The 144179-nt window shown below is 39.9% G+C and overlaps 3 protein-coding genes across 4 annotated transcripts; 2 read left to right on the top strand and 1 right to left on the bottom strand.

Moving 5' to 3' along the window:
- The first annotated feature begins 33818 nt into the window (after positions 1 to 33818).
- TOM1L1 (target of myb1 like 1 membrane trafficking protein) lies at positions 33819 to 57367 on the top strand. Of its 2 annotated transcripts, none has more exons than XM_066565976.1 (15): positions 33819 to 33929; positions 34012 to 34096; positions 36230 to 36308; positions 42305 to 42454; positions 42718 to 42837; positions 44343 to 44450; positions 45064 to 45180; positions 48023 to 48156; positions 51117 to 51177; positions 52576 to 52690; positions 53438 to 53534; positions 53994 to 54072; positions 54936 to 55023; positions 55291 to 55363; positions 56279 to 57367. In XM_066565976.1, exons 1-15 carry the CDS (start codon positions 33872 to 33874, stop codon positions 56337 to 56339), a joined length of 1425 nt encoding a protein of 474 aa, XP_066422073.1. In that variant the 5' UTR covers positions 33819 to 33871; the 3' UTR covers positions 56340 to 57367. The 2 variants fall into 2 exon arrangements, with proteins under 2 accessions (XP_066422073.1, XP_066422074.1); XM_066565977.1 differs by having other exon boundaries at positions 33855 to 33925.
- A 465-nt stretch (positions 57368 to 57832) lies between these two features.
- Positions 57833 to 62291, bottom strand: COX11 (cytochrome c oxidase copper chaperone COX11). The gene is made up of 4 exons (XM_066565957.1): positions 62048 to 62291; positions 61826 to 61981; positions 60620 to 60745; positions 57833 to 60107 (listed from the first exon to the last, which is right to left on the bottom strand). Exons 1-4 carry the CDS (start codon positions 62282 to 62284, stop codon positions 59925 to 59927), a joined length of 702 nt encoding a protein of 233 aa, XP_066422054.1. The 5' UTR covers positions 62285 to 62291; the 3' UTR covers positions 57833 to 59924.
- Positions 62292 to 67873: 5582 nt separating this feature from the next.
- Positions 67874 to 129676, top strand: STXBP4 (syntaxin binding protein 4). Its single transcript, XM_066565979.1, has 22 exons — positions 67874 to 67941; positions 71368 to 71441; positions 71640 to 71735; positions 72730 to 72799; positions 73610 to 73684; positions 75675 to 75760; positions 76383 to 76509; positions 77066 to 77198; positions 79248 to 79354; positions 79731 to 79905; positions 80896 to 80974; positions 83486 to 83568; positions 84056 to 84152; positions 85462 to 85574; positions 86237 to 86323; positions 87386 to 87451; positions 93040 to 93216; positions 95449 to 95565; positions 96086 to 96135; positions 97263 to 97393; positions 114000 to 114057; positions 126812 to 129676. Exons 1-22 carry the CDS (start codon positions 67874 to 67876, stop codon positions 126921 to 126923), a joined length of 2181 nt encoding a protein of 726 aa, XP_066422076.1. The 3' UTR covers positions 126924 to 129676.
- Positions 129677 to 144179: the final 14503 nt, after the last annotated feature.

Here is a 144179-nt window from a genome sequence, read left to right as displayed (position 1 = left end):
CTCTAATTCCTCCTTTTTCAGTCTCAGCAGCCAAAAGAGATGGCATGGCTGCAGGCCATCTGATGGGCTCTGTGGGCAGGCACAGAGCATCTTTTGTTTTGTTACTGGCAAGGAGAATCAAGTTGAGATTTGATTTCCGAAATGGAAAAGGTGATGACTTGTCTGAAGATTTATGAAACAAAATACTCAAAAGAAAAATTGGATGGCTGCTTTGGTCATTTCTTCCTGAGTGTTCATCCAGTTCCCTCTTGCTGTGGTAATCATCCTTGGAAGTGCTCTGTTATCTTCACAGTGTCTTCAGAAAGTCCTGGTGCTGCTCACGAGAGCCCTCAGTGTTTTTGAGGAATGGGAGAGTCATTCTTGCTTCCCCCCTGTGCCAGCAGCTGCCAAACAAACTTCCCACAAAGAGCTTTTACAAGATCAGGAGGAATTCTTTGTCAGTGGAAATGAATTGAAGAAAAACAGTCCCAAAAAGAGCCTTTCATCAAAAGTCCCTCTTACTCTGCTGGTTTGGGGCAGAGAAATCAGAGCTTAGATGTTCTGGCTGGAGGCATGGAAATTTATTACATCTGCCATCTACTGTGAGTGCAATTTTCTGGGACTCTGCTGTGTGCTGCAAACAGCTCCATCTTGGTTTTGCGCCAAATGTATTAAAAGAAACCCACTGTGCTTTTTCATTGTATTTACTCCTGCATCTCACCATCTAAAAATAATTTAAGCTGAAAGGATATGAATTTTATTTGTGCATAGAAAAAAAACCCCATAATGGTTTCAACTACTGTGATTTCAGGGAAACAAAGATGACAATAACTTAGAAAGTCAGTCTATCTGTGTTATCTATGGATTCAAGAAATGTTTAAAACAGCAAAATTTAGAGCTATTTTTTCCATCACTTACACCTAAGCAAGTGAAATCAAAAGCAAGTATAAATCAGTGCACAATTGTACCAAAGCAAGCAGCTTGAGAAAACAGAAGAAACTGGCAATTATCTCAAAGAGAAAATGCCTTTAGATTTAAATTCAGTAACAGAAATTGGTGGCAGTCATGGTGGAAAGCCTGTAGTTTTGTTTTAAGCCTCTATTCTTCACCACTATAGCAACTGTTTAGGAAGCAATATACTGTAGATGAAGCTTGCTGAACTGGAGAATGGAGTATTTCCCTGGTGTCTCTGAGAGACTGTGGAACAAATTGGACTGAGTATGACAAGCTGCACAGTGTTATTTTAGTGGCTGCAGATAACTGGATTTCTCCTTCTAGGCATTAACTGTCACTAGTTCCTGTATTAAGAGTCAGATCCTGCTGCTGGCTGCAGAAGTGAAGGATCTCCAGTGGAGCCTCAGCTGTGACTGGGGAAACTTAGAATTTATTGCTGTGCAAGGGGCTGCCCCTCAGAGCTCTGGCACCAGCAAAGGTGGCTGTGTGCAGTCAAGTAAAAAATGCGTTTATTAAACAAAATTCTCCACTGTTTAATGCAGGTGTAACTTATTTGTGCAAGTCCATCATAGTGATAGAGGCAAAGGGCCAGATTTTCCATAGTCCTGGACCAGGACAATTTGTTGGTGGAGTGATTTAGTTTTGCCTGTGCTGCTTTTTCTCTGACTGTGTTACAAGTTGTGCAGCTTCTCCAACACTTTATGTGTACTGGGAGAAGAGGGTGGTTGTGCTTGGGAAGGAGAATATCTGGTGACTGGGATGAATTAAAGACAGCTGGGTTCTTTTCATGCTTCTGCCATTGATTTTTGGTATGACCTTAAGCAGGGAATTCTGCACATTGTTCTGAGCAAGCCTATGGGGAGGCTGCAAGTCAGCTTCAAAACCGGGGCAAAATAGCTGTGCCAGGGTAAGTATCCCTAATTGCCCCTGGTTCTTTGGACCTGAGCTGTGTTTTGACACAGCACCCCCAGTATTGGGCCAAACTGCCTGTGGCAGCTTACTAGACACACACACAGATTCCCTAAAACTGGTTTTACCATGCTCTACTGCAAAGTGCAGACATGTCCTTAATTTCTGTGTGGCTCAATCACACATTATTCTGATCATCTTCTGGTTTGTAATGAGAGGAAATAAAATGGTGGTTAAGTCTCTCACAAGCAGAGGTGAGGGGGAATTAGCAGAAATACACAGCAACAAAGAGAACAACTCCCTGCCCCACTACTTAAACTGGACTGTATATATGTGGTAAGGGACTATATAGGAAAAAAACACAGGACATAATGAGCAATACTTTGAAAATGGACTTAAAAAATCCAAGAAAGCTCTATTGACCATATTTGTCATCATGCCATTGGTCTGTTATAGCAGTGACAGTGTTTAAAAGGCAGCACATGTTTACTTGTGCTTAATAGTTGCCTCCAGCAATTTACATCTGCTAATGCAAAAATAGATAAAGTTGTCTCACAAACCCTGGTGACAAAACCCAGCATCCACTGTTTCGTTAGTACCTAAACACATGCAAGATTTTATGAATCGGGAACAGCGTATGCCATTTCCAAACACAGACTGCACTGAGTGGAGCCAAATTTTTTCTTTATTGCACCTTGAAGTACTGTTTCATTAGTGGAGGAGAGAACAAATTTGCTTTTTATGTCTTCCTTTACATTGAATTAAACCAGGTACTTTTAAATTATGGGCCTGAAATTACCAACACTTTGGACTTGTGCAGTTTCCCAGTAAATGTGCTAATACTGAATTATGTAACGTGTATTATTTCAGGTGGATTAATACATCAAATCTGTCTGCACCCATTTAGTGTCTCTTAAAAGTGCAAATGTATTTGATCTGGGAGAAGTCTTATGTATTGTATACAGAATGGTGAGATGGAAAAATTTCTCCAATCTTTCACATGCATTTATATCTCTCAGAATGACTAAGGTCAAATAGAAGGTACAGCCACATCTCTCACCAAATAACAATTGAGTGCAAAATAAAATATTTGCAATCAGAACCTACCAAAAACTTGGCTCTGTGTGTAGTGATCAGACAGAACTGTTTGCTCTGCTCTTGAATTTGTTTTTAGGGCAGACTGATGTCTGAATTTTTTAGCCATTGGATGGTGAGAATTTCAGTTGATAGCTAACAGTGTTTGTTCTCTAATTAACTATCATTTTTGTGATTGTATGCATTAGGAAAAAAAAAAAAGCTTCTAATTTAAAATTCAGAGGCCTTGATAATATAAAATGCAGTCCTGACTTACTTTCCTCTGTAAATAATACAGAGAGCTCATGTGTAAGCAGAAGCTCATCTCCTGGGTGGAACAACTCAGGCACATGCAGGTGAGCCAGGTCCCTTTTTGGGTGATTGTGGCTGCAGCTCTCTTCACAGAGAGCAGCAGGCATAACTTTCCCAAGGGTTTCTCCTAGGGAAAGGCAGAGAGAGAAAGCTCAGAGAAGAGGAGAAAACAATTCTTATCTCTACTTGCTGCGCCTGTTGTTTGGCACATGCAGAATGTGTTATGGAGATTGTTTACCAAGAGTGATTTGTTAATTGGACACCAGTAATGATTATTTAAATTGATTAGGCAATTAGCTCAAAGCTTTGATGTGACTGTGGGAGATAGTCAGGAGTTTTTCTTCAGTATTTCTTTAGTATACTTATAATATAGTACTAGTGTAGTATAGTATAGCTTAATAAAGCAATTGTTCAGCCTTCTGAAATCATTGGAGTCACTGCATGTTATTCCCTAGATGGGGGTCACTCTTCTGCAATAGATGATCACCTGGTCTTTCTGAACCACCTCCAAATGTGTCTGTTTTGTACAAGACCATGAAGGTACCACAGCCCTGGGACCTCTGTGTTGCATCCCATTTGTAAATGCACGCCCAGGGAGACAGGGGCGATGTTAATGCCAGCAACCAGGGGAGCAGCAAAACAGGAATGAGTTTTCCAAAGGTTTATACTTCGCTTGTCTTTATTAACTGTGGCTGTTGAAACTTTTAACAGTCGCTCTGGAAATTGGATGGACAACAGGGAAAGGCAGCCAGGATCATAATCTTCTGAAGGGTGCCATAAAGATGGAACTAAAACTCCTCCTGAATTACCTTCCTCACACACGCACACATTATAATAGAATTAGTAATTCTCATGATTCACTGAAATGACAGTTTCTTGCCCAGCATGATTTAATGGGGTGGTTGTTCACTGCCAAGGGCTGCCACCTAAAATACTGGATTTATGAGCTAGCTCAGTAGCTGAAACTCTGTAAGATCTCATTTTTAAAATCTAAGATGCTTGAATAATCTAGGCTGGCTTTCTCATATTTGGGAGGAGTGGTGGAGAGGTAAAATGAGTTGCATAGAGTAGACCTGCAGAAATGTTTCTGACAGGAATATCCTTCCCATAACCAGTAGAGCCATTACTGATATCAAGGTATCAGGAAACTGTATTATTTTTCATTTCTGTTCATAAGAATTTAATCAAAAAGCCACTGGAACTTATTTCTTTCCTCTGAAGGACTTCTACCAGGTGCTGTTATCCCAGCTTTATCTCCTGAAGGTCTGTTACAGTGTTATAAAAAGACTGATGAGATGAGGGAATTTTCCTACTAAAATGAGAATAAACCATCATTTTTCATTCTGTAAGACCTGCTCATACAAATGGGACACTGCTACCACACAAAGACAAATTTCTCTGTGTTACTGCTTTAGTCATGGAGTCCAAATTACCTCTGGAAGGGCAGGCCCCATCCTCCAGGTCCTGCTTCAGCCAAGCTCACAAGCTCAGCAAGCCAGATGGAGAAGAGTAATTTGCTTTTTGCTGTGGCAGAACACTAATGGATGTTAATGGAATGAGCAGCAGGTCTTGTTTTTTGTTCTCCTTGGCGAGAAGGAACAAATCTGAGCAAAAGCAGCCTCCGACCAGTCCCAGGTGATGAGTCTGGGTAAGGGCAGCCTCAGATTAGTCCCAGGTGACACAAAGGCTCCTGGGCTCCTGCTCTCCTTAGAAATGATGAATTCTGGAGAAGCAATGGCTTTGACACAGAAGGGAGTTACAGAGTGCAGTGGCTCTGCCATCACTCACTTTGTAGCCCTGCACAGACACTGCCATGTACGCTCCTCTTCCTTCATTATTTTTCCCTGTAACGTCCCCTTCTTCCTCACAATTAGGTGTTGCAAATGGTTATTAATATTTATAAACTGCTTTGTTGTCTTCTGGGGGGGAGGCTGGATTCCTGCTCAGCAGTCACCCATGACTGTCTCCCAGCCATGCTGTCCTTAATTAGTGTTACCCAGCTATTCCCTGGATCTCCCCATTGCCATGGCAACGTTATTTAATTGCAGAGTCAACTGGACCCTCTCACAGAGTATGGTCTGGCTCCTCTGTGTGTTCTGCTCTAGGTGCTGTCAGGGGTAATTTCATGTTTTATTGTAAACTGTTAATAATTATAATTTAAAATCATGAAGCAAAAAAGTACTGAGAGAAAGGAAAATAAGAATAATCAGCTCCTTGTCAATGTCAGGGATAAAAAATGGGCTTTCAAATAGTAAATAGCATAACTGGGTTGTAATACCTGGTGCCTTAAGAGATGTCACAAGAGGGTAGAATTCTAAAGAAATACAAACAAGAGGATTTGAGATTCCATAAATTTAATTGAAAAGTCCCATTAGTTTCAATGGGAAAAAGAAAATAATTCTGTATTAGAATATTACTAAATTAAAATTAATTTGGGAAAAAGCATTACCTGTGTCTATTGCTGACTTTGTCTGGGGGGAAGCACTTTTGCATTACCATCAGAAAATTTTTTGAGTAGCATCCACCTTGCACATAGTGAGCTTTCCTCTTCTTCTGGCAGGAAAAATGTCACAATGATTATTTTAATGTCATTTTTCCTTTCAGGGGATATGAAGTTTTTGAAGAAATATTTATAAGTTGTTTTTCTTATTTTGGATCTGAATGAGCCATCCCAGTTAGGCATAAATGCACATGGAGGGCAACACTGCAGGCAGACTCAGACTGGGACAGAGTCAAAAAGGGAATTTTAGTTCAAATGGTCTAAATCTGGCAAAGTTAGCAGCAACAGAAAATGGCCTTGTAATGGAGCCTGACCTGCCTAAGGTGGCTATTTTAGGTATCCAAAGCACAAGATAGGCATTGTTGTTATTGTTATTAAGTGGACACGTTGTTGCAGACTTGCACTGTGAGTTGACAGAACGGATTTTCTCCCACTCTGTACCAAATCTTCTGAAATCTTATTGCCTCAGGAAAGGAGAGGAAAAGGAGAAAACTTCCCCAGTATTTGTGGTATATTTAAAGGGTTCTTTTCCTTTGTTTGTGTCTATCTCAGGACTGTCTTTTCTTCAGACAATGCCAGTTCTTCTGCCTCTCCCAATCTGTCCAAAACACAGCCTTATTTCAGACAGACTGGGAGTTCTCCTAATTAATGTAGCTATTTTATTTGAACTCACATCCAGTTGAATCTCAAACAATTTGGCCAGTGAAATTGGAACTCGGGAAAACACTGAGTTTGTCCCTACTTCTAATTTCTTATTTTGCCTCCCCTCCTTCGATAGTATTTTAATCTGACCCCAATATGACTCAGAATAATTCAGCAGGAACATGTGCAGCACCTTGTTCTGCAGCTCCCCATATGGCAGTGAGGGAAGGAAAGCTGGTGCCAATTGCAGATCCAATTGTAGCCAAAACAAGGTTGCTCCATTACTGCATTTGAGGCCATAATTTAATTTGCTAACCGTGAAGAGGTGCCAAACCTGCCATTTCTGTGGAACATGGGACATCTGTTTAGTGCTAATGCTAATATGGGATTTGAGATGAAACATCAAAACTTCCACTTGTTTCTGCTGTTTTATTTTTTAATTTAAAAAAAAATATTCTAGTTCACATCTCCTTGGTTTTAGTTTCGCATTTCTTGAGGCATTTCTAGTGCAGGCAGCCACTCCACCAGCTGCTATTTTAACCAAATGCCCTGAAATGAGAGTTGCCCCTTGGTATTTCAGCATCCAGGTCCATTATGTGGGAGATGAAGCTCTGTTTTTTGACAGTCTGTTCTAACACAATGTAAAACAGATTTAATACATGTGTCTGTCTTCACATTTTCTTCTTCACATGCCTTCTACTTCCCTTGCAGTGGTTCAGAGCTGAGATGACTCACTCTTAAAATGATAACACAATTTGCTAAATGGAATGTCAAAATACACCGAGAGTTGGATGCACTCTCATGGTATAATTTTCCCCCAATGAGTTAATGTTTTTATGAGTTAATGTTCTTATTGGTAATATACAGTGTGGTTATAAAAAGTGAAAATAGAGCAAGTCTGTATAGGAGGGAGAAAAAAGCATCAAGGTTCAGGTAAAATGCCTCTGGAGATTGAGTTGGAGACAGGATGATGGATTCAGCTGTTCATTCCCAAAGTATATAATGGCTGTAAGAACAGGCATTGCAAATATTAAAAATTAAAACACGGATTCCTTTATTACCTTCAAATGGCACTTGAGAAATTGGTGAGGTTTAAGGTTGCCGAGTGTACACATTATGATCTGGCCTGTGTGAACACCATTGGCTGCCATCAAAAGGGAATGTAATTACACTTCTAATCAGAAATTCATGTTTCAGAATCACATCACACTTCCAAATGCATTTTTCCTTTTAGAGTTTCAGAGAGAAGAAGAGAGATAACCCAAGAGAATGCATGGCAGATATGTTTATAACTATTTCTACACATGCATTTGATTGGCAGCCTCTGAAGGGAAAAAAAACTGCATCTGGTGGTGTGGAGCATCTGTCTCTAAACCAGGATTTCCTGGTTCTCTTCTCACCTGTCCCTCAATGAATGAGTCCACAGACAAGCCAGGTAACACCTTGGCTCTTTTTACTGGTCAGCCAGAAATTCTAGTTACTCACCAGAGTCTGAGTAGTTAAATGGTAACAGTTTCTAAAATTACAGCAAATGCTTCACAATTCTTTACAGTATTAGAAATACTTAGAGACTGCAATGAACAAACACATAGCACATCACAGGTGAATTACTGAGTGCTATTCTGAATGAGGTCTGGGAGGGGTTCATTAAGTTTAGAGTGGGTCTTTTGCCCTGTATCAAGAGGTAGTTTTACCAGCCCTCACCTGTATCAGATCATGGTCATCCAAATCAAATAAAAGTTTTCTCTCTGCTTTGCAAAAAGCAGTGCAAAGCTTCAGAGAACTCCAAATAGCTCAAATGAATAATAATTTATTTTGATTACACTCGCCCTTGCACAGATTTCTCTGAAAGGTGGCTATAGGGTATAATTGTATTTATATTTATGTACCTTCTTCAAAAGAGTCTCTGGAGCTGGGTGCATAATTCAGTTTTATTATTGGTGAGAGAGTGGAACCAGATGAGTGCTTCCCTTTGCTCATTTCACAAATTCTGTTAGGTTTTTTTTTTCACTTGATCAAGAAATAGAAGAACACAGCTCAGGAAAGAGTCTTGTACAAATAGAATTGGATATAAGTTTTGTACAAGGACATCTTCTGGACCAGAGAAGTGCAGCTGATGCTCTTAGAGCTTAAGAGGGCACTTTCAGGTAAGCAGTGTTTCTCTGCCAGGCCATCTGCTCTTTCTTGAAGGACTCTTAACAAATTCTTGATGTTGAGACGATGCTTAGTTTAAAGTAGTTCAACTCATCCTCATCACTACCATCTCAAAACAGTTCTGGACTTTTGAGAGGTGTGGGTTTTCCTTCATTGGAGATTACATGGACATGATAAGGTATCACTCACGGAGACATGAAGCAACATGTTTAGGTTCACAGTGTGTTACACAGCAACAGGGTTGTTCTTAGGAGCACAGAGGTCACTGAAGCTTGGATGAAAATGGCTGCAAGGGATTTTCATTTTTTCAGTGACCCTGTAGAGAAGACAACACATATGGATATTAATGTCTTGCCCGTACGTTCAGGGTTTTCTACTAACCAGACATTTCTGGTTTGAATATTTGATTCTGTGGAACCCCACAAAATCTGTGTCAGTGCTAGGTACATTGTCAGTACTTCTGGGCTGTGTTTTATAACATAGATTTGCAGCATAGATTACCTTTTGAGGTTTTTCTTTACCTCTGGCAGATTCTGTTTTATTGTGGGATAGTCAGGGTTTGATAAATCTGGTGCTACAGAGCTGAATGGAGTTAAGCTGCTGAGGATATTTCCAGCTTATGTGTTTGATGCAGTTTCCTGCAGTTCCAGGGAAGTGGCTCAGTGACCTGAAGGATCCTTCCCTGTCAGTAAGACAAATGCTTCTGGATTGAACCTGTAATGTTCTGATTTCATGTAATGAATCACTGCTACCAGCCTGCCATGAAATAATATAAAAGATGCAAGACAATAAAAGTGTTAAATGATATACCAAACAGCAATTTTCATACCCAATTTCTTTTATTTCTGGGACATTTGGGTGTTTTTCTTGTGTTTTTGTTTCAACATAGATTAATAGGTGTTTAGAAGTGTTTTGCAATGTAGAAGTTCTGGGATCTTATGAGCTTTTTGAAGTAAATAAAGGAGGTTTGAAATTCGAATAGCCAGACACAGGCCAAGCCAGATTCAGTGTGATTCCTGCTAGAGAAGTGGTAAATCAAATAGGATATGTTACCCCTCTGATCATTTGTTTGCAAGTATTTCTGCCTCTGGTTTCAACAAAGCAAAAGCAGCAAAGGATTATGCACCTTCTTATTTAATTTAGTGTTAAATTTTGAAAGAGTATTTTGGGATAAAGATTCCTCTTGTAATCAGGCTCCAAGCTCACAGTAGCTGTCATTCTGCAGTACTAACCTACAAAATTAATGTAAATCTTGCTTCCCAGAGGATTTTGGGCAAGTGTACCAGGGCAGTGAGTGAGGCTGGGTTTGCAAGGGTCTGATAGGAACAGAGACCCATTGATCATTGAGGGGGTGTGAGTTCCTAAATCACTCTTACATATCTGAAAATCCTGCCCAGACCTCTGTGGGTCTATTCACACAGCACATCTGGCTGTCAGCAAGGGAAATATTGAGTGCTAAAAATTCCATCTTCTAATCTTTTTTTTTTTCCCCAAAAATACTGGCCTTAGAGCAGATCCAAGTCAGCAGATTAAAAGGGATTGTTCATAACAAGAAATGTGACAGAAGGAACTTCTCTGGAATAAGCTGGTCTGGGAGGAAGCCAAGTTAACAGTTCTTTTTAGCAGTACTATAGCAAGGCAGCCGGGTTACTGTAATGACCAGTGCTTAATGAGCAACTCGACCCTATGTCAGGAAGGAGAACTGAGTTGAGTCTTGTGGTTATTAAGGATGTAGTTTTTAAGTCATTTTGGGGTTTCAGTACTTCAGCCTTTCAACAGGACTTGCTTCCCACCAATGCTGCCACAGGAGCACCATCTTCATTAACCCTTGAAGGATCCAAACAAGAGCCAAACTTCAAGGCACACATTCCTAGAAATCAAATTTCAGTGTTTCAGCTGTTCACAAAGCTATGGATTTTTCAATCAAAAATAAAAAGTTGCTGAATGGTGGAACAAGAAAACTATTTGACCACCTCTAGAGCTGGGCTAAGGAGACAGAGAGCATTCATGTGTGTCAATGAAAATATCAGCTCAATATGAAGTGGAATTGCAGCCAAAATATTTTTAAGTAACCACATGAGCCTCTGTTGCAGTGTGTCGCCATTTCCTGTCTCACCTATCCCATCCCCCTCAAGGATGCCAACCTTTCCCCCTCCCCTTTTGCCCTCGTGCCTGGCACCTTCCAGCAAGGCGTCGAGTGATTGGCAGACCCCCCCAGGTCTGGGCTCATTGGTTTGTCCCAGCATCCACATCCCCTGACCCTTCCCCTGCTCACACCTGGTTGGCCCTCACCTGTCCGTCCCCTCCCCCTGTCCCCAGGGCTTAAAAGGACACGAGACCATGTGGTTGGCGTCTCTGCCGTGTCTCTGCCATGGTTCGGTCTCTCCCTGTCTGGCTGGAGCTGATACCACATTCAGAGGTCTACCATGCTACAATAAACTCTGGATCTAAGCTACACGGCAGAACCCGCTCCTTTTCTCTTCACCGTCTGAACCTTTTCCACCAAAGGTAAACTGAGTTCCTATTTTGCCTGGACTTGTTCTGAGCGCCCAGCTGCAGCACCTAGCCAGCCAAAGGCATCTCTGGGGTGAAAAACGCCACAGCTGCCGCCTTTGGTCCAGCAGCGAGGCCAGACGAAGCCAGGCAGGACACACCCCGAAACATTCGGGGCTTAATATTTAATAAGCCTTAAAGAGCAAACACCAGTAATGATTTCCAGAATGCCAAAGACCTTCCTCTTAGGGAGAATGGTTAATTTGCTGATGAGTTTGTACACTGTTTTTTTGGAGAGTAGTAGCCAGTGTGTTCTTCAGGTGGACAGTCTTCTCTGGCACATCAGTTCTTGCAGGTGAATTTATGGTCACACGTCACCCATGGCTTCGTCAGGGGATTTGTTTGTTTTCTCTTGGAAGGCCAGGAACAGAAGTACCTGTATTTAATAGGGAAATGAGGAGCAGAGAAGCAATTTTTGTGAGCTTACATGTTCTGGTCCCTGATAGGTATTGGATAGTATTATTCTTTCTTCTATGAGACTTCATGAAATGGATTATCCAAATTTTTGTTTAATTGGCTAGTTGAAAAAAAAGTCCTGAGAGTAAAGAATATCTCATTATACTAAGACAGATAATATTATAATAAAATTGATGTGATGAAGAATAGCAAGAATCAATTTTTATGCCTGGAACTAATTTTCTGAATAGGGAGCCACTGAACATTGCCATAATTAGTAGATTCCTTAGAAACTATTAGCACATTGTTTTCAGGGCTGAAATTTCCATGGAGTTGCACTTCCACTTTTAAGTGCTCACCATCATCAGCTGCAGCCAGAATTCTGAGGACACAATTTCAATGTTGACACCAAGAAATTGGCCAATGCATTTCTAGATCTAAGAATGAGTTCACTGTGTTTATTTTTTTAATTTCAACTGATCCTCACCGCATTAAACAAAAATAAAGTCACTTGTGGGGTATCTTCTGGGCTTACAGGACACTAAACTAAGGCCTAAGGCTATGTGCTCAGTCCTGGCTGTTGGAATAGGAAGACAGCAGAGGTTTTCTCACATAGGTTTTCAGTGGGCTTGTGAAGTTGGGCATTGATTGCAAATTCTGCCCCCATGCCATCTTTGTCTGCAGGAGAGTTAGCATTCATGGTGTCACTCAAAGTGAACTTTTACTGCCCACAACAACCTATTTCTGTAGCAAAGGTCACATTTGTTATCTATCAGGATGTAGCAGCACAGTGGAATAATGAGTTGCCACAATGAACTGGCCTTTTTACATTCTGAATGGGCTTCTAAATCAAGAAGAGGGAGCATTGACTGAAAATCATTGGGTCTGTCTACTTGAAAGGTCACAGTCTGAAATACTGCAAGATCATTTCACCCTGGTTTATACAGTGAAGCAGCTTCTGGTACAGAGCCCAACCACCTATACCAATTGTGCAGGTGTCTGGCCTTCTTGGGATTTGAGATGGTAATGGGAAAAAAGAAAGACTACTTGGATCTGACACAGCTCATAGTCAAGGAAAGATAAAAATCAATAATGGTTTGCTGCTTTTTATATATTTTCTCTATTTTTTTTTCTTTGTGGCAAAATCCACCAAAGCTTGCAGTGGCTTTCCTTAGAGAGAGCACACACTTCCTAAAGTCCAAGCAGAGCTGCCTTTCCCAGCCAACAGTGGATCTCACACAGCCACATGTTGGCAGCACATCTTTCCAGGCATTTATTTTATCTTGCTCAGTACCCCAATTAATTGTATCCATTTCCTTCCAACCTTGCTTCCCAATTCTAAGGCTCTTCTCTTTTCACTCCTCAGTCAAGACAGGGTATTTCTTAAACACAGGGCTGCCCTTTTCAGTGTAGCTGAAGGAATTCACATGTTCTTGTGGCCTGTGACAGCAATTTCTTGTTTGCAGATAGTCTGACATGCATCAGGTTTGTCACATGGAGATGCTACATAAAAGCAATATTCAACATTATACAAGTAAAATATAAACTTCAGTGTCTGGCAAATTAGGCTCTTAATAAATACAGCTGCTGTTTGATTTGTTTTGAAAAGGTGTTTGGCCCTTGGCATATGAGTGAGCATCCAATGTTAGGCAAAATCTCTTTCCTCACTCCCATTCCTTTTACAGATGAGCCAAAGTTCATTGTCAGAAGCGTTTGAAACAAACAAAATGCTGCTATTCAAGTGAAGAATATTGGTGTAGACAGGGTCCGATTCTCTATCTGAAATTTGCTGTGCACTGCTGTGTTATTTACTTTTACAATGTCATGTCAATATACTCAGGTTTTCCCAAGAGCCATGAAAATATTTAGTTTTACTGCTGCAAGACATTGCTATGCCTTACAAAATATCCTGAGCTTCTGGGCCTGGGAATTTGATCTGAGTGGATTTGTCCTCCTGACACAAATCCCTCTGTGGTGCAAGGCAATCCCTCTTTGGTGCAGGAAGGAGAGCCTTTTTGGCTGCTGGTCTGAGGCTGCAAAGCAATGTACTGAGAGTAAATGATTCCATCAGATCTTTCCATCTTCCCTATTGAAACCCACCAAGCATCTCTGAATATCTTTTCCTCGCTGAGTATAGAGCAGTGGATAAAAAACCTAGAAGCACATGCACCCCATGAAAATAAAGCAGAGCACTCCATGTCTCACATGGTGCTCTGCAGAGGCAGGATGAAAGAAAAATGAATAAACCATGTCTGACAGATGTCAATGAAGCACAGAGACACATTTTAATGAAGCACTGGAGAGTGGCCAGTCTGTTGTAGCTGGGACATCATGAGCCATACAGAAAAAGGACAGGCCATGAAGAATGTCTTTGCTTTTCTCAAAAGTGTCCTTCTTTAAAGATTTTTGGGAGAGATTTTTGTGGCATGCTCATGGATGCAGCAGGAGAACTTCCAGCTCCTGAAAGGCAGAAAAGGTCCTGTGCTGACTGGACATTTCTAGGATCTGCCTGTTAAATCCTCCTGCAGCTGCTTGGGGAACACTTTCAAAAGGTCAGGAAGCACCACAAATTCCAAATGATAGTTCTTGAATTTGGCTCAGAATAACGTGGCTGGACATGTCTCTGTTCTCCTGCTGTAAATCCTGCTCAAGCAGTTTAGACGGATGCTGCAGAACAGTTCTTCCCAAAAAACCCAAAAAACCTCCAGCCCTCCTCAGCAAAGGAATCAGCTGGTGACAGGGCTGCTGCTGCTGCTGCTTGCAGCAATAGGAGACTGTGCCTGGCAGCTCTGAAGCAGACTTTGTGTTGTGTGCAGCTTTTGTTTAATCTGCCAGGGAGATTGGGATATATAAATGTATTATGTTTGAAACAGGAATAAAATATTAAACTGAATGCAATAATGAGATAAAGAAACAAGGTACAAGGTAAAATGCAAACTCTATATACTAAAAAAGCCTAAACCAAATGAGTTGAGGGAACTTGTGGACCAGCAGTCTTAAGATGTATTCCACATTATTAAATTAACTTCAGAATTTAAATTTGGCTTTTGTTCCAAGCAGACTTCTTAAGGAGTTGTGGCTAATTTTCAGCCTATTTAAGAATGTACACTGAGCCCTCCCCAAAGAGTAATTTCATTACTTGCTTGGTAATACTGCTGCTTGGACTTATAATCCTTTTGTTTAAATAACAAAATATTCAAGCCAAGACACCTTCCTTACATGCAGCATCACAAAAGATTCCCCTCCATGATTCTGCTGTGGCTGTTGACACAGTGCTCCTCTGCAAATTTCAGAGTATTTCTGGAAAGGAATCTGTTTATAATAATATTTGTGTGCAAATGATCCCTACAAGTCTTCGCTTTAATCTTGGTTAAATAGTGAAGTAATTAAATAGTAATTCCTGGTGCTGGAAAAACATCATCCTCCCATGAGACAAAACAGGAACAGGGAATGTTTATGGCACTGGCATTTTAAAGCTAATTTAAAGAGGATTTATCACAATTAGAAAAAGAGTTAATGAGGGATGTATGCATATTGTCTGGCTAATAGTGATTCACATTCCACCACCGTCATCAAGCTGAAGCAGAGGTTGGAAGGGCCAACTCTGCCTGCCCGCAAGCATCCACATGGCTGCCAGGGCTCCAGCAAAGTATCTCCAGCATCATTTCCCAAAGAACCAGCATGAGAGCAGCTGCAATGTTATTGAAAAGAGAAATCCTGTGGCTTAAGGCACTATAATTAACCCTGCCTTCCACTCTGGTTTGTCTAGAGAAGAAATGCCTGTGACAAATTTCCTCAACTGTGCTGATGATCTGTGGGAAGAAAGGTTTGTAGAAATGTGACTAAATCTTCTCTCCTGCAACACAAAACATACGGCGTACAGAAAAGAATCTAGTAAAAGAATCTGATGTTCCAAATTTTTTTTACTTTTGGCAAGTTGTAGTTGAAGGTGACACCTCGCGGAGGACTCCTGGTCTGGGGATCCATGTGAAATGGGTTTAAGGTCTAATGAAAACACCAAGTAAATTGTTCCAAAAAGATTGGTAACTTTGGTGTCAATGTTAGCATTGGATTTTTCCAGTGTTATATTTTAATGTGTGCTTCTTTTGGGATTGGAGAGGATCATGGAGAGGATCCTTAAAATACATTAGCCCAAATTTGGAATTTATTTTATCCATTGCCTCCATCTGGAAAATTAATTTTCAGGGTGCCCTGTTCTGCTGTTCTCCCTAAAAAGGGGAGTTGGGAAGGATTCTTTTTGATAGATTTCTCAGACAGAAATGAAGCACAAATGTGTCAATATTATATCTGAGAACTGTTTATTGATAAAAGGTATGTTTTCCTACCAAAGGGGACCAGAGAAGAGAGCAGAGAGGGAAAAAGAGAGAGAGAAACAGAAAACAGGGACAGCATTCCTGAAAGAACCCTGGTGCTCTGTCAGCATCAGCTCGGCAGACGGGAGCAGGCGTGCTGGAAGCTGCGATGAGTCTGCGGGGCTCCTGTGGCGGGCTGGGTGCGATTTCCAAACAGCAGCAGGCTGCGTGTCCCTTCCATTGGCGGAGAACAGGCTGCCCTGGCCACAGGCGCGCTACTGGAGCAGCTGCAGGCCCCAGGATCATGGGGGCAGCAGCCACAGCTGGGTGCAGGCAGCAGCTGCTCAGTGAGGGGAACAGCGGAGCACCAGGCCCTGGCTGGCACTGGGGCCATGGCTGCTCTGTCAGGGAACAGCGGAGCACCAGGCCCTGGCTGGCACTGGGGCCATGGCTGCTCAGTGAGGGGAACAGTGGAGCACCAGGCCCTGGCTGGCACTGGGGCCATGGGTGCTCTGTCAGGGAACAGCAGAGCACCAGGCCCTGGCTGGCACTGGGGCCATGGCTGCTCTGTCAGGGAACAGCAGAGCACCAGGCCCTGGCTGGCACTGGGGCCATGGCTGCTCTGTCAGGGAACAGCAGAGCACCAGGCCCTGGCTGGCACTGGGGCCATGGGTGCTCAGTGAGGGGAACAGCGGAGCACCAGGCCCTGGCTGGCACTGGGGCCATGGCTGCTCTGTCAGGGAACAGCGGAGCACCAGGCCCTGGCTGGCACTGGGGCCATGGGTGCTCTGTCAGGGAACAGCGGAGCACCAGGCCCTGGCTGGCACTGGGGCCATGGCTGCTCTGTCAGGGAACAGCGGAGCACCAGGCCCTGGCTGGCACTGTGGGTTGTGCATGCTGTGGGCAATGTGGGAAGCAGCGGCCACGGCTGGGTGCAGGCAGTGTCTGCTCCATTGCAGAAGTAGCAAAGCACAGGGCGTCCGTGGCAAGGAGCTGCGTCGTGGAAGTGCTGAAACAGGGCAGGACGTGTGGACAGGGAAGACAGCCAGGGAAGAAGCAGGACCGCAGAGAGAAAAAGGCGAGGGCAGGAGGAGGGCCAAGCTAACCATCCAGACGAGCCCCCACTCCCTCCACGGAACACAAAGAAACTGGCTCCCTGCTTGTGTCGCAGTTAACTGGTTTCATTTGCTAAAGCTGTTCCCCCAGCCTGATTTCCCAGGCATTTTTTTTCCCAGGCATCTGGGGATCTGCCCTGTTGTGTATAGGTAAAACCTTACAAAATAAGATTTACCTTGTTACCCTTGTAAAATCATGGCTCAGGCCTGTTACTTGGGCTAAGTAGAAAAGGACTATGGGAAAGTAACACAGCTGAATTGGAGGTGGAAAAACAAGTTATATAACCATTGTGTGTTCACATCATGGTTCATGGTGGTTGGTTGAATTACATTTGTTGTGCTTAAATGGAATGTAACTGATAAAGGCCTAACTGCTTAAAAAGGCCTGGTTTTTGCAATAGAAGGCTCTCTCTTGCACCTGCCTGGGGAGTGTGTGTTGCTCTGCTTCGTAACATTGCCCCACCGGCCAGTGGGGGGGTCACTCACAGCCCCATAATGGAAGTCTCCTCTCCCTGGACTGGCTGCCAGGAGAACCTTCCCCAGAGACAGGGCTAACAGCACATGTACAGTCTTTACAGGAATGCTTCACCTCATGAGTAGCATATGTTGAGGCATAAATAAAAATCAGATTGGTCACTCTCAGAGGGCAATCTGAATTTGATTTTGGAGTAAGTAAAAGGGTCAGCCTGAGCATCTGTAACCCCATCAATAATGGAGCTTCTGTTCTAATGAAAGTAATTCAGCACATCCTGTTTAAAGTGGATAATTTAACACAGCAGTTTTGACTTTTCTAAGACTGCAGGCTGAATTTTCAAGAAGTCATTTAAAACTTTTTCAGAAAATTGAGATGTTGTAAGTTTTCAGCTTACCTGACACACAACCAGGTTTTGTGCCAAAACCTTGGAATAGAATCACTTCACTCCTGCACTATTTAGAACATGTAGTAGTTTGATTTCTTTTGCCAAGTGCAGCTATAAATTGTTGGCTGTGACTGATAAACAGGGCAACAAGAAACACACTATGTCTTTGTAGCTTCCAAGTGTGTTTACTACTATAAAAAACAGCTTGATGCAGACTTAAACCCAAGCTGCTGATGCAGAGTCTTAGCAGGAAAGCCCTCAGAGGAAGAAGCATGTGCAAAGAGGAAAAGCAGAGTCGATTGAAACAAGGAGGTCTGAAATTAAGTATGATGTTCCTGGTCTTTGTTACAAGACCAGGAGATGTGTCTGACATTCTTCTCCTGCTGCCCAGCTGCTTGGATGCATCCTTTCTTCTATGCAATTATCCAGAAAATATCAGCCTTTTCATGAAGGCTTTGTTTGTGTTTGTGGGATGTCTTAGGTTAGATAAAAAATCCATGTGTGTTTCAAAAACACCTAAATTTAAAACATGAAAGAGTTTGATCTTTCATCACCTATCTGTATTAATTCTGTTGCTAAATTATTCATGTTGCTCTATTAAAGCTGAATTTGCCTTGTCAGTAGTTCAGCAGAACTAAAAGCAGGGGTAAGACAAAATTGAATATTACAGTATTACTTTTCTTATGCCGGTGGGAAAAGAAGTGTCTGCCCTTGTGGTCCATCTCTAGGCTAGAGCTGGAAGAGCTCCTAGTTATTTTTATGCAGTTTAAATGCGTCACTATGAGTGGATTTTTGCCAGTCTCATCTGTTAAGTCAGTCCCTTCTTCTTCTTTCATCTTCAGCTCCTGTTCTATTTTTCAGGGATCCTGATACCATTTTCCTCACTTTAGGATTCTTCAGTACTGCACAAAGTTCCACAACTGACATCTCACAGTTTGTTTCTTCAGTCTGCATCAGGAGGTAGAAGTCAGAAACAGAAGATCGGTTGCTGTGCCACAGGGAAAACGTGGTGGAGTGAATGCAGTCTCCAGCTCCTTTTCTATGTAGGATTCTCCCTCCATCCTCCTGCCCCCACATTCTGTTACCATGTAGCAAATCACAAGAAAAAACAGGAAACCAACACAAAGCAAATATTCCAAAGGAAATACACAGTGATTGAAGTCTGAAAGAACCTGATCTGGACATAAATTCCCCACCAGGTGAGCAAGTCCAGTTGTCCTTAGCAAGTAAGAGTTAATGTAATGCACATGTTGCTTTGAGCAACACTAACCATTATAAAATGCCTGAAAGCAGGTCCACTGCCACAGATGTTTTCTTGGCTTTGGCTATTTCAGCTGTTTCTTCACCAAATTAGCTCTCTGAATTCAAGAGAAAGATGCAGCTGTCTGGGGGGTGCTTCCATGGTTCATCAGAGCTCCCTGACCTACTCCCTGACCACACCCACAGACCTGCAGAGCTCTGTGTGAAGAGGCCAATTTCAGTCCCAAAAGCTGCATCTGAGTCTGTTTTGGCAGAAGTGCCCAGCACAGGCTGGGAGTGCAGCACAGAGCTCTGCAATTCCACAGCCCAGCTGGCCCCAGATTTGGACAGAGCTCCACATGGACTCATTTGAGATTCCTTGTTTTCCAACAGTTGGTTTTGGTTCTGAATTGAAACCTTTTCATGCCTGTCATGGAACAGGATCAATTTCAGAGTCACAGAATGGTTGGGGTTGGAAGGGACATCTGGGAAGCCTCTAGTCCAACCCCCTGCTAAAGCAGGTTCACCTAGAGCAGGAAAAAAAAATGAACCATTGCTTTCAATTCCAGCATTTTCTTGTTCATAAATACAAGATTTTCTAGATGGAAGTTTGTTTTAAAATAAAAGTAAATTCTCTGATTTCAAGCAGCATTTAAAGGGAAGTGTTGAGCATTTGATAACTTTTGATTGTTTTTTTATTCCCTAAAATCCACTGGCTAAAATCACCATTATTTCCACAGCACCTTGAAGGCATTAAAAAGGACTGAAAGCAGGCAGAAAATACTGCACCACAGGCAAAAAAAAAAAAAAGGGACAACATTCACAGCTGCCACAAGGGGCTTTGCTGGAAGAGAAGCTGCTGCCTGTGCTGCTGTGTAAGGACTCCAGAGTGGACATGACCCTGTGGGACATGGGGAAAAGGAAAAGGGCACCCTTAAGTTTTTTCCAGGATTCTGAGGAAGAGTATAGAGTGTCCTCACACATTTTTCATTGCTCACACAGCTGATCCGTGTGGAGATGATTTCTTTTCCAAATGTATATTAATCAAAGTGGTTCAATCTGCCATTTATTTGAAACATGCAAGAAATATCAGGAATTTCTATTCCTGAATAATATCCTGCTGTGCACAGTAAGTAAATCTTCCACAAGATTTGACTTCCATCAGGAATCTGTGAAAGAACATAGCACTGTAACCATGCACTTGCTTTTGCACAGCTGGTTTGTGCCTTCCTGGAACAGACCTGCTAGTCAGCAAGAGCAGCTGGAATCATCAGGAAGTTCTAAAGAAATGCAGTTTTAGACCAGTCTAAAAGAATTTTAGTTCCTTTTGAGGTTTCTGTTTATGGGGTAGTTGTTCTTTTACCATGCAGACCTTGCATAGGGCTATGGATAAAGCAAGAGAACAAACAAGTTTTGGGGTTAGGTTTTTTTAATTTAAGAATTTAAGTTGCTTTTTTTTCTCTTTAAGAATCTAAGTTACTAAATTATATGCTTAAACTCAGTGAATTTTAATAGGATTAAACCACATGCTAAAGCTAAGTTCTTAATACCTTTTGAAAAAAAAGAGGCCATTTAAGGAAAGGACCCAATGATATAACAGGACGTTTTTTCTGTATTTAGGTGTTGGTTTCTCAGTTTTTGCAGAGACAGGGCAACTGAGAGGTGTTTTAAAAGATTTTATTTTGTTATCAGTCTTGATGAATAGTGAGATAGAAGAGATGTAAAACTCAGTGCCATTCCATCAAAAACCAACTTATTTCCTAGTTACAATACCTTAGAAATATTTTTCAACCTATTAACTTTTACCACACAACACTACTCTTACTTCTAACACCAATCACCTGTATTTTCCCCCACGTAGTCCTACTATAATACATCTTTCACAGTTCTAATTCTCTAAAATATCTAATCTTCTTACAAAACCACATTTTAAAACTTATGAAAACTTATTTCTAATTCAATCTCTCTCTCAAAAATGTCATCTCTATTCCATAACCTTCCTAAGTCAACACACCTTATCTCAGTGTTTACATATAAATATATAAGACTATATAAAATTTCTATCAAGTTTTAAAAATTCTTTAGAAATCCATTTCTCACATCATTTTTTCTATATTTAGGAGGCTCCAGTTCAACATTCAAGTATGGTATTAAACTTCTGAGATTAATCTAGTTAGTTCTTTAGCATGCTATAGAAAAAGAGAGAGAGAGAGAGAGATGTGGTTGTCCATGTTTTTGTATTTTACAGCAGTAAGGATCCTTCATTTTCCCTGTCCTCACCTAAAGTCTGCCACAGCCTCTCTGGCAGCCCTGGGGGTATACCTGGACAACCACAACTCTTCCAGTTCCACACAAAGCTGCTTCAAAAGCTGATTATTTTCTTCAGTGTGTGATATCACAGTTATTTGGGTACTCAAATTTCATGGCCAGTGGGAACCCTTTTGAATAAAATTTCCTGGCAGTGGCCTGGCCTGGGAATGCTCCATCCTGGCTCCCTTCCAGCCCCACAGCAGGTGAGAGATGGCATGAGTGAAGCTGCTCTTCCCTCCCAGCTGAAGGGTATCAGCTCTGACAGCATTTGCTGATGGCCACTGAACCATAAACCATATTCTAAAAGTGCTTATACTTTACTCACTGCCAAGGCGATTCATGAGCAGTTTGTGAAGAAAAAAAATTGAAAGGGGAGCAGGGCTAAGGAGGACATGTGAAATTTTGGAGGGGGGAAGAAAGTACTAGGCTATGCTAACCCATCAAAATAGGCCTTGAAATAGGTAATAAAGGAGATGAAACAGTAAGAGAGGCATCACAGTGAAAATGACTACAGCACTATCCATGTCTGTCTGGAGCACACTTCTCACTCCCTGATTTGAAAGCAATTTTTGACATTTGGGCTCCATCAGAACGCTTCTTGTCAAGAGATCACTCTATAGTTTCACAAGTATTATTGAGGATTTACACAGTGCCTATGAAGTAGATCAGTGAAGTTACTTCATTTTTTCAGGTGAGTAAATTGCATCATAGAAGTGAGTGATTATTTTTTTCTATTTTCCTTGAGACCACAGCAAGCCAGCTTTAAAGGAAGATCCCAAGAGTCCTGGCTCCGGCATCCTGCTTTTATAACCTGCACTGCACTATCTATGATTTAACAGAGTCCTGGTAAGTAATTTTGGGGCATTAAATGTCATTTCTGATTAGAAGTTGGATGTGTCTATATTTGGAGGTAGGTCCAGTGCATTAAAAGAGGAAGAGGAGGTGCTGCACAACAGGATTGTATTTGCCAGTGTCTTGCCAATCAGCCAAAAATATTCCTCAGCAGTCAGGGGCTGCTGTTCCTACCATGATGTCAGGAATGTAGAGGAGTATTTGGAAAATCATTGGTAATGCTGAAAGGTTAAAGAGTTTTCCATATTACCAAGATCATGGATATCCCACAATTTCATGTGATGATGCCTCATCCTGAGGAAAAACTTTGATTCCTGAGGATAGTCCAAAGACTCCTCAGTCCTCTAAGTGGGAATTTGCGAAAATCAGAAGTGTAACTCCTAAGAGGTGGCAGCAGTGCTTCCTCCAGCTACAGAAATGTGTATTGACTAGAAAAAATACATTTTACATTAGATAAAGTACACATTAAGCAAAACATTTTTATTTGGGAATGTAGAGGATATACTGAATGAGAGATTATTTATGGAGGTTTGTTGGATGATGCTCCTAATCAAAATTAAACCCCTAATAAGTTTCTTTTTAAAAATGAAAAGGGCTAAGCACTAAGATTTTCTGGTTAAAAATAAAGAATCATTCTATGGAATGTATGTTTACAACCAGTCATTAGAAAGATAGAAAGAACTGGGAAAAAAAAAAAAACAGGGCAATAAACATTGACTCAACTGATAGCTAAATATTAACCATCTTCATAAGGGGAAGGGAAATTACAAAGGCCTTGGCAAACTGAGTTGTCCAAGCTGACTGACTAAATCAAGAAGTTAAAACATCCTTGGGTAAAGCAAACTATGCACCAGCAAAGGTCATTACTGTTTTCTCAAAGGGTTTGTCTCTTTCACTTTGCAATTGAGCCGGGATTTTAAATACAGTTTTAGTGTGCAGACATAAACCTCTTGGTCTCTGTTGAACAGAAAGGTTTTGAAAGGAATTTCCTCACACAGGTGTGCTGGTATTGGGGTGTTACTTGCAGCAGATTCACATCAGTGTATGTGAGGGCTCCACCAGCCATACAGTGGTTAAAGATCAGAGGTGTAATTAGCTATGCTCCACTGGGCTTGCCTTTAGGCCTCAGAAATAAAAGGATTAGAAGAAGAGCAGTGGAAAGATTCCTTTTTTTTGGTCTTCCATGGAGCAGTCTCAGCACCACCAGCATGCTGCTGTGCTGTACCTGTGCCATGGCACCTCTCACCATTGCACTGCTATTTCAGGTTGTTCCAGTAGAATTAATTTCCTTTATTATATCTGTATTCCATTGCCACAGGAGTTACCTAAAAAGCAGTCACCCTGCTGGTGTGCAGGTAAACACAATATTGTGTCTGCTGACAATATTGAACATTTTCTACAACTGATTTGAGCAATGGGAACAAGGAGGGTCTAACTGCGGCTCAAGTGCCCTGTTCACAAGAGGATGGTGCATTGTTAACCCAATCAAAGCTAAGATTAAGCAGCACTTGAGGCTTCATACCATTGAAGTGAGTCCAGTTAAAAGCAAGCACTGATTTCCAGGTAGTGACCTTGAGCTGTGGGTGTTGCATTATCAGCTGCAGCTGAAAGGGATTTGGTTCAGCTGAGGGATACGCACGGACTCACAGTAAAGAAATTATAAGTAACAAGGCACCGCATGAGATGCTGTCTGCCTTGCTCTCAGTCCCTGCTCTCCACAAAGTCAGAAAATTGATGGTAACTGCACAACATGTTATCGTTCATGGGTGGTTAGAGAATTCCAATTTGAGAGGACTGAGGTTATTCTTGCCTAGCAGACTAACTATATTCCAGTCCATTTGTGTATAGCAATGGAAAACATGATTTATCTGGGATGTCAGGAATGACATTGCCTTTCATTAGCCATAAATAATGTTATAAGGCTCTGCTCTACAGCTAGGTAGGTTCATGTACTATCAATTTCTGTGCATTTATACACATGCAGAATTAGTAAGGTGGAAATTCCTCAAAACCTTGCTAGAAGAAACCTGTTAGGAGCTTATAGGAGGTATTTATTTTATGTTTTAAAAATTCAATAGACTCCAGCTAATCTGCCCTCTGGTAATCCACAGAATAGTGATTGAGCCAGACACTTAGCTGGTGTGATGTACTGAAGCTCTTCTGAAAGCAGCAGTCAGGCTGCTCCTCTAAGATATAAGAGGCTTAGGCTCAATTCTCTAATTTACAACAGGCCTCCTGTGTAACTTTGGCCAAATTCCTTCTATCTAGATAAAAATAGGGGTTTACAGGTAGTGAACAAAGTTCAAATCCCAACGATGCTCAGACTTCCTACACAATACTTAAGAGAGAAAGGCTCAAGGGATTGAGTGCAGAATTAAAACCACAGTGGCTGCATAAAGAGGCACCCTCAGCACCCTCACGTAATTTCTGTGTGCTTTAGGAAGCCAATTCTATGAAAGAAGGCATAAATGTCCATATTTCCAGTGAGAATCCTCTGTTGCTGTTTACTGTAACAGCAGAGCACCAGTTTCTTACTTCTTCTGAAGGCAAGTGGAAATTAGGGGCCAAGCAGTTCAGTTCAGTCATGACAAAAGGCTTTGTGGGCAGGCATGGAAGCAAAATTTTCCAGTCTCTGGTCAAGCTACAGCTGCGAGCGCATTTCAAGCATCAGTTCTCTGGAACTAGGCATCAGAAGAAGGATTTTGGAGAAATCAACAACTCCAACATTTAATCTTCCTATTGTTGCTTCAGAACTTCAGTGTGGGATTGAAAGGTAAGTGGATTAAGGAGTGTAAAGCATTCATTATTGTAGCAATGGGGAATATCTAAGCAGCTAAAATTGATAGGTGCTGTCATTTATAATTGCTGAGAACTTGAGCACCAGAGTGTATTACAAGTGAGTGCAGTGGGAAGGTTTGAGCTCTTCAAGGGTAATGGTCTGATCTCTGATCCGTACAGGTGCAGCTGTCTGGGGGGCAATTGTACACAGATATGCCAGTCTGGAAAGGTCTGCCCTGCAGACAGGACTGCAGAACAAGCACTTCCACAGCAGTGATGCAAAGCCTGGGTGTGAGTGCTCTGTAAGCAACTAGTAAAAAAACAGTGGTGTCAGTGCCTTTTGGTAGCTTTGGTCTCAGTTCATGTCAGAAGAAATCTTTATTGTGGACATAGTTCCAGGAATAAGTGAATGGAAAACACTTTAGACTATTATGCCAGAAGAAGGGTTGGAGAAGTGGGCCTGGCAAAGATTCTAGAGGCCAAAAGTAACTGAGAAACAAGGCGAGGAAATATTAAATCAAATAAGGAATGTATGGTGGGCCTTCTATGAAATGAGAGAAATGTTTTGGGGCAAATTCCGCAGAATACGAGAGGACAAGTATCTGAGGAAGGTGAGTGTGTGAGCATGAATGCGGTGCATCAGGAAACAAGTTTCATGCTCCTCTCATGCAAGATGCTGCCTTGTCAAATGACATCTCACCATAAGCTAAAAGTTATTTGCTTCCTGCTACACTTGATAGCATTTTCTTCATTCTCATCTTCTCCCCTTCTTCCCATTTGACTCATGACAGGTATTAATATCCACTTTGACTATTCAGGAGCATTTTCTGACACAAAATCTCAGTTTGAGAGAAGTGTGGCAATTTATTGTTGAGTTACTTATTGCTGGATCTCAAAAGCTCCTTAAAGCAGTGCTGCCAGAAGACAGTGATTTGTCAAGTGTGTCAGTGGGAGCCCAGGGCTGTCCTTAGTGATGAGAACAGCCTGCACCAAACCCTGGATGGCTCCTGGCTTTGGGCTTTGTATGGAACCAAACGTGCAGGGAGAGCACCAGCCATCTTTCCTTCTCTACTGGTTGTGTAAATCCCTACCAAAATTCAGCAGTGGTGTTTAAAAGCATTAGTGTAAAGCCAAGGCATGTGATTCTCTTAAGCTGAGAGGCCAAAAGTGCAGTTCAACTGCATTTCTTTTTGAGCAGAGCTATGTGTACCATTTAGGAGTCTTTCTGCTCACAAGATCAGAAGTAGGGAATGCATATTAATGAGTGTCATTGCAAGGAAAAATGAGCGTACTGAATTAGGCAAAAAGATGGAAGAACTGCCTGTTTTCAGGAGTGACCATAGTAGCAAGCAGCAGCAGACTTGGTGTGATGGTCCAGTATGGGAAGACCTCTGACATATTGATCATGGTAGGAAAAAAGCAAATAATCAAATAATTTTGATATTCTTCTGTATTAAATATTTCAGTAAAAAAAACCCTTCACTGCTGACAATACTGCATCATTACCCAGAGATAGCTGTGGTGAAAGATGAAGTACAGACAAGCAGAAATTTCCAGTTTGTCTACAGCACTTGTGCTGTCTCTTAGAGTGAGTATGCACAGTGCATCCCAAACCATCCTCTGCTTTTGGAAATAGCAGTGGGATTCCTGCAGTGCATGAACTGTGCCTTTAGACATAATGATAAGTGTTTCACACAACATTAAATTAGTTGTAGCTGCATGGTCTTACAAATGCCACAGCTCCAGCTCCCTGGGTAAAATGTAAAATGTTTGCCAAAAACATCAGTGTGGAGGTGCAGCCAAAGCAGGGAGTGTGTTCTGAGGTTTACAGCTGTTCTGGATAGAAATTCAGAGATTTTGACCTTAAATTTCAGAGCAGCAACCAGCTTTAATTCCACCCTGATACAGAGGATGTAGCTTACTGAATCTAATTTCAGTGAGCTCAGGCTCCATGACAGGTCACCCTCCAACAGTTTCTATAAACCTGCAGTGCAGAGGAGCTCCCTGAGAAATGTGTGTGTTCCTCTGCTGCACAGACTGGATGCTCAGGATGGCACAGAGGTGACAGTGCCACAAATCTCCATTTTAGGCCAGATGTGTTAATCTGTGAGTCCCAGATTAACAGCTGGGGCAGTGTAGCAGCCTCACAGGTCAGAGCCACCTGCACTGACCACGCCCAGGTGTGGTGTAAATTAAAGAAATCTGAATCCTCTATACTCAGAAGATTCAGTCCAACCACAAGCAACCTATGTCCAGATTAAGAGCCCAGGTGAACATTTGCCTCCCTTAGAAACAGGGAAAGATGTTCTTCAGCTTTTACTGACTTACAGCATTAAAATCTGCATTTATTTGTTTATTTTCTTAACTGGCAGATATATGGCTGATTCTTTCCATTAAACAAGTTGCAAAATTTTCTGTACATCCTGCACTCCAACCGTAGGAAAATCACTGCCTTTCAAGTGGGACCTTTTGGCAGGTCCCCATAACTGTCACCACTAGTGGAAAGAGTTTTGGGTTGGGTTTTTCACTTCCTAGCTGTGGCATAATTAATGTGTAATAAAACTTGCAGCTGATGGGAAATTTTTCCAACAAAACACCCCTGATGAGCAAATACTGACTTGTCAAAATCCAAACTGTCCAAAATTCTAGTTTTGAAATTATCAGCATATCTGGTTCTGCATGCTCAAAATGAAACCTAATGATGTTTTTGTCTTTGAATAGTTTTGGGATACACTTGGATGAAAAGCATAGTTTAAACTGTTGTTTTGTTAAAGAAAAAACAAAAACATTAGGGAAATCCCAACATTTTCTCATTTTTATATGGAACTTACACATGACAAAAACCCAAAATGGATTTCTGAAGAGGATGGAGCCATAATTGCATATGTATGTTAGTTTAAAAAACAGAACAAAACAAAAAATAAAACACAAAGCATTCAAACCCTGTAACTTTTTATTCTCAAGCAGAAAACCACCACAGCAGAGTGAACCTGCACCCAAATGACCTCACTGTCTGCCCAAAGCCTCTTTCCTCAGTTCACCTGACACTCTCCATGTCACCTCGATGGATGAGACTCACTGAGACTGTAGATAAAGACTCCCATGGAATAGAATAATTGATGGAGAGCTCAGAATCATGGCACTGTTTTTTTCTTGTTTTTCTTAAAATCCTGACCTTGGCATCTTTTCAGGCTCTGCCTATGTTTCCTGTAATGCATTTACTTCATTCAAACTTGTTTTGAAACTGCTTTGTCAGGCAATTGAAGTTATTAGTAAAGTTATGACATTTGTTATCCCTTATAAGAGATGAAAATTAGTGGTTTTCTTTATGAGAGATGCTCAGTGTAACAATAATTGTTGAGTAATCAACTAGTTCTATTGTTTACTTTGGCATCACACAATTTTTTCTTAAATTAGCAACCTAAAAAACCGGTGGGTTTTATTTTTAGAGGAAAGAGGAGCAAAATGGCCCCAGCAAAAGCTAAAAACCAAACTAAGGACATATGTTCATAAGCTTTTTTAAAAACCAGATCCAAACCTGTTGCAATTGTTATTTTTATGCTGAGAAGTCCCCTTGCACTGCAGAAAAGTAACTGCTATTATGAACAATGCTCACTGAACATCAGCTAAACCTCCACACTCACTTGTTTAATCATTCCTGAGTTTTTCTACCAAGCACCTGCCTTTTAATTTGCTACAACCAACCTGAAACATCTGTCAATTTTTTTCCCCCATGAGCTAATAATGCCATAATTAAAATCCAGCAGAGAACTCAGCTGAGATTCCTGGTTAATTAGGACAGGAGGGGGCTGTGTGAGCAGCATGGCACTGCATGGCTTGGATTGGAACCAGGGCTCTGTGGGTGATGAGTTTCTGCCAGTCCATGAAGCTTTTGGATGTTTGTTCCAGCAGCCAGCACAATTATTTGATGGCAATCAAATATTGCTGAAATTATTTAATTTGGGTGCAATGTCAAAAATTATTTTCTCTATGTGTATTTTTAAAGGGTCTGTGTTTAGTTATTGTTTCTCTCTAAGCACTAAGATGAGAAGCAGCAGTGCTGAACTAAGCTCTTCCTGAGAGATGTTTTGCACTTCAGGTGGCAGTGGGAGTGTCACAAAGAGAAAAATGAACTCCTTGGTAAAGGCCATACCTGCTGCTAATGGGCAGAGATTGAGGATGTGAGTTTTTTCCAGGATTGATTTCCACGCTGATAATTGCAATGCTGCCCAACTAATCAAGATTGTTCCTGGTACTGAAAATATCAGCTTGATTCAGGTTTGATACTTGTTGATTCCTGCAGCTCAAGTTCTTATACACGCATTTGAGATGTAAGGATTTGGAGATTGCCTGATTTGTTTTGTGTTGGAACAACAGACGAACTTATTTCTAGTTTTATTGTATTTCAGCACACTTAGAGATGAAAACATCAATCTGAAGACCTCATTTATCAAGTAATTTTTTAATTTTAAAAAGTGCACAAATTAAGTTTTTTCAAGCTTGCTTGTTGAAGGCAGAGAAATTTATATTGCACCTCAGAGTGAGATATAAGAATTTTTTATCACGAACTTAAATAATTTGAAAACAAAACTAAACTAAACTTGTAGCACTCATAGCAATGTATGTGTAACCTCAGTGTCCTGCTATGCACCAGTACCATGTAACTCAAAAAGCATTCCTGATTTAATTGTGCAAGTGTGTTTTACAACTCTCCAAATTCCTGAAGGACCTCCCACAAAATAAACTTCTTCAGGTAGCCTCTAATGCAAAGAGATGTTTGGCTATTTCATACATTCTTTATTGTTAGCTTAAATGAGAACCACTTGTTTGCCACTTTCCTTTGAAAATAGAAAAGTTCCTAACTTCTCATATGTTAGTTTGCAAAAAATCTGAATTGTCAAGTTCATACCTAATTTTCAATTTTGAGCTTGTTTTTATGCAGCATTATATATATTGATATATATACACATATATATAGCAGTTGCATTCTATTAATGAGAAAACTATCTACAAATGCTATAATTTAAGATTAAGGGAGTCTTTCTTTCTTTGTGAGTTTTCCTGTGATAGTCAAGTTGAGGATTCTACCTTCCAGTGGATAAGATATATGATATATTTAATATTTACCCTGCTACAGAAAACTTAAGACTCACCATATTCTGCAGTATAATAATAATTTCATCATTTCTTTATAAATCTAGAATCCATTAGAGGAAAATACACATCTGGAAAGAAGCTCAGGGAACTGGATGATGCATCTTTGTCTCTGAGAAGGTGAACTACAGAAAAGGCTTAGGTAAGTTTCCTGAATATACAATATTTATCTCCAGATAATAGAATATTTATCTCCAGCTTTGATCCAGGGAAAAAGGAGAGTTGTTTCCTGAAAGGGAGGAGAGGAAAGTTTTTGGATTAACACTATATGGTGAGGGTAAAATCCCCGAGGGAGGTAACGTATAATATCTTGGGGAAGAAAAAAGAAAACCAACAAAAAAAACCCACAAAAAAAATCCAAAAGAAGGTAGACATGATTTTAGTTTCAAATTAGCTGAGACTCTTGCAGTGTATTATTAAAGGAAAAAAAAAATCATTAGAAATTCTCAGTGTTTTAGGAGTGGGAGAAATACAGATTTGTCTAACTTCACCTGGAAGTCCCAGGGCAGTGAGAGCTGCTTCGGGCAGGAAATGCAGCAGAGTCACATGTGTGAAACTCTGACTCTCATCCACAAAAATGCCACCTCCCTGACCCTCTCCTACCTTTTGATCACCAATGCATGGCATTTACTGGGGTATTTTTTAATTATTTCAAATTGCAGGAGAGCATTGCAATGCTAACCAGCTGTATCTGAAGCTCAGTAAAAAAGAAAAACCAATATGGCTGAGAGGTAGCTGCTGCATGAAAAATGAGGAGATTCCTTGACCAAGCTTGCCCTCTGCAGGCCTCTACCTCTTTCTGGCACGTCTAGATTTGTTCCTTTTTCTAAACAGGCACATTAAACATGCTGCTGACATAACAGCACTTGGACATTTCTTCTTTTTTTGTTGGTTTTTTTTTTTTTTAATATAAAATAGTAATTACTTAAATAGATATTTGGGGACAGCTCTGTATTCTTAGTGCAACTGGGTCCCAAACATTAATTTATTTTGCCCAAATAGCTCCTGATTAGGTTAGCTGTTATGTGAAGCAGTGAGCTAATGGAGATGATGCAGAAGGGATTTGATTTAACCCTGGAGCTGTTTGTTCAAGTAAAGCTCCCAGCACAGGCCATAACCAGCATCTGGACTAATGAGCAACAGTGAGAATGCCACCGACTGCATCTCTTATACTGGATAACAAGGAAGAGTCATACTAGAACAGGCTTCTGGTGAAAGCAGTGAGGGTAAATACAGCCCTTGGGAGATGGAAGAGAGACTGCTTTGCAGCTCCTCACTTAATGCCTAATGAATAAGGACCTTTTAAGAATCTCTCATTTTTAAACGAAACCAAAAAATCATTGCAATGGCTTTTAATTTTCATATAACAAACAAAAGCAGGTACAGGTCAATACCATAAATCAATTTATGAATGACAGCTGTTTAAGTATTTCACTCAATGTCCTCTGTGCATGTATGTGATTCTTTGAAAACAGGACTGAAACTTAAATAAGGTAAAAGTATGATTTTAAAAATAATTTATGAGATATAACTCTGAAATGTAAAGCCAGCAAAACTAAATTAGAAAAGAATCTCTGCAAAGCTATAGCAATTTGGGTTTTTTTTTTTAATTTGTAATTGACATAACATCATCAAAATCTCTGGTAAAAATGAAATCACATTGACAATCCTGCCTATGTTAGTATAATACATGTTAGCTGAGCTGAGGCAGACAGAAGCTATGCCACTTAACACTTTTGTTTCAAAACATTTTGCAAAGCGAAATTATTTAACCTCTTCCTTCCTCCTTTTTATAACACTCTCTATGTGCTTGCAAGAGGCCGAAAAGATCCATGAATAGTAATAATTAAATGTAATAGTATCTCTTCAATATTAGTAAAATTGCAAGAAGTGCAAGGCTCTCCTGGGACTCTTTGACCACCAGCTCATGAATTCTGAGGATTCCAGCCCTGAGAAGACTGAAGAGCCAGAGAGATTTTGTTTCAAGCAGAACCTGAAGCCCACCAGGAGTTCACAGATCTATACCAAAAGCTGATTTCAGTGAGTAACTTTAATCAGTAAATTCCAATGAAAAAATGCTTTACTTGAATTTTTTCCCCCGATTAGCTCAATAAAATATGCTCTTTGAAATGAGATCTGACTTGTGTTGCAGGTTTAACAAGGGCTAATTTAAATAGGCCCTCATTACTGTTACAGGGTTAAAGAGCAAATGAACGAAACACCTAAGTTTAGAGGATATCTTTCAAAATTCTGTGAACTAAAATAAATAAACTGACTTGTGTTTTGACAACTGGTGTTTGGCTTTTAGCCAAATAACAGGATAACAGAAGTGTGGAAAATTGAGATGTGCTCATTAGAACAGTCTCAAATGGAGCTTCATCAGACTGCATGATGGATTCCACCCACTTACTACAGACTGAGTAAGAAAAAGACTCCTACATTCATGGTACATTATCAATTTGCCTAAGAGTTCTTTAACTTGTTTTTCATAGAGATACTTGCAGGTACACCAAAAATGTGGTTTTCTCCTGCATTCGCGTTAAAACCATCCAGTAGATGGGGCCACAGAGTTGTACAAAACACAAAAGAAAGTATGATTAGTTCCTCCTAAAAAAAACCTCTCGTAGTGCAAATAGAGCTTTGTTAATCCATTAAATTCTAATGTCAGGCAAATAATTTATTTGCTTATATCATGTCTTGACTGTATGACTCATTAAGCTCTACTCAGAGGCTATTTAATATGATTCCGTGTGTGTTTGATACTGAAATAATTACAACTGTCAGCCAACAAAAATTACAGCTGACATCTTAATTTTCATTCATCGTTCATTCCCAGGTATTGTACAGGTGTGAGATAGGCTTGTGATGAAGAGACACAGTGGAAGTCATTGATAGTAAGTGTAACAAGGACGTCCCACATGTAGAAAGGTGTGTGTGACAGGAGGAACATGTTAGTGGTGCCTGCTGAACACAAAGAGGATGAATTTATGAATGTAACTTGGATGCACCAATTGGGAATTTTCCCCATTTATTTGAGATCTTTGCTTGTATTCTTTTTAAATGTGCGGATCAGAAAAGAAGGTGGGGGTTTGAAAGCACCTGTAGGGAGGTTGCAGGAGCAGGGGCAGCCCCGGGGCTGTGTACCGGTGGGTGCAGAGGTTAAACTGTGTCTGCACACGGGATGCAGCGTGATACCAGCAGCAGAAGGGGCTCTGAAGGTGTTCCTGAGCTTCGCCTCACGGAACGCCAAGTTCCTCGTGGATTCAGTTGTGAAATCCCATCTGGGACCCGGCTGAGCCACCGCTGCCTATGAGCGGGGGTCTCGCAGGTCCATGGGGCAGGAAAATGAGCCCGGGGCTGTGTGAGGCCAGGGGGTGCTTTAGGTCCGGGCCGGGGTGAGGGGCGCGGAGGTGGCACCGGCGTCGCCCCAGGGCGGGTGACATCGAGCAACCGGTATAAGGTGCTGATGTGAAGCGACCCGAAAGACGGCTTCGGTTCCCAAGGAAAATCTTTGCCTGGCGGGAGTCGGAGAGAGCCCTCTGCTAGGGGATGCCCGGGTGGGAGCCCTGTCCCAGGGGAGCCCGGGTGGGACCCGACCCCGCGGGGCGGGGCGGTGCCGTGCCGGGATCAGGTTGGAGGGGCCGCGGCAGCACCTGGAGGCGGCCCCGCCCGAGCGCAGGAAGGGAGCGCCCGGCGGGGCGGGAGGGAGCGGCCGGATCCGGCGGCGGGGCCGGGGCTCCGCTCCGCAGAGCCCGCGGGACGCTGCCGGCAGCGGCCATGGCTTTCGGGAAGGCTCCGAGGGACCCGTTCGGCACCGCCGTGGGCAGCCTGGTCGGTGAGTCGCGTCCAGCGGTGCCCCCGCGCCGCCCCCTCTGTCCCCGCCGGGCGCTGACCCTCGGCTCCCCTTGGCCTTTCAGAGCGGGCGACGCTCGGGTCGCTGCAGACGGAGGAGTGGGGACAGTTCATGCACATCTGCGACGTGATCAACGCCACGGAGGAGGGGTGAGCGAGCGGGCCGGGGGGCTGCGGGGTGCGGAGGCGGCACCGGCGTCTCTCGAGGGCAGGGCGACATCGAGCAGCCGGCGTAGGACGCTGATGTGAAGTGACCCGAAACGAAATAGCGCAGGGAGCACGTAGCTTTGGTTCCCAGGGAAAAGCTTTACCCCATCGGGGCTTTTATGGATTAGGCTCGGAGGTTCTTCCCCATAGACACACGGTAGAGAAAGGTGGTGGCAAAGGTATCTTATCTGCTCGTCAGGCTGAAGGGCTACCCCTGTGCTCTGCAAACCCACCTGGAAAAAGGCTTTGAGCACTTGGGTGCCTACAACAATATTTAAAACTCTTGGCTTTTGCCTTCGAGCTCCCCACCGTGCAGTGTCTCTGCCAGGCTGTGCCGCAGCCGGGGTGAAGCGCGGGCTGGGATCCTGTGCAGTGGGATCCATCCCATCCAGGTGTGCTCCCAGAACTGAGCTGGTCTCTTGCACCGGACAGCCACATCCAGGTTCGCTCAGCCACTTGCTGCTCTGAACTTCCTTGTTTCCACCTGTAAAAGCAGAAAAAAGGAAACTTGTTCTCATGTAAGATCTGCTTCAGCATTGCATTCTGAGAACTCATTCTAGTAGTGGCATATTTTAATACTAGCTAAAGAGTTTTTTCCAGAACAATGAGGTATGGCTTACTTTCTGCACAGGTGTCTTTTTTACTGTATCAACTTTTCTCTCCACTCCTTGTTTTGGATTCCATGCACTCACCCGTGGTTCTTAGTACTTGGAATGTCAGTAATAATGACTTCCTTCTAGTTATTGCCATAAGCAACAGCACACTTTGACCCTCAGTGTTAGTTTTTATGTAAAGTTTCCATGCAACAGAGCCTTTTTTTTTTAATAAACTGTTTCCTTTTGTGCACAGCTTAAGCTTGCAGAGGAGCGAGCTCCTTGTAACTTCCTCCTAGGCAGCTACTACTAGTCACAGTCTGTAACAGAATAGTAGGAGCAGCAGAACTGCTGCATCTAATTAGGCAAATTGTTATTTTAATGCAATATCCAGCTCCTGACCAGAGCATTTCCAGATGCTTCAGTGGGGGAAGCAAATAGGAGTGGGTTTGTGGAACAGCTCTCTAAAAGGGAAACTTCTCCACTCCTGTGCCATCTGTCACTTGATGCTCTACTGATATGCCTGGGTATGACATATGATTAAGAAAAATAGAGAAATGTCTCCTATTTTTTTTTTGTTTTTTCTCACGAAGTATAGCACTTCAAACAAAGAGATGCAGTAATGGTAAACACCCAGCTAATTTCATTGACTTTGAAATGTTTTTAACAAAGATTTCTTTGGTTTTTTTAAGTGAAACATTGTATTTGGGCCTATTGCTCCATCTTAGATTCTAGAGAGATCCTAAAGAGATGTTAGGACATCTTGTTTATGTTGATCATGAGTGTTGGGCTGGCCCTAATAATTGTACACTATAGGTAGTCCATATTAATGAGGCAAAATTGCTTCCCACGTGTGATAACCTCGATACCATCTTCCACCCTTTTCCCCCTACACAGATAGTTAGAAGATATGGGGTATATATATAGAAATGAAAATGGCTGGGTTAGAAATGCCCCTATCTCTTGGCTGGAGTGGGTTGTCCATGCATCCCTGGTAGTTACTCAGATGAGTTAAGTGCATCCTGCAATTATAAGATTGGAAGTTATCCGTGACACCCCTACTCCTGACAGCACTCCCAGGAGAATATATTCTAATTGCATCATACATGAAAACTGCCAGTCAACTCTTGATACATCTGGCAGTTGATATTTCCTTTCGTGGCAATAAAAGCTAGATATGTAATTCTATTCTACAACAGTGGAAAAATATCATTTTGGAGCAGACTTTGCAGAGCAAAACTTTATCTCTGCACAAGTCTCTGGAGTAATGCACAGTCTGCAGCAGATTCACTGCTCTGTTGCTCTACTTCAGTGCTGAAGAGATTTTGCTGAAATCAATGGGGCAATTGCTCTGGTTTTATGTGGGTGTAAGCACAGGGGTGGATTTGGTCCTGTATCTCAGGCTGGTATTTTTGGTTCTTGGATGAAGTTATGAACTAGAAAACTTCACTGGTAACTTCTTCTCTTTCATTTTTTGTCACAGGCCTAAAGATGCAGTTAAAGCACTGAAGAAGAAGCTTTCAAAAAACTGTAACCACAAGGAGATCAGGCTTACCTTGTCTGTAAGTACAGCTATATTTATATTAATTAGACACTAAGAAGGCAAACAGTCTAAACGATAAGGTGGCATGCAAATTATCCCTGACACAACTCTCCAGGATGTTTTCAGTCTTTGTTGTTTGTGTGTACAGCACTGCCACAGTGCAGATCAGATGGTTTGTTGGCATTCCATGGACTCCTGGATGATGCAAATTCTGGTGGCGAGGTGGATAGGGAGCTAACTTGTTCTGTGTAAAAGTAGGATAGTTCTTATTTGCTCCAGTGACTGTCCTGTGAGAGCCCCACCTGTTTGTGAAAGACATAGAGGTTAGGATATTACATAAAAGCTACATTTGACCATTCTATTACTCACCTTGTGGTGCTGATCTTAGTCAGACTAAGCACAGTGTGCAGCACTGGTGGAATGTGTGATACATGCTTGGTAAAAGGAAATGTTATCACATATAAATGATAAACTTGAAGGAAAAGGTAACTACGGTGAGTTAAGTAAGGGAGCAAGAGGCAGAGTGAGCTGTGTGAAATTCAGACTTTATGGCTAAAGGTCGGAGTGTCTGGGAATATCCTCGCTTGACATGTGGCCTCTAGAATCTGACAGTGTTCCTGAACTGCCCCAGGGTTTGGGGAGCTGTTGTGATTTCAGTCAATTTAAGATTTACTGGAGTATGTTAATGCAGGAAGTTCTAATACTCTCCTAAGTCCTGAGTTTTTGACTTGAATTACTCTTGACTACCAGTCGTGCTACTGTGACAAGAGTAATACCTTTTGTATTTTAGGTTCTTGAAGATTTTAGTTTTTTGTTAATTGGTTAAAAGTATTTTCTTCACCATTTCCTTTTTTGAGGTTTTAGAGGCCCATCTGCATCACTTTGAGTACTATTACTCATAGGTTTGGTATTTGTTGTGCAAAATCATAGTCTATACCAAGATGTGCTGAGAAGTGATTAAAGAAGATGGGTGATGGATAGGGCCAAATTGTAGGTCGCTTAGCAATTGCCCAAGTGTCTCCTGACAAGTTAGAGATGCAGATAATTGTTAAACATGTCAATATAGACCTCTAGCTCACTCTGTTTCCACACTTCTTCCTTGGCTTCCTCCTCCACTGTCTCATGAGTCACATTTTTGTGTGTTCTGTGTGTTTGCATAATGGGACACTGGCTTTCCACTGTACCTGCCATCCCTGTATCAGGTCTGTCTCCTGCAGCCCTTGTGCAGCGAGGTCCTGTTGTGACTATCTGACACAGTCTCTGCTGATAACCCAGGATTTAGGTTTGGGAGCTGTTCCTTGAGTATTTACTGTGCAGATATACCCAAGGTGACACTATAGCTTAGCTTTTGAGTATGTAAAAGTGGGAGAAGGATCTTGATCCAGGTCTATCCAAGGAAGAACTTTATCACACTGACCTGGGAGCTCATTGTATTGCAGACAGAGCATGCAGCAAGTTCAGCTGGGAGTGCAATTCCTGTTCTGTTCCAGCCCCTTTCTCTGTCCTCACCCTCTACCATGCACACCTGTAACTTGACTGCCAGGCAGTCACATTCTCTTGGCCCAGCTGCTGTTTTCTGTTTGCGGAGTTCTTATCCCTGTATTTTTTAATCTTTTTTCCTTATTTTTTTACATTTAAATAAGTTTCAGACTTTCTTCTAACTCTCTCTCTTTCTAGTTTTAGTTCTTGCATAAGATCTTTTATACTTTGTCTCTCCCTGTGCCTCTGGCTTTTTTCCTTTTTCTTTTTTTTTTACCAGTACTGCTGTTTTTTTACCAGTACTGACATCATTTTAGCATGTGTAAAAGCTTTTCCTTTGATGACCTCATTGCTAGCCATGTGTAGCTTTTACATTTCCCACATCACTCTTCCTATGTGCTGTATCTTCTGGTTTTATCTTCTTAATTGCCTTAATGAAATTGTTCCTGTTTTCCATTTTGAAATGCTTAGATGACAACAGCAATTAATTGCAAATGGAAAAAAAGAAATAATTTTCAATCACTGAAACACAAGCTGTTCCCTTCCTGTGCAACTCTCATCTCTTAAAAATTGTTTTCCTCACAGAGTTTTGCAAAAATAAGGGTTCTTTTTGGGTGAACTGTTAGTGCCTGTATTTCTTACAATAAGTGTGGTCCTCTAGCTTTTGAGACTCTACATCAGATTGTCTCTCCTACCTACATTATATAAAACTAAGTGTCTGCAAATCACATTTCTTAGAAGTGCACTTTGATCCACTTCTAACTATTCAACCTTGACACCCTTGAATTTAATATTTCTAATGAAGCTGCTTAAGGAGCTCATTCCCAGAGAATGCACGCTGAGTGGAGTGTGGAAATCTCCATGGAAGCAGCTCAACTGCGCGTGTTAGCCCTGATTTTGTTACTGGAATGTGTTAAATCTCAACAGTGTGTTCCTCCTCCTCACTCTTGGATGATGCTTTATTTACTTGGAGGAAGAAGGCTGAGTGCCAGCTGGATAATGTGCTGGCTATGGCTTGGCTTCAGGTGCTCTGAGCTGCTGAAGTTCCTGTGAAGTCACGTGGATGGAGGTGTTTATGTCAGGCCATGGAGTTGCCTCATGCCCAGTCTTTGATAACACCGAGAGATCGGGGCTGGCACTGGAGGTTGTGCAATCAGAGTGAAGAGGATTAGAACTTTCAGGCAGGAATCCAACAGACTGTGTGTGTGTTACTTGACTTTTTATTGCTGGTAGACTTTAGGTACATAAATTCTGTTTATGTAATGAGTACTGAGACAGCTGTTCAGTCACCTACACAGAGCTCCCTTGGTTTTGTAAAGCATTTGCTGCAGCGCCCCAATTCTGATCCCTGTAAGGTCTCAGGAGCTGAACATCACATGGGGAAATTGTTTATTCAATGTGTCCCTCTCACTCCTGCATTCAAAGCAGTGGGCAGAAATTTAAGATTAAATTACTGTTTCACCTTTGTATTATATTGTTGGAAAATATTTTAAAGGAAGTCATTTTTCCACAGAAATTGTGGATGCGCCCCATCCCTGGAAATGTTCAAGTCCAGGTTGGATGGGGCTCTCGGCAACCTGATCTAGTGAATGGCAGGGGAATTGGAATTAGTTGGCCTTGAAGGTCCCTTCCAGCATAAGCCATTCTATAATTGCCTAGAATTAAATTTTGACAGGTATTTTTTCCTAAGAATATTTCCACTTATCCTTTTAATCGTGTGTAATTTTTTTGATGCAGAAAAAAATTACCATGGCACATGTGGCCTTCAGATTTTAGTTCATTAAATTAACATTCTACAAAGCAGAGGATCTAAAAAACAAAAGCATGAGGAAGTTCTACAGCTCCTAAATTAAAAGAGTACTACTCTATTTTATTATACTTTATGGTATATGCTGACAAAGAAGAAAAGAAGAGGACATCAGGTGGGAGCAAAAGAAATCCAAATCTCAGTGTTTGAAATGTGAAATCTGAAAAATTCAACACTTCTGAAAATTCAGTGTTTTTGAAATGCTGAACCTTGATTAAGTGTACTCAGCCCCTGCACTGTAATTGGTGAGTGGCAGCTGAAAGAGCTGCTCATACCGGTTTGGTTTAAATGCTGGCCTTGGAAAGAGCATATTGCAGTTCCAAACCTCAGCTGGGCAGGCATCAGGATGTGTTCAGTGGAGTGTAATCCTGGAAACGGATTAATGGCTTGTTCCCCTTGAGTCAGAAATGTGAAGAAGCAAGCTGTTCATCTGGGTATTCTTGCAGCCACCTTGGGTCTGAGAAGTGTCCCTCACAAGCTGCACCCATTGCTCAGCTTTATGGATCAAACCTGGCTGCTTTAGATGTGCAGTGAGCCTTGAAATCTGAGTGAGGTCTCTGTTGATAAGGAACATAGCTGACCTTCTGCTATGCTCACCAACTTCTCCCATTTTTTGTTTCTGCTTCACAGTTTAGCTTCACCTCTTTGTAGATTCCTTTTATCATTTTAGTTTTGTGGTTCAGTCCTGTAAACTAGAAGCCTTGGATTACACAGTTTGCATCTTTTGCTGAGTGCAGATCTCTGGGATCAGTTATCCTGGAACATACCAGCTCTGTCAATTCCAGCACTTCTCACATCCTGTTTGCCATTGACAGGAAGTTTAATGGTTTGATTGAAGTTAATTTGCCAGTTTTGTTATTAAAACGTGTTTCTGTTGAGTTTCCATTGAGCTGTGTGGAGCAGTGGTTGGCTTGGCCACCTTGGATCTGTTCTTTCCGGTGGAAGTGGAATCCTGTTTGCACCAGAGTCCTATTTGCACCATAAATACCCATATTGAAATTCTAATGAAAGGTGTTATTAGCATGAAAGTGGCTTGTTCATGAATAGTCCAGTTAAAAATAATTGAGTCAAATTCTTCTTTTTCTTATACCAGCTTAGTTTTTCCCTGAGTGAGTGGGCTGGGCTGGCATAATTGAGTGGAGGATCCAGACCATTAGTTCAGTACTTTCATTCAGTGGATAAATACTCAGTCCCCTAAGTAGGGAATTAATAATAGGGAGTAATATAACAAGTTTCCCATGCACTGGGTTGAAAATATTTTACACAAAGCATCTTTGAAGTACTGCACAGGCAAATGACTTGGCATATTAGCATATGTTTCATGTACTCTCTATGAAAAGTAATGTTTTGAGCCAAGATTTTTTTGTAATTATCTTTATGTTAGCTTTTTGCACAGCAGTCTGTCAGTGTCTCTTTGTTCTACCCTGTTTTCATTTTGGCAATATATTTTCTTCTGGTCTTCAACCTGTTGTCCTGTAAGTTCCCGATCACAGTGGGAAAAAAATCCCTGAGTCTTGAGGCTAAAAAATGAGTTAATAAAATGATTTCACTTAGTCAAATGTAGTCTGCTCTGAATAGGAAAGTATACTTAACCTACTTTTATCAAGATCACCATATCATCCCTTTAAATACATGTATCCTTTTGAGAATACATTCTGTCTGTGACATGATTCAGGGGAAATTTTGTCTCAAAACCCATGAAATTTTGCAGCCTTTTGTTAATGTCAGCCCTTTGCTTTCACCTTCCTATCTTCCCTCTTCCTTTGGGAGGGAAAATGAAGCTTCAATTGAAGAGACAGAAGCACAGGAGTGACAATCCCTGTGTGAGTCATCGTCCATCTTTAGATTTGGGCCAGGCAAGATGAATTCTATTCGTGATTCTGCGCCTGATCTGATTGATCCCAGTTTCCTGTCAAGTCCCAGGTGACTGGGATGTAATGGCAGTTTTTGACATCTCTTCTGCAAAATGAGAATTGTAATCAACCACCTCCAGATGTACAAGGGAGAAGTATTATGTCATTACCACATCCTGCTGTGCTTGATAGGGCAGGCACAGTGCTTGCAGGGATCCTGCTCTAAGCATTTGAAGCATGTTTTTGGAAGTAGACTTCCCTCATGAAGATGAATCTGAGAATTGGAACATTTCAGCTCATCTGTTTTAAATTAGTGTGACCTTTGAAACACATGGAGAAATTGTGCTCCAAGTTGGTGAATTTGTTCTTTTCTCTTTTATCATTAGTCTCTCACTTACAGGGCAGATCAAAGGACAGGCATTTAGCAATCTGATTTTCTTCTCTTGCAGAGCTCTTCAGAATCTGTCAGACCAGGGTACCTATGTGCTAGGCAGTGAATTAATTCTATTGCTGAACCTGTGCAAGTGATTTTTTTAAGATATGGGCAGATTTCCAGCTGTTAAGGTACCATATGTTCAGTAAGTGCTGTGACATAGAAACAAGGGTGACCATGCTTCTCTGTTAAAAACAGTGTCACTGTGGCTGGCACAGCTCCTTTGGACTGTGCAGGTATAACAGAGCACACAGGGAGCTCCTGTTTCCCTGAAGTGACCTCATCAGGCATTCTAGTGAGCAGTTATCTGTTCATATCCATTCCTACTCTTCCCTATAACTACTTGAAACAAATTAAAAAAAAAAAAAAAAAAAGCTGTCAAGTTGTGGGATTTTCCCCCCCTATTCCCCCCTATTATAATCAAAGGGTTTTTGTGTGTGCAGCTGCTTGAGATGTGTGTGGAGAACTGTGGCCCAAGATTCCAGTCTTTAGTTGTGAAGAAGGATTTCTGCAAAGACAAGCTGGTGAAACTGCTAAACCCAAGATACAACCTGCCCATTGATATGCAAGAGAAAATCCTGACCTTTATCATGGTGAGTCTGGAGTAAACTGTGAGTGTTCACAGTGTCTGCCATGTGGCAAATGTTTAATTGTGCAACCTGTTTAAATCCTGCGAACCTCTTTTGAAAGCACCTTAACTCTGGAGCTGTTGTGGTTCCTGTTGCACTGAATGGAGTTATCCAAAGTGGAAGAAGGGAATGACCTGCCTTTAGGACCATACATTTTAAAAGCATTTTCCTGACCCACTGACTGACCATTTCTGTGACTGTTACTGTCCCTGATATTTCAAAACCAGGTTTGGGCACGAGGTTTTCAAGGGATGGTGGATGTGAGTGAAGTAAAAGAAGTTTACCTGGAATTGCTGAAGAAAGGCGTGGAATTTCCATCCTCTGACACTAGCAGTGGTGGATCTAAGGTGAGGATACACAAGGACATTTCAGAAATGAGATGTGTTAATTTTATGGGACACAGAAGGCATGTTTGATCTGGGTTTTTTTATTTAAATGCTTCAGGGCAGAATATGACCAAATTACTTAAGCACATGTGCAGGAATCAGTTTCAGTTATAACAGCTAAGATAACAATGAAGAAACCTGAGCTATATAGTAGTTTATTTCATTTTCAAGTACAGATTCATGGATATGTTCTCAGAAATGAAGCATCTCTGTCTTGAGACTTTAAAAGATCTGTGCATGCTGTTTACTTCAAAATAAATGAGTGCTTAGTGCTCCATACTTGTCAGCTTCTGAAAGCCTCAACAAAAATGAGTAAGGTTTTTACAAAAACATATACTGTTGAGAATATGAACATCATCTATCTTTAAGATTAAATGGAGAGATGTAGAAATCTATAAGAAAATATTATTGTCTGCATATCTCTCCAGCTTTGCACAGTAAGTGTTATTTAAGCCTCTGTCATAGGTAGTATTGTGTGGCATTTAGGACATTAAATATAAGTATGGTTTGAACATTGTGCAGCAGCTGGAAATACAGTACATGGTTTAATGCCATTCTTTCTAGATTTCTTTTTTTTCTTAAAGAAGAATTTTCACAAGAACTTTGGGCAGTGTGAAAGCCATCCATCACTGTGTGGAATCTTGCAATTACAGAATTTTATGTCTATAATCAGTGCAGACAGGAATAATTCAGATTTATCCTGAGTTTGATCTTCTGGTTGAATAGTGGAGTACACAAAAGCTTATGTATTTAAAGGTTGTTGGAACTAGCTGTGTGAAGAATGCTCTCAATAAATACTAATTTTTTCCCTCACCTAGTTCATTAGAGATTACTTTGTCTACCTCATGTACTTGCCAGTAAAAATCAGTGGCAAACCTTCTGTTTGTCTTAGCAGACCTGAACACAGTTTTTACCTTAGTCTCCAGGAAGTGAAGGGTTTGTAGTGTATAGTGCAGGCTGGATTTTTTTTATTAGTCAGTTCAGATGCAATGCCGGTGAAGCTCTCTCAGGCTGTTTCTGCTTTTCAGTCCAGGAGACTTTTGTATTTTACCTTCTGCAGAGACCCAGACTTGGCCCTCCAGCCTTTCTACTGCTTCCAAGTGTGATCACATTCCAAATTGTCCTTCATTGCAAAATTGCAGTGGCACTCTGGGAAAGACTCTTTGCTCTTAGATGGCTTAATTATTCCTTGCTAGCCTGTTCTTAAGCCATTCCCACTTCATCCTGTGACGGTACTTATTTGCAAACCCTTTCTAAAAATATTTGATTTCCAAGCCTCATTTCATTACAAAATAGCCATTAGATTTATTTTTTTTAAATAGGACTTGCTCAACAAATTCCCTGAGAGCACTGATGATGAGGAAGCTCCTGGCCAGTTGTGTAGTCTGAGAGATGTTCCTCTCTCAGCAGGATGCCTGCTGCAGTTTTGTTAAACCCAAGCTCTGGTTTTTTTTGTGTTTTCACAGATTTCACCCTGGCCTTGTGCAAAGTCATCCCCATCCTCTGCCAGTCCTGCCAAACGTTCCTTCCTGCCTCTTCCCACAGGCCCAACGTTGTTGTTGACTCCGGAGCAGGTGCAGCACTACAGGTTTAGGGGAGGGTGGGTCCACCTGGAATGTGCTGTGAATGTGTGGCTTGAGCAGCCTGGGTGCCCCTGCAGGGACCCTCAGTGCACAGAGTGTAGCTCTGGGTTTCTGTTGGGTTTGTGGAGTTACTACTCGACTGTGTGGATATCTAATTACATCTTACAGTGCCCTTATGCAAATTGATAAAAGCTTGTTCAGAGATAAGCGTGAAAGCCAAATTTGTTTCACATAAGGCTTGTGTGAAGAGGTTATTATAAAAAGCAGGAAGGAAAGGACAGTTCTCTTGCATGCCTGCTTGCCCTGTATGGAACTAAAAGGAGGAACAGGGACATCAGTAAAAGGGATTAACTGTAAGAAAAACAAGTAGTGCTATCAGGCTTGGATCTTAGTTTGAGTGCACATTTAAAAGCTGAACTAATTCTATTCATTTCCATGTTGTGTTACCAGAGTAAAATAATGCTTAATAATAATAATAATAATAATAATAATAATAATAGCAATGCATATTATACCTAATGGGAAAGAAAGTGTGTATTAGAGGTAAAAATTATTCTGCTTGCTCTGTTCACCTACACAATATTCTCCTGTTGAATTCCAACAGATTGGGAAACTGTACAGTGAGCTGGATATGGCAAAAATGAATGTGAGAGTCATGTCATCAATATTGAAAGAAAATGTTCCTGGCTCTGAAAATCCAGATGATATGAATCTTTTACAGGTACATGATAATTCATTGATGGGGGTATTGGTTTGGTTATAGTTGCTTTTTAAATTGTTATATCTTGTCTTTTAACATCTGAATTCAGATTGACAGATGGAACCCTACAACAGGTTTCTATCTCTCATTTTGCTCAGCTTTCTTTCATCTTCTTCACCTTCCCTTTGACATCTTGATAGTCAGGAAAGGACAATACAGCTGGCAATGCAAATTTAAGCTCTAGGGAATTCCAATGGCAAAAGAATTTCATAATGGAGCGTTCTCTGTTGAGCATGTTCTGTCAAACAGCCCCGAGAACATTCCAGCTGGAGAATAGATGATGACACAGTGTCACTCTCATATCCATCCTGGAGTTTGCAGAGCTCTCTTTGTTATCACCAGTCCCTTAGGGGCAGACTGAGGGCCAGTGAAGAATATGAAGCATTGGCTTTATGTGTGTGACCTCAAAGACTGGGAACTTGCTGTGCCACAGAGGAATTCATGTGCTCTGTAAGTGTAGCCTGAAGGAGGTGTATTGCAATAGTCCAGTGATGTGACAGTGAACCTGTACATGCCCTTTCTGTGATATTATGTGCTTATGCTGTGTTTTCCAGTTCAGAAATTAAAAGTACAGTATTACTTCATCATTGCAATAGTGACCTATGTTAATGGAAGCTTTTCGGTTTCACGTTGTCTCTGAGAACTTAAAAAGCTTTTACTACATCCTTCTGTTTCTAACCTTACCTCCAAACTGCTACAATGAGGAAGCATTTTGACAGTTTTGCAGCATTAAGTGTTTTGAAGAACTGATCTAATTTTTGCAAGCCTTGTGTGCTTCTCCTCCCCAGTGTAGAAATTCTCCTGTGCAATGAACCCTTACTGGGTGCTGTTGAGAATACATTGATATATTATTCTTGACCATCTCTGTCCAATCCCTGAAAAGGTTGGGAAACAGAAAAAGTTTGTCTTTTATTTCCTGTCTCCTGCCATGACACTTCATATGTGGGTGCACAGATTGAGCTGCCCACAGTAAACCAGTGGATTCTTACTGACACTCCCAGTAATAAAAGTGTTGGCAAAAGGTTGAGGACAGGGTGTGGAGTTTCCATATGTAGGAGAGTGAATGAAAACTCATTCCTTTCACTGTTGTTCTTTCTGTTCTTTTTCGTCTGTGCAAGGAGTGGTGTAAAACATCAGGCACAGCCAGCCTATTCCTTGAACAATGCTTAATGTTCTCTTTTTGTTTGTGGCACTACCTGGAATGCTTGGATTGGACTTCTGTTGTCACAGAACAAAATCCTTTATTAAAACAGCTGCTTGTTTAGACTTTGAGTGAGTTGGAGACATTGATTTTAGTACTTCAGATTATCTGGAGTCCCTCAATAAAAACTGTAACAAGGTGAACTTGATCAGTGTTTACAGTTCTTTATAGTCATTAGTGGTCAGGCTCCTCTCTTTCCCCACCCTCTTTTGGACAAGACTTAAGATATCATATTTCACTGGAAATAATGTGCTGGCCAATAAATAACTGTAGTTAAAGAATAGTTCAAGATCAGCCAAGAAGAGTAACAAACTTTTGTACTGGATGGTGAATAGACATAATGAACAAATAGTGGATGGATGTGCAGGAATTTGGGTCCAGATTAGCAGCTGGTAAAAATTAGCAAAAATGTATTGGAATTACTGGTGACTGTTATTCCAGCTGTTACTCCATCATTGTAAAACTCCAGTTTTCAGACAAATCCATGCCTGAAATTAGTATCTCAGTTTCCTTGTCTGTTGAGTATTGAAACTTGCCAGTCTGCTTGTGTAATGGAGTCCTTAGAAATACACATTTTTTAAATGTGGATCACATAGTAAGGTGTGCAGTTGGGGAGATTTTAAATGTAATTACAGACATTAGGGTGAACACAGTTTTGTGTGTTTTATCCTGGGCTGTGAAGCTACAGTACTGAAAAGTAGAGCACTCTGCAATCCTGAATACAGATTTAGCGAAGGGGTGCAAATTTCTTTTTAAATAAATAATTTATTTACATGAAGTATTGTATTTTTTTGAGGAAAAATCAGATCACTTATAATATCAAAGCAATTTCTGAATAGTAGTGTGCAAAGAGAGTCATTTCCCCCCTCTTTTTTTTTTGTTTCTTTAAGCTGAGCCAGCCTGCATTTGCCAATGTTGCATGAAGGAGAAAAAATGTTGGCTGAGTAAAAGTTCCTGTTGCTAAAGAATTTGTTTCTTTGAACATGCAAAGTTTGCAGAGGGGAGTAATATAAACAGACTGTCTTCCACTTCACCAGGCAATAATGCAAAATTCTGCTTAATAAACTCTCATAATTCTCCTATCTGCTGATTCTCTAAGGTTTGTGTTACTTTCTCAAAAATCTATAGATTAAGTTTATCCAGACTTCCCACTTAAACGAATAGTTGGAGCTTGAGATTGTCACGGAGCACTTCTGACCTTTAGACTAATATTGTCTTTTCTTCAAGCAGACATTGAACAGGATTATGTCCAAGTATCCTGCTGAGTTTAATCAGCTTCAACAAGAAGGGAGCCTCTGTTATTTTGCAATTTGTAATGTACGCTTTAGAGACACATATATCTTTAGAAATGAAGGTGTGTTGAGAGGTAGAGATTGTGTAGGAGTGATGTGGTGCTGGGAGTTGTGACCCTGCATTGCAGAGATCAAGGACACGGATATTGTTCCATTTGCAGTTGTTGGTACCTGTGTGGTTTGTGTAAATTAAGGAATGTTACCTGTGATTCTACAGTGCTTGAGTGTCTTATCATTCATCTCCAGAACCAACACACTGAGAGACCACAGTCACAATTTTTAATTTTTTTCCTTCCCTTGCCTTGGGCAGAAATTGTACAAGACCTGTCGGATGATGCAGGAGAGGATCATGGAATTGTTGGTGACAGTGGAGAATGAAGATGTAATTGTTGAGCTAATACAAGTAAATGAAGATCTGAATAATGTCCTCCTGGGACATGAAAGGTAAGTGCAGGACCTCTCTCCTCACATTTGGAATCCTACCTGAATAAATGCACTTATTGGAGAGATGCTCCCTATGCCTATTGTTGATCCTCCCCATGGAGACAGATTTTATCCTAAAATTCAGAAAAGAAATATGATTGTAAAAAGAGACAATTATGTATTTCCTGCCTTCTAAACACCTCAGAAATGGTTCTGGAAAGTAGTTAGGAAACATTAGAGTGGTGTAAAGCGAGTTAACAGCATAGGCAGGAAATCAGATGGAGGCACACAAAAATAATTTGGAATTTGACATCCCTTTTTGGCACAGTCCAGTGAATTTGTCAGCAACTGCTTCAAATCCTTTGGTGCTGGTGCTTATCTCTGTTAAGTGTCTGTGCTTCCAGAAAAGAATACTTGTCCTCCTTCCTAAACGGTTTTGACACCTTTACTGCGGGAATTGGCCATAGAGCAGCCTTCTGCCTCATTGCATACTTAGGAGAGTTGCTTGCTGTTCTTAGCTGGATTGAAACATAGTATTCTGCTTGTCTTAGAGAAAATGTTTCTGTCTTTCACACATGAAAGCACAGCAGTACTCCTGTTGACATCCTGGGTATTTGTCTGTTAATGGCGCTGGTAGCATGACTGGATGCTGGCAAAACTGAAATTAGTTTTCAACTTAAAATTCCAGTGTTGCTCCCCAAAATATAATATGAGTATACTTATGGAGAGTGTTCTGATTTAATAGGAGATATTCTTCCATATTAAGAAGCTGATCTCTTCCATGGCTAAAGAGTGTTCTAGGAATCATTATGCATCAAGTGCAATTGTTTTGTATTAAATTTAGCAAATTTGTATAATTTAGTCATCTTTTCTTTTTAATCCTGTTCTGAGTGCTGCACTTAAAATATCAGTAATTCTTTCAAGTGTCAGGAATAAACTTTGGGCCTAATCATGACAATGTTAAGTTTTCATTTATTCTTTAATCTTGTTTACTGTAGTGTTGGTGGATTTTACAGCAGCTGTCTTGAAAGAACTGTGTGATCACTTCCTTTAGGAGGTTTTTCCTTTTAATAAGCAAAAAAGGAATTTTATTCAGCTTTCGTGTAAATCCACTGAAGTCAGATGTGGGCTTACATTTTTGTTACAAGTGATGAATACTGTTAAGGCTGGGAACCTCAAACTGTGAATAGGAGTTTGTGGATATAATTAAACAGATTCCTCACTAAAGATACAGTGATGGAAAGAATTATTAATTTGACAGAAAACTACTGTATTCTAGTAATGTAATGCTATGGTTTGTATGGTACAGGTCTTCCTGAGTGCAGATCCATTGCACTTCAGAGTAGATAAGTATAAAAACATATCTGGGTAATTTTGTGTTGCATAAGATTTGTTCTTTGTATTTCCCTCTGAACAATGAGGTGTGTAAAGTGCCAGCTGATTTTAATGAGCTGCATCTGTTTCACACTGTGCGTGTTGTTGGAGGATGAGTTGTGCTGCATTTTCTGTTTCTGATTATTAATGTAGAATCCAAATTAAATCCAGAGCAATCTCAGCTGTGCAACCAACAGCTCATGTGTGTAACAGTGCCTCCCTCTAGTGTCTGCAGCTTCTTGGTTCTTTCTTGATTTCAGATAAATACTTTCTGCTCTACAGTTGGAAAGGTTTTTTTACTGTTTCTTTATGCATCTGAATTCTTTTTCTGGGCCTCCCTAGTACAGTGACCCTGAATAGCACATGCAGTTGGATAAACTGTCCATATGTCTGTCCAGGCAACTCAGGGCTCCTGGTGCTGAAACACAGTGACCTTCCAGATGTTCAGTGTCACCTGTGTGGGTCTGCTCTGGACCCACAGTAGCACTGTTATCACTCCTAGAACATACATATTTATGCAGATGGATTTTTTTGTTTGTTTGTTTCCATTTTTTAAAAAAATTATTGCAAAGGGCTGTGTGCCAGAACGGGTGTGTGGGTTGTCCTGGGAGAACATGAGGGAATGCCCAGAACTCTGAGGACAGAAGGCTTCCTGGGACTCAGCTGGAAGTGTTCTGGCACACTAGGAAGTTACCTGCCTAGTGTGAACAGAGACAAACTGTCAGAACTCAGGGCATCCCTTTGGGTGTCCAGAGTTGCTGGGACCCCTGCCAGGGGGCTCAGAGACGCTGGCACACAGCCCAGAACACCTGTGGGTTTGATTATGACCCATGGAGCAAATTATCAGCTTTGTATGAAGACCTGAAAGCCACAGAAGTTTAAGCAGTGTAATAATAAAATTATCACTAGGTGAAAAAGTAGATTTGGGGGTTTTTAGAATAGGGGTTTTGGGAACAAGATGGAGAGACTTGGGCATGTCCAGCCTTTCTTCTTCTTCTTCTCTACCTCCATCTTCTGCTGTGATATTGGTACTTTTGGATTGGTTTAGAGTAGAAACTCACTGTCTAACATAGGTGATCAGTATTGGGAAGTAATTGTAAACATGTAATACATAGTTTGTAGTATAAAGAAATAACACCGCCCTGAGGGCAGTCAGTGTGTCTGGAATTGTCCTGCTGGACGGCCCTCGGCAGGGCAGGAGAAAAATTTTTATAGATAAAATACAATAAACAACTCTGAGCCCAAGAACTGAAGAACTCCGACTCATTCTTCGAACGTGCGGGCCGAAACAGAGACTGTTCACGTGTTCTCTTCCGAGAACAAATCACTGTCAGAGGAGCCTTGGTTTTGTTTAGGAACAAGCAGATGGCTGTCTCCAAATGTGAGGCCAGGAAAAAACCAGCTGGTGTTGGTTGTAGGAGATACCAGGACCACAGGCCTGGAATGGGAGTCAGATGGCCCATAAAGCCAAGTGCCCCAGAGACAGCACCTGGAGTGCTTGTTTGGAGTCTTTTGAGAATCAAAAGTTGATTATAACTGGTTTCATATTCTTCTGAAGCACAGCACAGGAATGTAAGAATGAACATTTAACTCTGCACCTTCAACAGGTTCTCACGGAACAGAGTTCGTTTCCTGGAGAACCAGAGGATACAGCGGGAGCGGGAGGAGGTAATTAAGGATGAGCTCCTGAACTGCAGGACTGCAAACATTCCTTTTGCTCTTCCTTGTCAAAAATACACTTCTGATCCATGCAGAATTTTATTCTCTAGTTGAGAGGTACAGGAGACAGCAGAGTGACACTACTCTTACTGATTTTTCTAAAGTCTCAGTTGCAGAATTTCATGCAAATTCATGTAACTAAAGTAGCAAACAATGTCAAATGCAAGAGGGAAGCTTGGGCATGAAAAATGGGAGACAGATTTATTCAAATGCTGATTTATTGCCTCTCCAGCTAAGCACAATTATCTGCCATGCGAAAAATGAGAAACCATAGGTTCTTTTCATTTGTTTCCTGTTAATGATCCAGAGACTGAAATACTGCTGCACTTTGAGAATTCACTTCTATTGATTTTTTTTTCCTGAGTCAAAGCTTTTTCTGAATTGTGAACAATGGCTTGTAGCAAATCTTTAATGACCGTCCTTTATTGATTGATAATTATGGTTGTTAATTATATTGCCCAAAGTAGTTTTGCACATGTTTTGCCTTCTTCTAAGCCATAATTGTGCAGTCATCTGGGACTCAACATGAAAATGCATTGTGAATGCTGAAATACTGCTGACAATTATTATAAAAAGGTAGAAGATGGTCTTGTTTTCCTTGAAAAGCCACCATTACTACATTCTGATTATGTAGGTGGATGGCTTTGATTGATGGATCCACTGTTGGGTTAGTTAATAATTCAAATGATGCAGTCTGTGCATTTTTATATTATTAAGCAGACTCTGAGTTTAAAATGCATCATCTTTTATTTATTTATTTTTCATCTGGTGTTACCAAACCTGTATGATTCAAGCATGTGGTTTTATTAAACCTTTGGCTGGCTATGTTTTAAATTCCAACACATTCACAGGAGAAAGGAAGGGAGCTCTTTTCTATGTCCTAGGAAACATTATTGTGGTTTTGATTTTTTTTCTATCCAAAAAGGGACTGGAAAAAATCAATCTCCTAAGTACATATCAAATCTCATTAACACAAGTAAGTAGCATGAAAAGAATTGTATAGGATTGATCAGAAAATCAATATCAAACCTGTATCTAAACGTTCAGAATGGCTTTATAGAATTGAATCCTTTCTATTTTCTACTTCAGAACTGGTTTTCTTTATTTTTTGAAATTGTTTTTTTCTGAAATGCGTCTTTTATTTCATTAGCTACATTTCACACACACAGAGTCCTGATCTTCTCTTATACTTAACAGTTTTTAATATTAAGATTTTAAAAGTTAATGTTTTGTGAAAACAACGATTTGCTTAAAACTATGCAAGTTTAAAAAAACAATGCAAATTCCTTAAAAAAAACAAAACACCAGGAAAAACCCCACATAACTTATTCTTTTTCAAATGTTAAGCTGTACAGGAAACAGCCATCTGCTCCCTCAAGTGATCTACTTGGCCTCTCCATAGATTCTCCATCTTCTGTGTCTGCAGTGGTGCAAAGGGACCCTGCAGTGTCTCCTTCAGGAAGTAAGTGATGAAGGAAATTCCCTTCCACTCTGATTCCCTAAAACCCACAAGAGGTTACTGGAGGAATCAAGAAGTTCCTTGTAAGGAAGAAAAAAAAAGATACTCCTTAACTTTAAGGATGTTTCTTAAATTTTCTTAAAAGGAGAATTGAAATGTGTTCATAGGAACAAAATTGTAAGATATTGTAAGGTTTCCTGTAATTTTTTTACAGTAATCTTTCTCCCCTTTTACATAGATTTGAGCAATAGAATATGCTCTGTTTTCTACTGCAATGAGCCTGTAAAACACTCTGGTAGCTGCTTGTTCTGTAGACTTGGCAGGAAGAAACAGGAGTTTTTTCAGGAGTGTTAGAAAGACTTGGCTTCAGGTACCCTGAATTACTATTTGCAGAAGCCCCTCCTTTACCTGCTTTAGGGAAGTCCATATACTAAAGCTAAAGGTGTGAATGTCCCCCTGGGAATAAATCCCTAGATTTCCATTTTAATCCTTTACAAATAGCAACAAGAGTTTTAAGTGGTATCTATCATGTAGAGCTCTGCTGATGTTCTAAATATAGAGATAAATACCTTGGATCTAAGACTTTTCAGAGTCATTAAAACTTTGCCTTTCATGTGATAAACAGCAATCCATTTCAGAGCTGTATAGGCCTTCCAAACAAAAACTTTACTCTTTTAGTGTTCAAAGTACAAGTAGCTACTTTTGCATAATAATGTTTAAATTACCATTAATTATCACTTTGAATTTCAGATGGCCTATCTGCACACCCTGAAGATAAAACTAGGTCTCATCCATCAATTTACCCACAGCTGGATTCAGCAACTCCTACAAAAGCTCATCAGTCCCGGTGAGTAGTCTCTTATCAAGGAATGGGAATGGATTACAGATCCTTAGGGGTATTAGTGCTCTATAATTCATCTAATGAATATAAGAATCTCTGAGGACACAGATTTACTACTTTTGCATATTAGTTCAGTAGAACAAGTGAAAATTCCCTCTGGCTAGACATTGTTTGAGAGGGTTCAAAATACACTTCTGCCTGCATCACTGTTTTGTCATAGATAGACATAAATGTACCTGACTTTTGGCAGGGAAAGGGAGAAACATGAAACAGGTCAGGAAAAGGGTTCAAGACAGGGGAGGTGTCTTAATAATTCATGTGCGTGGGACACTGGTCCATCTGCCCACGCTGCTGCTCTCAGATGTAACACAGAGGAAAGACAGACCGGCCAAAAAATATTGGAACAATCAGAATAAACAGTTTTGATCATTTCTTGCTTATATTCAGTGTATTGCTCTCTCCTAGATTTGCAGCTGAAGCACAAAGCAATAGTTTAAGCAGCCCAGCTGGACACACATACAGCAATGTGAACATCTATAGCAATGTGAGTAATACTAACGTTCGGGATGATCATTCTTGTCTGGCAGCTGTCAAATGAGAACTTCTGGATTTACCCCAACTGCAGAGATGCAAAGATCTCTTCTGTAGCCCTTCTCCATACCTCAGGGAATTTTCTACTGGGTAATACCTCAGGGAATATTCTACTTGGTAACTAGGTCAACTTTCCTCTTTTGCTGCCATAGATCCTAATGTGGAAGCCTGTTTCCTTGGGTCCAGCACAATCCCAGGGGAATTTGCAGAAAGCTCTTGCTCTATTATTTAATTTGTTGCTATGCAAAGCAAGCTGAGCTCTCCTCCTGTTGCCATGATGTTACTCTGGTGTACTTTCTATCAAAAATAAGATATTAAAAACAAACATACAAAAAACCCCCGAAACCCGCAAACCCCCCACAAAAACAAAGCCCACAAAAAAGTCACTTAAACCCCAAGTACAGTGCAGGGCAAATGTCATACTGCAGAGAAACACCCATGACAGAAGGAATGGAAAGAGCCTGAAGGGACTTAGAGATAAAGTTAGAAGGCAGTATGAAATAGAAAAGATGAGAAGCAGCTCCCAAACAAACATGCATAGTCCTTATTTTAAACTGCAAATAAAAGCAGATGTTTGAACCTGTGTGGTGGAACAAGTAACACAGAAGTAAGTTATATGCATGTGCTATAGAAGACTAAGTGTTGCTTTGAAGGTTGTGTGGAGAATGAAGATTAATTGGGTTGCTAACTGTTGGCCTTGGAATTTTACCTGCAGTAGTCAGAGAGTTTAAAGATAAGCCAGCAATTATGTAAGTTAGGTCAAACCGGTCCTCATGGAACAATCTGTTTATGCATTGTTTTGCTTGATGTCCTTAGTTGACGACTCTTTTAAGCCCAGTGCCTCTGAACCCAGTAAATCTGCAGGCTGGACAGACTGTGTCATCAAATGGACCATCACCAGCAGGTAATAAATACTGCAATCACCTCCTTCATGTGTCTTTTTCTTGTTAGAACTTAAGGCCTTTACATAATGGCTGTCAGTGACTAGGAACAGCAGGAAGCATTGATCAAGTCATATTGCTCATGGATTCCATTACATATCTGTCCATTTTAGCAGCTGAATCTGTAGCAGATAATGTGCTACTTTTGGGAAGACACAAAAACACATGCAGTAATCCTGCTTTTCATTCTCATTTGAATCTGGGTGTGTCTGTCTCTCTTTACTCTACAGCTACATCAAAGAACAAGTCACAGTCGCCTCATTACTATGAGATAATGGAATTCGATCCCTTGGCTCCCACTGAGTAAGTAACTTTTAAAATAGAATTTTAAAATTCTGTTACCAAAGGCAAAACGGCTTTTTCTTCTGAGAGGAAAACCAGACCACTCTACTTAGGCTGAGGTAACTGACCAGCTGCATCATTGATGTAAATGACAGTGTGCTGCATTTTGTATGTTTTCTTCAAATATTTCTGGCATAACCAATTAAGGAACATACTATAGCGTGCTCATTAACTGGCATCTGTAAAAATGGAAGAGTAATGCTCTATCAAAATTACTAAAATGTTATCCAGTGATACAGAAAGGTGAAGGAAATATATACCTACCTGCTGGAGGTAGCTGATTGAACTTCAGCACTGGTAGTTCTGGAAGAAGGTAACCAAAGGAATTCCTGTTCATAGCAATTGTGTTTTTTAAAGAGTGTTTTTCTACTGCATATGAAAAAAATCCTTAATTTAAACTACAAAGGGAACGGATGCTGTGTCTCTCCAGAAGACCAAAATAATGAGACAGCAAACTAATACAAAACCTAACAGATGGCAGAACTCCCCTTTCTAACACTAAATTGCAAAAAAAAAAAAAAGTTTGAGCTATCTGTACAAAACTTATTTCTAAGGAGCCACTGTATTTTGAGATAGGGAAATCTCAACAAAGCTTCCATTGTTTTTTTTAATTAGTGCAGTAATTGCACAGTGATGAATTTGCCTTTTGTGTTCTGCAGTCCTGTTCCCAAACTTGTTTGAACAAAAGTGACAGTATCCAGAGGTTCCTTGTTAAATGTACAATCAGATAATCAGACCAGGGTTGGCTCTTTGTTTCCATGGAGACCTGGGCATCCTGCAAGGGAAGCTACACTGTAAACTTTGGGCACGATTTCCCTGGTGCCATTTGTCAAAATGAAAAGTGATGTAGGAGTCACTCTACTCCTCCTCTTTCAGAGCTATTTATGAAGAAATTGATGTTGTGCTGAAGACAGAAGTTAAAAAGAACATGGACTGAACATGGAGGTGGAATCCTTTCCTGAACACTCTCTAGTGCTGGTCCTGTGCAGTGCTTCCTGTAACTCCAAGTGAATAACAGAAGACGTTTTGCATTTTGACACAGTAATTAGTGTTGGAGTACTAAGCTGTGTGCAAGTTGAAGAGTTACTTGGCTCCATACCTTGACAATTTGTCCTAAATGTTCAGCTGTGTGTTCTTCAAGGTCACTTGCATGGTTATTTTAAAGTATTTTGGGTGCCTGTAAAATGTGACTTCCAAATTCACCTGTGTATGAAGACTTGACACCTGGCACAAGTAAAAAAAAAGACACATTCACAGAAACTGCAGAATCCAGTTTCTCTTTTGCCCTCACTGCTATGTTCATCTCCCTAGAAATCTATAAGGGTGTTTTGAGATATAATTTTTTTTCCCTAAAATTGGCCTCTTAATAGATGTCTGAAGATGTGCAGCATTACTTGCCTACATCCTTATACAGATTTTCCTTTATTATTTTCTTCCTAAAAAGCCACAGTATCTTGGGAAGAACCAAAGCTGGGACGCAAAGTGCTGTCATCAATAATTAACAGAACAGGAAAAAAACCTGCTTGTTCCTGTGTTGTTGTTGCTTTTCTTTATGCAGTAAATATTGGAGGGGGATCAGTTGTTTCTTTCAATATTCCTGCCCTGCAGAGATTCTTTTGGTGAGGGAAAAATTAATCATCTACAATGCAGATGAGCAATAGTTACCCATTTACTTTAATTGTTTAATCCTGTTAATAACTGTTTTATCTTTTAGTAAGTGCCTTATCTATTTTAATGCTGAATGTAAACTGTGCACTTTAACAGGTATAGTTCTCTGAATTTATAGCTGATAAAAAATTTGAGAACTTAGTTCATATTCATACCAGATAAGCTAATTTTTTGTGAAATAACTGCATTTTAAACATTCCTTATGTTAACTGTTTAAGGATAAGAAGTTCTCAGCTGCTTTTGCAATTTTTATAGCATAAAATTCCAAATAAAAGCAAATGCTTACTGAGAAGTAAACTCTTACTGCTTCCAAGTTTTTCTCTCTTTGTGTATTCCCTGAAATATCAATGTAGGTAGCATTGGAAGTATTTTAGTGTGAAACTGTGCAGTTTGCTGCAGGACCATTAGAACTTCCTTCTATCCAAAACACAACCTCGAAGGAGTCTGGGAGTTTTTTGAGGTGAAAAGGTGAGTTGCTTTACTCTCATTTTTTTTGCTAATTTGTAGTGGTCTGGACAGCAGTCTGAGAAAACAGCTGAAAATAGGATTGGAGGTGGATTGATTTAATTTTTCCCCTATAGCTGGGTTGTATTGGCAGAACCCACACAGTGAAGGGTAACAAATCAAACTGGGCTGTTTCAGTGTAATCCATAACAGGCAACTGCTGACAGAACCTCTCCGTGTTTGCAGCAGCACAACGCTTGTCGGGTTAGCAGGGTGACCCCAACGTCTGGGAAGAAGGATGCATCTGACTCCATGATATCAGAAGGCTAATTAATTACTTTATTGTACTATATTACACTACATCTAAACTGAAACTGAACAAGAACTCAACTGCACAAAATCTTGTGACTGTCTCCTGACTGAGCGTCACGACACAGCTTGCAGAGACTGGTCAAGAAAACAAAACACACCAGAATCCAATTACCAGATTCCTTCAGGTAAATAATCTTCCAGCACATTCCACATGTTCACAAAAGAACAGGAGCAAATGATCAAATTGTTTTGATCATTCTCTTCTCTGCTTCTCTCAGAAAATGTGAATCCCACAAATGGTCACAGAGAGATGGAAGGGAATTGGCTAATGACCAAGGTTAGAGGTGGTGTTACAGAGGGAATGTGCTCAGTATCTGTGCAAATTTGGGCTTTCAAACTCAGGCAGAGAACCCACATTTTTATGGAACTGCCACTTGCCAGGGGCATACTCCTTTTCTTCTAAAGAAAGTGGCCAGAATAAAGCAATGGGTGGAGAACTGCCATAATCAGCTCAGCTTTCAGAAGGACAATGGACTAAAGAAAACTGAGGTAAGAAGTTGGGGGTCTTTTTTCGCCTAGCCTGGATTCAGAGATTTGTTTTGATGTTACTTTTTTTTCCCTGAAGCATACTGGATTTATAAAGCTTGCTGCTATCTTCATACAGATATATTTCACTTGTTTGGGCTTCATATGTTCTGCTGAATAAAATGCATTAGAGAGATGAAAGAATAAAAAGTTTTCATTAATAAACAGTGAAGCCCTGTATGTCATCCAAAATCTGTTTAACCAACACAAGTAATTGGTACAATAATGGATTTTAAAGATAGCATCCATTTATTTTCAAAAAAGCAGTTTTTGGGTAACTGTATGCAAATATAATTGAGACTTAAGTAACTGGAAGTTACCATTGCCTTTTCAGAGTCCAAGCTAACCAACATCACTCTTACTTTAGTAGATCTCTGCTGGAAGGTGTAGAAAGACATGGCCCAGCATAAGAGATACTGGCTGATATCAATTTCTGTCTGAAAATGAGCAGGCTGCTTGAACTTGCTCTACAACTTGCTCCTGGTTTGCAAGGCAGCGATGAAGTGTTATTAGACCTACTGCACAGATAATGCCCAAAAATTACATAAACACCACTTATGTGTTCTGGTGGTAAGAGTCCCCCTGGAGGGCTGCTGCACTGCTGAGCAGGCTCAGGCCAACTCAGCCCCTGACTGGGCTGGTCTTGGTTTTTGAGGAGACACCTATGCTGTTCATTCAGCTGCAATTCAGAGCGGTTGTTATACCCTGCCCTACCCTCAAAGCATGTCAGACCCAAGCAAGGCTTGTCTCCTGTGGAGGTGCCCAGTGTAGAGCCCTCTGCAGAGGCAAAGTGCACACAACAGCGCCACACATACTTCAAATGAGTGGGACACAACACAGAAATAAGATGGTGTTTCCAAATGGAAGCCATCCCAGAGATCTGATGTGCTTACACTTAAAGTACTGTTCTCATGATAACAGCTTTAGAGCAGTCTGCTCTTACCAAATGAACTACTGATTCAGTAATAACATGAGAGGGTGCATCACCTTCTGAATCATCTTCTCCTCCTGTGCCAGGGAGGCTTACACAGAAATAGCAGTCTAACTTTGTTTAGTTATGAGATTACCTTAATTTATTATCTGGGTTTACCTTCTTCTAAAGTAACTTAACATGCAAGTTATTTTCCGGAGCCAGCAATGGAATTTTAGTTATCAACTGATTTTTTCTTCTGTATTTAAAAGAAGTTCTTAATTTATACATTGGTTTAAAAATTTACCTTGTGGTATTCAGATAACATCTTACAAAAAGATGGCCTGAGAAAACCCTCTCTACTTCAGGAACAATGTGTTCCCTTCCACTGTCTGATGAAGAAATACTATCCCTAAGAAATAGGGATACATTAAGTTGGTTTCCAAAAAAAATATATATACATATACTTTCATAACAGCATGTGCCCATGGAGATTTAATAGTATAATTTCATAGTACTCTTGCAGTTTTTTCTTCCAAGGAAAAACAGCATCAAAACTGGCACTCAGATGTAGCAGAAGTCAGATTTTGTAGAGAAGGCCTGTTACTGATACCCAGGAAGTGGCAACTTCTGTCCTTCCTTTGCTTCAAAGAAGGTGTAAGAGAGAGTGATCAAATCAACTTTAGCCATTTTAGGGTCCTCTGCAAACTCTGGGTCAATGTAGAAAAAGACAGGCATGTCCACTTCCTCCTGAGGATTTAGCCTCTGTTCTTCAAAACAAAAACACTGCAGGTGGGAGGGAAAAAAATCCACAATTAGACAATAGTGATGATAAATTTTATCTCTGCCAACATGAAAGAAATCTTAATGGTTTAAAATAAACTCTCATTCCCTTTACACCCCTAAAATCCTTGGAAGGATCAATAAGATGAGCAACAAGACAGCAATTTTGTTACTGTCAAAATTTTGTTACTGGTGATATAGAAAAAAAAATATATTAGCTTTTAATGAAGTGTGTAAAGACATCAAGGGGCCAGGCCAGCTCACATCATTCTGCCTGCCCTCAGAGTGGTACTAAATAACAGAGATTTTTGAGCCACTCTGATGGGATGAGCAGCTTGATGTAAGGACAGTAAAGCTAAGAATGAATTGATGCACTTTATCACTTGAAAAAAAAAAAGGTATTTTCTTTAAATATTGGCATACGAAGAATGTTGTCCAGGGTTAAAATGCAATTTATGGGTAACTGTTTTCTTTTGTGTAAAGGAAAATGCAATCTTTGCTTTGTTCATACTTACTTGTATTTTATTGAAATACTGTCCTGCTTCAAAGGGGACAACGTTGTAGGTGGAAATTCCAATTACTGGTTTATCAGTAGGATTTTTTGCTTTATAAAATGCCAGTGCAGTCTCTCCTGGTACCACCTGTGTAACATAATTGTACAGTGATTTTTATTTTTTTTTTAATTCACTGCAGCCCTCCACCCCTCAAACCAAGTTCTTTACATTTTATCTAGAATTAATTTTCTCTATTGCTGCTTCAAATTGGTTATTACACAAATAGTTTTGATTACATGCAATTCAGCCATATTCAAAATTAAAAGCTTCAATACTGTTCTACGTATTTTTAATCTTACCCATTTTGCCTGAGTCTACTATTATCCTCAGCAGTTCAACAGCACACAGAGCATTTTAAATATGCAGATTTAGATAGGGTGTGCATTTAATTTCTGAGGTTATTCTTTCAGTACTGGACTCAAACTATTAAGAAGCCTAACTCCTGATTTTGAGAACTAATTTGAAACAGAAGAGTTAATTTGTGATTTTTTAAATATTAAAAAAAGTTCCTATAAGGATAGGGCAATAGGAGAAATGGTACAGATTTATATACGTTGTTATACTGTATATTGTTAAGTATATATACACACTTTTATGGGGTATGTACAACATGCATGTGGTGTATATACCATGAAGTATATACATAAATATAGTTTCAATAACTTTCAGTGGGTTTATGGGGTGGCAGAGGGCCAGCTACACGCAATGTCCTGTAAAAAGGACATTGCAGTGCTGGAGCATGTCCAGCAAAGGGCAGCAAAGCTGATATAAGTTCTAGAGAACATGTCTGGGGTTGTTCAGTCTCAAGAAGAGGAGGCTCCAGTGGAACATCACTGCTCTCTGGAACTACTGACAGGAGCGTGTAGTGATGTGGGGATCGGCCCTTCTGCCGTGCCTGCACTGAGAGCACGAGAGGAAACGGCCTTGGGATGAGACAGGGGAGACTGCCATTACATATCAGAAACATTTTCCACTGTTGGTCAAGCTTTGGGAAGGGCTGCCCAAGGAGGTGGTGGAGTCCCCATGGCGGGAGCTGCCCAAGAGGCGCTGGACCTGGTGTGGGTGCTGTGGTTTAGTGGTTACAGTGCCGGCTGCACGGTCGGACCGAGTGATCGGAAAGGTCCGACCGTAACCAGAGCTCTGCGCCGGGGGAAGGCGGTGACTCACGTAGATCTCGCTCTGCTGCGGTTTGAAGTTCCACTGGATGCTGGCGTGCGTGTCGGCGTTGAACGTGACCCTGATGAGCCGGTCCCGCACGGGCTCCATGCGCTCGATCCGCTCCGCGTCGCCCCCCGTGCCCGCCGTCCCGCCGAGCCCCGTGGCCTGTCAGGGAAGGGCAGTGAGGGCCCCGCGCCCGCGGAACCGGCGCCGGCCGCGGGCCCCCCGTACCTGGCAGTAGAGGCGGTAGAGCGGCACGGCCGCGTACGACAGCCCCACCATGCCCACGGCCGCCGCCGCGATGTAGCCCACGGCCGAGCGGTTCCGACGCCGCCACTCCTCCTCCTGCTGCCGCGTGAAGGGGTTGGAGCCCCGCACACCGCGGGTCCCGCAGAGCCCGGGCCGAGGCAAGGCCCCGAGCCGCAGCCCGCGGGCACAGCGCGCCCAACCCCGCCCGCACAGCGCCATGACCGCAGCGCGGGGGCTCTCGGGATGGGCGGCGGGGAGAACGGGGCGGGGAACGGGGCGGGGAACGGGACAGGAACGGGGCGGGACGGAGGCGGGAACAGGGCGGGAGAAAAGGAGGGAAAGTGGAGGGCGGGAGAGAAGGAGGGAAATTAGAGGGTGGGGGCGGGCCGAGTCGAGTCGCCGTCCCATCATTGCCCTGTGGGCCCCCTCAGAGCGCGCTGAGCGAGGGGGTCCCGGCGGAGCCGCCCGTGGCTGCTCCCGCTTCGCTCGCCAGCGGGACGGCTCGGGTGCAGGTTGTGTACGAGGTAACTGGAGCAGCCCACAGGCCGGCGGGGTTCCACGCCTCCGGTCCCGCACCGAGTGAGCTGTGCTAGACGGGAGTGGCACCGAAAGGCCGGCCAGGAGCGGGGTCACCGGGAGGGCAGTGGTCCCGCAGGTACACCGCACCGGAGGTACCTGGTACCAGAGGCGTGACCCGGGTCCCTCAGATACCTCAGGTTGTCCCTCAGGTTATTCCGCGCTGGTGGCCCCAGGACGGGCGCTGGGTGCGGGGCTGCTCCGCGTGGTGCTTCCGGGGCCTGCAGTCTCTCCCGTATTGTAGACACTTGACACCGGTTGTTTGTTTGTTCCTTTTTGCTCCGGTGCTTTGCTTCTCGTTATTTTCATTTCTAGGGATTTGGTTTTGTTCAGGCAGCGGTACTGACACGCTGCAGAGGTAGCGAGCGTTGTTAGTAAACAGCGGTAACCTGAGGACGGGCAGAGTCGGGCAAGTTCACAAACAATAGTTTTTCACACGGCTAGTGCCATGCACTGTAATAAAATTTGCTGTAGCAATACTTGAATTTACTGCTTTAGAGCTGTGTCTCTCTTCTGTGGTGGTTCCAGTAAGGTGAATCACACAAGGACTGGCAGTTCCTGGTACTTCTTCATTTTCCACGTTGAATAAGAGAATGGTAAAGGCTCGGTGTAGCCATAGTGTGTTAGTTCCCCTGTCTTCAGATGACTGTTTTTTTGGTTCTTTAGTGAGCAAAACCTGAAAATGTTTACTGCAGGAGCATTTGTGGCATTCCAACGTGGATTTAACATCTTTTTCACACAATAAGACATGCAGACATGCAGGAATTGGAGTGGTTTTGTGGAGGCTGACACCACCTGGGGATTCTGCTGTATCTTGGCCAGGGTCCATGGTGTGACATTGGTGCCAGGAGCACCTGTGCTGCCTTTGCCTGTGTGTTGGGAGAGTTTCTTGCCCCTCTTGTTTTGGAAATAATTCCTTTTCTGGGTTGTGGCATGTGAGGGTTCAGCCATGCACCTCACAAGGTCAGGAAGATTTCCTACTGCTGATACAAACTGATCTTTTTGGCATTAATGCTTTTTTTAGCACTTTCTGAAATGACTGTGGTTCAGTACATCCATGGTTGTATTTCCTGTCAACCTGTTGTATGTACTAATAAAAACACAATGTGAATTTCTGGGGCTTTTGCTACATTAGTGGTGTGTAAGCCCATTTTGTGTGTTTTGGCCTGTTCTACGTACTTCATGTGAGAAGTTCAGAGACACTAAATACCAGAGTGTAAGTTAAAAAAACATGAGAAAACAAGACACACAAAACACCACTCCCTTTCCAAGTAACTTTACATGGGGAAAAAAGGGATTGTCTTTGCCTTCAGCAGTTATGTTGTATCATCCTAGAATTGTAATCTGTTTTTTTTCCTATTTTAGAAGATTTTGATCTTGTAGGAGCCTGTTCTTCATGTGTCAGAGCTCTTAATTTTGAACTTTTATTTTAATAGTGCATCTAAGAAGATGTCCAGTGCAGATCCCCTCACAAATACAGAGAAGGAGTAAGTACTTTTTTCCCTAGATGCAGAAATACACTTAATGGATTATAATATTAAAATTTTTGCAGTTTCATTGGTAGGATCTTGTCTTGATGAAGACTTAAAGAAAATTAACTTTGATATTGAAATAGTCTGCAGTAATGTCGTAGGAAAGCTGACACCAACACCTGTGAATTTACACTTTAAGGAAGGAATTGTCCCTTAAGCTTTTCATTAATTTAATTGGCACTTGGTTAGGACTTGTTTTGTAGAGATAAAACCCTGCATAGAGATTTCTTAATTTAATGCTTCTGAACTATGAAAACATGCTTGTATATAGTAGGTCACTTCTTTGTACATCTGGGGTACCTGCAGTAGCATAAGACTAGAGGTTTTGTATTACAGTGCATTACTTTTTCAGATTACTCTGTTTCTATACCTTTAATATTTTATATGTAGTACTTAGGAACCATTATATTTTTTACCAATGTCGCAGGATATAAAAAAATTATGTTCATTCTGTAAAACATAATCTTATCTACTTAGAAGTTGGATCAGATTCTAAATGTCAAACATGGATTCAGTCATGATTGAAAAGTGTAACTCCAGACTCTTTCCAAACTGCCAAATAACCACGCCAATGCTCTCATCAAAACCAGAATTAAAACCAGGCACAGGCAGCTCTTGCTGGACTTACCATGTTTGTTGTACTTGTGCAATAGAATCCAGCAAAGAGTATTCAGAAGAATAATAAAAAATTTAACATTAAGATTTAGAATTATGCCACCTCATAAATAACTTGATTGGTTAGAAAAGAAAAACCACAAAACATTCAAAAAGCTGACCTGCTTTTTACTGGGACCTAAAGAAGCCAAAACTCTGCTTGTCTGATGGAAATTCTATGTGATCACAAAGATACATCTTTCAGACGGCTGTGGCTTGCTAGAGTCATGTGAAAGATGAGTAGTTTACATGAGTAGTTCCTCGGTCACTGTATTCCAAAGGTGGTTTTTCACATTAGAGATGAACAGGAAAGGCATCTAAAACTGCACTTCAGCTGCATACTGATGGCAGGCTGTCATTTTCTGTACTTTTATTTCTTGTAGAAGATGATGCTTCCAAGAATGGACTTGGTTATATGTTAACTGAGGTTTACCTGAACTTTAAATCATACCTTTCTTCTCTGTGCAGGGGGTTAGCTTCAAACCATTCATGCTTCTCCACAATTACAATGTTGCCTAAGTTTTTTTTTAGGCTTAACAGTTGCCATATAATGACCCATGTTTTCTTTTAACCTTTATAGCCTAATCAGCAGAATGTATTTTGAATAATGAGTGGGTTTGGATGGATCATACTGAGTGCTCATCCATGATGTATGATACAGCATTCCTTTGCCTATGGTCCTTAAAATCTGAACTTGGGGTTAGGGAAGCTGAAAAGCTGCAGTTGTATAATGGATTTGTATAGGATTTTTGTAAAAGGCTTTTGGTTTGTTTATAACAAAAAAGATCTTGTGAATCGAACTTCCAAAGATTCTGGAAATCTTTTTGTCATCTGCTAAAATATCATGTAATCCATCTCAGTTGCTAAAGCATTGCAAAACTTCCCTTGGGAGAGGCAAGCTGTAATTATAAATGTGGCTAGAATGGAATAGTTTTCCAGCTGTTTGGAAATGAATCTTACTTAACAACAAACGACAGCTCTTGAACATTTAGTCTTACTTATTTATACTAAATTTCATGGAGTTTTTAATTACAATTTTCCTAGATCTTTCTGGAAGTAAAAAGTAATTTGTGTTCTTCTGAGCGTTTTCTTGAAAGGCAGAGCACTTGCAAGAGAATCAATAATGCTGTCATTCATTAAAAGCAGCACAGCAACAGAATTTGAAGGTAAAGAGGGATAGAAGCCTTGGAGATGAGTTCAGGAAGCTGAACAAAGCACAGTTTACTTTGAAGAAGGGGTGGAGGAGCAATCTTCTGAACAAGTCATGTATTACTGGTAATAGCTAATAAAATCAGAGCAATAAGGTTAATACTACTTTATACCTGCTTAAATTGTGCAGAAGTTTGTTATGTCTGGTTTAATAAAAATAACTTTTTGCTTTTTAACAAGGAAATTGGAGAGCCTTGAGCCAGTGTTAGTTGGGGGATTTCTATAGCAGAAAATGTGATGCTGGTTGGTCTGAGTGATGTATTTTGACAAATGCTCCTGATATTGATACCACAAATTGAACTCCACTGGTGTTAAATACAGAGCTCATTTTGTTGGAGAAAATCTATTGGTACTTTATCTTCTGTAACCTTGCCTAGAGCAAATCTAATTGATATGAGGCTTACAATATCAATGGCTTTTCCGTAATGCCGGTAACAGCAGCAGAGTGAGCTGACTGAGGAAATGCTGCAAAGGGGCAAATTTCCATCTCTGAATGGATGTGGTCACTGTGCCAGTGGGGTTTTTCACTATTTGGGAACTGGGAAGGCTGCTTTATGTTCCCATTTCCATCTCTGATCTACTCCTTAATCTGTGGTGGGTCACTCTGCTCCTTCTGTGTGTGCATTGCAGGCTTTCAGGACTGACCACTCTCTATGAACGCTGTTCAGCAAGTTGTCTCTCAGCAAAGGCATCCTTTCCCCAGAAGGATTATCTGCTAATGAAACCACAGTCACTGCAGCTTTAAAAAAAAAAAAAAAAAAAGGTGCCTGAGATAAGCTTTTGCATTCCTGGCGTAGCCAGCCCTCCTGCTGCACCTCCAGGCCTGACAGATGCTGTCTGATCACAGGGCTGCTCCTGCCTAGAGAGGATTCACCTTTCTACTTAAAGCCCTCAGTGAACACAGGGTAGTAGGCTTTCATTTCAAGCTCAGTCATGTTATGATCTTTTGAGAGAGGGGGAGTAGTAGGGGTGCTTCTGTGGCAAGCCTGGAAGGAAACATTCATTAACCAAACTGGTGTCAATGATCAGAATTTCTGAAAATGTGCATTTCTCTGCAAGACCAAGTCTCCTGTCACAGGATCTGACCTCTGGGAACAAGGGTGATACATTTGACTTCTTAAACTACATTATTCGCAGTGTAATGACATAAATTTGGCAGTTTTATTTCCTTTCACAGAAAAGTACATGTCAGCTTGTATTTCTAGAGAAAATAAATAACCCAAGTTCTGTGTTGGCTTTTGACTGCTGTATCTTGAAAGTCTAAAAATCAAGTTAGATCATGGCACAAGCCAGTACCATGATTGAGAATGAAAAGTAATAGCATAATGGCATTTGTTTCATTAATACTCCCAGTCTGCTTTGTTGACTTTCCCTTTTGTGTGGCTGTGCATAATGCAGTCTGCTAGGAAGATTGCTTTAGAAAGGTCATGAGTTACTGCTTTTGACCTTGTTTGCAGGGTGTATGTAAATAAATTTTAGAAGACCAGGAGGAAATAAGTTGCTTTTAATCATCGCATTTGCCTTTGGCTGCTGGATCTAGATTGCTTAATCACAGTGTAGTAAATTTTGTCCTTTGCATTTATCAATCTTTAAAGTTGCGCTAAATGGCCGTTTCAAAGAGAGAAAAAGTAAGCATTACCTCTCTAGGTGAATTAGTGCATGTGACGCAGAGGCTTTCAGAGAAGATTAAGTAGGCAGAACGCTCAGCTGGAGCTCTGTGTTTGGGTTTTTTAGTTGTTAGCAGAAATCATCCTGCTCATAACCTTTATCCGGCTGAACTGGAAACCTCCAGCGTGTTTTGGTTGTGTTGTCCTTGTTTTTCCTGCTGGGCTGAAGGATGTCCTTGCTTTCTCCAGGAGCTGAAGATGAACCAGAGCGTTTTGATGGTCTCTCTCTCTTATACTGGTATGCTGAACCATTCAGTTCTGAGGGCATTGCTCTAGTCTGTAATTGGGCAAAGTACAGGAAAGATCATTTAAAAGCTGATCATTTTCAGCTTCTTTTCATCAACAGCCAGAGTTTATAATTTAGATTTTTGTGTGTCAAGTGATATGTGTTTTGTCAGTAAAGTGTATTATTCTCCCGTTGATAAACATAGGTAAATGTTTTGTTTGTGCACATAAATGACTTATAATTTCTCAGGAATGGAGATCAGATGAATATCTGGATCTGTGTGTTCTGATAAGTACTAAAAGAAATAAAACCCAAAGTTGTTGAACTTCTTTGTGTATGCTGCTAAAAAGTAATAGAAGCAGGTTCATTTTAATTGCCTTTACTGGAGCATCTAGACAAAATGTTGCACACTTAGTCTGTTAGCATTCCAGGACTTCAGCTAGAGTGTTGAGTTTAGTATTTTTTAGTGTAAGAAGGTTACAGTGTAAATTTTGGTGAGTTTTACTTGTTTATTTCATGTCTTGCCTCACATCTTCTCTGTGTGCTAAAACCTTCCTTACAGATACTTTTGCCTGACCTCAAAAAATGAGTAGTGACAACTGATTATTTAATTTGCATATTTTTCTGCAAAAAAAATTGAATTATTTTTTGTTACTACTGCCAACTGGTTTAAAAGTATATTTCCTTATTTATACTGTTGAGCATGTTTCTAAAGCTCTGGGGAAAATATTCTAATATTTCACAAATATTGAAATTGATGACATAAAAAAAATGTTGGATGGGTACTGAACCCAAGTACCCAAGTCATTTTACAGTGAAATTGTTAAAGCTCTGTTTATTTTGTTAGAACTATGACAAGTAGCTTGACTTGAAGATCGGTGTTATATGGGGGAAAAAAACCCTAACCCTGAAAGTCGACTAGATGTGATATGCTAAACAAATTTGGGGCATTTGAAAATCTTTGGTTTTGCCTTTATGTGATCAAGTAATTTTAAACTGCATGTGTTGGAGGGATTTAGTTTTTAGAGCATAAACAGACCTGAGTACCTTGTAAAAGTTGTCTGTCCACAGTGTCATTATTTCTCATTGTAGGTGGCAGCATCACAATTCCAGTGTTTCAGAGATACCTTACTCCTCTCCACTGACTAATAATAACAATTAGTTGTGTGTTCTCTGTGTCTTCTTTGTCAGAATCCATTTTAGTTCCGTTAGGATCTCTCTTTGGAAAGCATTGCCAGTTACTTCTGAAAATGTAGATTCTTTCCTATTGATTGTCCTATTCTTAGATTTGATCATATTTCATTATTGTTTTATATGGTAGTATATAAAGAGGTTCTACAATTTCTGGCAAACTCTAAACTTCAGACTTAAAGTCTGAGATTTGATCTTTTCAGACTTTGCGAAAGTAAAACCTCTGTGTCGGTTTGTGTGAGGTTGAAGTAACTTCTGTTCTTGCTTTTTAATTTTTACCAAAAAACTGCTGTATGAAAACTGCTGAGAGGGAATGGTAAAGCAAAACCAACAGCAGTAAGCAGCAAAAGGCAAGAGAAGAAGAAAAAAAAAAAGAATAATTGCCTATTTTAAAGATCAGTGTGCCTTGTTTAAGATTTCAGAGCAGGACAAAGCATGACTGGGATGCTGTCCTTCAGCCTCAAAACCAATTTGTGGAATAATTGCAGTGACAGTACTGGGTAGTAATGCAAAATACTCTGTTCTTGTCATGGAGTAGGAGGTTGTCCAAAGGGTATTCTTAAATAAATATTGGGCTTGGGGATTTGTTCTTCCTTTCAGGCTGTGATTAAGTAAAAGCAATTTGGTTCACTTTTAGCCTTACAAAGGGTACCTTATGCTCTGACATATCATGGCATGGTCATGTGCAGTCCTGTCAAACACACACCAAATCCACCGGGTTTTGTTATTTCTTTTTAGCCTGTGAAACAAATCCTTCAAGAAATACTACAGTGAAAATTACACAGTGCTTTAAGAATAGGTTTACTTTTTGTTTTTAAAGGTTATTAGAATTATTAGGTCTCTTCTTGTGGCCAGCCTTTCTAAAGCAAAGGCTAATTTTGCAAATACTTGGAAATATGAGATTTTGGGAAATTGTTGCTTTTCAGAGCTAGTGTTTATCATTTGATAAACAAATCTCATCCAGTTTTCTTTTCCAAAACCAAAAGAACTGCAGATGTTCTTTAGAAGCTGAATCTCTTGGCTTGTGCTAGAATTTAAGAACATTTGAACTTTCTGGATTTCTCTCTTCCTTCTGGCACAGCACCTTTTAATGATGTACTCTGGCTTTTGCAGATGTACCCAGTTTCAGGCATAGAGTTCAGGCTGTGTGCTGGATTAGGTTGGAAGGATTTGGGTCACTGTGTCCTCCACTTTGATCTTCTTTCCCACCCTGCTAATGAATTCTTGTTTTTACATTTCACTAGGACCCTCTAGAAAATACAACTCTATCTAATGTAGAGCAATATGTAGGTCAAAGCAGAAAAACCTCAGTAGTGCTTCTGCTCTTTTCTAGAAGAGATCTGCTGAGTCTTCTTCAAAAATATTGCAGTGAAAGGACAGAGGAGATATAATACAACTAACTTTTTTTTTTTTTACCTGTAATTGATCTACATGAAAATAAAACCTGGTAAAGGGTAATCTGGATTTATTTCCATTCTTAATACTCTGCATTCTCAGAGCAGTGTGCTGGTCATGAGTCTGATGAAATTGTAAATTTAAGTTTCAAAACTCTTAATTTTACTTTGTATTCTTTTTTAAGTCTGTTGCATGATCAACTGCCTTCAAAATATTTCTCTGCCTTTATACAATTCCAAGTGCCATCCTGGTGTTTCCCCTTGGAGTGGGAAGGTACACAGAGGATCAGGCAAAAGAGTTTGGAAAGAAACCTTTTTTACAATAGAGACAGAAATCAATGTTGAGTGAAGAAATAAGTAGATTTGGGAAAATATTATGTCCATAAATATAAAAAATTATATTTTAGATATCTTAGGAAATAATTTTGTGCATTGGCTTAGCTGTGCTTTTGTTCAAATATTCATTACCTAATGAAAACTGATTTTAAGGAATGTTTTTCTTGCCTAAATGTTAAGATGGACCAGCTTGTGGACTTTTGTTTATATTTAATCACAATGCCTTTATTACACAGAGTGGGATTCACAGTTCAGCCTGGGATTCACAGTTCAGCTGTGGGGGAAAAGGAAGTAAATTCTGTATATTTATTGTACCTTTTCATCTGATATTTGTGATGAACAGATTGATTTTTGGCTGGGGAGATGGTGGCTCATAGATATCAAACAATATGAAGTTGTCAGTGGAGAAAGTTGGTTTGGGTTTGTATTTGAGTTGAAAACACAGTCACTGTAATTTCTTCTTTGTTAACATAGCTCTACCTACATTTCTGTAATTTGATTTTATTTTGCTCCTTAGGACCATTATGGGCCCTCATGGAATAAATCGAGCTGTTCACCGCATCTCTTTCTCTGATTGCCAGAATGGATTAGGTAACTAAGATTGCACATTCTGTTACTCTGAGTAAATCAAACCTAAAAACACCTTTGCCAGCTCATACCTGGCATCAGGAAAGTTTATTTCGCTTTCATGGATTTGACTGCAAATACATTTGCCACAATAGAATAACCAATTCTAACCACAGGTGGAATAACCAATTTTTCACTTTTATCTTTTTGTTTGTTGTTCAGGAGTTAAAATTATTGGAGGTTATCGGGCACAAACAGCAGAAGATTATGGGATTTTCATAAAGAGAATTCTACCTGGGGGCGTGGCTGCTACAGATAGTAAGTAATTTTAACTTTTTTGGCTACATACACACTGCATATAAAAAGCTGTCAAAAGAAGTCTGTTTTACTTTATGGGTAAGGATATTTAAAATAATATGGTTTGGTCAGGATCTATGAGGTGTTAGCTTACTTTAAGATAAATAAATGAAACTTGGAACCTTTATGGAAAAAGATTTTAATACACTCAGGTCTTGAATATGTGTTCAAATCTAGATATGGCTGGTGAAGGCAACTGGCAATCTTTCTGGCAGTTGGCACCTCTGTTGAGTGAGTGTTGAGATGCTGAATCACTTTTAATGTATAAGGTATAAGAGTGAGGTTTCCTGTATAAACCTAGTATTTTTAATAAGTTCTGATAATTTTTATTACTATTTTTTTAATGTTGGTGTGCTGGTGGCTAAAGTCTGTGTGGAGAGAAGAAATTACTCTCAGTAGAGTGCAATAATTAAGCTACAGACTTCCATCCTAGTTCTCTGTATGGGTTTTTTTTTGAGATTCTAGCTTGTCTTGTGCAAAATGATCATTTGAAATAATCTGCATCAACTTCCTAAACTTGAGATTTTCAGGAGGTTAAAGGTAGAATTGGTTCTAAAATATCTTTTAACTGACTTTATTGATGTCTAAAATATTAATATATCCACACATGGTAACTTACAATAATGTTAAGAGCAAGAGTCAAATAAAATTAGTTCCACAACTGTAAACTATAAATTCTAGTCTCAAAAGGATTTTTGCTGTGTGTAAGTAGTAAAAATAGCTAAATGACAGTTATTTTTGCTGGCTATTCTGTTGTTAGTAAGATTGATTTATAGGTTCTAGTCTTATTTCAATTATCTGCCTTACTTAGGATCAGGTGCCAAGGGTCATAAAGTTGTTTAATGCATTAAGTCACATAAAATTGAAAGGAAAGTCCTGGGTTAATACCTGGTTTAATACAATACCTTCACCATTTTCTTGTTGATTCATCAATCACTGTTGGTTTCATTTCAAGGCCGTTTGCTCACTGGGGACCTAATTCTGGATGTCAATGGAGAAAACCTGGTTGGAGTAACAAATGAAAGGTATGTTTGTGCTGATTCCCAAATGTTTATTACAGCTTGGAATATGTTATACATGGATTATTTTGGACACTATCAGTGACTGATTGAAAGAGCACAGCTCCCCTGAGATCCTTGGAGTTCAACTCACAAGTAATTAATCCTATAGATCTAATGCAGCAAAACTGTTGTAGAAAAGTGAAGGATTTTATATGCTTCTGTACCAGCAGAATCAGCTGGTTTCTTAATGACACAGATTACAGCATGTGTGTGAAAACAGCTGTAGAAGCTGTTAATACAACTACCTGCTGCTTCAGTCCTGATGAATGTAAATGGTGGCAGCAATCATGTAATGGCACAATGAAGGGGGGAGAAGGAGCTGTAGGTGTTTGCTGTGGCTGGATCTGTAGAGATCAGTGCAGCTTTCAGTGCTGGAGATGGAGATTGAAAATGCAAAGGAAGTTGCCGTTTGTATTGCTGGGGGATATTCTGAGCCAGGAACACCTGAGCAGTAGCTTTTGTTGGCGTGGGCTGTTAATCCTGAAGGAGGCTCAGGAAGGCAGCAGGGTGGCCCAAGGAGGGATGGGGACAGAAGGGAAGGGAAAGAGAGGTCAGTCCCAGTTTATTGCTGTCAGCAGATGCACCACAGCCTGTCTTCTGCTCTGTTCCTTGGTGCTCACTTTAAGTTTTGCTGCTGCCAAACTCTTTTCTCTGTATCTGACCATGAAAATTATTAACTACCTTAGCAATTTGTCCATTTTCCATCTTCTAGCACTGCTCACTTCTTGCCAGCACCCTAGTATATTTATTTGGCCTTCTTCTGCCCCCTTCTAGGGCTGTTGACATCTTGAGAACAGCCTCCGCCTCTAATCACATGTCTCTGCTCGTTGCTAGAGATGAAGAAGCAAAGTAAGAGAAAAATTGTTTTAACCTCAAAACTAATAAAAGTCCAGTGCTGTATCTCAGGGTGGGTGGGTGAGCTTGCATGAATTTTTGTTTCAGATTCGTTTTAATTGCAGAATTCCACCACACGTCACGTTTTACTGCATGGTATTTGATACCAGTTCATTCTGAGATCACTTTCATCAATCACTTCAAGTAGCAAGCTCAGGCCAACTTCAGTTTAAAGAGGAGGATTGTAATGTTATATTTACACCTAATACCATTAAAAATTATCTGCTGTGATAGTTTTTGAAATACTCCTCACATTTTAAAATAATGAAAAGTGAGGACTCTGTTAGAGCTACCAAAGAACCAGATTTAAACTTGTCTTGCCTTCTGACAAAAGGCAGATTCAGTTGTTTTTTTCCCCTCAGAAGTTTGCTTTTCAATTTCTAATGAGCTTTGAATAGTTCAGGCAAGTAGGTTAAACTATTCACTGAAGCAGGTAGTTTAAAGTATAGTCATTTTAAGGACATTTATGTTAAATACTGCTCTAACCTGACGGATGAAAGTTTAACATATAAACCAATGTTGGCAGAGAATCATCAGCAATGTGACAAACCAGGTCTGTATCCCCTTTTGACTTAAATCTCAGGAGAAAACAGCTGTTATGTAATTATTTTTGATAATCATTGCAAGAGTATCTGCTGTTATTTGCCTTTCCTGGGATGTTCCACTTCCAGAGTAATCTCCCCATAAAGGATTTTTCTCTAAATTCCTTTAGCCTTTTGTCCAAGTTAAGCTTCCTCTTTCTGTTCCTTGAATTCAACATCTAAATCACTCTGTAGCCTCTGATCTCTCCTTTTTTTCAGACTGCCTAGATATATGCGAGGTCCACTCTTAATCTACTTTTATCTAAAGCATACTGGCCTAGTTCCTGTAAACTCCTTGAATAATTAAAATCCATCAGTCCTTTAACCACTCTGGGGGGGAAGTGCAGTGGCCTGGGCAGAATTTTCCACTCCATGCAGTCCCTTACCAGCCACCTTATGACTTTACATTCTATGCTTAAACATTATTTGATTTACATTCAACTGTGTTTATGTGTGTACCCTGGGGTCAACATTAGCACAATAAATGTTGTTCTTTTTTAAAAAAGAATACACCCAGCATATTTGAACAACCTTCAGAAGTCAAACTGGAATTACCTGGGAATTACCCTCCTTGCAATCAGTTAATTTCTTTTCTCTCTGACTAATTCTGTATATTAATTTGGTGATGTTTCTGGCTTACATCACTCTAGATTATTTTTATCTTTTAAATCAGTTATCACTGAGGTAATCACACCTCAGATTAGAAACTTTTTTTTCTTAAATTAGGCTGGCTTCAATATCAGATTAATCAGGTATTTTTGTATTTTCTTCAATGCCTGTCATGCAAGATGTATGTCTTTGCCTGTCTGTTACAATGGGAATGGTGTCTGCAAGGAATTTCTGCTTTTGGCTTTTAGTAGTTAATAAATAGTAAAATAAAGTAGTTAAATAATGTCTTCTGTCCTCTTGTTTTTAAGGAGCCATATCTTTGTCAGTCGTTTCTGGGTTCTTGTTCAGTGTAATTGAACGAAAAGCATTCTTTAAAAACAAGAGTATGCTATAGGTGTATAATCTGATTCCCTCTAATATAAAGAAATTGTTCTGGAGCTCGGTAGTACCACTGTCTTATTATCTGTAGTTGATTGTATTGCAAGTTTTTCAAGTTTTGTAATTCAGGGTAAAGAGAGGTAAAAATAAAGCTTTTGTACCAATAGTCCATTTTGTCCATAATCTGGTTTTTTCCCATCTTTATCATGCATTATGTTTTGGGGGTTTTTTTGCCTTTTCTGGCCGTTTGACAGGGCTTTCCTCTTTCAGTGGAGGTTGAGCTTCCTTCTCTGAGGAGGAGCAGCTGTTCAGTACAAGCAGTGCAGGTTTCACAGGATCCATTCAAACTGACAAAGAAAATCTTTTTATTGGCACAGGAAAGAATTTCATGACCTAATGGATAAGTATGGCTCTCACAGTGACACAACCTCTGCAAGAACTTCTCCAACACATCATTTAGCTGGTGAGAGATCACTTCCCAGCCTGAAACAATCCTGGGGGACAAAAATCAGCTTTGGGTGGAGTAGAAACTTGTACTTAAAAAATTCCTTAAAAAATTCCTTTATTTAGAAGGTGTATTGGAGGAAGTGGCTGTAAGTCAAACAAAACACACATGTACCTTGAGGAACTTGTGTGTCAGTTTCCCTAGCTTTTTAAATAAATATACTGGTATCTACTTTAAATTTTAACTAATTATTTATATGAAAAGTTTTTTTGTATTTGTAGCTAAAATGTGCCACAAAATGCTAATAGAAATTTGATCCAGAGCCCTATAAATTCTAATCTTTCTCGAACTGCTGCCTAATTGAGATGCCTTTATATAGCATGGGGGATTAGTTTGTTTTGTATTTTGCACCCAATTTGAAAAAAATCATCACTTGTTATGTTTTAAAAAATTATTCCTGGAACTCTGGGTGGCTCTCAGTTCTTTACTGTACAGGCATTTTTTTTGTCTGATTGCTTAGTTTGTCTTTTTTCTAATATGAAAATAGTCCTACTGAATTTCCTTACATGAGTTAAAATTTTGTGCTTTTTCCCATATGTGATTTTTATTCATTTATTTATTTTTATTTCTTTTATTGAAGCAAAATCTAGAGACAGCCTTTCTTCTGGGTCATCCTCAAGGTCACAGAGTCCTCAGTTGCAGTTGAAGGATAACATCAGCAGCAGCAGAAATAATTCTGTCCCACCACCATCCCCAAAGCTTCCAAAGTAATCTCCAAAACTGACTGAGCCTCTCTTGGGGGAGCTGCAGGAAATGCTGTTACTTGGCTGGTCAGGAAAATTTGGGTTGAGCACTAAGTGTTAAAGTTTGGTTTTATTTTTTAACTTCTAGTCCTGTAGCTCATAATACCATCGACATTGCAGACTAATAAGTTTTCTTTCTATTTATTTATTGTTCATGTGGCAGAAGAAGATTAATCAGGTTAATTTTTTTGTGTCTTCTAATGAATTAATGTTCCTGATTTATACTATATCCCATAAGCCTTGGGATATAGTATATATTTCTACTCTATATAGTAGACAGGAGTTTTTAGCCTTGTAAAATAAAGTATAAATTCTTTTTGTAATTGTCAGAAGTGCCTGAGGTTGCTGATTTTGTTGTAAATAGTGTAATATTTGAACACTGAGATTAAATGTATAATATTTCTATTTGTTACTGTAATACATATTTGTAAAACCTGTAAGATAAAATAAGCTACTGCTTCAGTCTTTATTATCTAGTTCTCTGAAGTAATTCTGTTTTTCTTTCTCTTTTTGTCTCTAGTGACAGTGCTTTTCAGATTATCTCTGTTTGCAAAGGAACAAACCTAGGTTTGAATATTGTGGGAGGAATTAACAGAAATGAAGGGCCTTTGGTATATATTCAAGAAATTATCCCTGGTGGTGATTGCCATAAGGTAAAGGCCTTTTTTCCCTTCCTTCCCCTTCAGACACCTGTATTTTTTGCCTTAATTGCTTTGGTATGCTACATCTGAAGTTATACTTTAAATACAAAATGTGTTTATGTTCCTCCTTGCCCTCTCTTTTAACAGAATTATCTCACTGCAGTGTGACAGAGTTACATGGTAATGAAAATTTATTCATAAGTTCATTTGAGGTAAATGAGGATCTTATTCCTCAGTTTATGTGTGAGAAGGTACAAAAGCAACTTCTATAAGAAGATTGCATGATGCAAAGTAATGCAGGAAGGATGGGACAGAGCTACAGATTGCACCTCTTTATTTTCTTGGACATTCAAAAAATCATATCTCCCTGAGACTTAATTTAGATGGATCCTTGCAGTTGGAAATCATTGTGTAGGCAAATTAGAAAAAAATATTCTGAAAGTGCAGACTAATAAAATGTATGAATTGGTGTTGGTTACTGTTTTAATTTGTGACAAATGCAATGTGTAAATCAGGGGGATTTGTCAGTGTAAAAAGTAAATAAATATTGTAATATCCTGGTTCAGGGACACAGAACTGTTTATCCAAGTGTCTCCTCTGGCATCCTGAGTAATTATGGTTATTTGGAAGTGTAGATAACCAGCTTTGCCTCTGGCCCAGCAAGAGAGGATGAGCTCAGTTCATGGCAGTGGGTTTTGTCCCCAGGCAGTTTATAACTATTTGTTACTGGATTTCTGTAGACTAAGTTTAATCCTAAAATGCAAGCTGGAAGATACAAATGCAATATTTCTCAAAGACCTCTTTCAGTAGGTAAATGGTAATCATTTATCTTTTATTTTCTCCTATTTTGTTGTGTTTTCTAAAATGTTTTTCTCACTGTGAACATATAATTTAAAGCCCATCACACATAATCAATAGACTGAGGCTAAGACATCAATTTCCATTAGGCTCTAATCTTAGCAATAATAGAGGTGATTTCCCAGTACTGGTTGTCCTGTTTGGGAAGGTGAAACAGGAAGCATATTTTAAATGTCTGCCACATGAGGGCACCGTTGGATATCTTAGAGCATGCTAGATGAAAGCAAAATGAAAGATCTACAGCTTTATTCTTTAACCAAAACTAAAACACTAAGTGACAAAAAAAGGTAGTAAAGTACTGGCATAGGTGTGAAACAACACAGCTAAAATTATGGTATGTGTGTGTTAAGCAGGTAAAATTATACTGGTTTTGAAAAGGTATTTTATTTATTTCCTATGTATTATCTTCTGTACACGTTTTTTTTTCACATAGAGTAATTTTGTGTTTGATTTCTTAGAAGCTGAAGAGTAGAGACATGTTCTGTGTTACATGATGTGTATTACATTAGACAAATGTCATAACTCTGTAACCATAGGTGAATTACATGAATTTCCAGTTGAATTGTTGAGAGCTCTCTGTAAAAAAAGAGTCTCTGGGACAGAAATGTGAAATGTTCTTGTGCTGGTAGAGAGTTTGCAATTAATTCAACACAATGCAATTAATGTCAGCACAATGCTGACAATATTATTTCTGTCATGGTTTTGACTGGTGAGTACTAATAGACCAATCTGGTTTTCTCATTAACATGGCCGGTGAGTGTCTGAAGAGTTCCATATATTGCCATGAACATTTGCTTTTGAAATACAAATTAATCCAGCTCAGAGCTGAATTAATTAGTAAAGAAGCTTCCTAAAGTCACATGGGTCAGTGCTGGAAAAATCTGTTGTTTGTTTCCATGGTTTTTTGTTTTTTTTTTTTTTACAGAAATGTTTAGCTGGGTCCAAAGTTCTTCTTTTTGCAATTTCTGAGGTCTATTTTCTTTGAGTTTTTATAATGACTGCTTTCATGGTAAGGGATGATTGTTTAATCTGTTTATTTCTGGAGGATTGTCAAGCACAGGCAGAATGCAGAGCTGTTCTTGATATTTTTTGTCCTAATAGAACCAGGGGAATTTGTCCAAGTGCTGTGACTATACAGTTCTTTCTGTAGTGTTAGCAACTAATATCAAGTTTGTGGGTTTGGTTTTATATTTGTTATTTTAGGATGGACGATTGAAACCTGGGGATCAGCTTGTGTCCATCAACAAAGAGTCCATGATTGGAGTCTCCTATGAAGAGGCAAAAAGTATAATCAACAAAACAAAGATGAGGTATCTGCTACTGTCAAACAGCCAATCATCCAAAATGGTTTAATAGATCATATTTATGGTCAGATTAATGTGAAATGGGGTTTTGTGTGCTTAGAAGAAATGAAGAATACTGATTTTTTTAAATACTCAGTTGTAATATTATTTCATAGAAAAGATTCAAGTGCACCTTTTAGACCTGAAAAATTATGATACTTTAATGTTTTTTTAAAAATTACAGTATTTGTCTTTGTAATGATGGGTAACAAAACATCCTTTTAGAAAAATAATTAAATAAACCCACACACGGTGTTTGGAAATGTGTAATTTTTGCAGAAGTATAATCTTATGAATAATATAAGTATACAATATGTTGAAACTTTTAAAATTTTAATTCTAGGTTTGAAAATTTTTGGGAGATAGCTTTTATTAGACAGAAAAACATACACAGTTTTCCACAGAATCTGCAGCATCCTTTAACATCTTCTGTAGCACATGGAGAGCAACAGGCTGCAACACTTGGTCCTCTTCCCTCTCCTACTGGGAGGCTGGTTTCACCATTCCCTCCAGATGCTGTGAGTGTACTTCTTAATCCTCTTACAACAAACTGAGCAAATGGTTGTTTTTCTCCTAATTGTAATTGAGGTTCTATTTTATTAAGAAAATGACTGTCTGTTTTCCTGCACAATATTGTCTTTGGACTATCAACACTTTTGGAAAAACCTTGTTGTATAACAGGAGAGTAAACCACACTGATGAGAGGAATTAGTTGACTTGAGGTAAGAAAACAAATTAAATAAGCATTAAGTGTGTTCTTAGATACTAAGTTCTCCTTCACTGTTTCTCTGACGTTTTGGAATTAGATACAAATAGTTATGTATTTCAGAGACAAAACACTCCCTGCTTACTACATATGTGTGAGTACAGTACAATCTCACACTTGCTCTGTGACAATGAGATTTTTGCTTAAAAAAAGTCCTAGAAGTATGGGGTTTTCCCCCATTCTCTTGGCTAAGCAGCAATTGTTTTAATTTATACAGCTCACCATTAGTGTAAAGAAGTAATGTTGACCATGAGAACAAAGATTTTAAAACTAATATTTCAATTTTTGATGGCAGATTTTCAGTTTATCATATTTTTAAAGATAAATAAAGTATTGCCTTAGAAGACGGAAGAATAAAATGTTCTCAAATACGAAGTCAAAACAGATATATAAAACATTATATACAAATCTTATATTTGTACTTAAAATTCTTGCCCATTTTTCTTTCCTATTAGGGATATAAACTGGGTTGCCTGGAGAGACTGTGCCGTCTTAATCTGTGAAGGTTTTCAAAAGCCAAGGTTTTGATGAGGCCCCAATCTGATTTTTTCCAATGCTGCTCGATACCAGCATCACCCCTTCCATGCCTTTCTTTTTCTCCTAGGCTTGTTTTGATCTCCCCAGCCCTTTTTTCTTCCCCCAGTCCTTCTTCCTGCCCCTTTTTTCATGAACCTGTATTTCTGGTTTGACTTGTGATCTGCTTTAGAGATGGTATTTCATGACTTTTCATTTCCTCTTGTAGATGGAAACTGGAGTCAAGATGGGAGAGCAATCTCCAATTACTGCTCTAGACAGCAATCCTGCTGATGTGTCTGCCACGGGTAAGTGCTGATTTAATTCCCTGCCACCCTTTTCCTTGCTCATTCAATAACAGTCAAACAGAACATAGTGCATAGTGAGACTCAATAGTCTTTAAAAAAAAGGGAATATTGCACTGTTTTTATACTCCTAAATAAAGCACTGAGATCAATGGATTTTTAGTAGCTTCTGTCAAATATAACTTACATTGTCTCTAACAAACAGCTGAAACCAAACAAAAATGAGTGATCACAACATTTGCTATACAGCAGTCATGATAATAGACTCAGTAGAAACCTGATAATGAAGACTCACATATAGATCAAGATTAGGTTGCCATAGAAACTGTGCTTTCTTGATTTGATGAAATTCTGGGCATGTATGCTGCTTGCATGGCTTTTTTGCTTAAATCAGGGCAGCGTACTGAAAGGATAGAATTAACATGCAGCCCTCTTAACAGCTTTTCTATTAGTAACAAATACAATATATCATGTATATTTGTGTTTTAGAGTCATGACATTGTTACAAGGACAAGAGTTACTTTGATCACATCTTGAAATATTTTGAAAACAACATTTAAGGAAAAACAGGGTTTTTGAAACATGGTCAGAACCAAATCTGAGTTGAACAATTGTAATTCCTGTGGGAAACAAGTATGTTGTATTTAGAAACAGTGTGACACAATAATGGGAGTCCCCGTTGGCACACTGATAGAACTGACTCTGTTCAGTATTTCTCTGTGCAGACCTGAATATTCTTTTTCTTCAGGCAGTAGCAATTAAGCTGAATTTCTCAATTTCATGTCTAATGTACTGAGGAGAGGAAGAATAAATACACAGGATCTGATTCATTCCAGATATCTCTCCACTGATATTATTTAAATTATACCTGCATTTATTATACCCCATATTAGATATTCAAGTTTAAAATGAACCAGTTCCCATATTGCAAATCTGACCAGTTGGTTCCCTTCCTTGAAGGGTGAGCTGACCAAATGTAGGCTGTTGAAACTGGCAAAGTTTTAGTATTGAATACACCTGGAGATTAATGATCACAGTTTTTACATATTGGCTATGACAAACACTGAATCAAAGGAACAAGGCAAAAGTCTTATTTTTTAATATATTCAGTATATAAGACTCTTGGTTAATATAATTCAGTACACAGGAGCTTATTATTTTGAAGATACCAGGAAGGGCACAGTCTCTGAACACATCTGAAGAATGTAGGGAGGGAGTAGAGCAGAAAGCACAAATACTTGCAGCTCTAGTCATGTTTCATTTTCTTCTTATTTAACAGCAAATCTTTAGAAAAACCTGCCACTTCTTTCATGCTGCCCTTTTTCAAGGATAAACTTTCAAAGATAACCTTGAAAAATTAAAGCATCTCTTAGATGAGATACTCTTGTTTTTAACACTTTATAAAAAAATCAGCATAGTTTTGAGAATTTTTTGCCCAAACTCACACACAAGGCTTTTTCATTCTGAGCTGAAGGGAAATTGAGCCAATTCCACCAAGGTTCTAGCTCACTGCCTTCAGACTTTAATATAGCATGTGAGAGGTGTTAATGTCAGAGATTTTTCAAGATATTTTGGTTTATGCTTTTGGCATGTAAAGAGAATGTAAATTACTTTGATCTTGGAAACAGATATGCTGTGAAACTAAAAAAATTAAAAAAAAAAAAAAGAATTCTCTGCAATTCCTTCTGTTCCTTTGGAGAGAATCTCAAACTGCAAGATCCTTCACTTGTCAAACACTGGTTTGATTTCAGTACCTTTTTAATTCACTAATGAAATTATGAATTAAGACCTACATTATATTTATAAATAAGGAATGCAAACAATGATTTTTTTTTTATTTGCATACATCTAAAATCCAAGATGATAGCTCAAAAAACCCATTTAAACTTGTGTTTCTGAGTATAAGGGTAGAAAGGGGCTGATGAGTGATGGCCTGATGGACAGGAGTTCTTAGAAAAGAACCTTCCCAGGAAAAAATTCTGAGCAGCCTGTGGAGTTCAGCCTAAGCTCCCTCCCATGTTTGGGAGCAGGTCATTCCCTCTCTTCCCCAGTGTTTTCTAGATCACTCCATGTGCCAGTTGTCAGTTACACTAAGGGTGTGTCTTGGAGGTCTCTCTTGGAATTCACAAATGTGTTTCCCTTTCTGTTTCCTGAGTATCTGTCTATCTCTGAGAGAAAATACCACAAGGAGAAGCCATATGCTTGATGGATCACTCAAAGCTATTCCTGGTTATTTTCTGTTAATTTCCTACTTGTCACTTTTTTATGCAAAAAAAATAGTGAAAGTGATTGATAGCCATAATTTTTGTTGATTACAATTATGTCCTTTAAAAAAAGAAGCCAGTCTAAGGATTAACATGTATTTTTGGCAGGTGGGTATTTAGCTGGCATCCACTTGATGAGCAGAGCTTCAGAACAAATTTTTTCAAAGCAATAGTTACCACTATTAATAATTACTTTAATATTAATATTACTTTATTTTTTAATATTACTTTATTTTTTTTTATCTCTTAGTTATTGCCCCCAGCCAGAATGATGATTATGAGCCCCAAGGAAAGAACTTGAGTATTCATCTCAAAACAGAAAAGCTGGAGAGGGTAAATACTTAAAAATCTTGATTTCTCCTTCTTCCCCCTTCATGATGCAGGTAAAACATCTGGACAGTATTTCTAGGCTGAAAGACTTTAAAGTATAAATGACACACAATTTTCTATTTGGTGATTCTTTCATGTTGCAGGCCAATATTTCAGTTTATGTATTGGGCAAATTACTGTTTTTGTTAATCTAATTACTGATTAACTCTTCTGGGAATCAGAACTTCCCTCAGGATTTTTAAAGCAGTTATTAAGGACAAAGGGGTTTGCTTTTTACACTCATCTATATTCAAGGTTAAATAATATCTGAACATCTCTCAATTAGAAGGAAAAGTCACTGAGTGGCTCTGGAATAAAAGTGTTGTCAGTGAGAGTGTACCAGGATACAAAGGCTCTTTGAAGTGTAGGTCTTTAATTACTCCCCCATGTCCCTGCAGTCATTATCCTTAGTCCTTTCTTTTTTCACTCCAAAATAAGTTTTTCCTTCCAGGCACTGAATTATCTTGGGATTCAGCTCACAGATGAACAGCAGCAAGCCCTAAGGCAGCAACTTCATAAAGATTCTAAAGGAACAGTGACTTTTGGAGGTATTAATTTGTTAATTACCACAGAAAATAATGAAAAGTAGGAATACAAAAATTATAGATAATAACCATTAATATATTTCTTGTCAGTATTGGGCTGCTGCTCCAAATAAAATAATAATTTGAGGCAAGAACCTTATTTTGCTGTAAAAAATAAGCTTGAAGTTTACTTGAAACTAAGTAATGGGAATGCAAATCACAAATTTATTTTCTTAAGAGCAGCCTTGGGAAAGTTTTATTTTGTGCTCAGAAAATCTTGAATTTTTTGTTCTGACAATAGGGAACTGTAATTTTTCCAGAAATTATTTGGGAGAGTTTTGATGGTTAAAGAAGCTTCTTGAAGCAAGTAAACAGATGGATCACTTAATTTCAGTATGTGGGAAGCAAGAATATTTTAACTATTGCATATAGAAACAGGTTTGCAGGGAGACCATCACAATTCTTCCAGCTAAACCTAATTCTGATGAGAATGAGTTGCTTCTTGTGGTTGTAACAATTTTGGTTGATGACACGCACAATTTAAAAATATTTTTCAGAAACTGTGAGACATGATGGTTCTGATGCTAAAACTGATAGAAATTTCCCTTTCCCTAAAGTCTATGAAAAACACTAGTGTGTGAAAAATAGTATTTTGTACTTAAACATCCAAAAACATCTTCAGCAAGAAAAATACTGGATGTTCTATCAGATTTTATGTCGTGTAAACTGACCTTTGTATTTCCACATTTCTGTCACAGTGTAGCAGAATTTTTAAGTCCAAAATGTATGGGTAATCCAAGTCATGTTGATTGTGCATTAGAGACTGTTTATATTTAAAACTTTCAACTTGGTCAACATCAATTTTACCAAGCCTCCATCAGGGGTATAAAGGGTCTGAAAAGGAAACCATGAGCTCTGAGCTAGCAGGAAATTTTTCCTTTTTCTTCTCTCCTCTGGTAAGGTCAATTGATTGGAAGGGCAGGTGTGTATACCTGGTGTGCAGACTTATTTCATTTTTCACAGACACCTGCCAAATGCAGAACCTCTCAGGTACCTTGAAGGTGAACTTCACACCACCTTTGTTTTCTTTTCTCCTTCACAATTTGTTTTGAGGATACTTAATTCCAATGTGTTTGGGCATTTTTATTCTTATCAGCTTTACCAGAACTTTCTCTTTGGAGATATCGCTCTGATTTTCTTTTTTTCCTTTAGAAAACTGCATTTATCAGAGTGGCTGTTCGTGGTGATATTGGCAGTTGTGTTGCACCAATGATCTGTTACTAAACTGAATTTCCAGGCTGCAACAACAAAATCTGAACTGTTTTTTTCCTAGATTTCATTGAAGTTTCAAGGAATCTGTTGTCTGTGCAATCAAATGAAGCTGATGACGGCCACAAATCTGAAACCTTTGGGATGGGTGAAGTTGCCAGCTTACAGGACTCACAGGTAAAATATGTGCCTGGTCAGTGTTTTAACAGTTGGGAGGAGATTATGGGAGAGTTTATTGGATGTAAAATAACTCCAAATCTTGGGCAGATGTTTAAAACAGCTTTGCAGCATGGGGTTCTTTAAGATAACCTAGTTTCTGTGAAGCTTTTTTAAAGCAGCCTGATTTGTAGAAAGCAATTAATTTAATTAAATTGTGGTTTGTTGTAAGTCTGGACAACATTGATTTACTGAGGTTTCTTAATAGAATTTGGATTGCTACAACCTGTGTGAGTGAGAAACAATTACTGGGCCCAGTGATTTGAACTACTGCTACAGTGAAAATCATTTTATTTTAGAGGTGACTTTAAAAAAGAGTATTTTAATATATGAACACTAAAATATAATGCCTTATTATTTAAAATATGGAAATAGTGATATATTCTTGATACTTTAAAAAACACTTTATTAATCCATTTTAAAAGGAAAAGAAATTGTTCATTTGGAAGCTAAGTTGTTTAAAATTTTATTAAACATTTTTAGCATTTTCAGATCTATAAATCATCCTAAAATTAATATTTTCTTCTCATTTTATTTACAAGAACTTTTAATATAAGATGTTAAAGATTATGGAAGACATAGTTAGCAATCCATTCCAACCTTATATATTTGTGTACACACAGTTTGTAACCTGTGATTCCTTGGAGGATGATGTGGAAAAACTTAAGAAAGAAAGAAATGAAGCTTTAAAAGAAATTAGCAAATTAAAGGTAACACTTATTTTTTTTATTTGCTTTAAATTATTCAAGAGACTAGGGTTTTTTTTGAGTGTATATAGGAATTTATTGGTTATTTGAATTTCATGTGCAGTTTTTCATAGATAAATAAAATGGCAGTGCAAACAGTCCTAATCAAGTTTGAAGATTGCTTACAATATATTTGTGGAGACAGTGTATTTTAGCCATTATACTGAATGCTAACACATTTTTTAATCTGGTCTATAGAGAAATGAGACTAAGCAGACATTTCACAGAAGTGAATTTATAGAAATGACTGATTTGCATGGCAATTTTATTTAAAAATGATGCTAGTAACTGCAGAGTCCGAGTGTGTGCTGATACTTCTGAAAGGAATTTGGAGGATAAATTAATCTGTATGCAAAATTAATACATATTTTCCCAGACATTACAAAATTCCCATGTCCTAAAGCAATAAATATTATTTCTTAATACCCCAGGTTGCTACCACATTCCCATGGTCCTGAATTTCTTTTTTAACAAACCATAAGATAAGAAGTTCTGTGTTCAGCATACATAACTCTGGTTCTTCAACAGGAGTACTGAGGTTGGGACAAAGACAATTTTAAAAATTGACCATTGGTCCAAAAAATTTCTTGCTGTAAATTACAGAAACATTGGGTTGAAATGGCCAGAGGTCAGTTCTCTGTTCTATGCACAATGATTCTCCTTCTGAGAGCTTTGTACTGAAATGAAAGAACCCCATTTACATTGAACACCGTGAATACTGAGCAGGTGTCCCTAAATTGCTGATGTGGAAAACTGACAATCATCAATCTATAATAAACTGCCTTATTTCTTACACTCTTTTGCACACATCCCAGAAATGTTCAGTAAATAATTCTAAAATACTCAAGAAACTTAAACATCAATGAACTCACAGAAAAGTTATCTTTTAGAGATGCTTTTATCACAGGTTTTATAAAAGTTGTTGATAAAAGTTAAGTATTGTTATCTGTAGTTTTGAAAGAGCTAATTGCTTTAGGATCAAAACTCCTTCTCTTTCAAACTTATTTATCATTTTTTTTTTAATAGGAAGAATTGTCTGAATCTGTGAACTTACAGAAGCAGTTAGCAGAGCAGCTTCAAGTAGTCAAGCAAGTATGTTGAAGTCTCTAAAAATTATAATCGTAAAAATTTTTAATTTTTTTTGTGGAAGGGAGATAGGAGCACTTTTTTCTCTTAGTGCTCATGTAGACTATACTTTCACACTGATTTCAACACAAAGGTGGTTCTTGTGTTACTACAGAGCTTTCGATTAAAAGTGGAGAATTAATTCTTCACTTTTTAGAGCAGTAATCGATTTCTCTGCCATTGAATTGAGATAGGAATCCTGAGACCAGCTGGATCAATGAAGTGGGATAATTATGTAGTAGAACCTTTCTAGTCTTAAGTGTTCTTGAAGAGATTTTGCTGCTCTTAGGCAACAGTTGCCTAATTTACAGTCCTAACATTAACTATTTTATATGTCAACCAGTCTTAAGTGTGAAAAAATTACTAGGAAAAAATAGTCAGGGTTTTCTGAGGAAAGTCTTTCTTCCTCAGCCTCCAAATCTATCTACAATTATGAGCCAATAAATCAGAGTATTTGGCTTCCTTGTGTCTCTTAAAGGAAATTCCCAATTAAATGTAAGTCTCATGTCATTTATAGCCTGGATTCAAACCCAAGGAAATTTCCTGTTCCCTCTTCCTCCTGAACACCCTGTCAGCTTTTCCTTCTAATGAGCTGGCTGCTTTCCTTCCCTCCTGCACTGCTGCACGTGTTCTTTGTGGGTTTCTCATGTCACATGTCATGTAAAAATGCAAGATAAAGTTTGAAAATCCCCTCTATTAAGATTAGTTTTATATCTTGCTCCTAAGATTCATTGAACACCTTCATTATTACCTATATTCCTTGAATATAGGAGAGCTTCCTTGGAAGCATTTTCCATTAGTATTGTGTTGTTTCCTTCTCTACACTGTGGGAAATAAATTGGGTTATCCATTGGATATAATTTACTTGGAAGATTGTTCCAGTAATGCACTTGAATTCCCATTCTCTAATGGGTTGACTGTGTTGTTCTAGACCAGAACACTTGTTCAGTGTTATTAGTCCAGACTAAAGCTGGTACAGAGTACAATCCCCAGTACAAACCTGCTTTTCCTGGGAAGGCAGCCTTGGACAGGGCGGGTTTAAGATGTTTTAAGTGGCAGCAGTGCTCATTTGCCACCACTCGAGGTCCTCCCACTTTTATTTTTCTCAGGTACTGTCCTGTGGTGGTGAGATTCAATTTTGCCCTGCAAACCTCTCAGGGATAAATACTGATTTTGTTGAAGGCATGGAAAGGGTTCCATGTAGTGAAGTGAAAGAGAAATACTAAATTATATATAATTATAGCATTGTATGATCTATTTTAAGAGATAAAAGTGGGCTTTTAATGGACATTTTCTCCTGTTTATATTTGGTGCATGTTCAAGTGTTTTATATATATTATTATATATATATTTCTGTTGTTTAAAAACAATATTGGCACTGAGATTCATAGTGATAAGTTTTTTAAAAATAGGCTACTTATAGTACAAGTTGCCATTTAACTTATGATGTGCATTCCTGCTTGAGCTGGTTAGTGAAAGGAGTTAATAAGTACATTATTGAACCCTAATGGCCTGATTAAAAGTAACAAACAACCAAAATAAACAAAAAACCCAGTTTAAGGCTGTGCTTAAGGTCTTCTGACTTTAGCATAATTTAAACATTTTTTAAATGACTGCTTTCCTGAAAAAACAACATTTTAAATGAGGATTTAGGTTACCAATCGTATACTGAGGTATATTTTGTGGTATTTCTCTTTTCTACTAATTGTTAATTGCAGAGATTACAGATTAATTAAGACGGGGTACAAATATTCTGGTTAATGAACATGCTTTGTTAGTACCAATTCATTAAACAGTGCTTGACTCAGTAATGAACAGCATGAATAAACTCTTAAAATTAGAAATGCTGCTAAACTTGCTGTGAGGTAGTAATTATTTTCTAATATTGGTATGAGACAATTAAAATCCATTAATTGATCTATTTTTGCTTTAAAGTTGTGATATAGCACTATATCTTTGGGGCTTCCTTGAAATCATATGTAAGCTGAAATTGGCTCAAAACACAGAAAGGCATTTCTGAGTACCTGAAGTCTTGCCAAGAGCACGAATGTGAAATCTGTAATGATGTCTTCTGTCTTCCTGGAGGAGTTGGGCTGGATCCTGTGCTGCCTGAGAGTCCTGGGTATTTCAGCCTGAATGATCCCTTCTGTACTACAGCTTTTTCTGGGCAGTTTCTGTCACCTGGAGCACTCAGCTAAACATAGGAAATGGGAGAGGTTATGAAGATAAGACACTGTTTGTGGTATCCCAAACTCCTGAACTTGGTTCATAGTGCTGAGATTTGCAACTCTGTGGTTGTTTTCTCTGAGGGGAAAATAGGGGCTTTGAATGACTGCTATTTTGGAAGCAGTATCTAATCTATTTCACCCTGTCTGAAAGAAGTGTTTGGTTTATTTCATTAGGTTTTTTTATTTTAATACATAGTAAAGATATTCAAACTTCTTGTAAAGGATGATTTCAATATACAATTTTTGTAGAATTAATCAACAAGCACAATTGATTTGTAACTACAATTTTCACATAGATTAAAAGAATATCTTAGTTTAGGTGTTTGTGGTGGCTGGAATAAAACTTGGATAAAACCTTCTTAAGCATGAATTTATCCAAGGAAGAAATAGAACCTGGCTTAGGAAGAAACCTGTACCTTGAAATTGCTTTTTTAAGGATTCAGCTTCTCTCCTCCAGCTGTTAGTTCCTTATTGGTTGTAGTGGCTTCTTACCAGATCAGGACAATGGGTCCCATGAGGTGTTTATATAAATGAAATATTGGCAGCTGCAGATCCCCTACCTGTTGTGTCTTAGAATCCTAGATTGGTTTGGGTTGGAAAGGACCTTAAAGCTCATCTCATTCCACCCCCCTGCCATGGAGAGGAGCTCCCTCCACTATCCCAGCTTGCTCCAAGCCCTGTCCAGCCTGGCCTTGGACACTTTTTCATACATTGGCCCACAGTGCCAATTCCAGTAACTGGAGAATGGAAAAACCAGATGGAATCATTTCCCTTTGTGCCCCTCTGCTCCAGCAAACAGCTCTGGTGTGTCAGACAATTTTACTAATTCAGTTGTAGTGTGTGTAATTGTTTCATTGTAATGTAAGAAGCCATTGTTCCTTAATTATTCCTTTAGGTCTTTCACTGGTGAAATCTGGTCATACTTAGTCTGCTATTACAGAGAAATTAATATTCAACAACTGGGGTTCTGAAAAAACAATGGAGGAGTAAAGGCAATTCTGGATTATCAGAGATTAAACCTTTATCTCAAGGATGTCTTCTTTCAAAATGAAGACCTCCCTTTTCATAATAGCAATTTTCTCTTCACTTTTCTCATGTAGGTTTATTTAAATAATTCCTAAGTGTGGGTTTTTAAGATGCCACCCTTTCTCAAGGCCTCTGTGTTCATTTATATTAGTCAAATTTAACGTCAGAGCATCTTTTCACTTTTGTTTCCAAGAATCTTTTTCCCACCTCCAGCCTGGTTCCCAAGGATGCCTTTGCTGCTGAAGGTTCCCAACTCATCCTCTGTAGCAGCAGGGCCCAGCTCTTCTTGCTGCTGACTCATTTTGATTCTTACATTGGCAAGAAAGTGCCCTCCCCAAAGGCAGTCATTTGACCTCTACTTCTGTAGGTTGATAACTTCTTAGAAGTCCCTGTGCTCCCTGAATTGTTTCTAGGAAAAAGGAGTGCCAGGAGCAGCTTGCAGGAGGGGTGGGGTGATTGCTGTGGTTCAGGGAGTGTGAGCAGTAATGACCCTCACACTGCTCTTAGTGCTGTAAACACACAACTGTGACTCCAACGTGAGGGAAAATACACACAGAGCAATAAGCTTGGGATGAGCCTGTGCTTCCAGGTGCAGCTGGTCCTTGTGTAGTTCACCTAAATGCTTCCCAAGGAAAAAGAAAATCATACTACTTGCTGTCAAATTAAAGGTCACTTAAATGTGACCTTTAACAGAAACCTCTAAATTATGCAACACCAATGTCACCTGTGTTCACTAATGGTGTTGCTGTTCTACATGTGTGGTTACTTCCACTGCTCTCTTTTCTGACAGAGCAGGATGTCCCTGGCCATTGTCCAAATTGGTATTATATTGCAAAGATGAGGAAGATGATGTACTGGTTTTATGTCAGTGAGATTAACCGATTTGTGGCCCAGAATATATTGTCTATTAAGACTAACAGTGTAGAGGTTAAAAGTCGTATGAAGCTGAGATCAGTAGAGCATTTTACAGAAAGAACATTATCACAAAATATAGGAAAACCTAACTTGAAGGATATTGATTGTACAGAACAAATGCTTCTATGTTAGGAAAGAATTAAATCTGAATTTTTAAGTTTAACTGATCTCTCTGGACATTTCTGTAATGACACCTTTTATATGCAATTGCTTCCACAAAACAGGAAGGCCTGGCCATGTAGGTTTTTTAGAAACAGCAATTTCAAACCTATCTTCTAGAAGGTTATTTCCTCCCCATGGTAAAGAGTCATAGTGTGTTTCTCTTCTACAGGAGGAGAAACATCCACCTGTTTTCCCTCTAGTTCCGTTCCCAACCAGGATATAATTATAATTATAAGATGCAATAGGTAGACCAGGAATAGAATATTCACCTAAGTATCACTAACTGAGCAACTTCTACAAAAAACTTCTAGCTCTGTTAATTTGTGTATTCAAATCTGATAACTTTAATTATTCATAAAATTGATATAAAGTGACTTTTCCTACAGATTAATTAATAGCTGAGGGAAAAGATGGTTCAGTGATTTTGGTGCCAGTGAGCCTGTCCATTTTGGTGAGCAGTTTGTTTGTTTTATTCCTAGATGAGTGTAAACAAACTCCATTGTACAGGCCTTTAGTTTGGCTTTCTAATTTACTAATCAGTTAATTTCAATTAATATTCAGTCCTAAAAGGAACTGAGCAGTATCTTTCTTCAAATGAGATTTTGCAACATTTAGGGATTACATTAGTTGAATTAAAAGCTAACAGTTTCTGATTTTCTGTTTTCTCTACATTTTATATATATATATATATATATATATATAAGTTTAATCTATCACTCTTCTGTGATAATCCAGGATATAAGGAAAATAATAGGACCAGGAAAGTGGACAGAAAAATATATTTTTTTAAAAAGCAGTGATTCTGAAAAGAGTGTGGACTGAATTACTTGCATTAAAAGTCCATCTACATGATGTGTGAGCTGTGACTAGTGTGTGAATTCATGCAATAAAAATAAAATGAAGTAACATCTCACTAAGGTACTTTTTTGGTGTGAAAGCAATGGGGCAGATCAACAGTATCTGGTGCATTTGAATAAAACCTTTCATTCAAGTCGATTTTCAGTAATTATAGAATTTGTTATTTAATTTATTAGGAAAATTATGTCTCTGTACATACCTGGTTTTCATTTGCACATCATAATGTCAAAAATTAGCCATTGAACCCTCTAACCATGAACACTAACAGGTAGCCCTGATGCCAACTGCAGAAGTTGTGAGCTAAATCTGCTCTTTTTTTTTGGTAGCTGGAGTTGTAACTTCTCCACTGAATTATATAATCTGCAGGAAGCCAAGGCAGCTGTGGAGGAGACAAGAGCACTGCGCAGCAGAATTCACCTTGCAGAGGCTGCTCAGAGGCAGGCCCGGGGAATGGAGCTGGACTATGAAGAGGTGATTCGCCTCTTAGAGGCTGAAATTGGAGAACTGAAGGCTCAGCTCACTGAGCATTCTGGCCAAAATAAAGTAAGCAAAGCCTGTCAGAGTTACCATGGTTTCCTTGCTGTTGTCATGTATCTGGTTTTCATTTTCTTTTCATCTGCTTTTCTAAAGTAGGTCACTGTTTGTCTTTTATTATTCAATAACTGGGATGATGTGGATTGAAGAGGGTAATGTGAAGTGTACAAGGCTTCCTTTATCCAGACATCTTTGGGCTGAAAAAATAGGAGTTCTTAGTATATGTGGGTTATAGGTCAGAATGGCACATCTCAAGCATTAAGCATGGAATAGTTTCGGGGCTGCAGATATATTGTCTTTAAAGAGTACACCTTGCATATATGTTTTATGCTTTTGTACTCATGTGAAAATGGCCTTCAGGTTTATGTTTCTGTTAGGCAAATAACAACCATGTAAAGTCCAGTCATGTTCCAAAGTAAATTTAGATGTAATCAAGGTAATCATTTGAATGCTACTAAACCTGCAAAAAAAAAAAAAAATTAACCTCATATTTTAAGTCTGCTTCACTACTTCATCTCCAGCAAGGCATTTCAGAACAGGCTAAGAAATAAAATATTTGATGCGCTTCAAAAATTTTTTCATAACTCCTGACCTGTGTTTTTGACACAGTTTTAACAAGTACAAGCAGGTTGGCATTTGTGAGGTTACCTTGTTTTTCTCATGAAAAATGAATGTGCATATGACCTGGTGAAGAAAACCCACTGAAATGTTGCCTTGTTTCATCCTGAGAATTAATTTAATATTTCAAGACATTAGAAGGTAAAGTCAAGCTCTGGGGTAAACAAGCTTGCAGAGAACAGCTTAGGAAGTCCCTGTGGCTCCCAGGAGGAATTCCAATTATCTGATTGTGAGTCATGAGGTAAATCACACCCTGGATGTATTTTCTGAACATCTGGGTGAGATGCTCCATCTTTTATGTCAGGTGTTCTTGCATCTAGACCCTAGAAAACTGTTTTCTAGGACTTCTATAAATACCCAAATTTTAAGAAATTCATACAGTGTGGGTTGCTTTCCTGGAGGCTTGTTCCAGAGATTCTAACTTGAGTTCCTGAAATTCTGACTGAGTACAACAATATCTGTGTGGAGATTTCAATCTCTGCATTTCTTATCCAAAAGAAGCAGTATCAAGTAGGTCCCAACTCCATTTTATAGCCTTTTGTCCCCATCCTGCTGTAAAAGGGGAGTCAGTTACAGGAGCCAAGTTTTCGGCAGGGTCACACCTGGTTTTTTTTCTTTAATGCATGAGTAATCTCCCCCTAAAACACATTCACTAAATGGAGTATAACGTATGTTGAGGCATAAATAAAAATCAGATTGGTCCCTCTCACTTTTTCAGTATGAAAGAGTGAGTTCTTTCACCAGCTTCTTCTCCAGAGTTTACAGTGAAATTACCAAAAAAAGGTGTTTGAATCAACAGATTCTTTGATATTCGGGGGGATGATGATTCTGCTGCTTTGTACAAATTATTTGCTTCCAGTGAAGTTAGTAAGTGGGGTTTGGTGATTATTTTGTAAGGATTTTAGAGTAAGTTGTGGGCTTTCAGAATGATCACCTGCAGTGTGATGAAAAATTTTATTTTTAACTACAGTGCTTTTTCTGTATTTTGGAGAGATCTTTCTAGATCTTGTGTCCAGCAGACAGCTGTGCTAAACAGAACATGCCCAGGTACACGTGAGGACTTTACTCATGGTCCTGTCACCCGAACAGTGCCGGGAACTCTAATGAAACCCAGAGCCTCCAGAGCTGGATCTAACAGGGCTCACATCTTCTGTACTGAAGGAGGGAAGGATGCATAACACTGATCAATAGGTTATACAAGTGCATGCAGAGACATCCTAGGGGGTAATTTCCTCCTAGATGTGCCATAATTACTGTGTTGGCCAACAGGTGTGGATGCAAACTAGGGGACTGAGTTTGTTCTGGCTCTTTACGCACCCTGCTGAGATACTGTCACCATTAGGTTGGTATTTTTGATCCATTTATCAGTCAGTTCAAACTCTCTTAATTTTCAGCCCTATTCCTGTTGTTATCTTCGAATTTTAATTTACCTTTCTATCATTTGCCAAAATCTGTTGCAGTTTGGAGATGACTTGCCAGCTGCTCAGATATTCCAGTTTTATGTTTTACAGAAATGTAGAAAAGAGCATGTTAAACATTCCAAACACTCTGTTCACACTATGTCTCTGTGTGAACCATGGGAGGAAAATTATTAGAATAAAAGCCTTAAAATACTTTTCTCAGGAGAGCATTCACGACTTGAGAAAGAGGGTTACAGTGCTTGACTGTCAGCTGCGGAAATCAGAGTCAGCCAGGAAGACCTTTGAGGTGGCCACTGAAAAATTGCTACAATTTGTAGAGGTAACTTTGCATTTCATTTTTAACAATATCTTATTTGGAAAAGGGTTTTGTTGATGTTTGTGAGGAATGAGTATAGTAAAATAGCTATAAACCAGTTTTTAGAGATCCTTTCATTCCTAGACATACAGAGGATGTGTAAGTGTGTAGATCCATCTAGAAGTTTACATAATCTTCAGGTTTTGCTGTACTGCACAAATGAAAATGATCAGATAATTTTTTTCCACCTAAACTCTCTCAATTTCTATGAAACTCCTCATAAGAAAAAGGCAGAAAAGCTGATAATTGATAATTCTTTAGCATGTTATGAAACAACAACAAAAAAAGGGATATGGGTATATTTACTTCATTTAAAGGGGTTATAATATTTTGGTTTTTACTTTTGCGCTTCTAGCTGGGAGAGACTAGATTCTTTAATTGCAAATCAAGTTCCCCACCCCCAAATAGAAGAACAAACTATAAGGTATTAACTTTTTGACTGTGTTGATTTATAAGCTGTTAACTTCTTGACTATGACCAACAGGTTGTGCATGAAATACTTTCAGATAACTCTACTTCCTCAACAATTTTAAGGTAATGAAATGGCAATATTAATAGTGAAAAACTCTACTATTGTTTCCAAGTCTCAAAGAACTGCCTTGTGGCTAGTTTTTTCTATACTTTTGCTGTATAGTTCTGAGTGTCATTTTATTGAAGGAGAGGAAATGGCATGAATTATAAATTAGGCTTTCAGGATACAGCTTCATTAAAAACCTCTGAATTAAATTAAAACAGTTAATAATTACATAGCTATGATTGTCTGGATGTTTCCATAAAGTAATTATAATGTACTAATGATTCGTTAAAATGCAAGGAACCTTAACAGTGGGTTATAATTTTTAATATTTTTTTTAGATTTTCCTAGGGGATTTTGCATCACAATGAATGCAGTAGCATATAAATAAATTGATAAAATGTATATCCATTTACATGTTGTTACTTTTCTTGTTTAAAAAGCTGCTGGGAATATTCAAGAAGATTTAAGCAGCCTTTAGTCCTTCAGAAAATTGCATGATTGTGGCTATATATCGCAGATAGCATTTCATTAATATTTATGTAACAGTAAAATTGTTCCGTCTCTTTCCTGGAGTTTTTTTTCAATACAGCTCTCAAGAAAATTAAATGTATTTAAGTGAAGTGAACTGGAACTATATTTCAAAATACCTAGGTAGGCTCAGACCAACTAGGATATTGTAGATAATCAGTGAGATGCAGTTCCCATTGGCACTGCACACAAGAACGATGTTGTCTGTTTTATGAAGTTCACAGAATTTATTTTAATGAATGGTTTAATTGTCAAATACGAAGCCAAGGTGACAAACTGACTCACTAACAGCAGAGAAGATAAGAGTTGGGTCCCATGAAGCAGTATCCCTTCTTAAATGCTGGTATGAAAATTCCATTCAAGTTCCTTTCCTGACACCCTCTGAGTCCTTGATACTGCATTTTGAGTTCTGAATGTTATTTGAATTGAACTTTCCAAGTGCCTTCATTGTTCAGCCAGGACTGCTGCTGGGGCTAACTCACTGATTTGGGAGCATGAATCTTTTTTGTTCATACAGTGAGAACAAAACCACTTTAGAAAAACAAGTTTGCCTTGTTAAAAGGAGCAGTTTCCTCTATCGTATTACAAATAAACACTTATTTTTTTATTATCTTAGTGACAGAAGAACATTGTCCACTAAAGCACTTCTGGCTCGGCTGGGAAGGGTCGGACCTACTGTCACAGCAGCTCTTGCAGCAGAAGCCAGGGACCTTGCCAAGTCCATCCGTGCCATTTTGGAAGTAGATTGTGAGTGAGTGTGTCCATCTCTGTGTGCTTTGAAATCTGGTATCAGTTCATCAGCCAAGAAAATGGATAATTTCATTTAAAATTGGATGTGAACTGGCTGAATAAATCATTCCTAGCATGGAAGGACAGAGCAGGTTCAGTGTCAGCTCAGGCAGCATCTTCATCAAACTATAATTAGAATATAAAGTTATTCCAGAGTACATTTCTTCACAGGAAAACTTACAGCACAAAATTAATGCCAAAATGAGGAATATGAAGATTACCAGAATCACGTAAAACTAGCAGAATTTCATTACTTTAATGCTCTCTTTTTCATACTGGAATATTTACAAAATGTTATTCTGCTGGATTTGCATGAGCATGTATCAAAGTGTTTTAATGAAGATGTTGTTGCTGTAGGGAGTGAATGTAGGCAGCAGTTCCATTTGGAGATATCCATGTATGTCCTCAAGTCATGAACAGAAAGCTGTTCCCATTGGTGAAAATGATGGTAATTCATGATAGTGACTGTAATAAACTGCATCAGTTGAAAGTCTAAGAAACAGGTTTGAATTATCATATAATTCCTGGTTCAGGTCATTGAAATGATTGTATATTTTGATGGTATTTGCCTATAGTTGAGCAGGCATGTCAGTTCTACTCCAATTTTGATTTACAAAAAGGGAACATAAATGGTATGTCACAGGAGGTTTTGGAAAGGTGGTCAATTATGTTTGTCCATAATTCTTGTATCAAAGGACTGTTCAGGAATTAATTTAGAAAGAGACTGAGAAAATGGTTGTTGAGAAAATAAGATATGAAAAATAGTTTTCTGATGTTATTTATGAAGCATTAATTTATTACTCATTCCATGGCAAAGAAAGCAAAATAAGAAGATAAAATTTGTTCAAAAGTGTCCAGAATATTAGAGTTAGAATTACTGGTGGAGTGAAAAGAATAACAGTGACCAGGAGAGGAGATAATTGGTTTTCCACCAATGATAATCATAGTTCTGTCACACTGAATTGCTCTTATTACACTACACAGAAAATTGTGCAAAGAAAACTTTTGGTTTTAAATGCAGCTGAATTCTAACATGTGGTTATGTCAAACATAATAGGTAGAATACATGCTAGAAAGCTCTGGAGCTACAGCAGGGATCCATTTTATGAACCTTAGAATTAAAAATAGATCTGCAGAGAAGGATTTAAAGATTGAACGTCATCTTTCTGAGTTCATTCTGATTTGGAGAGCATTACAGATAGATTTGGGCTCTGACAAGCTTGGGTATGAGATTAAAGCTTTAAACCTCACTGGCTTTTTTCTCCCTCTCCCTCCAAAAGAAAGTAGTTAAGGCAAAGGAACTATGTAATAGCATTCTGTCTGCAGTGTTCTCTGCCAGCTTCTCACTAAATGTTTTCCATGTGATCTGAAGTTTTCTTGCAGATGAACTGTCATAGAAAGGGGGCTCTTGTGTGTGTGGTATTTCATAAATATCATCCATCAAAGAGAAAAGTGTACTAGAGACTACAGTGCAGACTGAAGGGTTTCCTTTTCCCAGGAAGGTGTCCACAGCATAATAATTGGTTATTGAATTCTTAGAGAGAGAACTGGAGTTAATATTTTTCAGGTTGCTCAGTGGATCAGAATGTCTGGCTGGGAAACCTATGTGATACATTTTACCTTCTAAATAGAACTTCTCTTTCATTATTTGCTTCATTCTTGTAAATACGAAGTAAAGGAGCCCCAGCCAAAATTCCTCTTTGATTCATTTACAATACATGTGAAACAAAGTCTGGGTGCCAGGAAAAGGTTGTAGAGTGTTTTTCCAACAGAAAACTGCTTCCTTTGTAAAAAAATCTTCCTTGACAACCAGGTCAAAATTATATATTTATAAGTTATCCGCACAAACTATCCCCTTCCTCTGTAATAGCTGACATTTTGCCTGAGGGAAGAGGCTTGAAGAAGTTCAGTGTATTCCTGAAAATCTTCAAGAACATGTTGCCTTGTGATACTGCTGCAGATCAGCTTTCAGCTCTGCAGGCTGAGTGACAGCTCTGTGAAGGCACTTTGGTGATTCTTCAGGCGAAGACTCTGGAAAAAGAACAGCAGCTCGTTTTCCAGGGCTTACTGCTTCAGGATCCTCTAGACCTCAAAATGCAAATAATGAAGTAATAAACAGAATAATCAGGCTCATCCCTTGAAAGAGCCATTCTTCATCTTCTTTAAGGACTGTAAGCTCTTTTTAGAAACCAAGCCTTGAGAGGCCGTTCTGCTTTACAGAATGTGAGCATCTCCTGAAGACTTGAAATTACTTCCATCATACAGAGGATAATAATGCCTCAGTGAAGAACTGCAGCATTTAAAAGTAGTTGCTGCCTGCATTTAGTAGACCATATGGTGCAAATCATGCTACAAAGAATAGTGATAGCATTTTCTTCTTTTCTATTACAAATTTAGAAAAGGAATACACTGGGTACTGGGTAATGACCAAAATCTGATTAACCCTGGAACGTACTTATCTCCTCATCAAAGAGCAGGCAATCAGCATTTTGAAATGGGCACTCATATAACACAGCTTTCAAGTATTTTGGCTGCTGATTTCCTCCCTCTGCCTCTGACACTTCTGTCCAAAAATACAATCTTGCTGTAATTGACACAATTCCAACCATCCACATCCAGGAAGTGCTCTGAAGCCAGGTTCTCCACTCAGTGGGAGCTCAAGCACTGAATTTTGAGCTATTTTATCCCATCACGTTCCGTAATTTGCTCTCAGCCTGGGATCTGACATGAGGCAATCATGCTGAAGTTCACTCAAATGATATCCAAATTAATACAGATTCCAAAACTCCTACTTAATTTACTCATATTGATCTTGCCAGTCACTATGCATTTGATTTTGAAGATCCTACAGGCAGAAGTTTCGTTGCCTGGATCTTATATTCATTTCCCTGAATGCTGACTAGATAAAAGAAGAGAATAGAAGCTGTTGCTGCTCAGCATCCATTAGTGCCTGTTCTCTTGATGGTTAAAATTGCTTTTGATTTTTGAGCAATGCCTTAGATCTTTGGCATTAAAAGCTGAAATATTGGATCTATCCATTTCTTCAGTTTAGGGATTTTTCAGCTACAATGTATTCAAATGCCAAAACCATTCCATAGTCAGGAAAGTGTCAGTTATCCCTTCCTGTGTTTTTGACAGAGTGGGTGGAACTAAGCTATAGAGTAACAAGGCTTCACAAATAACTAAGCTGTAGCAAGGCTTCACAAATAACAATTTTGCTATTTTGAAAAGGGCCAGTATTATTAAGTATTCATATTTCTTTTGTTTGTTGCAGGCCTGGTGTGTTTGTCTATTACAACAGAATAAATGCTATTTATTTATACATTTATTATACATTATTTATTCATACATTTTGCTATTCTGTTCTTGAATCTTGTATTTTATGAACACAGCAGTGCTGTAACTTTGTGCAGGTAATTGGCTGTAGTTCATCAGCCAGAACATCAGCTCCCATTTTTACCTTTTGCCTGTACATCAAAATCCAGCTGTTACTGTGGCATGGACAGGCATGTCTTGTTAACTTCTGTTAGTTTGGCTCCTGATATTAAAGATGCTGTATCTTCTTGTATTTTTAGTATTAGGCAAAATTATTTCCTGCAAGGTCCAGTTTGTGGGAGGAGGGAATACCTCTGACATTCTTTCAGCTGATGAACTAGAACTGTACCTGTCCTTCCCCACTGGAAGAGCTGCCTGGGAAGAAGCAGCATAATGACAACTAAAGAGATAACTCTGTGTATTCATTGTTCTGGCAAGGCCTTAAATATTTCAGTGAATTACTGAAATCAGAAATAGAAGAGCCCAGATAAATTATACAGAGTATATCCTGAATGCAGCTGTACAGCTCCCTTTTAATAGTTTTTGCTAGCAAAAAAATTAATATCACTGCTGTGTGCTTTAAAGGTAAAAAGCTTATATTTGTCAGCTAAACATTAGCTGAGACAGTACTTCCACTAGAAAATATTGATTTGGTGACATTAATATGTATTATTCCTTTGAAACTTTTAACAACAACAGAAGAAGTGAGTTTTCCCAAAAGAAAATTTATCAACTGTTTTATTCAAAGGAAAATGTCACGGTTTTGCTAGTCCCTGGAGGTTGATTTTTGTTTTTCCTCCTAACAACAATACTTGAAGGTAAGATAGTTTCATTTTTGTCAAAAGTAAAATGATTAAGTTATTCAATGAACTTTTTGCTGTTGAATCTTAGAGTTGACATTAAAAAGAAAATACAGAAATCTCAGAATTACATTTTTTTAATTTTTACAATAAACATCAGTTATATCCAAGTTGAGAAGTAGATCTGTTTTACATTATATTACAGACCTTGTTAAATTTTTGCCTTCCTTTGAAAATCTGAATGTTTCATTAAAAATTTGATACCTTTTTTGCAACTCTTTAGATTCATTGCAAATCAGATCACAGGAAGAAACCCAAGGGTTTCTTTAATTTTTATGCAAGTACAACTTATATACTTGCATAAAAATTAAAATTCAAAGTTGCATAACGAGGAAAATGGCTTCTGTAATCTTCAGGAAAAAAAATCCAATCATATTTAATATCATTTTACAAGGATGCAGTCAAGAATGTGAAAGCTTTTTTTTCTACATAACTGTTTACTTGCAGCAAGACTTTTAATTTTCTGGAAATCATTTAAATGTCCAATTTTGCCTGCTTGGTAAAAAAAAAAAATTAAGAGTTGTAATTCTGACAGGGTTCATAGAACTGTAATTTCAAAAAGAAAATCTGTCCAAGAATTTGAGTATGTTTCATTGCAACAGAAAATAAATGTTGCAACTAAGAAATGTAATACTGTACAGTATTGAAAATAATTCAAATATAAATGAAATTGAGTGTGTAAAAAAATTAATTTGAAAAGGGAGGACTAAACCTCTGAGACAAGTCCATTCTCTCTCCAGTCAGTAAGTCTGATACAAACTGCTTTACTGACGCGATTCCTACACCTTGATGAAAATTATTACCCCCATTTTAAAAAGGAATTTGAGTCATGAAGCAGCTGAGTTGTTCATTCATCAGTAAGAACAACAAAAACTCAAGGATTTAACAAAAGTCTTCTAAATTTAATACTTACATTTTTTTCTGATTAAGTGTCTTATTGATAGGAAATCCTGAAAGGAGCTTTTTTTTTTTTTTCCTTCCTGGACAGTATCCTACAATTACTAGAATTTTGTGTTACACTAGAGATGCTGTTCTCCAGCAGCCTTTGGTAACTGTCAGGTTTATTAGTGACTTGTAAAAGTTCTTTGCTTCTGGTTTATCATTACTGTGTGTGATGTTTATGCAGTGACTTTTCATTGAACAAAAATACCTGGACTACGAAACTGTGTCAGGGAGCACCTTTGCACTGTCTGACCTGGAAATCTTCATTAGGAAAGGAATGACTGATGAGGAAGCACAGACAGCCATAGGCTCCCTTTCAGGTTTCTGAGAACATTTTACTGAGTTGGTTTCTTGCCTTCTTTATCATAATTGCTGCAGTTCAGTACTGTAGGTCTGATGCAAAGTTTCAGTGCTGTGTGCTGGATCCACATTAATTTTGTAATGCATGGTTATCCACGTATTTTTAGGTGATTTAGACTTACAGCTGTGGTTTCCAGGCTGTACTGGGTCATCAGTCACTGAGCTGCAAAAGTCTCATGACAGATTTACAGCTTGTCTGCAGAACCTGGACTCTTTTATATTCTTTTCAATTACAAGATTTATTATGATAATCTGGGAGAGGTTTTGATGTTGGGTGGTGATCTCTGACTCAAAAAAAAAAAAAAAAGAGGCTTCCAAGCTGTAAGCATCATCATTGATGAAATACTAATATTAAAGTGCTTATCTGTACTTAAAAGCAGTGCATATAATGTTATGGAAATAAATTATGCCAGTGCAGCCAAATCAAGGCTAATAAAAATATAACAGAAAAAAAATTCAGAATAACCAGAAAAAAGAAAACAAGACCAAAAAAACCCCCTTTGCTGTTTTACCTTTCACTGTGGTTTTGTTATTTTGTTTGGTTTTAGTGTTAATGTTGGGGTGTCAATACAAGTGCTGTCTGATGAGCCTTGAAAACATTCTCTAAACCCTGTTTCTCTGGCCAGGATTGCCTTGGGTTTACAAGAAATACTTTAAAGGAGACAAGAGAGGAGTTTTTTGGTGCATAATATAATTAAAATGTATCGCCTCCATGAACACAAGACATAAAAACGCCTTGCAAATGGGAAGCAGAACAAATGTCTGCATGTAATGTAAATTACACAAAAGTGTAGAAAAGTAGCACTCAGTAGTTTGCCAACAAGGCATCAGAAAAGATTTAGCTGGGAAGGACCTGCAGCAATTAGACCGTGCATCTGTGTGCCTCCAGCAACACAAATGATTATTAGCTCAAACAAACAGGTATTTGTCTAGCATATCCCACTGCTTCTGTGGGCCAGCTATTGCTATCCTTAATTATCTTTGCCACTAGATATCTTTTCCTTTGGCTTAAATCCTCCTCACTGTGGTTAAAGCCTGTTACTACCTGTCTTGACCCCACTACTTCCTCTTAGTGGCAGCATTTAAAATATTTGAAGACCATGTAGCATCTCCACCCTGTTTACTGTTCCCCCAAAAGAATGACACCAGTTTGGTGAATTTTTCTCTACACCACATCTCTCCTGGCCACTTCCTTACCTTAGCACTTCTCTGACTTCTCTCCAATTCATCAAAGTTATATTGAGTTCTGTACTTAAGAGCTTCCTGCAGGAGACAAAAATGGAATAACCTTGTTTGCTTTAATATGAACTCACACCATGTCCCAAATGGTGCTTCCTTTCCCCAGTAGCTCCATGTTACTGGTTCCTGTGAAGTTTGGATTTTCTTCTACTCCCAGAACCGAAGGCATTTGGGTGTGCCCACTTCCCTCTGGGCAGCTGATTATCCACATCTTGAATACAAGACTTTGTTGTTGTCTTTATCCAGCTGCACCCTCTTTATTTCAGACATTTGATCCAGTCAGTCAAGCCCTTACAAAATTCTAATCTTGTTTTTCAATAGCATTTCAAAGAAAGGTCCTTTTACCAATGGGTTTTAAATCCTGAATTATCCCCAAACTCCCCTTCCTTGGGCTAAACCCACGTTTTGTTGAGTGTGAGTGAGGAATGACATTCTTTTCCACCTAACTGGCCTTACTTGGGGGTGTTGTTCCAGGGCCCAGGAACTAGACCCTGCTTATTTAATTTGGTGTCCGAGTATCAGAACATTACGGTAATTATGGACAAGCAGAGAAGCTAGATAAAAGCTGACACTAATAAGGACAGAATAATTTTAGACCTTGATCAAATCAGAAAATACATTTAAATATCAGTTATGAACAAGTTGCATGCTGATTTATTGGGGATTGAATATGCATGTTAATCCTCATGTTTCACAGCAAGGAAAAACACCATTCAGTGTCTAAAGCTTGTATTTCAAGACAGTTCTTTAATGTGACCTAGATTTCAGAACTCTGTTGTTGCTGCTAGAAAAGCAAATTATTCTCTCTCCATTCACTTACCTTTAATGAGAAAAGATGAGTCAGCTTTTGAATAGGCACTGCCTGTCCTGACTTTCAAATCAAAACATTTTAATAATGAAAAACAAGTGATATAATAATATCTTAAAATACAGATGACCTAACAAGATTAGTGCAGTCTCATTAGGATAATTTCCAGCATTTTTAATCTCTGAAAAAAAAACTTCATTAAAAGTCTACGGACTTGTTTTATTCAGACTGTGACCCCTCTATGAAAAAATTAGTTGACTTTGTACCTCTTCCCATACAAGTTGTATTTGCTCTTGGTAACTATGGAGACTGAAATCAAAACTCTCCAGATTCAACAATTTTACTGGATGGTAAATACTTCCTAAACTGTCTCTCTATTAATTTCTGTTGACATAATGCTTAGAATTTTGATATATTAATCCTTCATTATAGCATGGTGTTTTGACATAAGGGAGGAAACAAACTGAAATTCTGTGGCACGGAAATGCAAATTGTTCCCAAGTTGGAGAAAATACCCAGGGGAGGCATGAATTGGTCTCTGCCCCAGATCAGTGTCTGCAAGCCAGAAAATACCCTGGTGAGACAGGAATTTATCCTTGAGGGGTCAGTCCCAGATCCAAGTCTGACATCCTCCTGTTTGCACTGGCAGGGACAGCTCAGATTCAGCCAGCTGGTTGTGGGCAGAGGTGGATACCCCAGTTCTCCCTGTGGGTCTGGGTGTCAGCAAGGACCTGTGCCATCATTTAAGGTGACCAAAACCAAAGTGACCATTGCAGTGGAGCTGATCCAAAGCACTGTGTGTGCTTTTGGCAGGCAGTGCTGAGCTCATTTTCTTTGAGCATCCTGAGAGATCTGGATTCGTGCTGACAAGGGGAAGGGGGATGAGCAGCATTCCCTTTGTTGGGAATCAGTGTGTGCTGAAGCTGTCAGGGCTCATCTTGTCTCAGAGGGCTCGTAGGCTTTGCTGTCAGCTCCTGCAGTTGTCACATTTTTTCACTTCTCCTCAGTAGGTAGGAGTGAGAAGCTGAGGGCCAGCAGAGTTCCTCAGACATATACGGCACACAAGTGTGTTCATTTAAATGGAAAGAAGTACAAGGAAAGTGATTGCCAAGAATGAGAGAGGAAGCTTTTTTACAAGTGTGTTTTAAGGAGAATTTGCTAGAGGAAAACATAATTACTTAGTGCTTATAAAGGAGACCTAAAAGAGGTACAAAATGTATGTATGGCTCACACTAGATGCGTTACCTCGTGGCATGAGGCATATGGATCATTAACTGGGAGTTAAGGAGGGAGATTTTTGCCTTGCATTAGTGATTGCTCTGGGTATTGTTTTTGGTAACAGAAATTTTCTTTTCACTGTAAATTTTACCTTTATACTTCAGGTAAAGTTCAGTATGCTAAATGGAGGCATTTTGTGATTTTTTTCCCCCTTTGGATTTGTAACAAAAAAAGAAATCCATCTTAGATTTTAAGAACTTTTAACATTATTTCTAAAATGTTTAAAATTATTTCTAAAAACCCTTCTTTTACCTATGTGTAGCTGAAGGCTTTTTTATATCAGGCTAAAAGGATGTCTTGAGTTGATGTATTCTTACAATTCTTGCTTCAAAAGGAAAAAATATTACTTTGGTCAGTCCTTGCTGTGAGATGAGCTGAGCAGAGAGTGGTTCTGTCTCTCAATTGTAGGTGGTTCGTGCCAACCCCTTCTCCAGTTTAATTTCATCATCAGTGCAAAAAAAGTGAGATATTACTTAGCAAGAAAGGCATATCATGTAATACTATTGCTTTTTAAATCTCAGACAAATTCTGCTCAATTCCAATTTTAGGCAGTCATTTTAATTTGTTACCAATGAATGCTTTCTAATTAAACTTGCATTTAACGATCACATGCGTCAGTGAGCAATGGGAGCTGACAGTGATGGAAGGGGGTGGATAGCACAATAGATACTGACAAGAGAAGTTGATCCAGTAAGGGAAGGAGATGGGTGAATTCCAGAACAGAGGAATCAAGGGAGCAAGAAAAGAAGGAAACTGGGGAAAAAGAAATTATTTCTTGGGACATACAGTGAAGTATTCCAGGCTATTCCTAATTACCTGGTTCTGGTGGTGAATGCCCTGTGTGCAGAGCCTTGAATTTCTGCAATAAGAATGGGTTATTCCAGGTTCTTTTTAATAATCTGAAAGTGGCTTGTACCAATTCAGAACAAGAATGTTCCCCAGAGAGTACTTCCATGAATTTAACTTTTTTTAGCCTATATTGCATTGGTGTAAAATTCCCCAGTGCAGGACTGTTTCCCTAATTTAAGAATTAATTATGTGTTCCCTGTGTTCTCTTCAGCAGTTAGAGATTCATAGGTATAAACAAAATTAATTTCAATTTAATTTATGCAAATATTCCTCAAAAATTACTTTGTAACTTGCAGTGTGTTCAGTCAGCATGGAAGCAATAATGCATTCTTGACTCATCCCAAGTGGACAGCATCATGTTAACAGTCAATAGTGGGAAACTGCAAAAAAAAAGCTTGCAATTAATTCATAGAAAGGAATATTTTTTTAAAAAACTAGAAGGGGCTGAGAAAAATGTAATGGGGAACATGTGTTTACCATTTTTCAGCCTTAGCAGGGAGCAGTACCAGCCCTGTGATCCTCGGGTACTGCATTTCTCTCACTGTGTCACTAATTGAGACTTGGCTGTAGAAGCCTTTAACGTTAAAATAAAACAAAACATCTTTAACTTGGCAAACAAACAGATGGGAGCCACTGGAGGATATGGAACACTGCTATAATTTCTTTTTCTTTGCAGCCTTTTCTGTGAAAGAGGTGGATTTCTGCATTCTGCAGTTTTCTGATTTTTCTGTGTCGCCTCCACCTTATCGACAGATTCTTGACCACAGTAAGCCAAATAATTTGGAGTGGTTGATCACTGCATCGTTTTGTATTTTCACTGGATAGCCAGTAGCATTTTAGAAAGAAGCAGTGTCGGTGAAAATTACAAAAATCAGCATCAAATAATCAGTATGTTAAATGCATTTTTAAAAGCAAATAGTAAGAGCCAGTGGATTATACAAAATCCAGTGTTTGGTCAGAAGAAGCTGGTCTGAAATCCCTCCCAGCTTCCACTATCCCTCACTTTTGAAGGTTTATGCTCTCCTGAGCTAATGCATTAACAAATATATTGCACCCATGACTGAAATGTTATAATACTGCGGGACAAGCAGCTTCATGGTATCTTGGCCTCCTCAAAATCCTTTTTTGAACATCTGACCGACAAATGTGTGATGTGGAAAGACTTTGGAAGCCAGTTGATTAGAAGCATATTGAAATAAGCTTGTTTTTTTGATCCAAGTTGCTAAAGAATTACTTTTTTTCCAAGAGGTAATTATTTTGTATTATTCTGACTACTACTAACCTCCTGCACAGATTAAAACGAGCATCACTTCCCCTGTTTGCTTCTTATCTTGTTAAGCACCTAAGAGTTTTGTGAAAGTAGATAATTAGTCTCTCTGAAAAATATGTACTTTGGGGTTTTTTTTGTGTTGTATTTCCAATATTCAGCTTCTGAAAAGGTACAATTTTAAAGGTAATTCTTTATCCTTCCTAAAGATACAGCACGAACCTCATTGCTCAGGTGACTGTAGCTCTCACTCATTTCTGAAGAACTTCAGATTGAGCAGAGTTTCTTCTGACTTTGGATTTCCTTCCTTGTTAGGTAGGAGGGGAAAATGTCTGTAGTAATGTCTGACCACATGTGCTGTTTGAGGTCATTCTTTTATTTCCTTAAATTTTAGTTGGTTGACTGGTCATTGTTCATAAATTGCAATTGCTCTTGTATTCAAACTGTTTCTAATTAACTGTACCAAGCTTTTCACAGACAAGTATTAGAATAGAAGAAAGACATTTATAACAGTATGTCATTTCAGAATTACCAAAAGATCTAAAAGTTGTTCATGTAATCCTTCAGCATGAAACACAAGCTATTTAATAACTCCTCCTAAATTTTAAGTTGCAATTGTTTTAATCCAAGATTAATGAGTTTGCCAACATAGATGGGTCAATAAGTTATGATTAATAAGTAGTGGAAAAACACAAGCCCATCTTTCACCATGCCCTGAATGTCCAAAGTAAGACAAATACTATTCCTGAAGCCTGGTTTCTAGGAACAGACTGAAGGGACACAAGCCAATCTGCCAACCATAGTCCAAATCAGCAGAAGTTTCAGTTGCTACTATTTCCCAGATGTCTCTACTAGAAGACTACTGAGTCATCTTTGTTTTATTAGGTGACCAAAAACAAAAGAAAAAACCAATTTTTTTAAAATGGAATTTGATATGTGAAAAAAAGGAATGGATTGTCCCCTCAGCAGAGTATTATTTATGAAAGGAAACATATTTGGTTTTGGGAAGAGCACTTGAAATGATCTAAAGTGACACACAAGCAAATGCCAGAAGTGCATATTCACTGCTGAAAGCTGTTTTCCTGAACCTGAGTGTTCATGATTTAATTCACAAAAAAGCAGGAATATTACTGATTAAAAGCAGCTTATATTATTGATAGCCTCAAAAAATAAAAGTCCATTTTGTGCCTGCACCCTTCTGAACACTCAAGGGTGGTTATTTCTCTGCCAATTTTTGCTTTAGTTGTGTCAAATTCCATAAGTCACAGAGAGGAGTTCCTCTGCTCTCTCACACCATGATACCTCTTGTGTCATCTCTGGGATATTCCCATATTCCAGTAGCAGTCAGGAGACTAAAATCAGGCAACTTAAAACCAACAAATCACACCTTCAACTTTCCATCCTCTTTGCAATGCTTAAATAGCTCAGAAGAGAAGAGCCAAAGGCACTGGGGATCTTAATTAACACCTTTGCCTTTATTATTGAACCCACTGGAGGAAGGTTTAAATGTTGAGAAGAGCTGAAATTGATAGCTATTGAAAAGAGATCAGAATTCAGAACCACATTTATCAAGTGACAGAGAAAACTGGTTTTAATGTCCTTTAGCAAATCTTCTGTATCAGAAACCCTTTTAGCAGGTCATTCCTGTTTCTTAAAAAAACCCATCATTTTTGAGACTCGATACTAAATACAAATAAATTATCAGGAGATAAATAAAGGCTATGAGCTGGCCCATAATCTAGTATGTAAACAAGACATGTACAACTGAAAAAGTCATAAAAGGATATGTAACAAAGACATCCTTGTTTCTTTCTTGATCAAAGAATGGTTCATTGTGATCCATATGAACCATTACAATATGTGTACAATGTGGCTTTAGCATTGCAGGTAGATACCACATCCCTTAAACTCAATCTGGAATTAATATTCCAGATGCTGACTGTTTACCTATAACAGGAAGGGAATCACAGCCAGAGACCCTTTTAATGGTGGATAACAGAGGTGTGAACAATGCTGGAAATCAGTTTGTGTTTCACAGGAAGAGCACTTGGGGTGAGATCAGCACCTGTGGGAGGCAGCTGTCCCCAAGCTCTCCTTCCAGGTTTATCAGTGCTGTTTGGTGCCTGCTGTAATGGAAGGAGGGTTTTAAACTCTGGCCCCAAAGCCAAAAGAAAGCACTTAAAGACATACTTATCTAGAAGCATCTAAATAGGGCAAATCTAGATAGAATCCTAGTGCACAGTGCATTCATTTTAGATATTCTTACTATAGGCTCTAAATATCTCATTTCCTTTGAGTAATTTTGTCAGAAATTAAGCAAAATAGAGCATTTATGGACTGCAGTATTTTGATGTCAGGATTGCAGTGGTTGACTCAACTGAATGTTCTGCTGTTGTATCTGCTTTAGTACTTTCATCTGCTGATGTCCACATATCTTTTGCTTTAATAATTTTTAATAATACTAGATTATTTAGGGGGGGAGAAAAAATCACCCAACTACATTATTGCAGTTTCTAGGTTTGATAACTGCCCAGGAGAATGAGGCTTTTCCCCTAATACCTGTATTTCCCCTTTTTTCCTTTAGAGATATGAGGGATCATGCCATGTGTGGTGTTATTGAGGGAGAGCACACACATTCTCTCTTGGGAGCTGCAGGCAAATTCTTCCATGTCTGTCACTTCCTACAGGTTTATAATTCAGGCTGATGCTCAGCTCTTTTTTTTTCTGGGACCCACAGTGTCAGTGCTGGTGCAGGTTTTGTCCTGTCAAGCCAAGGAGGTGATAAAGATCGATGAGCTCCACACTTATCGGGGATCAGGAAGGTTCTGTTTGCCCGAGGGCTTCATTTCCTCTCAGCTTTATATAACTCCAGAGCAGTGGTTATCCCAGCTGGCAGCTCAGGGAAGGAGGAGCAGTCCCCAGGGACCCTGCCCGGCTGCAGCAGTGCTGGGACACAAACAACGGCAACCGGTTCTTTGGCTGTGTTTGTCACAGAGAATTACAGACATTTCTTTGGCATTAACCCTAATTAAATGCACATACTCAGAACAAAATGCTGGTAGGTTATTGTGTATTTTGACTAAAGTGCTCTCTCTCAGGAGACTGCTCTTCCTTTTGCATGCACAATTGCTTTTGCAATTTTACCTTTTCTTTACCTTGCAAACAGAAGGTAAATAGTCACAAGTATTTGAATAGCAAGAAGCCCTCTATTTTCTGCTGAAATGAACTAGTTTTTAAATACTGTAAATCTGTGATTTCTTAAGATGATCTATGCCGACAACTGAAGCCAAATATATTATTTATGAAGATTCATCAAGGAGACTGTAGCAGTTCACACTAGAGATTATAAATATGCAGGAAATCTGAGATTGCTGGAGTTTATGTAGGCTAAATCTTGTATATTTCAGACTGTTTTTCTTGCTTTTTCTGCTCCTTTACCTCCCATTTACTCCAGGTGAGAGCTTAGCAGCCTTTCAAAGCAAGTCCTGGGACAAACAACAAATTTGACCCTGGAGGGTGTGAAAAAATAAAGCAGGAGGAAGTAGATCAACTTATGAATGATTCATGGAGACAGTGAGCTTGGAGGAAGTGGAGATGGTGTCTGGGGAAATACGATGCAAAATATGAGAGCTTCCTAGCTACCAGGGGAAATACAAGAAATAGAAGTACAAATCTGAAAGGGAAGGAAAGTAATAAAGAGAACAGCACTAAAAACCTAGTGGAGAGCAAGTAAAAAATTTGGAAAATAAAAGCATTAAAAAACCTATAGATGTAGGTGGAGTGTGGAAGCATACAAAGAATGGATAGGATACACAGTCTAATGTATACAAAGTCAAAAAGGCAAATAAAGCATTGGAGATATTTCCAGAGTTCCATTTCTAGGTGACAAATGTATTCAGTGTATTTGAAAAGTGAAGTCTTCAGTGGGTAAGGGAAGAGTACAGAACATCAGTTATTGCTACCTATGTACAGTTCTTCATTTAGAAGAGGAAAAAAGGCCATAATTTTAATCAAATCACCAGTGGAAAAAAGTGCAATTATCACTGATAAATGAAACAGGTGATGTAGGGGATCTGTGTGAGTACAGAGCAGATCCTGGGCTTTCACTCCTAATTGAGCAAATCTGTTGTTATTTATTTGGACATGTGTGCTTCATGGAGGAAAAAGGAAAGGCCGGGGCAGATGGAAGCAATTGAGGGATGAATCCCATAGCCATTTAAATAATCAGAAAATTCCCATGCTGAATAAAGGTCCCATCTTTCATGGGAGAGGAAGGAAGAACCAGTGAGCATGTCTAGCATATTTATAGTTTAAACATCCTTTTCTTCTTCCCTTCATAATGGAGTCAGAGCCTGAGAGCTGCTACGCAGCAGCTACTTTGTGTTTAAAGGGAAGTAGCTGTGGATTGTTCTCTTTGAAAGGTAGTGGGTAGTGTGTTTTGAGGAACAGATTGTATAGATCTGTTCTAACTGAAAATGGGAAAAAGCTTGATAAAGTGACTAATGGGGGTAAAACTGATAGGGAAAAAAAATTTAATCCAATGGGTTTTTTCTTTTCCAAGCTGTACTGACTGATCACAGTGCTGTTCTAGTTCCCACTTCTCAAGTTCCCTTCCTGAGTTCTGGAGTTTTGGTTCCTTGTTGCTCCTCACTGGGTGCCTACAGGTGTAATTCCTTCCCAGGAGGTTTGTACCAGCTCCAGTGTGCCCAATCCTGATTCAGTGGCTGTAATGAGCTCTGTTTATACTGGAGAACTGAAGTTACCCCTCTCCAGACTTTTAAGAAGAACCACGCTAGGGACAAAGGTGTGACAACAGAAGAAAGTCAGCCTTTTAAAAAAGAAATTTAAAAAAATAAACATGTGCACTTAGGGCAGTCCTTGGGAGGAGGCAGCTTTCAAAGCTCAGATGGTGCGTGCAGTCCAGCACATTTTCCAAATAAAAGTTTTAAACCAAAAGCAGGCTCACAGATGGTTCTAATGAGCTGGTCTTTGAGATACACTGGGACTTGAACAAAAATAGTTTAACTCCTAAGACACTAAAATTTCGAGATGAGTTTCAGGCAAAACAATTAAAGAACAATTTATATTGCATATTTAAATTTTATATATATTTCTAGTCTCAAAAAAACAGTTTTTCAGGACCTTGCACTTGCCATTATGTACTTTACAGTACAGTATCACAAAAGCAGGATCATTTTGACACAGGGACTGATGCTTCTTTCTCCAGCACTTTTCAGACCTTACAAAGAGTTAGTTTTGAACAAATAGTTATTAAAAACATAAAGATTTGCTAGGACAATTTAATTTTTAAAGGAATATAGAATAGTACCCTACTAGAAGTATTACTCATCATTCTAGTAATAGAAGTATTACTCATCATTCTAGTAATAGTAATAAGTATCATCAAATGATACTTATCAAAAAGTATCATCTGTTAATAAATCATCAAAGCTAGTAGCTTTGTGGCACAGCAAGTATTTGTTAAACTGTATTGTTTATATTATTATCTGTTACAAAAATAGGAATTGATTTATAAACTTTTTATATTGTTTGAAATGACAGCATTGTAACTTACAGTATCTCAAAACTATGTTCTCTGTTTCACTTGAGTTTTGAGAGACTTCTTATTTCTTTATCTCCTCTTAGGTCTGCCTTATGGATGGGAAGAAGCTTACACAGCTGATGGAATCAAATATTTTATCAAGTGAGTAGTTCTGGGGAAAACGGGTCAGAGTTGAAATAGAAACACATCAAACTAAACATATTTTCAGTCCTAGAATTAATGGAAACATTTATTGCACCGTATGCTGTTTTTTCTAGAATATAGTGAAGATTAATTTATATGATAGGGTTTTTTAAATTATTCCTCTTAAAGACTGAAGGAAATGGTGAAAAATATAATTCACCTCCATTCCATATATATAATTATCTAGTTAATAATAAGTTATTCTAGCTGCTGAAATTTCCACCGTATTTAATTCTTATAGGTGCCAGAAACACAGTTTTGCAGGTGGAAACACAGTTCTGCAGTCTCCTAAAAGAGAGGAAGGGCAGCAAATAAATTATTTTATCCCAAACTCTTTCAAAAGTCACGTAAATAACACTGAACTTGATGCATTAACTGGCAAAGAAAAGCAGGGTTTTTTTCCTCTTTTTCAAGCACACTGCTCAGTTGTCCTTGCCTCACCCCGTGCTGCCTCGAGCAAGATGTATTAAAGCAGACATGTTTTTTTCTGCAGAGGTTTCCACACTGTATATGATCCTGCATTCCAGCTCTAATCAAGGGGTGCCTTTTATTTTCAGACAGATGTAGGTTACTACATGAGATTTATACAAAAAAAAAACCAAAAAGTAGAAAAATAGCTTATGAAATGAAAGTGAATTAAAAGCCAATTTCATAGCAATGGAAATATATACAAGAGAAACTATTAAAATAGAGCACTGTTCCCTTGGGCTCTCTGTTCATGCAGAGAGCCATGATAGGACAGCTGGGAAGTTAAGGTGGATGCTGGACTCTTTTCTGGGTAATACTATGGGTTTGTATCTGTGTGACTGGAAACTGAGCTTGAAGATGGTATTATCAATAAAAGCAAATAAAATTTAGAACTGAAGAAATGACACATTCTTGAAGCATCCCCCCTGGGTCCCCCATGGGATTTTTTTGTTTGTTTTTTCCTGTGTTTGTCATAGTTATGTATCTCAATATCTCAGCAGAAAGCTGGATTTGCTAGGTATGTGCAGACAGGTCTTTCTGAGCTGCACTTGGATGCTGAACCATTACAGATGTGACAAGCAGATGCTTATTAGCAGCAGCAGAATCTCAGCTACTCTGGGTGCTGCAAGCCTAATTTGCAGAAAGCATCAAATGTTTTGCATCTTATTTTATCCTTGTTGCAACTACGGATTGGAACTCAGGAGTTCACCTGAAAAAGCTTTTTCAGGACTTTTTGTAGATCTCACTGTTAGTGACTCTCTTCATTTGCTTCTGGTGACAGTGCCCAGGTTTTCCATTGCTGTTGCCTTCTGTAATCTGTCCTAAAAAATTCTGCCTGTCAGTCTTTGTGAGGAAGAAAAACAAAGAAAATTTATCCATTTAATGGCAGAGAAGGGTGTGAAATCACCCTTCATGACCACTGGCTAAAAACTTCTTCTGAGTGGAGTCACCACACTGAAATAGTGTTAGAGTTCTCAATGCAGCTCATTAGAATGGAATTAACTGAGCATTTCAATAACACATTGCAGTAATTAATATTATTTTTAACTATTTCCTTGTTTTGCTTTCATCACTGTTTCCAAATGCCTTTGCAGAGTGTAAGCCAGGCTGTTTGCATGCCAGGCAATCCATACCTCTTACTACACTGTGTAATGTATATGAAATCAGCTGTCAACTGTTTGGAGCAAGGAGCACGGCTTGCACAGTCCCTTGTTTCTAATCTCCAAATGGTGGAGATTTCAGGGTGAAAACCAACACTGAAAAGATCCTTTTTCTAGAAGGAACTTAGCTTGAGGGGCCATTTTATCAGCTGATCCTTTCCAGTAGGATTTAATCTTAATTGTTTAAATGGGGATTATCAGAATAGTTGATACTTCACAGCCCTGGTACTAATGCTGTAACCTTCTTGTTCTCTTTGGCTGTGAATGTCAATCCTTTTATTCTACTTTAGAATCCTTTCATTCATTTTTAGCCCAGCCAAGGCTATGAGGGGCTTAAGAGTATTTCAAGACTAGCCCACTTCCTGTATACACATATACAATCAAATATTATTTTAATTAGCAGTTGCCTTCAGTTCCAACATGCTTTATTGGGCCATCAAGTAGCTGAGTCCATAAATCTATACATTATAAATCTAATGCAGTAAACACCCCAGAAAGGAATCTTAATAGCACATAAGCTTGAGACAGCTTGCTGTAAAATTTCCATAAATATCTCTGAAGGGGTGTAGCAATATGAGGTGCATGAGAAATCAGAGTTTAAAAGAAGCAAACCAGCTGGCTTGTGTTACACACTAAAGTGAAACCCACTTATGTGAATAATTGACATGAATAAAACATTTACATCGGGCTGAGCAGCTCCCTGTACCTACCAGGGAAAGCTGAATCTTGTCCATGAATCTTGACTTCAGGAAAACTTTTGAAATCACCACTTTTATCCAGCAAATCATTTCAGCTTCAGTAAATTATTTTCAGTCAACCAGATTGTCAGGACTAGTCAGTGCTGCAAGTGTGAGAAACCAACCACTCTTTAGACTTCTAAAACTGACCTGAGCCTGGGTTGGGCATTAAGCTCATTTTTACAGCTTTACTATGGAATAGCAAACTGGGATGGAAGCCTCTCTGAGTTAAAGCTCAGTGTGCACTAGGAAAAATGCTAGTTCAAGTGTCTTACTAAAATGAAATAAATTAACAGTTATCAAAGGACAAAAATTCCAACAGTATATAGGGATCAGCTTCACTGCAAATGTAACTTCCCTCCTTCCAGGCAGTAAAGGTGGAATTTGGGCCCAGATATGTTTTAAGATAAGTTGTTTTACTTTAAAATAACAGATAGGACGATCACTGTTGTGTTTTTATGTAGCAATACCACCAGTCATTCACACATGGCACCAGATTCATGCCCCATCAAGAGAAACAAGGCACTTGTGCCTGTTTCCTCACCAACTTACATTTGGAATCTCAATCCTTTTTATACTGGCTGGGTATCCCATTCCAACGTTTAGTTGTTCTCACAGTGAAGAATATTTTGTTAACCTAGACAAAATTTCCCCTGAAGCAACTTGTGCTCATTGCTTCTTGTCTGTGCCCAACATCTTTGTGAGAAGAGTGGGCTGAACACACCCAGTTCCTTCAACATTTCTTCATGTGCCAAGTTCTCCGACCCTCTCATCACCTTGGTCACCCTCTTCTGGATCCTCACCCATTTTCCTATTCTCTGTCTTGAACTTGGAGGATCAGTGCATTGAAGAGACCCCACAAAATAAGGTTAAAAGGTTCATTAATTAATTTTACTATGAGGTGTTTGATGAAGGCATTTTTTAAGTTACTGATTTTCTAATAGACATTTCTGTCCCATACAGACATTTAATCTGTAAGTCCCAGAAACACAAAGGGGCTAAAGTATCACCTACACCCAGATGAGTGTAAGAGCACTTACAGCCAGGTGGGAGGCATGAGGATGGGAAAAGTTTTGTAAAGAGGGGAAAGGCCATCTTATTCACTTTTGAAGTTTTCATGTGGCTGGTTTTGCCCAGACTTAGTTCAGATGTTATATGAGTTTACAAAGTGTTGTAACCAACCACCACTAGAACAAAATCTCACTTTTGCTGTAGGCTCCAGCACTAAAATCCAGCAGTGCAAACAGTGTCTATTCATTCTGCCACTGAACTGATTTTGTGAATTAGGAATTTCTGGGTTTGATTTTCAAATGGGAGAAAGAGTCTGTGCAGAACGGCCCTCTCAGGGAGGCACCATTATGCTAATTAATGATTTCATCCTGATAGTCTAAAATCACACAAGAACAGCTATGTCCCCCCCATAGCTGGGACACATTCATTTTTCCCCAGAAAACCCATTCTAGTTAATCTCTTCCATCCTCCCACTGTGTTCACCTTTAACATATGGCAGCTCTGTATCATAAGGCTGGCACCTAAAATTAGGCAGGCCCTTGCTATGCTCCCTCCTACTCCCACCCACTCCTTGCATATGTATGTAGTTTGTAAGGACCAGCTGTGAATTTTGCCCCTGTAAACACTGTTTCTCTAGCATTTTAATAGGACTAGATTTCAAATATTCTACATTAACAGCTATTTTCCTCAAGAATGCTTATCTTAAATTTTCACAAAAGACAAGTAGAAGTTCAAATACTTTAAATCAAATATTTTAAAACTTTTGAGATCTTTCCCCTTAGATGTATTAGGTCCTGTGATGTTTTCTATCTTACATCAAAGGGGAAATAGTAATGCTTTGTTTAGGGTTATCTTTCAGCAATTTATCTAAAAATCAGAAGTTTCCCATTGAGACATTGTATACTTCAGGTGCTCCATTGGAAGGTGGAGAATTTGCTCCAGGTTAAGTAGAAGCCTAAAGTCAATACTTAGAAAATACAGATTAATAAAAACCACAAATGATGTGTTCCAGTCGATTTTAAAATCATGCCTAACAAATCAGGTTTCTACTTGGAAAGTAGACACATTGTATTTAGATACTATAAAAGTTTATTTTGTTTGGTCTTGCTTGGGAAAGAGACACCATTCACTTTACTGAAAACTGGGCATTCATAGAAACTGTTTATCATTTTAGCTGAGCTAAGAATAGCAGAGCATGTGTGATAGATGAAGAACTTCTGTAGTATAAACATTGATGTTTTGCAGCATTAGAGTTAAAGGTATCATCATAAAAGGAAATAAATCACAATTGATTTTACTTACTGCATGGTAAGTTGAAAATATAAATTGGTTCTTTTTCTAAATGTTCTCTGCACATTTCTGCTCCTTTATAAATGAAGGATGGCAGCCCGAACACACTGAGGTGTGTTCATTTCTGAATACTCTGGTGTATTACAATATCCTGGTTATCTGCAGGTTATCTCTAGCAAGGGTTGTGGCCCTCACTAGAAGAAATAAGTTAAATTCAAATCATAGCAGACCTTATGTAGAAGTAAATTTCTCTGTGTTCCACTTAGTTTTCAGTCAGTTCAAAGTAGCAAACTAAGAAAACTCATGATCTGCCATACTGATTTCAGCATGGAATTGAAATTCCCCTGGACTGAATCCAGTGCCAGCTCTGTTCCCAGCTCCTTGTAAAGCAGTAGGCAAGTTACTTGCACCAAAATTAGCAGTTATCAAGTCATCATTGTAGGTGTCCCCATCTTAACTCTGATGTTTTGTGGGTAGGGATGGGTAATTTGAGGCATGCTGTGGTGGTTCCACCAAGTTCAAAGAAAGCTGCAGTTACTTTGCATCTCTTAAAATTTGGACTTTTCCAGTTTTACATTTCATTAAAAAAGAGGTTGTTTTTGAAAATAATTCCTTTTACCTGTCATACTTAAATTCTCCTGAATGAAAATAAATAGTTATATAGTCACAAGAAGTGGCAAGTATTTAAATAGAACTGGCTGAGCACTAACCAAGTGCTATCTGCTATTATTGCTGTTTAAAGTACAGGGGCCCAGAGCTGTGTCCATCCATCAGCTCAGCATCAGTTCACACACCTTCTGAAGAAGCCGTGTGAATCTGGCTAGTCCTGACATGTTTCTCTTAGATTTTTGGAATTCAGTTTCTCTGATTCTCACTGAAATCATTTTGCATGACTGTAAGTAAAATAATCTCAGATGTAGAACTAGGAAACTTGGCATTGGATTTTATGATAACATGAGCTTGTAATACAAGAATGTTAAGACCTTAAGCTGCTTTTGGTTGGGCAATCTTTTTTTTCCTGGGAGGTTGTTTGTTTTTTTAATATCAAGAACCAAAATGGAGAAACATTCTTTCAGCTTCTGGCCTGTCACAGAAGGCATCTGTTAAAATTTCTTTTGTGAGAAAACACAAGAAAGTGAAATTCTTTTGCTCCCTGGGTTTTGGGAGGGCCGTCAGAAGCAGATCAAAGCACACAGCAAGGTTTTTTAGGATGTGCTTCATCTGGAGCAAAGTCACTGCTCCAGGTTCATGTCAGTTTAGTGCACAAGAAGTTTAAACAAAAGCCTTGAACGTGCTCTGATGCATTTGCAAATACACAGCACTGGAATTCTTATGCAGCTCACTCAGACACAGGACTGTGAGTAACTGCACACATTGAACCTGCACTGCCAGAGGAACAGCACTTGGCTGATACTGGGGGAGACAGATTTCAGGTAGTACTTTCAAGCTGAGAAGTGCCTGGGATGTCTCTCAAACCTTAGTTCTGATTCAGCCTTGGCTCAGATTCTGCTGTTGTTCCTGATTTTATTTTAGTTCAGGCAATTTGTTTATTGTTGACAGTTTTTAATGATGCAGCACACACTGTTTGGCTGGATAAATCTTCTTCCTAGTGATTACTGCCCTCTGAAATGGCTCATAGATTTTTCTGAGTAGACAAGGGTTTAATTGGTTTAATCAAGGAATAAATAGCAAGACTGTCTTCTGGGGTTTCACTTTATATCCCTCAATCTTTAATTAATACTCAAGCAAAATCTGCAGTCTCGGAGGGAAATACAAGAAACATTTATGTTGCCTCAGGACACAGCTCCATGAGGTGACAAGTGCTCTTGATCTTATTACACCAGTAAAATTAAGGTCACTGACATGTTCCAGGACCTGCCCAGCATCTCCTGGGGTACTATTAGAGGTTGCATGTTCCTTTTGTAAGAGGGTACAGGCTTAAATGAATTTTAACAAAAAAGGAAAAAGAAAAAATGAATGTTTCCTTTCAGATAATCCTATCTTGATAAATGCAGTGCAAAAACCCTTCTCAAGCTGCCTTTAGGACTCGTGTCTGGTATCTGTCATCCTTAGATGCTCTCAGGATTGATTGATTGATTGATAATACTTGCATCAATGTCACTCAGTTGTTTTATTTTGCTCTACTTGCTTACCTGCTAAATTAAAATGCTTTAGTTACAGCTCAGAATAAGTTATTCCTGGCAGATCCTCCCAGCATTTGCTCTTCAAAATAGCAAGAGTTTTCCAGTGCTTGACAGCATTTAGTGTCTGCTTTCCAACCCCTGGCCTTTCCAAAGGGGATTCCAGCCACGACAGACACCTTGGCTGGCCTGGCTCTGCAGGTGTGTGCTGCCTCCAAGAGCTGAAGAAACAAAATATGAATATACCAGGTTTAAATTCATAAGGGACAACAGCAAAGTGTTAAAAGCACTGGCTCTGGAAAGCTGAGAAATAGTTTAAGTGCATTCCTAAAATGTGTGAGGTGCAGCACCAGCAGTTCCATATTATATTTAATAGAATAATAGAGTGATTTAGAAGCAGGTAGAGATTTGAGGGCAACAGAATTGACCCACTTCCAGCATTTTGGCCATCCTATCTACCAAATATTGCTGTATTCATCTAAACTCCACAGCCATGTGAGGGAGCCTGGCTGTAACCACATGCCAGCTATTGCCTTGATCCCATGGACTGCCTTCAGGAGCAGCAACTCCCTGGAACTCCTGCTCCATTGTGACCTGCTCTAATAGGGAAGGGTGATTCTCTTTCCCTGCCAGGATGTGAAGGTCCTTAAGATGCTGCTGCAAGCTGGGACAGCTCCACTATAGTGCAGGACCTATGTTTGATTATATATTTTCTAATTATACAACATTTCCAAATATGCCCAAGGAATTCTGATCATGGCTTAAGAGAGTTGCTTTAGAGAAGCATTAGAATAAGAGCTGAGAGCCTTCTCTGAGGTGTGAAATTTGGGGCAGTGGGTTTGAAAGGGATAAAAGATCCTTGCAAAGCAAAGGGGAGGGCTGTCCCAAGCACCAGGGGAGCAGGAACAGAAGGGCCTGAAAACAAAAGCCAAAGGCAGTAATTCCAGCAAATCTTGTGTGGAGTCCAGCACAGAGTGACACCAGAGCCTTTGCTAGAGCAGGCAGGGAGGATGGAAGAGCCTCTGCATGAAGGATTAAGTTTCAGGATCTTCATTCAGAGGCATTGTTCTTTATTTTCCTGTAGTTCTGGCCCTCATTAGCCTCCAAGCCAGCAGTGCTCAGGGCCTGCATGCCAGTGGGTAAGGAGGGAGTGAGGAGTTGGTGTTCTCTGGCAGATGGCACACACTCCTTCCACAGCAACTCCAGCCCTTCCCACTGGGAGATGCATGCAAGTGTGAAAACTACCAAAGCACCATGTGGAATAGATTTCTGGGTAGTGTAGAGCATGCCCCCTTAAACCCATTGCATCTACATCTAGCAGTGCTGTTTGCTTCATTTTTTAATGATTATTGCAGTAGCAACAGTGAAGCACCAAAGGGTGAAGCTCTCAGGGTGTGCAGTGTCCCTGGCTCTCAGCAGCACTGGGGGCCACCAGGCCTTTGCAGAGGTTTTGGGCAGAGATCAGGAACAGCTTCATCAAGCATCAATATTCTTCAGCTGAGCACCCTTGTATGTTAAAGGGCTAGTGAAGATTGGGAAATCAAAAAGCAAAGGCAGATTAAAAGTTTAGTGAAATTACTACTATGGATTACATGGATTTAGTTTATGGGGTATGCTCATTACGGAGGAAAACATGGGGTTTGTGTTGTTTCACATGAGCAGAGTCTCACTTTCATCTTCCATGCTGCTCAGTTTGGTAGAGAAGAACAGGGCTCATCTGAGGCCAGAATTTGGCATTTTAAGTTCAGATACAGCTAAATCCTTTTTGGTCCCTAATGAGTAATGGTCCCTATTCATTAGGAGAGTTTGACTGAGTAATTGCTTAAGGTGGCATCTCCTCTCCTGAACTGTTCCCAAACAAACGGATCTTGCACAAGGTGGCTCCTTTTAAAGCTCAGGAACCCTGGTGCAGTTGAAATATTGAGCCAGGTGTTGTGAATGTCACCCCATGTCAAAAGGGGGGAAAAAAAACAACTTCCAATAATGCATGTTAGGTTTGTAGGGCAACATCCTGCACTGAGACCCACAGCATGGGGGTGTCTGCAAGACTTCACAGTTCCCTGTTAGGCTCCAGATTTTGGCCCTGGCTGGAAAGCACAATTTAAGGTGAAAAAGATGTCTTGATAATGCTTAGAATCTTTAAAAAAATGTGCAGATATTTTTCCCACTAGCTTTTCTCTGAATTTTTGAGTTATTCTTTTCTTAAAAGATTGTCTGAGGTTGTAGTTTTAAAAGAAATAATTTTCCATGTGAAGAAGGAAGAGCCATAAGGAGAGTAATTATAATGGCATTTGAAATAATCCGCTACTATTTCTTTCCCAAAACATCCCTCTGTTCTCATGTTTTGTTTTCCCAAGCTCTGAAATTTGTCCTGCAGTTTGCTAATGTTAAAAAGACAGCCTAATCTACTGACATATTTCCAGATCAAATGTTTCTGTTTTCTAGCAATAAATTTGGCTGCCCTCCGATAGCAGTGATTTGTTTGAAAACCTGCAAATCTTTAAATGTTGCTAATTGCTCTGAAAATGTTAAATTAGACTTTTGAACAGGAACATTTGCAAATGGAAAATGTTGTACATTTAAACTTTCTAATGCTGGCTTTCCAAATATTCCTTTAATATTCAAATCAGTTGCATCAGTTAAACAAAACCTAGAGGTAGATTTGGACTCCCTCTCACTTTTTATTGCTGGCCCTAACACACAAATCAGAGAGGATGTATTTCTAATACAAGAATGTTCTCCAAACCAGTAAATCTGGGATTATCTCTTCGGACTGATTATGTCAAAGCTCTTTAGTCACAGCACTTTTGGAGAGCTAAAAATAAACAGCAGCAGGGTTTATACATTTATTCTCTACCTAAATAATCTGCACGTATTGTGTGTGTCTGTCTACAATGTGAGACATGGTATCTGGACTTAATGTTTATTTATAAGAGCTCTTTTCCTAGGAAGGATTTTGGCAAAGGGTTTAAACCAAACTGTCTTAAGAGAATTGCCCATAGGATAAAGTCCAGAGCAAGTTGAAGGGAGCTGGGTTCAAACCAGAAGTGTTTGCAGCAGCAGCTTGACAAGAGCAAAACTTGGCCTCCATTTCTTGAAAATGAATGAAAATGGGTTCTTTTCTTTCTTACCAGTGATGAAACAATCTTATGCTATCAAATACAGAGAAAGGTAACCCAGATTTCAGTGCCACAGTTTTGCACTGTTAAAGATCTGGAGAATTTTATGCATTTAATTTGTGTGAGAGCAAACTGAAGTTCTTAAAGCAGTACCAGGAAGTTGGGCATGCTGTCATTTGCCTCCTGGCCCTGGAGAGGGTAGGAGAAGAATCTTCTGAAGAAGAAACACTTTACAAAGAATTTTTAGTTGGATATGTCAAAGATCTGTGGGTGCCTTTCCATGTAACTCTTTACTCCTATGCAGTCTCTCCCATTTCACAGGGTTGATGCTGCATGCTCAGGAGAAAATGGAGCCAGGGCTTCAGGTACACGGCAGGTCAGGGCATGCTACACGAGGAAGTAAAATGGGGAAAAGAAAAATATTCTAAAATCATTTTGCTCTTATTTAAATTCAGCAATGGATTGCTCAGAAATGGTTCGATAAAAGTAGGCAATATAAACACTTAAAATAGTGCTGGAGGCAATAAGTCTTGCATTGGCAGAGGTAGAATGGATGGAATCCAGTTCATTCAGCACCTGTAATTCTGCAGGTATTGGAAGAAGTTCTGTGTGTTATACCAATAAATCACATGCTGGGACTTCAGTTTGGAGCACATCTCCACTACTGAGCCTTATTGACTGAATATTTTAATTGGGAAACAAGGCATTTCTTGACTTTATAGACAACATTGCAGAAATATGCAGCAAAGATATTTTTCTGAGTATATTTACAAATGTAAATATATTCATAATATAAATATGAATGCATACATTTCCCTGTGTTGTAGGATAATGGGAAGAGTGTTCTTGGTTGCACAGACTTTATTACCAAGTCTCTCATAAAACATTGTAAAACAACTCTTTTCATGTTCATGTTGGCTGTCACCTGACTTTCCAAAGGTAAACATTGGAAATGTTTGGCAAGTTGCTCTTATTCCTAGTAAAAAAAGTACATTTGATTTCTTAGAATGAAAGAATTACTGTCCTTAAGAGTGATCATTGTCTGCTGCAGTGTATTTTCTGTAGGAACATGTTTTTCATTTTTCCTTTTGTTTTAACTCCTGTGAAACTGATCCTACAACCCCAGTAATGCATATTTTGTAACAAAAGAAGGAATAGAATGCATCCAGTCCTGCTCCCACCAAAAGAGCACTTCTGAACTGGTTTTACACATAACTTGAGCTTTGGGATTTGATTTTTGGTTTTTCTTTTTCCTAATGTATGAGAATAGAGAGTATGGCCTTTATCTTTGTCTTCCTTGTGTGGTCCTTGCTCAGGCATTGCCTCAGTTGAGGTAGTGCCTGAATTCACAGGTTACCTGTTCAGAGCAGGGATTTACATGAGGATTATATTTACCTTTTGGTGAACAGTATCATCCTCATCACACCCAACTGATTCTAAGCTCACTGCACTCAGCTGAAAGGTGTGAATGGTATGATCATGGTGATGAGAACAGTGACCTCAAACCCATCACTCAGTGTAGTGGAACATTGACTTGAATTCCTGCTTCAACATATCTGTTCCTGTAATCAGTTATTCATGGGAGTGTTCTCACTTGAAAAGGTAAATCCAGAGTAGTTCTTCAAATTTAATTAAACCAATGCACCTGGAAAGTGAGTACAGACCTGGGGTTTAGGGACACTGTTAGGACATGGGAGAAGAGCCATTTGTCCTTCATGGCATTTATTATACCTACAATACTTTTCAGCTTGTTCTTGTAGTGAACTTATATTACAAAATTAATCTTTGCACTGACTTTACTATAAAAGCTGTGAATTTATTAGCAAGATTTATTTTCCAAGTGAAAAGAAGCTATTTCCTTTCCCAAGAACACATTATTCCAGAAGGGAGAAGAGGCAGTGTGTTGCCCACACACAGTATGGCTCACATGCACACACCACTCACAAGGTGTGCAGTGTTCTCACCACAGACTCCAAACCTGTCCATGTGTCTGTCCTTACTGAGCCCTGCTTGGGCTCTTTCCATTCACACAGAAGCTTTGCAGAGACTATAAAGCAGCTTAGCCTGCATGTCAAGTGTAGGGTTTAAACCTTAAAAATCAGCACTGATGCCCTTTTATTGTGTGTGTAAAGGCTGTGGGAGCACAGCCTTAAAAAAAAAAAAAAAAACAAACTTTTTTTTTTCTTTTTTTTATTCTTTCTGCAAGGGGAATTAGTTAAGGATGCTAGAATAGTAATCATGGAGTTGTTTGGGTAGAAATGATCTTAAATAGCCCCTCATTCCAACCTTACTGCCATGGACAGGGGCACCTTCCATTATCCCAGATTGCTGCAAGCCCCATCCAGCCTGGCCCTGGACTCTTCCAGGGTTCATGTTCTAAAGAGCTGAGTGTGTTTCTACAATGGAATTCCATATATGCTCAACTTCCTCTTGGCCACCCTGCCTCCCTCAGGCTGTAACCAGTGAGATAGCCATGGTAATATCCTGCTGTGTTAATTGTCTGCAGCTCCAATAATTAACAAGAAATGTCACCAGTCTGTGTCAGGAGTCTCATACAAAAGCATTCTCTTTATTGCAATGGGAATTGGAACCTCCAGTCCAGGTTCTGGCTCTCTGCAGACTCCACATTTTGTTTTTAAAAATCTTGCCCTTAGCAAGAAAAAGACAATTCTGTGTTTGAAGGTGTCATAATGATTGTTACAACTCCAGACTCCACCTGGAATTCCTTGTTTTGGGATGGGGAAGCCTCTTTGGGGTTGCTGATAGCATTTCTTGTTGGTTTTTAGCCACGTGACACAGACCACGTCCTGGATCCACCCCGTCACGAGCGCTCTGAGCTTGCTTTGCTCCGAGGAGGAGGAGGATGGGATCAGAGACCTTCCCGGGCCCAAGAGCTGAGGACAGCTGTGGACAGAGAGTAGTTGGTCTGGTTTTAGTCCCTTAGTGAGCAGATGCACAGGTTTTAATCTACCTACTTTCTAGTGTGATGTAGTAGTACCTGCTGACATTTCTCCTCATCAAGCTGGAGGAAGTTCTGCTGGTTTTGAGATGGGTTTGTTGATGTGTGCTACAAAGGATGCAGGTGCCACAGGAGTCCTTAATCTGCCCCATTTTGGTGTGCCAGGGATCAGTCTCACCTTAGGGCCCAGTCCCATCTTTTCATGATTTCCCCACGGACCCATCATTTCCCTGACCTGAAGCAGAATTTTCCAGGTCAGCTGAAATTTTCACAGCTCTGAGCAACATGAGATTTAAGGTGAGACCACTGGTGGTAGATTCCAGCTGATGGTTGACTGAGAGATGCAAAGTGAGGTGGGGTTTTTGAACCAAAGTTAGTGAGAATAATGGGGATAATTCAACTGAAAACTCTTATTTCTGTGGGAAAAATGTTCAAATAAGTTTTGCTACTAGAAATTTAGTGATTTATTATGAATATTGGAGCCCTGATGACTTTTTATACAAATACTTACTAAGATTGGTTGTTGAGATTTAGAAAATGTGTCTTTGATAAGTTGTCAAGTAAAAAGAAAGTTTTCATAGAGGACATCATACTCTGACAACAATATGAGGCAATATGAAATTTATTCTACTTTTGTATTCTGCTAAACCAATACAGACACACATCAAATACTTCAGTGGAAGCTGTGAAGTTTCAAGTACAATGAAACCTGTGAAACCACCTCCAGGATCAGCAGAAATCAGTCACCTCCTCAGAACTGGTCTTTTAAGTAGAACAAAATCATTTTGTACACATCAGTGATGCTTTAAAGAGGATAAAGAAATTGATGGGGGGTGCAAGTTAATGAACAGGTTTCTGTGTACCTCAATAGCACAGGATATTTTAAATCTCATTATTCGCAGCACAATGTCTGATGTCAGCTTTGTCAAATGTATGATTCTGTGCTACATTTTTCTGGAGGTTCTTTATATGTGTGTTGTGTATATAATTGTGGGTGTTAGTAATGAATGAGACAGACCTGAACCTGCAGAAGCACTGATGGATATGCCAAATCTCTATCTCTGCTTCAGTCCAGGAGGGAGAAGAGGATTGTGGCAGTGTGAGGAGGGCACAGGCTGCAGTCACATTTTTTGAGTCTGTCTTCAGCAGGTGTGGCATTGGAGTTAAGAATCCTTGTCCTCTGAGGAATGAATATCAAAACCAGACTCACTCTCAGTTCTGGTGCCTTGACCATGCTCTCTGTCCTCAGCAGTGCAGAGCTGTGCCAGGTCAGGCTCCCTGGAACAGTTGATCCTTTTGAACCAAAATAATTCACCTTTTTTTGAAATCCAAGTCAGGCCTCTGAATAGCAGCCCAGTAATCTCCTGCACTTGGCCAGAGAGCTGGAGAGCACATCACCAAATGTTCTTCCTGAAGCTCACAAAAGAGGCCTTTACAGGCTTTGCAGGAAATAGATGTCAGGGTATATTGAATAAGCAAATAGGAAAAATTTGTTTTGTACTTTCAACTAGGTCAGACCCAAATTATCTGTGAATCTACACAGGTGGTGTGGATTAGGGAAAAAAAGCTTGCTCAGCAGACCTACAGTAACTTACATTTCTAAGAAAACTTCTCCTAGCAATAACACATGAATGGTTTAGCCATATTTGCTCCAGTGGCTCCTGCATGCTCCACAGCCTCCTTTGTGCTCCCAGAGAGCTCAGGCCAAAGGGACAGAGCATGTGCTTCAGTTTCAGGCTTGGACACTCCAGAATCATTTTTATTTAAATCCCTTTTCTCAGAATGGCACAGACTCATGACCTACAGAAGATATGTCATCTGAATTCCTTGTGGTATTTGCTGTAGTAGTCACTTGGATGCTTTATGACAGCACTTTGTGTTCATCCTTCAGTGATACCCAGCCTGCACACAGATTCCAGCTCCCCAGTCCTGCTCAGGAGAGGTTTGAGCCACCACTGCCTCTTGCAGCCTCGTGGCTGTGTCAGCCAGCTGGGTGCCCAAAGGGGAGCAGCTCTTTAGGGATGGGGAGTGTGGCTCAGGCAGGCTCTGCAGAGCAGGGGCTCCATGGAGAGCAGCTCAGAGCTGTCCTGCTGGATCAGCTGCAGGGGCACAGCTCTGCACGTGCTGCCCTTGCTGGGTGCAGCCTGCTGTGCACGGGGACAATCTGCCTGCTCCTCTCACTGCCACCTCCCACAGACCCCAGTGTGGCACAAACCTGCAGCCTCTTCCTCTCTCTCTCTTACAAACTTGCCTAGAAATTAAAGATGTTAGAAATAGATCTCTGCATCTCTTCAGCTGCTCCAGTGAGCATTTCCCTCCTCAGATAATGCACCAGTTCACATTCTCTGGGGTTGAGAATACATTTTCTTACCTACGATCTCCAAATGTTCCAATCTATTTTTGTACACTGGTATACTTGTTTCCTAGGTTATTTCTCTTGATCTCCCCTTATCTCTTCCTTTATGTGAAATAGTTTTGTGAAAATTATTTTGCTTAAGCTGAACTGTGTATATTGAGAAAATGGTTCTAGCATAACTTGGAACAGAATTTGTAAAGAGCAGTTGTCAACATATGCAACACTGTAAACGGCAAATTTTCATTTTTATTCCTGAATTTAAAAAATTAATTGGAAAAGATACTAAAGTGCATGTGATAGCCTTTAAATTAATAAAACTACACCTTTATATTGTAATGAATCTGTTCCACATAACATTCTCCATCTGTTGAAAAGCCTCTTGTAACAGACTGCTTTAGGAATGGTTTGTTTCATTTCTGACACTCAGGAGGTGCCTGTGCCACTGAGGTAAGGAAAGGAAAATCCTTTTAGAAAAATATTTGTGGTTGTGGAACAGGCTGGGCTGTGCAGGGTTGACTGTGTGCAAGACTCTCCAGGAGCTCAGGAAATACTGCTCTGGCTTGCCTTGTGAAATGTTTCATTTTCTGGAAACTGATGGGATTCTTAACCCTCAGCTCAAGACACACAGGACTCCAAACCAAACTCCAAAATTCAGTGGCCTTTTTGCAAGTGCTCTTCTGAGTGACTTTGATGTGGCTCTATTTTAAGTCAGCAGCAGAAATTAAAGTCAGCTCAGGAGCCTTTGTTGACTTGTGTGCTCCTGGTCCTTGTGTGTTCCCAACACTCTCCACTCCAAAGAGCCTGCAGGGAGTGAGCCCAGTCACACCAGTTCAGACTGGCACCTGTCAGGCCAGGCACTGGGTCCAGCTTTGCAGAGATGTTTAGCAGCTTAAACGTGTTCGTGGAGTTAATGGGAATTAGGCACCTAACCTACTTAGATGCTGCTATAAATGCTGCTAGGCATGTTTAGATACCTAAATACCTTAGTAAATCTTTCCCCTGGCTGCTTGCAGTGATAGTGCACCAAAAATCAAATACCAGTGACTAAAGCCTCACCTTTGTCCTCTGTAACCAGCTTTGGCTTTCCCTGAGGATTCTTTTCATGTAACACTAAAAATACCAGCCAGCTCACAGGTTGTACCATCCAGGCTCTGCTCATGTTTTCTGGTGGCTTGATTATTTATTGCTCATTCTAGTTTTGTTTCCACCAACAGTGGCTGATGTTGGCATGGATTTAACAGGTTGGTATTTTCACAACACTCATCTAAGACAGGATATTTTATTACAAGATAATACAGGTGTTATTTTAGTTATTTTATTACAAGATAATACGCTGTTTACAGCAGTGCTCAAGACTCTAGAGAATTTAGTCCAGCATTTTTCAAAGGACACATAAGCTCTGTTCTTCCTTCACCTGAAGAAGGATATTTGATAGAGACATTGAACTGCAGCTACACAATCCTTATTATTCACTGAGGGCTCCAACAAGGGAGGTTGCTGCAATGACCCCTCATCCTGATGAGGAGGAATGCAATTTCTCCAGCCAGTCACTATGGGGAATTTTGGTTTCATTGTTAGGCTTCTTGGCTAAAAGCAAACCATGAAAAATCAGTAGTTTTGATGGTGTTTCACATAAGCCACTATTTCACCCTGACCCCCAAAAGCTACACTCTGATCAGAGCTGTCTTCATCTCCTCTCAAGTACCCTGCCTGTCAGCTACCCACAAGGCAGTATTTCCCTGTGGTCCAATTATTATTATCGTCAAGAACTATCCTTGCTCTTGTATGTGAAGAGAATTCATTAAAAAATGATTGAAATGGAAAAAGAAATAAAATTATGTTTCGTGCCTGAAATAGAAATGTAACAATAACAGCACTTATATGGGAAAGAGAAAGGATCCAAGCAAAGTATTGGGGTTCCTGCTGATGTTTTCATTTTCACTCCAAAGGCTGGTAATGCATCCCTGTTCCTTTCCAACCCCACTGTTCCTGAGAACAGCAGGAGCATCAAGTTCTCCAGGGACAGGGAGAACTCAGGCCCTGGTTGAGCTGCACATTTTAATCTCCAGACCGAGCCACTGGGGACGCATCGTTAGGGGCTGTAATTGGTCACTGTGGGGCTCCCGTTCCCAGCTAAAGACAGCTGCTCATCACTGCTGCCATGGCATGAGCAGGAGCAGAGAGGCCCAGTAAGAACCTGCCTGGCTCTCTTAGACCATATTACACCATCAATGAAATGCAGAACTCTTGTAAATTATAAAAATACAGAGAATCAGGAAATAGGCCCTAACTGTTGAAGAATGCCTGTCTTGTTACTTGGCTAATTGAAAGATGCAGCCAAAAGGAATTTTGGTACTAACTGAAAATGTGTAAATGCAATTATCTCTTACTCCTTTCTCTGCTCAGCTTTGGGCGTGCAGTCCAGTCCCTTGAGCCTAAACTCTACTGTGTTTAACCCATTCTGGCTGCAGATGCTGAAGCAGCACAGTCCTGCAGGCTCTGCTGTTTCCAATAACCACTTAGAGTCCTGCAGAGAATGATACAAAAGCCAAAAATGAAATCAATAGTAAATGTTCACTAACAGGAAAACTCCTGTGGCTGGCTGAGGGTAACAGAAAAATGTTTTACTGCTGTGCTCAGAGGTTGTTCAGTACAAAACCCTGAAGTCTGTTTCAGGCCAGGTTTGTTATTGTTGCTTGTCCCAATGTTTTGGATACACAATTTAACCCACTTACAGGAAACTGAAGGAAAAGGCCTTGGTAATTTCACCATATTCATAAAAATGCAGGTTCTTGTTTATAAGAAAAGTCAGTGGTCATCCTGAGTGACGTTTTGAACAGCACCAGTGGCTGCTCCCAGGGAGCTGTTCTGGGCCAGGGATGCTTGCCTGGAGCACGGGGAGAATTAGCAATTCAGCTTCTGATGTGGCTGAGGGAAGTTACAGCTCTCCAGGTAAGGAGAAGGACTGAGTTCCTTTTTTTGCTATAGCCAGAAGGGAAAGGGCTCTGGGACTGGAGCCAAGGGCTCTGGGGCTGGAGTGAGGACAGGGGCACCCTGCCATGGGCATCACCTCCTCCCTAGGAGCTGGATCCTAGGAGGTGTTACCAGGGGAGCTCTTCCTTGCTCTGACAACTTTTAGCTCATTATAGTGGAAAACCTTGAATCCAAAAACCAGTGTGCTCTGCAAAGGTACCAACAAGCTGCAGCTGCAGGTTGGGAGGTGAACGAGCAGAGATGTGCAGAGCAGGCTGTCATTCTTGGCCAAAGCCAAGGCCACGGCTCAGCCTCCTCCCTCTGTGCCCACTGCACCCAGAAATTGTTCTTGGACCCATCCATCTACAGTTCTCCTGCCCTGCCTGGTTCTGATCTGATCCTTCCCCTGGAGCAGAGCAGTGCTCAGCTCTCTCTCCCTGTCACTGCCACGTTTCCAAGGGAAGGACTGCAGCTCTAATAGCTCCCAAGTGGGTGAATTGAGTTTGCAGTAATCCCAAATACGTGAGATAAGAAGCACAGCTCTGCCATGGAGGCTGAGGGCTTTAGAAGCAGGGAGGCACAGGGACTCAGATGGATGTACGTGCCTCAGGTCATGTCCCTGCCAGGGCTGGAGCCTAATTGGATTTCACAAATGTGACTTCTGTGTCTCTTGATCACAAAACCAAATTAAACCTCAAGAAGTTCTGAATAAATCCATACCTGAAAGTTTGCCTCAAAAAAAAAAAAAAAAAAAAAAAAAAGTCCCATTCCAGCTCTTCCTCTGCCTCAGCAGGGAAACAAAATGAAAACTTTGGAATTATTGCTTTAAAACAAATAAGAGAAGCAAAACACAGCCGGCAGATCTGAATTCCTGGGTGCACTGAATAAAATCAGTCATGTGATAATGATGGGATTTTCTAGAACACCTTTTAGGCATGCAATTTCTGCATTAAATCTATTCAGATGTCCCTGGAACATCTGCTTCTTCTGTAAAATGGGAGTAACTGCCACTTTTTACAGTGCACTGACAGCTACAGATAAAAGCCTGGTAATTGCTAGCAGGAGCTATTGCCTAATCAGAGATTTTCTTCAAAATTAACTTGCCAAGATTTTTAAGACTATTGCACACGATAGCCCTGTGCCGGTTCACGCAGCTCTGGGAGGTGGAGTACGTGTTAAATTCTAGGTAACAGTGGGATTCAAACAAATTCCAGCCTCCCTTGAAGGCAGATCAGACGCGGCTGATGCTTGGAGCCGCGGCAGCAGAGGGAGCAGAGCAAATCCCCAGATTTGCTGTTAATGTAACCTAAAATCAGTGGGAGCTGCTTTAGCACGTGAGTGCCATGGGCTGCTCTGCTTCCCTTCAGGGAGACACCGAACTCCTGCTAAAACCCTGGGCAGCCCCAAAGAGAGGAGCCATTTATAGGCACTGCCCGGGAAGATCCACAGCTCTGCAGCAGCACGGTCCTGGCTGCTTTTCATCTCCTCCCTCTCTGCCTATGTTTATTCATGAGTCAGGGTGCAGGGAAGATGAAAAGGCTGCTGGCAGACTTCTCCCCGGAGTCTCCACTTGGAATGGTACCACATTTCCAGGGAAGCCTCACTTGTGCTCCCAGCAAGGTTGATCCTCGTGGGAAAGCCGTCATTCCTCTGCAGCTCTCAAGGCAGGCAAACATTATCATCCATACACTGAGGCACAGAAAGTCAGTGAACCTCATCTGCTTTGGTGAGATCCAGAGCTGGAGTGAGATTTTACTGCTCTTGAAAAACCCAATATTTTGATGGATTAGGCCAGTGCCAGGCTGTCCCTCTGATCTTTACAGCAGCCACTTGAACAGCTGTAAAACAGCACCTAAAAACCAGGGGACTGCTGGCACACGGGGCTCAAGCAGCGCCAGCTCTGCTACAGAAAACCCAGCTGACATCTTTCTTTGTGAAAGGGAATAGCAGCTAGTGGAACAGAAAAGAGAAATCCATGCCTGAATGAAAGTGACACTAGGGAGGACTTCTGTGCTCAGAATAGCTCCTGCCATCCTCTGTCACAGCCTCACTCCATGAGCCAGGGAGAGGCTGCCAGGGTTCTCAATTCTTGTAGACAAAGTCCTCTGCCTGGAGAACCTGCAAACTGGAATAAAAATCAGTCTGATTTTTGTAATTTTGAGGGGAAGTGTTAAAAATATTAAAAAGAAATCACATCTCCTGTTAACTAATATAAAACTGGAAAGCCTAATGGGTTTTTCAGTTGATTTCAAACTCCCATCAGTGCTGTTGGTGCTGCTGCTGTATCACAAAGGGGTCTCTGCTGACAAGTTTGTTCTCTAAACAAAGCAAAAACACAGCATTTTATGTCTGCAACCACAGTGTGTGTTAGTTACAGGGTCCTCTCCCATGAACTTGTGCATGTTTTACTTTTTATTCAAATTTACAAGCACACTCAGACGACAGCAAATCCTATGTTTATAATAAAGCCAGTGTTCCCTTTTCAGAAAAGCCTTTTCAGTGGTATGGACCACCATAGACCCTTTTCTGATCCTTACACCAGAAATAAGACATTTCCACAGATTTCTTTGAATTCCAAACCCAGTCACTGTGGCAGGGAGCTGTAGCAGCTGCGTTTCAACAGTGAGAGTGAATTGCTGTAGTAGAGATTACTCAAGAGCAACTAATCTTAGCATAACAAAGCCTTTGACTGACTTCCAAGGGACCTCAGTGCAACTCTTAAGTAAATCAGTCTCACCTACTCACAACACAGACCAGTCAAGGTGTTTTCTTGCAGGACAGCATCTCACAGTGTCCCTGTCCCAGGCTGGACCCCCACCAGCCACGTCCATCACCTGCTCCGAGGGGCAGAGGTTGGCTCAGCTCTCAACAACCCCCAGCACCTGTCAGGATCAAAAACCCCAAATCCAGCTGGGGTCTCCACAGTTCAGTTTTCCTATGGAGGAGCATTGTAAGAGGGTTTGTGCAGAAATCTGCAGTGACTGAGGTCCATGCAGATGCTGTTACTGAGCAGACACTGCTGAGCAGCCTCTGAGCAGCTCAGTGAAGAGGCTTGAGAGATGGAGGATCTTCATCCAAAAAGGATGTTACTGTGAGGTTCAGAGAAGTCTAATGTACTGCTGTAAGACTTCCTACTGGAAACAAATACCTGGCTGCTGTGTACAAGTGGATTGCAAGCTGTCAGTGTCATAACAGACTTTATATATCTAAGAAATCCCACAGTTAACTCTGGCAAATACTCACCTGGCATACAGGCATTACCCTCTTAAGATCCTCCCTACCTGATCCTACAGAGAACAGGGACAAAGAGAGAGAGACAACACTGATAAAAACTCAGTGACTTTTCCAAGGTCATGCAGCAAGTGGTGGCAGGGGTTGGAGAACCAAGGTCACCAGACTGGTGCTTCCACCCCTGCACTGAACTGTCTCAATAAGTGAAGGCTCCAGATCAAGTGTAAAGGTTTAAATTACAAAAAAAAAATTTTATTCTTCAAAAACAGTAGTTAAAAAAAGTTTTTAACTTTTTAATCTCCTGCTCAAGAAAATAAAAATAAGCCAGTATGAACTTCTTGCAGAAAGGACAGGTTTTCCAGGAAAGAATTTACACAACAAAATAGTTGACAGGTCAGTTAGAGAATGACCAAGATAAAATAAGGATGCTGGATATCTGAGCAAAGCATCAGAGAAATATTCCCAAAATCTTGTCTAAAAGTCTGCAGCAGCTGACGTTTTGTTTCTGTTGCATAGAAGCTTCTTGGCCGTGGAGGCATTGCCCTGCCCGATGGCTCCAGGACAAAGAGGAAGGAGTTCCCCAAGGAAAAAAACAATCCCCGAGTTGTACAAGCACAAATGCAGAGTATTGTGAGGGGCTGATTGTGCTGAATGGAGCCAGCGGACGGGACTCTGTATCCATGGCAGCTGAGGAGGTGACTCACGGCACCACTATAAATACAAACTTGCCCGCAAAGAGCACACGAGTAAAATCTGCATTTGTACTGTGTTTGCACAACAAGCTTGATACACCCGGCATTCTCCCGGCATTCCCAGTGCATCCCTCAGGATGACATATTGGTGTGGAACAGGAGAGGCCCCACAGTCCCCCTGCTCTGCCTGCCCTTGTCCCAGCTGGTAGCACTCAGGGACATCGCACCCCGGCAGCGGCAGCACATCCCGGGCTGAGGGAGGGATCATGCCATGCCACGCCAGGAGGGCACCAAAGCAGGGAGGGAACGTGGCTGGGTACAACTGCAAGAGCTCAGCTCTCAGTAATTCAAAATGTTTGCTTCACTAAGGAGCAAGCCCCTGGCAAGGGCACTGCCATCGGTCACTAAGAACAGAGCGATGGCTCAGGAGGAAGAGGTAAATGGGCAAATGGGACAGCCATTAAACAGGTGCACACCACCTCACCTGGATCTCTCCTGGGAAGGAAGAACACAGCACTAGAATATCTGAAAGTTCCTAGAAGGAATCGCAGCCCTCGTACAGCCATCAGGCAGAGCTCTGCTGGCAGCCTGGAATTTGCATCAGCAAATTGTTCGGGATGTTTGCGCTTGCAGAGGAGACTGCAATTTGCCTGCCTAGGAAGAAAGGAGAAAAGACAAAAAGGCAGCCTCTCCAAAGTGACAGAAGTGGCAGTTGCTTCGGAGCTGGGGAGCTCAGTGCCCCTGGGGCGGATGCGAAGCCGTCTGGGTTTCGGACCACGCTGCTCCCCCGGCCAAGGGAACGCGGGGTGGAGACGCCCTCCCGCTGCTCTCCGGCTGAGCGGTGATGGGTGTGAGCGGGGAAGGAGCTGCGTTCACGGCTGCTCTGCAGTCAGGGGTCTTTAAGAGATAGAAATAGGACTTTTAAAAAATATTGTACCGAATTCTTAATGATTTTTAGGAGGCACAAATAACGCTCTCATTACAAGAACCTTCTCTCCGCATTGTTTAAATATCCCCTGGCTCGGCAAAGGTGGGAAAAAAGTCAGAAAGCTGATTTGGTTCAACACTTTGAAAAAATGCTTTGAAAGAAATAGTGATAGACAAGCACTTCCTCTCCACTCAGGGTCACAAACCAGATGAAATCTCACTGCTCTGGTAATTTTTTGCAGGTGTTATTGTATGGCTTGAGATTCCAATAAAATGGAAAGATAATCAAATTGGAATCCTATTAGTATGTACCTTTTGTAAGATTAGCAATTTCACAGTATATTAATTTTTTCCTAGATTAGTTTAAATGTGTAACAGCACTTGATTTAACAGAGCTGCATGGGCAGACAGTATTTCAACACTGTGAACATCTGTTCCGAGTTACCAAAATTCCAGCTCAAAAACAAATATTTCCCCCATAAATCAACCCAAACATTATTCTGAGTGTTGTAACAGATGCAAAATGATTCTGGCTCCCTCTGCCCTGTGGTTTGGCTCTTTCCTTAAACTTGATGTGAATATATTTATTTAAACACTTCAAGAAATACACATCTGAAATGGCTATTTAAGCTTCCTTGGAGTGTGTCTGATGTTGGTTCAACGTTTATGGTCAGTTGACAGACTGCCTCATTAACGACAGATTCTATTAATTAGTGTAAGCTCTGGTTACAACTTTGCAGATAAACCTGTTCTGGAGCAGCACTTAAAGTCCCATTCAAGTGTTCTGAACACTTCAGCCCAACAGCACAGTACTGATGCACCTGAGTTTGTGAGAGGGGCAGAGTTTATTTGGGGGTTTATATTCATTCTGTCCTGGCCTGTTTCATTGGGCTCTTTGCCCCCATTGTTACTGCTGCTGGTCATCTGTCATGAGCTAAATGAATCAGAAGAGGTATTGATTTTTCAGGCATAAAGAAATGAGATTTGTTTATTAAACATGAAATTTGGAAAGAGGCTTTACAAGAGGGTTCCTCGTTAATGGTCTGAGTATGTGAATAAAAATGTTTACTTATGCAGAAGCAGCAATTCCATACTTTGAGGTGTTTAATTGCATGAAGCTTCATATGAGCAACTGGATACAAGATTTATTTTTTTAATAGTTTATATGTAACAGCTCAGCCAGACAAAGAGAAAACTGAATTGTGGTACCATAAATAACTGCAAACTCCTGTATAGAGAAAAATCCTTTTAGTTCATCCCTCCTTGCACAAAATACTCTTTGGGGGCAGAAACAAGGCCATGCTTTGAGGATGACGTTTTGGAGTTGTTAATCATTTTCTGTCTTAAATGCTTGGAGAAAAACAGTGTGTGTGGACTAAATATAACCCTGCCTTTAGTGCTGGTTGGGAAATGGGAGTCCCAGGCCAGTTCTCTCCCACAAACAATGGGAACACTGGGCCACAGGGAGAAAGGAGGATAGCGAAGGGAGACTGCAGGACCCAGGAGTCTGTGTCAGTCAGTGGGAGCCACACAGGGAGTTCAGCCATAAGAACCTGCATTATTCCCTTGAAGGGATGCCAAAGTTGTTATGAAGTTGAGGGCCACATTTTCCAAAGGCAATTTGTTAATAAGGCATAGCAGTAGAAATACTAGGGAGCTGCAGATATGTAAACCTGCATAAAAATGTGCACTTTGTTCAACATTTCTATTTGTAAAGAGATTGGAACCCATTCTATATGCAGTAGGCTACATCCTTCCATCGCATTATACGTTAGCTTTATACATTGTTAATTAGACCTAATTTAGGCCTCAAAAAAAATCTCATTAAAATTCTGATTAGTGCTGTTGGCAAGCAGCCATCTAAAAAGCCTCTATTTCTTTCTTTGATAAGTTTGAAGCTGCTATAACAAACAGTAAAAATAAGATCACAGCCTTCTTTCTCATGCCAATCAACATAATGTATTCTCCAGGTCAAAGTCATTTAAGGGAAAATACAGGAGGAAGACATCTTTATCTCCCTGCATGGATGCTGTCAGGTGGCTATAGAAAATTATATGTTTATGCCCTTTGGCAGTTAAAAAACCCAAACAAACAAAAAACCCCAAACCTAAGAAACTTGTTAAGAAAAAGCCAGTTTTAAGCCTTCAAAACTAACTTACTCTGCAAGCCAATTAAGTAAAGGGTTTTTTTTAAAGGTTTTAAAAATTAATGGGAATAAAAATATTACAAAGCTGGTTTAATATTAAAACAGTTCTGTCTGATGTTTTCTGCATAACTTACTGCCTGATGCTTTCCATACAGCTTGTAGTCTAAATGCCTGGCCAAGAAAACATACAGACAAGAATATCTCTAGTCCAAATACAGTCAATTATGCACCCACATTGCTGTAGATCAGAGCAGATAACTTTAAAAGAAATCATGGCATAAAAAAAAAAATGTCAAAGGCAGAACAAAGCAACAAACAATAGCAGGGCTGCTCTGCTTCCTTGTGCCTGTGTATGTTGAGGGGTTGTTAAGATACAGCTGCCAGCTACCATTGCATTCATCTCAATTAACTTAAACATTTCGCTTTAATGCAGAAAAACTTTACAGAGCTGAGTGCTGCTTGAAATGGCAAACATGAGGTGTCTCTTTCAGTGTACACTGTCCCTGTGCACATCTGTCCTTGCAGGAGACCCCAGCAATGAGCCTGGGCTTGCAGACTCTGCAGAGCTGCTTCCTCCAGCAGAAGAGAGGCAGGAGGGCTCTGATCTGTCCCTGTCCCTCAGAGCACAGTCTGCAGTGTGCAGCTGCTCCATCCTGCATCACCCTGGATGCTGGTAGGACAAAGCCAACACACGATTATGGGAAAATACCACCTTTTCCTTCTGATAAACACCCAGCCATGCCACTGAAATCCAGCCTTGGGATTTCTATCAGTAAAGCTGCTTCTGAGTTGGAATATACATTTTAAAAGAGGTCCAACTTACTCTATTTTTCCAAGCCTTTTTAAACTATAATCTTTAGAGGTCTAATCAGACTTTCTGTATCAAATAAAGTAGGGAGATAAACACACACAGAATCCAGGGTGCATTTGCCTCTTAAGACAGTGTTCAGTCTCTGTGTTGCATTGATATTTGCATTAGCAGGTTTTCAAAAACCTGGGAAGCCTGGTAGGCTGATATTTAACATATTCTGATATGATATGGCAACTAGTTACCAGCTGAAATTCCTGATGAGATTTAAATAGAACAAAATGGGCCATAAGAGAGGTGGAAATTTAGCAGAATGCCCTGGCTGGGTGTACCTGGGGTACCCAGGAAGGGCACTGTGGGCTGGCAGCAGTGTCAGGAATCTGGTCAGGTACTGCATGGAACTGAGAGGGGGAGTGCATTAAAAAAGAGGGGGAAAAGAGCATCCCCCAGTCTCAGAAACAACATTTAATTAATCTAAACCTGCAGGACAAACTGCATACAGTTAATAATGTGCATTTCTGCACTACTTGCTGCTGTTACAGCAATTCTTTCATTAAAAGACATAGCATGACTTTATTGCCTTTATATTTAGAAGCCTGATTTTTGTCTGTAGGAATTTTCCCAGTCTTCCACAGAAGGTCAGGCTTTCCTGCCAAAGATAAGAAAGGTTTATCACATTTCTGGGTTCTTAATAATTTAAACCCATACGATTAAGAACTGGTCTTTGCTTTCTGCATTTTGTTTTTTCAAGAGGGAAACCTAGGAGCTAGGTGGATGTCACAGAATTAATCACAGAAAGAAATCCTAAGCTTAGGGCAGCCTAGCAAGCCTGAAGCCCAGGGCAGCAATCACTTCAGTGACTTTGAGACAGCTCGTTGGAGAGCACGGGTTTGCAGTATCAAGCTGTACAGATCCCGAGCTGATAAGCCTATGCATGTGGAATTCTTCAGGCGAAATTCTGCCTGACCTTCCCCAGCACCATGCCTCCGGCAAGCTCTCTGAAAGCAGCCATTTGAAGTCAGAGAAATCTGGGTCATTGACTTCAATAGAAACTCTGATTAAGGAGGGGATGATGCTCAGCTCCTGTACCTTTCACTCCTCCCTTCTGCTGCAGCTCTGCCTGGGGATGGGCTGTTTTATTCTGTGTTCGTGGGTGCTCTTCTGTCTCCAGTAAAACCAATGCCAAATTCCAAAATCAAACAGCCTGAGCATGTAAGAACAGCTATTTCTAAACTGTCTTTTTGCAGCACGCAAGCCAAGAGTGAAAAAGGAAGAGGAATGGAGTGCAGAGGAATAAACGGAAGGATCAAGTTGTTTTTCCCATTGGCACCAGCTGGGAGTTGTCCTTATTGAGGGGAAGGTCTGACTGAAAAACGGGCCAGCTACTCCCTTATCTGTTGTCTCAATCCAGTTCTGTCATCTGGCTGCTTACACCTACTGCGTCTGAATAATTCGCCAAGGCACCAAAGGCACGAGGTGCCTGAAAGGCCTTGAGAGTCCGGTTAATGCTTTACAGGGGGAAGGTTGCTTTAAAAAGCAGAGCGGAGTATTTGTTCCAAAACTGTAGTCACCACTGAGAGCCACACTTACTGAGTTCAAACCAGGTCAGCTGCCCAGGCAAGAACATGTATTTGGTCTACCCTGCCATGGTAAAGGCTGCCTGTAAACTTTGGCAGAGAAAATTATTAATCTTTCAACTCACAGCATATAAGCAATGACTAGTAATACCTATTTTTCTGAGAACTGGAATGCCTTCTGGAACCACCCCAGATTACTTAAGAGAAGTTCCTCTGCCATTACCCAAAAGCAGTTCCAAGCCTGTCTCTCCCACATTCAATTAAACTTAAGAAAAAAAAATTAAAAAATAATGAAAAAAAAGGCAGGAGCATGGTTCATTCAACAGTCATTTTTTGTCTTGTGAGGAGCCCCAGCAGCTCGCTGAGCTGCACCCCATGAGGACAATAAATATTCATTTTTCAGTAATTCAGTGCTGTGGGTAGTGGCTTTCACTTGGAAAGCCAAGTGAGGCTCTGACCAGAACCTCTGTGGAGGGGAGGGAGGTGGGGGCGGGCATTGCTCCTCGGTGTCTCTCGACCTTCTCTTCAGAAGCTGCTGCTTTCCAGCTCAGTTGGGTGTGGATATCTGAGTGTTCTCATGTGGCTTTCCATGGCCCTCCGCGTTCTGCGTCACATAGCTGGAAATGCACTGCCCTGAGAGGCCAGCCTGGGAACTTGCACTGTTTGGGACAAATCAGAACTAAAACAAAGGCTGAATCATGAGCCTTTTCCAATTCTCTCCTGTTTAGTTTTTTGGGGGGGTTGTTTTTTGGGGTGTTTCTGAGTTTGTTTGGTTGTTGGATTTTTTTGTTTTGTTTTGGGTGGTTTTGGTTTTGGGGCTTTAATTTTTGTTTTGTTTTGTGGGGTCTTTTGTTTGGTTTTTTTTTGTTTGGTTGGTTTTCTGTTGATTTTGGGGGTTTTTTTGAGCATCTCAACTCAATCCTTTAATCCATTATTTTGCCTCCCAAAGGGCTGAAGTGGATGAAACAGTGGGTATTTAAGGTACTGTAAACCATTTGCTTTTTCAGTCTGTCCTGTGCCTTGACCCGAACACTTGTTCTGCATTATTTATCCTCTCCATCTTGCAGCTTGTTCTCTGCCCGCCTACTTTTGTAACTCTTTTCTCCAGACAGAACATATTTAACAGAGGAAAGAAGTGACAGTAGCAGTTCAGCTGTGACCATACAGATACCTGACTAGAAGCTTTGATCTCTCAGGTTTGAGAGATCTCTCACTGCACATACAGTACTGGCTCCCATTTAACCCTGAGAGAGAAAGAGAAAAGCCTGAATTCTTCAGACCAGTATGTATTTAAATACACACAGACTTCTAGATCATAAGCTTGACTGTACAATAGCTGTCTCCAAGCATGGGAGTGAGTGTCTCTCCATCTATCAGTGACCACAATTCGGCTGAGCCATGATTAATGCATCGTCTTCCTGCTCCACTTTTATCCATGCTTATGGAGAAAAAACAGGTAGGTGCCTTGGAACATACTGGCCAGCCGGATCCCTAAAAACCCCACTTTTACTCCAGCTTTCTCTATGCAGAAAAAAACCTGCAGTCATGTTTCCAGGATATATTTCAGAACAGAATTCCCAATTTCCATTACAGGGTATACCAAGGCAATGTATAAGAGAATGGGAACTGCTGCAAAACAGAGAAGAAAATGAATCTCATGAACCATGCTGGAGATTTTTACCGAAAGCCTACAGTCCCTCCTTTCTAAAACGAGTTTAAAATAACTTGGAGTGGGGCAGGGGGCAGCAAAGGGGCACGAACTGATTCAGACCTAAGGGCAGGAATGAGTGCAGGCCAGGCCAAGGGTTACCCAAAGGCGATCCCCGCTGTCCCTGCAGTCACGACCGAGCCAGGTCTGACCCGCAGCGCGCCGTGCGCGGCTCCAGCGGAACAGCTCCGAGCGGCCGCGGCCGCCGGAGCTCCCGGGGGAGCTTCTGCCCTAGGGAGGGCTCATCCCGCACGGTGCCCCGGGGCCGGACACGGGACAAGGCGGCGGCCGGGAGCTGGGGGGACACGGGGGCGATGACGGGATCTCGGCGGCAGGAGCACACGGCACGGCAGGGCAACAACCCCCGGCAGGGCAACCTCCCAGCCTGGACACTCCCTTCCTCCTGCAGGACACCGCTCACACCCCCTCCCGGGCCGGATCCCCATCCCTCGGCAGGACAACGTCCCTCAGCAGGACCCGTGCCCACACGGACACCCCTTTTCCCACCGGGACACCCCTTTTCCCACACGGACAGCCCCTTTCACACACGAACAACCCTTTTCCCACACGCACACCCCCTTTTCCCACACGGACCCCCCTCTTCCCACCGGGACACCCCTTTTCCTATACGGACAGCTCTTTTCCCACACGGACCCCTCTTTTCCCACACGGACCCCCCTTGTCCCACACGGACCCCCCCTTTTCCCACACGGACACCCCTGCTTGGCCGTGGTGGGGGTGGCGCGGGGGGCGCTGAGGGAGCTGTGCGCGCGCCCG

The sequence above is a fragment of the Molothrus aeneus genome, chromosome 26, assembly GCF_037042795.1.
Source record: "Molothrus aeneus isolate 106 chromosome 26, BPBGC_Maene_1.0, whole genome shotgun sequence".
In the NCBI taxonomy this organism is placed as follows: Eukaryota; Metazoa; Chordata; class Aves; order Passeriformes; family Icteridae; genus Molothrus; species Molothrus aeneus.
The sequence above is the reverse complement of the archived record's forward strand: the minus strand, read 5'-3'. Positions and strand labels throughout refer to the sequence as shown.

Coding starts and splice junctions, on each gene's coding strand:
- TOM1L1 (XM_066565976.1), top strand. CDS start 33,872: ATGGCTTTCGGGAAGGCTCCGAGGGACCCGTTCGGCACCGCCGTGGGC. Junction 33,930..34,011: donor CGCCGTGGGCAGCCTGGTCG/GTGAGTCGCGTC, acceptor TTGGCCTTTCAG/AGCGGGCGACGCTCGGGTCG. Junction 34,097..36,229: donor ATCAACGCCACGGAGGAGGG/GTGAGCGAGCGG, acceptor TTTTTGTCACAG/GCCTAAAGATGCAGTTAAAG.
- COX11 (XM_066565957.1), bottom strand. CDS start 62,284: ATGGCGCTGTGCGGGCGGGGTTGGGCGCGCTGTGCCCGCGGGCTGCGG. Junction 61,982..62,047: donor TCTACCGCCTCTACTGCCAG/GTACGGGGGGCC, acceptor CTTCCCTGACAG/GCCACGGGGCTCGGCGGGAC. Junction 60,746..61,825: donor CGCAGCAGAGCGAGATCTAC/GTGAGTCACCGC, acceptor TATGTTACACAG/GTGGTACCAGGAGAGACTGC.
- STXBP4 (XM_066565979.1), top strand. CDS start 67,874: ATGTCCTTGCTTTCTCCAGGAGCTGAAGATGAACCAGAGCGTTTTGAT. Junction 83,569..84,055: donor AAACAGAAAAGCTGGAGAGG/GTAAATACTTAA, acceptor TTTTCCTTCCAG/GCACTGAATTATCTTGGGAT. Junction 96,136..97,262: donor ACTTCCTCAACAATTTTAAG/GTAATGAAATGG, acceptor TTATTATCTTAG/TGACAGAAGAACATTGTCCA.